The following is a 144,179-nucleotide window of genomic DNA, read 5'->3' as shown; positions in this document are numbered from 1 at the left end:
CCATTTTCCAAGTCGGCCTTTCAGGACAGGAGCCGACAGCATGTGCTTTATGACATCCGATTTGCATATGACAATTGTTTCTGTCGAGTGCAAAATATGACGAAGCTTCGTACATGTAAAGTATAAGCAAAGGCAAAGCTTCTCGATTTCAAGATACCTGGTCTCGGCGTCTAACATGCGTCTGCTGAGGTAGAAAACCACCCTCTCCTGGCCGTCATGCTTCTGGACCAACACTGAAGCAATGGAAGTGTCACCCACGGATAGGTACACGTAAAACGGCCTATCATGCTGAGGAGGAACCAACACTGGAGGTTTTGACAAATATTCTTTGATTTCATCGAAAGCATATTGTTGTTTTGCCCCCCAGCGAAACTCATCATCGGATTTGATCTTCACTAAACCCATGAACGGCTCAATGCGTCCAGACAGATTAGAAATAAATCGTCTGACAAAGTTAATTTTACCGATGAGCTTCTGCAACTCTTTCTTTGTAGTAGGTGGCTTCATCGTCTTCACAGCTTCTTGACTCTTTAGGCCGATCTCGATTCCCCGTTCATGCACCAGGAATCCCAGAAATTGACCGGCCGACACACCGAAAGCGCACTTCTTTGGGTTCATTTTGAGCCCAAACCTTCGAGTTCGCTCCAAAACTTGACGCAGATCTTGTGCCCCCCAGCTGATTTGGACTTGACTATGACATCATCAATGTAGATTTCTACCAATTTGCTGATGAGATCATGAAAAATGTAATTCATGGCACGTTCGTACGTTGCACCGGCATTTTTCAGTCCAAAGGTGATTACCAAGTACTCGAACAAACCGACTGCGCCTGGTACTTTGAACGCGGTCTTGTTCACGTCTTCCGGGGCCATGAAGATCTGGTTGTAGCTAGCATTGCCGTCCATGAAACTCATCATTTTGTGGCCAGCAGCTACGTTGATCAATGTCTCTGCAACAGGCATCGGGTATTCGTCCTTCGGCGTCGCTCTGTTGAGACCTCTAAAATCGACGCAGACACGCCATCGGCCATCCTTCTTTTGCACCGGTACCACACTGGAGATCCATTCTGCATACCGGCACGGCCTGATGAACCCAGCATCCAACATCTTCTCCACTTCTTTCTTGACTTCTTCTAGAACTTCGGCCTTCATCTGACGTGCTCGTTGCTGAAATGGCCGAAACCCTTTTTTGAGCGGGAGCTGATGCTCGATGATACTTCTATCCAGACCGGGTATCTCAGTGTAGTCCCATGCGAAACAATCCTGGTACTCTTTCAGTAATGCAATCATCTCCTCTCGCAAGACCGGATCCAACTTTTTGCTGATAAATGTCGGCCGTGGCTTATCCCCAGGACCGATGTCAACCTCTTCCAAATCGTCAGCTGACGTGAACCCGTATCCTAGCTTGCCGTCGTCTGAAAAACCAGCTGCGAACGCAGGCGAGTCTTCGTTATCTACAAGATTAGCGGCAAATACAGGGAGATGACAAGAAAAATTATTTGGTCAACCGCACGGGCTGGCCGCTTCTATACTTCCGTTATCATTCGAAACCAAACAATCGATGAGTGGCCAACTGCCAGAGCAGGCCATCGTATGTTCATGAAGTAACAATTCCGACCACAAACAGGATTTTTCTATTTTTTGGGGCCGGTCGCTGGGACCGGCCTCTCTATTTCTACTACATCCCGCAGCATGCCAAGATGCGTCTACTCTGTGAGGCCAGTGGAAAAGACCAGCCTTAGTCCATTTTTTGTCGCTTCGATCCGATCACAATCTTCCAGGGCGATCCCCGAGATCGGCTCTTGCCCATCCGCATCCCAGGCATTCATGTCTGCGAGCGAGACCTCGCTAGAGTCATCTGCACGGACTACCTCCACTTCATCGCCATCCCATTGGACGAGATACTGATGCATTGTGGAAGGGATACAACAGTTGGCGTGGATCCAATCCCTCCCAAGCAATACCGTGTATGTACTCTTGCTGTTGACGATGAAGAACGAAGTCGGGATCGTCTTGCGGCCCACTGTCAGCTCCACATTAAGAACCCCCATTGCCTCTGATGGTTGTCCGTTGAAGTCATTGAGCATCACATTGGTCTTGATCAGGTCAGCAGAAGAACGACCCAATCGGCACAGCACAGAGTATGGCATCAGGTTGACTGCGGCGCCAGTGTCGACCAACATCCTGTTTACAGTCTTGCCATTGATGAAGCCCTTGAGATACAATCCCTTCAGGTGCTTGTAGCTTTTCTCCTTGGGCTTCTCGAAGAAGATTGGCCATGGGCCGAGATCCAGCTGCGTGATGGCCAATTCTTCCGGTTGGGGTGCCCAAAACTCCGATGGGAGCACGAACACCATGTTTACGTCAGCCGATGGCTTCTCATCGGCTTTTGTCTGCTTGGGGCGCCACTCTTTCCTTGGAGGGCGCCTCTCCTCCCTTCGCGGTCGCCTGACTTGTTCCGCGAGATCCGGACGCGCCTTCCTCAGCACGTCGAGGTACTTTGCTTCTGCCTCTTCCAGATTGCGCAAGCGCTGCACTCTGCGCTTCTGCGAGCGATTAAGCCCGTCAGGACACCACCATGGGCGATGGTACCTATCTTCTTCTTCTGGCTCGGAATCACCCCTGGATGGGCGCCTCACATGGTCATCTTGACGTGTTCTGGGCCCTAAGCGCCGGAACACCGATGTCTCGTCCTGTTGGCGTCCTCGAGGCCTGCACTCCAAGCAATCATCTATAGTAGGCAATCGGCTCATGCTGGAATTCCAGCAATACTTGAAGAACGGGCAATGCCAGTGGTCGCGTATAGCCTGGCGTCTCCCCAGTGTCCTTCCTGTGCGGTGCTCATACTCATCCTCTTCCGATTCGTATCGGCGGCACAACTTGTACTGGTACTGGTACTTTTCCAGAAGCCGATTAGAAGCTGGAAGCTGGTTGCGGATGTGACGCACTTGCTCTTCAGTCACATGTTGCTGTTCCAGCTTGTGTTCATCCTGCGGCCGTTTGCCAGAAGCGGCCTCTCTCCTCTACTTGCCATGGCGGCGCATGGGTCCCACCATGTTGATCTGGAATGCCAGATCCTGGCCCTCGGATCCGAAGTCTGACAGCTCCACAACATTAGCTTGTGGGAAGGGCTTTGTGTCAACCTTCATTGTGTGTTGAGCCAGGATTAATCGGCCTTGCTCGATAGCCGATTGGATCTGACAACGTAGCTCCTTGCATTCTCCCATGGCATGAGTGAACAAGTGGTGTCATTTGCAGTACAGCCTCCCCTGCAGCTCTTATGCTGTCGGTAGCTTGTGATTCTCTGGGAGCTTCAGCTATTTTTCTTTGAGGAGCAGGTCAAATATCTGCTCTGCTTTGGTCACGTCGAAGTCGAAGCCCTTCACAAGCCCCTGCTATTTGATCCACTTGCACGGAACAGGGTTTGCCCCCCGAGTCCACTCCGCTACGGCCACTTCTTGCTCCTCGCCAGAATCGTCAGATTCATCCGCCTGGGCCATGTTTACATGGCGCTTGAACTTATCTTGGTACAGCTCAGGATGATAATGCTCATATGCCGTAAGCTTCTGCACTAGGTGCGCTAGAGACATGAACTCCAACTGAAAAACCAGATCCTTGATCGGCTTAGCGAGTCCCAGAACAGCCAAATCGACTGCCTCCTTCTCTGTGATGCGCAATGAGTAGCATCGGTTCATGACTTCTCTGAAGCGCTGTATGTACTCCGACACAGTCTCTCCTCGCTTTTGCCTGACCTGGGCGAGGTCGGCAATTCCAGCTTCAACAGCCTCTGAGTGGTACTGGGTGTGGAACTGATCTTCCAGCTGCCTCCAAGTTTGAATCTAATCCGGAGCCAATGACGCGTACCATCCAAAAGCTGGGCCTGTAAGAGATTGGCCAAAGAACCGGACCCTCAGAGGATCTGACACTGAGATCATCCCAAGCTGCGTTAAGTATCGGCTCACATGCTCTATGGAGCTGGCTCCTTCTGACCCGTTGAATTTGGTGAACTCAGGAAGCCGATACTTGGGAGGCAACGGAATCAAGTCGTAATCACTTGGATACGGCTTGGAATAGCCGATCGCTTTCCTCTTGGGCAGGATGCCAAACTGGTCTCTCAGTATTGCACTGACCTGCTCCACACTAAGAACTCCTGGGGCCGATGGCTCAGCACTCGGCCCAGTAGCGTACTTTGCCAGCCACGCTTGTTTCTCCGCGTCAGCTCCAGAAGCTCCTGGGTTTGCCATCTGCACCGAGCGTGTTGGATTGATGCTGTCAGGGATGTAGGCGCAGGTGTAGCCGTGCGGGATCTCCTTGGGTGGCTCGGTGAGGAATTGGCCTTCTCCAGGATCACCGCCGATCTTGTGGACGACGTAGATCGGCGAATTTTGTGGTCTTGGGGCCGCAAATGAGAACGGCAATTGCGGCCTAGAATGCTGCGCAGCTTCCTCTGTGTGACTCCCCAGGGTTGGTCCCGATGGAGAGTATTGGTTCTTGATTATCTCCTGGATGACGCGGTGCGCCATGCGCTCGAGCTCGTTCATCAGGCTCTGAGAGTGCCGATGCAGCGAATGGGCCACCATGTAGTTCATCTCCTGACGCAGGGCTCTGGTGCGCTCTTCTGATGGCGTAGACAGGTCTACGTTGTCGAGAGCGCCTTCTGGCGAGAACCCCATCCACCTGATGCCATGGTTGCGGGTCCTCTCAAAAGAGCCGATGAGATCGGCTTCCAGCAGAGCTTTGATCTCATCATACTTCTTCTTGTGTTCAGGAGAGAGCTCTTCATACGTGACGGGCTTGGGAGCGGGTTCTTGATCTTGAGCTCCAGACATTGTTGCCGAGAAGTGTCCCACCAGGCGTGCCAGAATGTGTTGTCGGTCGAAACCCACCGGCGAGCAGAGACAGGCAACACGAAGAGCCGGGAGGTCGCCGGGGCGCTGGCAGACACTGCTCCCTCGTCGACGGCCCGCAATTCCGTCACGCGCACGGAGGTTCCGTTGAAAACCGGGCGTGCCACCTGACCTATATCCGATCAGGAGGGTGCGAACGTGCTCCAAACAGTTTCCTGCGTACAAAGACACGTGTAGACATAAGTCCGAGCCGTGGTCGGCTCCCCGGGACGACTCTTGCATCGGCTTAAAAGAGCCGATCGAGTCCCGGTGTCAGATTGGATCTGATTGTATCCGGATATAATAAAATAAGTAAATAACTGTAAAGCTGCTTCAATTAAATCTAGTCAATCCAATCCACGATGGTAAAAGCTTCACTGCTAGATCGGAACATCCTACACGTGACTGGGCCTAATGAACGTAATAGATAACTAAACCAAAACCCAAAACAGAGGCCTAAGAACTAGCAAGAGCCGATTCCCGGAACAATCCCTATTAAGGCTAAGATAAAGCATCTAGTACGCCACCGGATCATCCAACCTGTTTGCAAGGCCTAACCTAGCAGATATTACGCCAACTCTTAAAGATAAGAGCAAACCATAACAGATTAGATCTACTAGACATAAAAGAAGCAGAGTGTTGCCTCTGTGCGACTAATTCTATGCGACAAGAACTAGTATGAGATTGAAACGTGACTGCACAGAGACAACATGATATTCGTAGATGATAAGCAACGAAGCACAACAGATCTACTAAAAGTCATGCTACAAACATCAGGATAACTAGCATTACTCGCCATCAAAAATCCTTCAGTACGAGTAATACCAAGGTAAAAGCAAGAACAATGCTGCCCTAATCGCAAGAAGCGATCAGGGCAACATGGCGTTTACTTGGATGAAACCCTAGGATTAGGGGTGGCGATGCACCGAGAGTTGTTGTTTGCGAGACGTGATGACGCTCTCTCTTCATGAATAACATAGGGTACATATTTATAGTCCGGAGACTTGGGAAACAATCTAAGCTAATCTTGTCCCGATTGGACTCTATCTCTAATCTTGAACTAAATCTAAGATACATGGCCTATGTGGCCCAAATGCTCACGCAGGAGCCGATTTACAAGTCTTCTTAATCTTCTGCTTTAATTCCATCTTGCTTTCGGCCCATAAATTAACCCTGTTAATTTATGGCGATAACATTCTCCAAAGACGTTGGTGGTTCTGGTGGGTCTGCAGAGTTGAACCGCTGACGGTCCGCCACTTGGGTGCGGATAGTCCGCAGGGCATTTCAGTTTGAAGTATAGTAGTTGCATCATTGAGCTGCACTCAATTATTTCATATGCATTTGTGTAGCATCCGCCGTTGAGGACGTCATGTTTGAGATGATTGCGGCACCGCAGGAGCAGCCGTAGCAAGCCCAGGAGGAGAGGCATGAGAACCCGGCCCAAGGCCCGCCTGACCCTAGCTCTGAGCAACAGCCCGAAGGCAAGCCCCGGTGCACATCCGATTATTTCAAATTATGACACCTTTATATGTCTCTATTATTTGTGCATTACGTTTAGAAAATTGTTTGAAACCCTAGTTGCATGATCCATATGTCTCCTTGAGTTATACTAGTATGTATAGGACGATAGAAGTGCTATGCTTAATGGTTTCCGGTAGAAGACGAGTGCTCTCCTGCCACTCGCAAGATATAAGATGATTAGAAGTCGAGTAATTTCCAGTTACTCGCGAGATATATGATATATGGCTATTTCAGTACATGAATATTTGAGTATGATTTGAGATAAATGGATAATGTGAGACCGGACGGGGAAATGATGACAATGTATAGGCATGGCAGTAGGACAGGGTTACTGGGTGTCTTAGCCCCGTCTGTGTCGATTAAGGACCGTCCGTTGTTGGCAGTGCTGATCGGGGATGGAACTGTACTAACCGCATACCGGGAGTAGGAGATAGTCGAAACCGGTAAGCCTAGTACTGCCCTACTTCGAAAGTACAGGACTCCTTCCCACCCCTTAGGGTAGTCGAGTGGCCGCGGAGAATTGGCTTGCATGTATTTACTTTTGGTGGTCTCTCGTAGGGCTCAGCTGACTACACGCTGGTGGGGCGGTCCTGTAGTTTGTGGCGGGGAGGGGAATGGTTGGTGCATGTGGTCCGACGGGGCCTAAGCGTGCCGTGTTGGTTAGGTCTACCTTGCAAGGTTAAATCGAATCGATTCGCCGTGTCTCGCGGATATGAGGGCCTCGATCTCTTTGTCGCCTCGTAGAAATGAATTAGAAATGTTAGTGATAAATGATGGAACTATTTTGAATCATTATTGTAATGCTCCAACATGATTGTTATTGATATGCCAACATTAGATGAGAGTCTTTCTATATAGAACATGTGGCTAAAACATTGAAAATAAGGATTCAACTATAGATGCTTTTCTGCAAAACAACTCGCTGGCTATAAAGCCGTGCATGTATAGATAGGGGCTATGTATACCCCTGGTCGGATAAGCCTTGCTGAATAGTAGTATACTCAGGGTTTGTTGCCACAATTATTTCAGGACACCCGGACGTTGACTTCTGTTCCTGCTGCGTTAAGTTCATCCGTCGGGACGCAGTGGGATGGGAGGTTGTGGAGCCCGACGCCTAGTTAGGGAACTTCTCCTTGTACACTTGTGGCAGATGTAGGCCTTTTACATCTGTTCGAACTCTAGATTCGGTGATGTAAAGTTTGTAGATTATGCAGGTATTTAAACTTGGTTTGAAAAACTTATGGCAGAATCTCGTGTATATTGTTGTATTTTCAAATATGTATCGTGCTTGTACCATCTGCGCTCACCTTCGCGTGAGACTTTCGGTGATGTTTCGATCCGGACGTGGCCTGAGAAAGGGCTGTAAAATTAAACCATTAATCTAATGCGCCCGATGTGTTCAAATGACGGACATTACGCTTAATTTAGAGTTTTAATTTGGCGGTTCCGTCACAACTGGCTAGGTCGCCGGTTTCATGTCCGAAGCCATCCAGGTGCGCTGCGTATATACTGATGGCTGCTGTACTTGCTTGCTCTCCTCTCGTGGCAAAATTAATTGGTTTGTGATTGCAGCCAACGGGCGTCGCCCGCCACCGCCGCCGTGGAACGCCTAGGCTGCGGACACCCACCGCAGGAGCCGTGGACCGCGTGGGGATCCAGATGTGGGAGCCGACCTTGGGTGATTTTTTCTTTTTTTTTCTTACTTTTTTAAAATAGAGATGCATGTGGGATTGTATGAATTGTATTTATCTTGTGATTGATTCGGGATCTATGGATTTTGTATGGATCGATTCAATATTCTGTGATTGATTCTTGGAATGATTCGGTGAGGGATATGAGGGGAACGGGAGGGGATGCGAGTGAGGGAACGGGTTTATTGGAAATACCAACCGGTACCTATGGGTGGCAAAGGCCCCGGTTAGTTTACCCGGTGTCCTAGAACCGAGCCAAGGGTCTCGGTTTGCGGATGCCGGTTGGAAAACCGATACCTAAGGCCTTCTTCAATCGGTATCTAAGGCCCGTTTTCCAGTAGTGAGAAATGGAGCCCTAAATTAATATAAATATATACTTCTATATATGTATAGGTGTGGAAAAAAGTCAATTTAACTTGTACTAAATAAAAACAAATGAAATACACATAGGGAAAAAAGTTTGGTGAAGATAGTGTTACCTTTTTTTAAATTAAGGTCAATCTCTTTCATGAAGATAGATTCATATGTATACATGATTAGTAAATTCATGAATAGAGGCCTGGACTATTTCGTTCATGCTTGTCCAAATCTGCAATATAGTAGAGAAAGTGAGGTTAAGTAGACTCTATTTGGTGGTGTTCCATTAGCTTTCAGTTTGGCTGTTAATAAGAAGTGACTTGTTTAATGCAATGAAACACAATTCTCCTCTGTGTTTGAGGAAAATGTTGATCCTAATATCTACGGGTTCCACTATGACATTCTTGTACTGTGAAATGGGCTAGTTAGTGAGGAATAAGGAAATACGTGGAACAAAATGGACTAGGTTTCTTGGTCCTGTCATAGAACAGCAATTCTTTTAACTAGGGTCTGGGTGCCATCAGTGGGCAGATACTTGTCGTACAGATTCAGGTAACCAATGGCGCTAGATATTGAGATTTTTCTCAGGGTTCAGGTCAGGATCTGGACTACAGTAGCTGACAATGATGTTACTGTTCACTCTGATTGGGCCTTTCAGACCATCCCTTACTGTCTGGCTGCTATAGCACATGAATGTAGGCTGCTAACAGTTTTTTTCTAAAGATTTGTGGGGGGTTCAGTTATAGCTTTCAGTCGAATAGGGTGTTGAGTGGAGTTGTTTGTTGGATATTTTAGCGTCACGGATAAATCCGCAAGCGCACGGATACCGTTGTAGCTTTCACCTAAGAGTATTCCAAGGGTTATCGAATCCACAGGGAACGTGTGTGCACTCTCCTCTATTCTAGTCAGTCCAAGGACATACCAAGATAGGTAGAAGAGTAGAGAGGATTTCTAAGATAGTGCTATTGCTGAGTTAAAGGTCGATCTCTCGGGCACAATACTCGCTTCGGGCACCGGCTTACAACTGGTCTGCCAGTCAACTCCGGCCAATAGCTCAACGCTATATCCGAATATGGAGGATTACGAAGGACCAATAGGGCTGTCACCACCTACGGCCTACCTCTAACAAACCGTGGGATATAAGGCAAACGAAGGATAACCCCTAGCCTAGACACCACGCCTACGCTACTGATTACTACTGTAGTCTATCTACGTATGACGTCCCGTAGCAAACTACATCACTCTGTATGAATACAGAGCGACGAACCCGCGAGTAAGAGAACTGATCTCACTCAACTATAAGCACTACTAGCATCTACTATACCAAGTAAAATACTAGAGATAGGAACCACGAATACTTACTAAAACCCGAAGAATGTAGCAGCATTCGTAGAGCTACAAGCTGAGAGTGCCGACACCCCGGCACTTCTCCCGAACTACTCCCTCACTCTCGTAGATGTACAAAATGTTGAAGAGTGCCAAAGACCGGCGCCCCTCCTGAGTATCTCTACTCTCTCCCTAAGCAAACACAACTCTAAACACAGGAGGAGGCTTGAAGTTGAGCACTTGGTGGATGTCTTCATTTGGAGCCCCCCTCTACTATTTATAGTGGGGTGCCATGGCCTCCTCGGCTGCAGGATTGAGCCGGTGCCTCCTTGCACCGCCTTTGGCATCGAATGAGGGATCTCCACGTGGAAGATGAGGCCGAGACGAACCGACCTTAGGTCGGGCGACCTGGTTGGTCGCCCGACCGAAAAAGGTGGCCAAACCGCCCCAAACTTGGTCTGGAGGCTGCTAGGTGGGCCCCCATGTCATGCCCAGGGGTGTGGGCCCCTCATAAGGCGGTTTAGAGGCTCTGGTGGGCCCGTGGATCCTCGTGAACGTGTCTGATTCGTTGAGAGGGTGTTGCCACGGATTAATGACGTGTCACCTTACTTGTGGGCTGCATTCCTTCTCATGTGAGGCTATTTAGTGGGCCATTTGATCCTTGTACGTAGTTGCGCATTTTGCCTTGATCTGTGGAGTGTGTTTTCCTGCTCATGAAGTGTGTTTTCACCCTTATTTCACCTGCATACAAATAATTACCAACACTCGTGGAAATGGTCAGTAATAAACCCTTACCACTATGTTGATGTTTGCATTTCATGTGTTTATATATGCAAGAGTTGACGGCCTAAATTTGGTACTTAAGAGCCGTCAACAACTCCCCCACACTTAGCCTTTGCTCGTCCTCGAGTAAAGCAGAAAGGACTAAGGTGGAACATGACTTCCAAAGGTATGAAGCGAGCATAAGATTTGTTCCAAACCATACCTTGCACTTGTGAACTTTGAAGTGTCTATCATGCCATCTCGGTTAGTTGAGGAATGGAATGGTCGCGAATCAAATCACTTCTACTCCTCATGTCAAGTAGCTTGGGGGTTTTCAATAAGTTTCCAAAACAAATCTTGCTTAGCTCCTCATTTGATTTTCTCAGGTCGCTCAATGTGTATATGTCCATACCAAGGCATTTGACTTGCCTTTTCTTCATCATACTTCTAGTGATGGCTAATGTGGAGCTCAAGGTAGGGCATGGAAGATAAGGCATACTTGTCTCACATATATTGCAAAGTCAAAAACCGGATCCAAAGAGAAAAACAAATCATACAATTAGATCAAGATGTGCACGTGCATGGATTGTGATGGATGGAATGGAAACTCCTTTTGTATGATCTCTCTCCCTATATAAATTCTCTTGACAGCATGGATATATTTTTTCCTTTTTTTTCTTTTTTCATGGACCTTCATGTGCCCACATTTTTTTTCTTTTTTTTCATATTGGACCTTCATGTGTCCATATATATTTTTTCGATAGCCCATGCCTCTCTTTTTTTAACAAAAACTGGAGAGAGACCAACACATATAGTGGAGCATTTATTTTGTAGAATGAGTGGATGGTACAATGCTAACTTCTCAAAGAAGCATAGCAAGGGGGTATATGGTGTGCACGTGAATCTTGATCATGAAAGCATGAAAAGAATTCTCTGAAGGGTCACAACAATTTGACAAAACTCAATGCAAAGACATGCAGCATATGTGTGTATGGTTTTCAAGAAGTATCATCATATGGCTTTGGTAGGACTTTGGCATATCAAAGAGGAGCTTCGCAAAGGGTTTTCCAAATTTTCAAATAAATTTCCCAAGCATTTAAACAAAAAAGAGCGAAGATCATATCATTCAAACCTTATCTCAAACGTCAACTACTTAGATAAGCATGTTTTCCTAAGGATTTTTGTTCACAAGCATCAAGGTGATAAGCATGGAATAAAACATATGCAAGCCAACCATAGGAAACATGTAGAGTAGGAGCAACACACTGATTCTTGAGTTTGATTTTAGTGAATCGGATTTTAAAACCATTCAAGCTCATGAATCAAGAGAGTTGAGAGGTAGAGGATGCACATACAATCGTTGTTGATGAAGATGGGGGTCAAGGCAGTGGTGATTCAGCCAAACCACCGGGTGGCCGGCTGATTCTGGTGTCCTTGCCTTGTCTCTTGTCATGTTGGCGCAGTCAATGTTGTGCGATAACTTTGTGGGAGATCTCGAATGTGTAGGGCATTGATGAACTTGCGAGATCTCCCCCACACTTGTGCTTGTACCTGGTGCTGTATTCAACGAGATGGTGGAAACAAAATAATAGCTCTGCTAGTTTTAAGAACCAGGGAGTTCTAGAATTTATTCAAACTAAATATTAATCTCACCATGAGACTTACTCTGGCGATCCTCGGGCGACCTCCCGGCAGGGCTTTGTTTAATGTCAAAAGCAAGACATTGAGAGTACTTACCATGGTATTTTATTGATGAAGACTCAATATTGTCACCATGGCAATTCCTCTCATTTTTTTTCTTTTTTTATAGGGCAAGATGCGAGGACTAGCATCAATTCAAAGACAAGATATGGATTGAGAAAGAACTTACTTCGGGACACTCACATACCTCCCCCACACTTGGAGTTTGCAAAACTTCAAGTGTATGGAGTTCAAGTTTCCTTCTGTAGTTGTTCCTTCATCAAGGCATATCGAGGGGTTGTAGTTGGTGTAGCTCTCATGTTCGTAGGTATTGCTTGTCCGTCATTCTTCTTGATCCTCCCCTGGAAAGGTTAGCGACCAAAAATACCCGAAGGAAAAATACATCCTAGAACATGCTCTTGCTTTTATTGAAGGGAAATAAATAGATGATAATCCGGGCTATCTCCCGGCAGTGCTTTGTTTTTGGTCATAAGCTCGACCACGGGAACATCCTCTTGCAGCTATTGTTGATGATGTGTTCCCCTTTTCATCACCAATTGTTGACGTGTCATAAAGGTTTAGCTGCAAGATCAACACCACAGAGCATCCACGAATTTTGCAATGTTTACGGTAAACATATACATCTACAACGAGCCTTCTAAAGGTTTTGCAAGAGAGGACCATAAGGCAGTTATAGTCCTCATGTGTGCTCTGGGCACAATGTGTCCCTCACTCTGGAGAGGTATGGAAAGAGCATGGTTTTTGAGGTATCACTTGGATGAATCTCCCATGCTCATATATGGAATCCTTTTCTATGGACTCCAGAGTCGGCGCCTCATAACATTCCGTGGCCCGTCGATTCTCCATATCAAGAGATTCATCGTGGGAAATCATAGTTGAATCTCGATCGTGGTTGAGAACAACTTCCTTGGGGCCAGAGGAAAGAGGCTCAAACTTGCTCAAGTGGGATGATGATCGTTCGTCTTCATAAAAGTGAAGGGTAACTTCCGAGTCGTACTCTTCGGAATTAGCAGATTTTGCAAACTTAGAGAGAATGGACTCGGATGATATGAACAGAGATTCATGCATCATTTCCTTGAGCGGGTTTGGCTCGGGAAAATGCTTTGCCATAGAATTTTCTAAGCAAGAGGTAGCAGTGGCAGAAGCGGTTTTCCTAAGCGTTACATCTAGGCTTCCTTGAGATGTGTGAAGTTTTTCAAGCGAGAATCCTAGGAGAAGATCAAAATCGAGGATATCGAAGATATGGAAATCTAAGTTGATCTCGATCTTGTCTATTATAAGCGGCACGACACTTGTGACCCCCCTCCCCCCGACATTTAAGGATGTGTCCCGAGGGACTACTCTTTAAGAGCGTGTCGGATGGTTTTAGCGTAACATTGCCCAAAAGTGTGTATGCTAAATGCCATGGCAAAACATTAACCTCCGTTTTGGGGTTAATGTGGGCTTCTATGGTGGTTCCCCTTATTGAGCAATGAGTGATCGTGGAGGGTGAGCTAATCCAAATTGCTTTAGAAAAGTGTTTCTCTCCATCTAACCAATCCTCCTTCATGGCTTCCTTGAGAGGTGCTTCATTACATGAATCAGGAGGAGAAGGAGGTCCCGTAGGCCTAAGGGAAGGTTCTGTCAAGAGATCTCTAGATTGATCGGTGTGGACAGAGGAAGGTTCCTTCCCTGAATGGGCATCTATGAGATTCGAGGTGTCTCTATGGTTTCCTGTTGATTCATCCTCGAATCTAGAAGAGAACTTCGGGGGGTAAATCTCTTCTCCCTCCGATGTTCCTGGTTCGGGCGAGGTTTCTAGAGCTGAATCTAAGAATGTGGAAGATGAAAGATTGGGTTCATCCGCTAGAAGATCCTCATGGGTCAACTCACACTCCTCTTGGAGAGGATCAGACTCGGCTGACAAGGAGGTATACTCGGCAATATAATCTAGGGTTTTATTAGCCTTAGCTGGAAACATATGGAGGGGTACTCCTCCGGTGATTGAGTTGAGATAATCGGCGGATTCCTTATCGAGACTCCTCTTAAATTTCCAAAGGACTAAAGGATTGAGTGTCGACATGGTAGGGTCGGACTTCACTAGGAGCGAAAATCTGGCTCAGGTTGCGCCTAAAGTTTCCTTCTCATTCTGCTGGAAGAACATGACAGAGAATGTCTTCTTCAAGGAGTCCCAGCTGCCCTTTCCGGTATATGTATAAGACGTGTACCATTGCTCTGCCCTCCCTTTAAGAGAGAAGGAAAACAAAATCCACCAGAGGACATCTTGTTTCATGCTTGTAGAGGCAAAGCGTGAACAAAGCTGCTCGAACTCCCGCATATGGTGGTCTGGGTTCTCGCTACTTAACCCAGAGAAGGAAAGCGCCCGAACCATAGCGATAAGGTCGGGACAAGGTTCATAGCCGGATGTGGAAGAGGATGGTGGCCCATTGAACTTGCCCCTTGAGGCAGAGAGGCTGTCAAAGGATGGCTTCTCCATGGATAGCGGGGGTAAAGATAGCAGGAAGAAAACTAAAAATGATATGGGATAAATCCCGTGGGGTAGAAAAGCAGTTAAAGGATAGCTCCTCTATGGGTAGCGGGGGTAAAGATAGAAGAAAAGAAAATCAAAGGATACGAGAACGACTAGGTTCGAAGAAAGATACAGCAACCGTTTCCCGGCAACGGCGCCAGAAAGCTTGTTGGGTATTTTAGCGTCACGAATAAATCCGCAAGTGCACGGATACCGTTGTAACTTTCACCTCAAAGTATTCCAAGGGTTATCGAATCCACAGAGAACGTGTGTGCACTCTCTTCTATTCTAGTCAGTCCAAAGACACACCAAGATAGGTAGAAGGGTAGAGAGGATTCCTAAGATAATGCTACTGCTGAGTTAAAGGTCGATCTCTCGGGCACAATACTCGCTTCGGGCACCGGCTTACAACTGGTCTGCCAGTCGACTCCGGCCAATAGCTCAACGCTATATCCGAATATGGAGGATTACGAAGGACCAATAGGGCTGTCACCACCTACGGCCTACCTCTAACAAACCGTGGGATATAAGGCAAACGAAGGATAACCCCTAGCCTAGACACCACGCCTACGCTACTGATTACTACTGTAGTCTATCTACGTATGACGTCCCGTAGCAAACTACATCACTCTGTATGAATACAGAGCGACAAACCCGCGAGTAAGAGAACTGATCTCACTCAACTACAAGCACTACTAGCATCTACTATACCAAGTAAAATACTAGAGATAGGAACCATGAATACTTACTAAAACCCGAAGAATGTAGCAGCATTCGTAGAGGTACAAACTGAGAGTGCCGTGCCGACACCCCGGCACTTCTCCCGAACTACTCCCTCACTCTCGTAGAGGTACAAAATGTTGAAAAGAGCCAAAGACCGGCGCCCCTCCTGAGTACCTCTACTCTCTCCCTAAGCAAACACAACTCTAAACACAAGAGGAGGCTTGAAGTTGAGCACTTGGTGGATGTCTTCATTTGGAGCCCCCCCCCCTCCTCTACAATTTATAGTGGGGTGCCATGGCCTCCTCGGCTGCAGGATTGAGCCGGTGCCTCCTTGCACCGCCTTTGTCATCGAATGAGGGATCTCCACATGGAAGATGAGGCAGAGGCGAACTGACCTTAGGTCGGGCGACCTGGTTGGTCGGCCGACCGGAAAAGGTGGCCAAACCGCCTCAAACTTGGTCTGGAGGCTGCTAGGTGGGCCCCCATGTCATACCCAGGGGTGTGGGCCCCTCTTAAGGCGGTTTAGATGCTCTGGTGGGCCCGTGAATCCTCATGAACGCGTCTGATTCGTTGAGAGGGTGTTGCCACGGATTGATGACGTGTCACCTTACTTGTGGGCTGCATTCCTTCTCATGTGAGGCTATTTAGTGGGCCATTTGATCCTTGTACGTAATTGCGCATTTTGCCTTGATCTGTGGAGTGTGTTTTCCAGCTCATGAAGTGTGTTTTCACCCTTATTTCACCTGCATAAAAATAATTACCAACACTCGTGGAAATGATCAGTAATAAACCCCTACCACTATGTTGATGTTTGCATTTCATGTGTTTATATATGCAGAAGTTGACGGCCTAAATTTGGTACTTAAGAGCCGTCAACATTGTTCTACAGGCTATGAGCCAAATCTGATTGCTGAATCAATATAGAGCCCTTCGTCGGAAAGACATGGGTTTGATAGTTTCAGAACGTTCCACCCTCTAGTGATTACAGAAGGCCTGTGCAGTTTCAATTCTGCAGCGAAGTAAGGCACCCAAAGGAGTTCTAAAGTACCCCTGGCATCAGTTTTATTTTATTTCTTTTTAAGAAGACCTGGCATCAGTTTTACTGTTCTGCACAGCATAAAACTGATTTTGTCAAAATAAAATTGCATTGATGCCATGAACATGATATAAACTTGGTCATGACTCCGAAACTGCAACGTGCTAATCATCTGCAAGTTCAGATCACTTGAAATGGAATTTTGCAAGTGCTTAGAAGATGCAGTTGACCTGCATGCTCACAGTGTGGTGGGGGTGGTTTCCTTCCATGCGCACAGCATCATCGTGTGGAGCTGCCGCCACGTGACGGAGGCCGGGCTGGTGGCGCTGGTGAACAAGTGCCGGCGGCTGGAGTGCATCAACGTGGGCGGCATGCGGGAGCCGCCGGAGAGCTTCGTGGGCCTGCTCTCCATCAGCCCCGCCCTGCGGATCAGGTCCATCCCCCAGATCCTCAACGCCGGGGTGCAGGTCTCTTGATGTGCGTCTGTCCATGGACAAGGGTCATCAACAAAGGAGCCCTCCAGGAGCCATGGCAAGAATTATCAGAAGGGATACATGAAAGGGTCAATTGTTTGTTCACTCGTTTGTGTTGTGTTGATTGTTGTTCTTCAAATAAATTTGATTGTTATTCTCCAAAAAAATCGATTGTATCTTAAAATTGTACCATCATGGCGGCACAGAATAGTTTGGACCATCAGAACCCCAGATTGTGCTAAGGGCATACATGTACTATGAATTATATATCATACTGTACATATAAAGTTTAGTAAGTTACAGTGCAGATATATCTCAAAGTGCTGATTGCTGAACCGTCATGCATGGACGATCTGATGTCGTATCATATAGTAATGCTCAGTTTGATGGGCGATCTGATAAAAACAAGTGGTTAGCTTGTGGATAGAAGAAACCTTTAGTGCACTCCTTTAGAATCTTGTCTATTTTTTTTTAAGAAAAGGAAATTTTTTGCAAATAGATCGTTCAAGACGGCAGCGTCTCACCAACCATTCACTGATTCACCCACCCACGAGTCGGGGACGCGAGCCTCTTGACGACCAAAATTGATAATTGATAGTGACCGGTCTAACCGGTACGTACATGAGGTTTGACCGGTCTGTTTCCTATATAGCAGGTCCGGTAAGACTTAATCGGTCTGACTGGTCTAATTAGAGTCCGAGTACGATTAGAGATTTTTATAGATTTAAATTTATAATAGAATTTTTTACGAGACAAGTCCTCCCCACCTTATAAATATAAAGGGTCACGGCCGATTGAGAAATCCAATCGATCAAACACAATTCAATCTACTACTTTTTATTGTCTTTACCTTTTATTTTTACCCTAACTTTTCCAACCTCGACATGTTGTTCTTCCTTCGTCTCTATGGCGTTTAAGGACGTCCTAACTGACCTGCCAAGTCTAGGGCAACTCAAGGTGCGTCTGCCCCGACAGGATCCCTCACGAACGGGCGTTCATTAGATCTTTGTCGAGTTACCCGACGAGACCGGTCTGACCGGTCCACCGTACCGGTCTGATCGGTTGGTGTTGTAGCACTGTAAGCTGCTGTGCCGCTGCTCGCCGCACGTTCAAGTGCGTTTTTGTGTTGGCTCTGAATTGCCACCAACGGAACCCAACTCCGGCAACCTGCTTAACTGTCTTGTAACCCACTCTCCGATGGGTTGATTCCATCGCACGCCACTTCCGGTATGTGGGCTGTGTTTAGATCCTGCGAAATCCAGCAAAATTGGCACTGGAGTGAACTGTAACACTTTTTGTTTGTGGTAAATATTATTCTATTATGGGGTAACTAGGCTCAAAAGATTCGTCTCGAAATGTACATCTAAACTGTGAAATTAGTTATTTTGTTTATCTATATTTCATACTTCATGCATGTGTTTTTTAGTATACATCAAGCTAATGGTTGGAAAACCCACACTTCCGTCCCGTCCCGCATCCGCCGCTTCCAGCCACACCTGACGCATTCAATGGCAGCCCCGGCGGCCACGGGCATTGAAGCGCGCGTGGGGCCCAGCATTTAGACGTGAGCGGCCGCCGGCCGGCATTGAGACTTGAGACCGGTCGACGGCCGCACCGTCGTTCTTGCAGTGCGTCGGCAGGGCGCCACGGGCCACGGCAGAGGGAGACCTGCCAGCTTTACGGCCACAGTAGCTGTTAGAACAGTTACTGTGGGAGGGCCAAACCGGCTGGGAGAGGCAAGCAGAGCTGCAGAGAGAGAGGGACCAAACCGGCGAGCGGACGGCGCGAGGACCATCGGGACCAGGCCGCACCCGCCCGCCACTGGGACCCACGTCGGGATAGATTCTAGAACACAATTTTTATGTATATAAGTGCTAAATCAAATCTATTTGCAAAACCTCTTCACGGATAGATAGATGTAACTTTTCGCGATGAATCTACTGACGGTAATTAATCGATAATTGGCTACAGTGATGCTACAGTAACTATCCTCTAACCACGCAGTCAAAGGTCTCATTAGATTTGTCAGGATTCTTAGCGTAGAGATTGCGAAATTGGTTTTGTAAATTGTTTTTGTTTGACATTCTTAATTAGCGGTTAAAGTTTTTTCTAAAATTTTAAAATGAAACCAAATAGGATCAGAAAAAGGGGGACGGGACTGGGCGGCACGCTGTGGGAGAGAGCACGGGGAGGATACTGGAAGAGTCCAGAAATGCTCGCATGCTGGGTAAATCTGTCCTGTTAAAACCGGATCCAACGCTGTTAATTATTCTTGCTATCGTGGCATAGCTGGCTCGCCGTGAACCTCCGCTGAGGTAATAAATGCGAGATTGTGGGATCTTATTTGTTAGATGAAACGTAGTACGTCAAGAATAAAAGCCAGCTAATATGAGCTATTAGCTAGCTACCTAGCAGCTAATAGATCCAGACATGGGCTCTGTTTGATTGTTCTATTCTAGTCTATTCTAGGAGAGAATATCCCCTACATGGCGAGTTAAATGAAGTTTATTTGTAAAACTTCTTCAAAGATGAGTGTAATTTTTCGCGACGAATCTAATGATGGTAATTAATCGATGATTAAAGGATGCATACTGTAGCATCACTGTAGCCAATCATGAATTAATTACCATCATTAGATTCGTCAAGAAAAATTACACTCATCCCTGAAAAAATTTTACAAATAGACTTCATTTAGTACTATATGCATGCGAGATTCTTTTCTCGAATTGTGTGTACTAGGAACGCTAGTGCGATCCAAACAAGACCATGGTCTTATCGGCCATAGGATGGACTATACTCTAGACAGTTTGGATAAGATACAGTTATTTTAACCAAAGCTCCTCTAGTCTAGTTGGTTAGAGGAGCTGAGGTATGGTCGTCCCCATGAGGTCGCGAGTTCGAATCCCAGTTGGGACAAATTTTCGCCCGTGGGTAAAAAAATCCCCTCGCGGGGGGTCAGAGTTCGGGGATTTTTCCGTGGCCGAAAGAAGCCGTGTTGCTTCCTCTTAATGAAAAACGGTGGGGTCCGTTCACCCCTCCGGCCGCGTTTTTTAAGATACAGTTATTTTAGCCACTAGCATCAACTTAGGGGGTGTTGTTCCTCTCTAGTATTTTTTTGAAAGAGAATTTTACTATTTAAAAGTATTAAATAAAATCTGTTTATAAAACTTTTTACACGGATGGGTTGTAAATCGCGATATGAATTTAATGAGTCTAATTAATCCATAATTCTTAGATGGTTACTGTAGCATCACGGTTGCAAATTATAAATTAAGTACCCTTATTAGATTCGTCTCACGATTTACAACTTATCTATGTAAAAAGTTTTGTAAACAAATTTTATTTAATACCCCTAAATAACAAGATTTTTTTTGATGTGACAGATTGTAAAATTTTTGGGAGGGATCTAAACACCCCTTAGCATTTTACTTAATTCAAGCATGACTTTTCATCCAAAAAAAATAATTCAAACATGACCTCAATCACTAGTTTTTTTAGTTGCTTGTTCAGATTTTACTTTAAAACTGCCGGAGGCTATACATGGTAGTGTACATAGAAAAGACTGTAATAAAATTCTTCTCAAATTACATCAGCACAAGTAGATAATTATTTTTGACGAAATATTCTCACAACATCAACGAAGTGAAGGTCGGTAGCCTTGATTGAGAGTAGTAGGTTGGGAAAATACACACACGCACATAAAACTGAAACAGGAACACTCTCATCAATCACATTATTCCCGCTATTTTCATGTATCCTGAGGAAACATTCTTGGGAGCACTGCACCTTGATGGAGTGCATCACAGAGTTTCTGCAAGGACTGATACGATGAGCCGCCCTCCTCGACGGCCATCCGGCAAGCCGCCTTCATCTCCGTCGCCTTCTCCCTCGCCGTCCTCCCCTCGGCGCCTCCCATGAGAGCTCGGACTGCCCGCTCCAGCTCCACGGCCTCCACGAAATTGTCCTCCTTCCTACGCACCTCCATCGCGACGGCGACCCCCATGGCGGCCACCAGCGTGAAGGCGTTGTAGTGCTGCTCGGCGGCCCACGGCCACGGCAGCATGGGCACGCCGAACCACAGGCTCTCGAGCACCGAGTTCCAGCCGCAGTGCGTGACGAAGCCTCCGACGGCGGCGTGCGCCAGGATCTCCTTCTGCGGCGCCCACCTGGGCCACACGAGGCCCCTGCCCTTCGTCCTCTCCGAGAAGCCCGGCGGGAGTAGCTCGGCGAGGTCCCCGTCCGAGGACAGCTTCGTGCCGTGCTCCGGCGGCCCGCGCAGGACCCACAGGAAGCGGTGGCCGCTGTGGTCCAGGGCGTGCGCGGCCTCGTGCGCCTGCTGCGCGGTGAAGAACCGCGCGCTTCCGAAGCAGAGGAACAGCACGGACGCCGGCGGCTGCGAGTGGAGCCACCGCACGCACTCGTGCTCCGGCTGTTCCTGCTGCTGCTCCGGCGGAGTAGTAGCAGTAATCGTCGCGGCGAGGACCGGCCCGACGGCGTACACCGTCGGAGCGCGGCTCCCGCGCGTGCACCGGCCGTCGGCGATGGCCGCGAGCACGTGTGGCTCCAGCTCGGCGACGGTGTTGACGATGATGCCGGCGGCCTCCGTGTAGCGCCTGCCGTTGTACAGGAACCACCTGTACGTCGGGACCTTCCTGTCCACCAGTCCCGACGGGAGGCAGGACGCGGGCACCGGCGGGAGGCCCGGCAGGTGCACCGCGCCGCCGTCCATGTCCTCGAACTCGCCGGCGCCGGCGGCCTCGTCGTCGAGTGCCGGGGAGCGCAGCAGGAGCGCGCACATGGCCGCGCTGCAGATGAGGTACACGTAGGCCGGCACCCCGAGGCCGTGCGCCGCGTCGAGAAGCGGCGTGCAGAAGATGTCCACCACGACCGCGGCCACCGGGCACGCCAGGCCGGACACGGCCGCCCTCACGTGGGGCACGTACGGCTGCACGTTGAGGGAGATGAACTCCTCGGGGCCCGTGTAAGTCGCCACAGCCGGGCGCTCGGCTGCCGGGAGGTGGTGGAAGCGGATGGCGAGGCCGAGGCCGGCGGACTCCGTCTCCACCTCGCGGATGTGCTGGGCGATCTCGGACCCGCGCTTCTCGGTCGGCGCCGGCATGATGAGCACGGTGAGCGTGAGAGGGCGGCTGCTGCGCGCGAGCAGCCGCTTGCCGGCCTCGATCATGGGCAAGAAGTGGCCGATGCCCCAGACTGGAACCAAGACGACGGTCGGGTCGGCGCTCGTCATTCCGGGGTGGTTTCGGATTTGGGGTGGGAAGTGGAGGAAGGAAAAAGGGCGTTCAACTGCTGGTGACAGCGTTCATTTGTTTGGTGAAGCTTTCCTCGCTTCGTGAAGCTCTGGGAACTTGATTATCCAGTGCCTTTTACAAGGAGACCCCTGAAGAAAGAAGAAAAGACAACGCACACCGCAAAGCACATTTCGCAGGGGCCAAAACTAACACAAAGGACCCTAGAGAAAATCAAATTTGAAGCAAAGGTCCCCAGGTCCTGAGCCGCCGGCACTGCTCCTCTGATGAAACCCCGGCCTCCGGCGCTGCTCACCGGAACCAGGCATAGTCCATCTTCTTCCTCCAAGAGCGGCTTCAAAGCCTTGAAACTGCAGCAGAAGCCAGTGCCTGGCTCTACCAGCACACATCTTTGATGCTGAACGAGAACGGCGACCGCTACAGGAAGAAAAGAAGAAGACACAGAGTCCGCCGCCGCCGGCCTCATCGGCGACCGGACGTCGAGTCCACCGCTGCAAGCTAGACCCACAGCGCAGACAAAGAGCGCGCCTCCAAGAGCACCCAAAGATTTCCACCCTTTCGCAAAGATGGAAAACGAACCTCCCTCTGCCAGCCACAGCGAAGACGGGGAACCCGCCGGAGATGTCGAAGAAGCTCCTGCTGATGAAGCTCAGCCCGAAGTTGTCGTCATCCCCTCGACGTTGTCGCTCGCTCAGAGCTGGAACTGGGAGGAAGGGAGACCTCGATTGGCTACACGACACCGCCCGAGGCCACTTTATTCTCCATGGGCCGCCGTCGAAGAAGAGCTCACCGGATTTGCCGACGCCGCCGGCAGCTTCGCCTAGCCCTCCAACTCCACCAGCAACCCAGAGCAGCAAAAGACGCGGCCCACATCGCCCCGGCGCCACACAAACCTATCCCTAGCTACTAGCAACTAGAAAGCAAGAAAGGAAAACATATCCCACCGCCGATTCGATCGATCCGTCTCCTCCGACGACGCCGGCGAGGCCTCCGGAGGCGAGGGGGACCATGAATCAGGAGTAAATTCCTATGCCATTGGAAAATTGGAGTGATTTCTTATGTGCCGCTTATCCCTTCTATGCCATCATTTATAATTTTTCATCCCCTCCATGCCATTGCTGTTAAGCCTCCCTAACAGATCCGTTAAAGGGTATGGCGAAAAGACCAGAATACCCCTCCGTTCCCTCTCCAGTTACTTCTTTTTTCCCAAGCGGCCCACCCTCCCTCGCGCGGGAGGTCACCGTGCTCCCCTGCTCCCTCCACCACCTCCTCGCGGCCTCCTCTCGAGCGGATCCGAGCGGCGGGGAAGACCGGCGGCGAGCAGGGCCGGCGCATCCTCCCGCCGCGGCTCCTGCTCCCTCCTTCCTCCTCCGCGAGCGCCACTGGATCTGGGCTTGGCGGCGTCGAGCTCCACGGTGCCGAGCTCGGGACGGCGAGCGGTGGCCGGCGCGCTTGCCGGGCAGCGGCGGCGGTGAGCAGGCGGCCCTTGCTTCGGTGAGGTGCGCGGCCGGCCATGGAGCGCGGCCCCTCCCCTGTTCCCTACTCCGGCGACCCGCGGAGCCGCACCGTCCTTTCCCTCCCCTGCCCCCTCGCCACGGCCCCCTTGCCGCGCCCCTCGCCGCTCCGCGGCGAGACGGAGCGGCCGCAGCGGCGTGCACGCGAGGCCGCCGCGCGGCGCGACGGCGCGTGGTGGGGAACACTCGAGGCCGGCCGCGGCGAGGCGGAGAGGCAACGGCGACCTCGAGCTCGGACCCGAAGGTGGCGCCAAGGCGGAGCAGCGCGTGGACGAAGGTTCCGGCGGCGCCATGGGCGGAGAAGTCGGAGAGGAGCTGCCCCCAACACTGGCTCCGTCCCACCGGGCTGGGCACCGGGGCCCGCGCGAGGGAGGGAGGCGCGCCGCTCGTTCAGATCGGCGGCAGAGCCTAGGGTTCGGCGGCAGGGGGCTCTGGCGGCGTCGGGATGGGGAGGGGGTGGGCCGCGAGCTCTGGTTGCCGCGCTCGCCCAGCTCGCCACCACCACCGCACTCCCTGCGTCGCAGCCGCCGCCGTGCTCCTAGCGCCGTTACCACCGGCCGCGAGCTCTCCTTGCTCGCGGGCCGCGCGCTCCGCCGGCCGGCGCGCTGCCGCCGCTGCTCCTCCATGCCGGGCGCTGCGGTTGGCCCCTTGCTGCGCCGCTGCCGCCGCCGATGCCCCTGCGCTGCGCTGCTGCTGTGGCGGCGCCGCCGCCGCCGTTGCCCCTGCGCGCGTGGGCGAGAGGTGGAGTGCTGCGTGATATAGTGCCGGAGGGTGAGAGAGAAGGGTGGAGATGTACTGGCGGGTCGTCGACGGTAGTTTGACGGTGAAAACAAATGGCAGTGGCACTGAGGGGATCAAGAATTATAAATAATGGCACTGAAGGGATTAGACATTTTTCAATGGCATATAAGGGATGAGTTGTATTTTACAGTGGCATAGAAAGAATTTACTCATGAATCAGCGGGGGGAAAAGCGATTCGCCCTTGGTTGGCCGCTCTGGACTGTAGCAAGGGGAAAGAAGCAACGAGTGAGTATTATGCTTCAGCACGTAACACATTACTAGGCAGCTGCAGCGAGAGAGGGAGGGAGGTCACAGGTGCGGAGCCATTGTTACTTCCTGTTCTATTAGCTATGGTTAGACCAATCTTAATAAGAGTGTTATACGAGTGTCATGAGTATTAAATATCATTAGACTATCAACCGTGCTCCCGTCCGGGCTAACTAAAATTAATATAAAAATAAAGTTTATAGCTAATAATTATAATTATCTATCTTACACCTTTTTATCTATTAAATATTCTAACACATACTCTAAAATACATATTTATCATTATCTAGTTGCAATAAATTTTATTTTGCATCACACATCTATATGTGTTTGATATATATTTAATTGAACCATTTGTTTGTCAATTGATATTCTTATCTTTTCCATCGTTCATGAATACATGGTGACATATATCGCGGGTAGTATTTTTATATAAATAATATATTAATAATGATAAAAATAGTAATTTAGAATTTTATATTGGTGCACTTTAATATTTTATTATAATTATATAATTTAGATTCAGATTTAGGGGTTACTTTAACTTTTAATAATAATATAATTCGATAATTTATATGCAACTTTATGGGATTATTGTATTATTTTTAGAATGGCATAGGTGGGTAATTTATATGAAGATTAGGGGTTACTTTAGATTTTTCATAATGACAGATGTGGGTAATTTAGATATATATTTAGGGGATTACTTTAGTCTATTTTCATAATGACAGAAGTGGGTAATTTATTAGAAAAAATAACAGATACAATGACTATTATGATTAGAGTCGTCAGATTGATGGCCGGATGTTTCTGATTTTTGTGAGAATTTCTAGAATTTCTCTATTTTTTTTAGAGTGTCCACCTAAGATTCTAGGTAGTTTTACGTGGAGGCTCAAAATGAGTCTCTAATTAGTAATAGTAAGATACCACATTAGCAAATTTGCTGATATGACAAAGTTATTTATGAGGAGAGAAGAGGAGGGGTTTCATGGGATGAGAAAGGAGTATCATCACTATGACACTCTTTCAGCATAGTTACCAAGTTTCCAGTATTGATAACTGTACGATAACACTCTCCACTGATACTGACCTTGTTTTCAGCGTTCACCGAGCAACGGATCACCGGCCAACTGATCCTGGCCCTTCACCAAGTTTTGCCTGGCCCTTCGACCCGCGACCCGTCGTTTGCTCGGTCGGTGACGCTTCAGCAAGGGTCAGTAGAATGAAGAAGCTAGCAAACAAAATTTTTTTTATAGAAAAAGGTGACTAGATGATCATTTTTGTGTTAATTGCGGTGTCTACTAGTACTCCATTATCGTCTTCATTCCATGCATCCACGTAGGGCGCGCGCGGCCTACCTCAAATCCCCGCTAATCTTGGGACGGTCGCATCCGTCGCAGGTTGCTCCGGCGCACGTTAATTATTAGAAGGAATAAATTGATTGACCCGTGGCATAAAAGGGACTGCAACTCTTCTATGGTAAATTTCATAGGATTTTCAATCTAATTAAATGACATACCACATAGATAAAATCGGTGACAAGACATGAGATTTATGAGAAGAAAGAAGAGTTGAGCGCCATCAAACTAACGAAACTTGACGTACGCAGTTACCAATGCTATGAAATAGGAATGAAATCACTAGCCCTGAAACAATTTCGCGTGGCGGGCAAAACATATCTATGCTAGCGGGTGGGACGCCCGCCAGCACTCTTGTGCCAGCATAAATGGCCATTTCTGCTGGCCGGCGGCTCACCCGCCAGCATAAATTGTATCTTTACTGGCGGGCTCCTTATGTCGCCCGCTAGCACAAATTGGGATCTGTGCTGGCAGCTGTCTTAAGCAACTGCCAGGACAAACTGATTCTGTGCTGGCGGGTGGATTAACTAACCTGCCAGCACAAAGATTTTTCCATTACTATAATTTTATTTTCTATCAATTTAAATTTAAATTTATTTCCTATTAATTTAAAGTTAATATTTCTTGCAAGATATCACTGTACTGTACGTTGCATCAATACTTTAACATGGTGCATCAATTAAAATGACTAATGTTTCCGAGCAACTAATATTTAGTAACAAGAGCATCCATCATGTTTACAATAATATTAATATTTACACCAATTATTCAAAGATAAAGAACCATTAATTGTCCTTTGTCCGGTTGCTAAGGTGGTTGTTCTCATCCAAAGCCTGCACCCCACCGTGGTCAAAGTATTCGCCCACCACATGACAAATCTCGCGTTGGATGAACCTTGCAATGTCAGCGCAAATGTTGTCGATGTCTCTATCGCCCAGTCTATTGTTGGCCACAGGTATTTTCGGCATCTGAAAAAAAGCAAGATGTCGTATGTTCATGTGTCATGTTAAATCATGTTATTAGTATATAGTAGAATATATATGACTTACGTCTTCAGGATTTGTTCGGTACCTCCCACTGTTTCTAAGGAACTCGCACACGTAGTAGCCTCATAGTACCGAGCCAGAAGGTTGCTTGTGGCACTTCATAAAAAAATTATATATTAGGAGTGCGTACTTACATAACCAATAAAAATTAAGTGCTATATTCTTACATGGAAATGATATTGAATGTTCATAATTTCTTCCAGTCCAGTGGATGTGGCCCGCCTTTCATGACGTAGAGGTGGTACGCGCTGTAAGGTTAGAATGACATATAGTAATAATTAATAAGATAATAATTTAGGAATGCATAAATTATTGATAAACAAAATATGCATGGAATTGGAACGTCAAAAAATATCTTACTTTTATAAAATGCCTATGAACTCCCTGTATCGTTTTCGGTCAAAGTCGGCTGAGTCTAGGACCACTGCTCTTCCGATCTTGGGCATAATCATTATAGCAATCCAATGGTTGCCGCATAATAACATCATTTATTATATGCTCCATTAACATTAATTGCCACATAATATATGGCAATTAAAGCAAATTTACTCAAATCCATATGCCAAATTTAGTGGGTATAACACTATCACTAGTAAATTCCTTGTGCTACTAATGCTCCTTGCTGTTAGTGGTTATGAAGCTTTTAGGTGTTTGATGACAAAGGGGGAGAAATGTACCCTAAAAGCAAGCAAATAGTTTGGAGTAAATGATGCCATTAGCAAGGGGGAGGAATGGAAAATGCAATGCAACAGAATGCATGGTGATAGGAGGAGGTACTTAGTCAATATGGGGGAGAAGTGCAATTTGATGATCACATGGACTAAGGTACAAAAATTTTCATTGCTCATATGGTTCAAACCACACAATTGTCTTACATTGGCCACAAGCCATTGTTTCACAATTGCTATCAAACCGGAAGCATTTCGTCCTATGGACTAATCAAATGCCGGTGGCTTTTAAAATGAGCATTGAAATGTCATCTGAGCAAGCTAAGTAGTTTCTAACTTTTAATTTGGTACCAATTTCTTATTTTTGCAATTAATCTTGCTTGCTATGGTTGTGTTATCATCAATCACCAAAAAGGGGAGATTGTAGCGAAAATGACCTCTCATGCCATATTTCAATATAATGATTTGGCGATTGATGACACACACAACACTTGGACTAATATATGTGTTAAGATGATCATTATTAGGTTTATAGGTTCAAGGGATGAAAAGATACAAAACCCCGAAGAAATCAGGCCGAAAGGACCAAGACAGAGGTAATTTGCTCTCACCGGTTAAACCGACGTGAGGCAAATTACACTCACCGGTGCAATGGACTCAGTAGAGACCAAGTCAACAGAGTGCACCGGATGAACCGACGATGGGAAAAGATGTATCATCGGTGCAACGGATCCAGAAGCTAAGGCTAGGGTTCAGCACCGGTTAGACCAGCGATGCTCAAATTGAGCGTCAGTGCGGTTGTCCAGAGACTCCATTTTTCGGGGGTTTCTGAGCTTGCACTCACCGGTTAAACCGATGATGATTGGTCAAGTAGCCGTTGGAGCAGTAACGGCTAGTAGCTGGGAAAAAGCATTCACTGGTTGAACCGGTGATGACAAAACTGGAGCGTCGGATCAACCGACGTTCAGGAATTCTGTCAGCCTTTCCCAACGGCTCTTTTGGGGTGTGTGAGCTATATATATCCACCAAGGCCGGTTGCTGCATGTGGTTGGATGCCAAAAAGGTTGAAGGAAGTGTTGCCCAAGCAAATCAGCATCTCCAACCATCCTAGCAAAGCTTAGTGTCATATCTACCTTGTGAGAAGATTTGAGAGAGTGCTTTGTGCACTTGTATAGGCTTAGTTCTTGAGAGAGCTAGCTTAAGAGAAGTCTTGCCGAGACAAGCAAAGTATTCCCGTCGACGACCCTCCGACTTGGTGTGGAGCGGTGCCGACACTTTGTACGGGGGAAGAGGAGACTCCCTCCTTGGTGGAGAAGCTCCGTAGTGGATTTCAACCGGGTGACCGAGAGAGACGGTGGCGGTGCACGAGACTCGGTGTCTTGTGGGCACTTGCCTTTGCTTGCCGGTGCGCCTTTGTGGCCTAGTGCAAGACGGTGATCGGAAGAGCCTCGGTGTCCCGTGGACGTAGGCATTTGAGTCGAACCACGTTACATGACCGTGTCTACTCGGGAGTTTGCATCCCTCTTGCCCTTGCCACTTTGCTTACCGTATTACGTTTCCGCATTTACTCTATCTTGCGTGCCTTTACTTTCCTAGTTAGTTTGATTAGGATTGGCTATAGTTTGCAAGTCTTTTGGGGTAAGTAGAGAGTAGCATAGATAAACCTTGGTAATAACTAGCATGTGTAGGACGTGTTAGGTTTATCTTATGCAAATAGTTTGAGCCCTAGGTTAGAAAGTGAATAAGCGACCCTATTCACCCCCTCCCCCTCTAGGGTCGGACACCCCGGTGATCCTTACAAACATGTATCAGCAAGAGATATGTGCGTACAAACAAGGGGCAAAGATATGACTGGTTTCCATAATTAAATGTATGGGGAGATAATTGTCTGCCAAGTGCACGTGGAGGCAAAATAAAAGAACATGGAAGCTAGCGTGTATACAGCATATGCGAGAGCCCGAGATGGATGGATCGGCAGGAGGCTTCGTTAGCAAGGATTCTACAGAAAAGGGAAAATAGAGTCCATGTATCTTAATATTTCTTTTTAGGTTAGATTTTGCTTGTCAGTCAAGTTAGCCTAGGTTATAATATGTGCCCTCGTCCATTGTAAAAGGTTTATCACACGATCAACAAACAAACTCTACTTTTTACCTGCAATTTACTTTTCGGTGACTTCGCCACTTTTCTTTTCTTTTCGGCGATTTCTTTCTAATTGATCAAGGACGCATCACATTCGAGCAACTTGATCTGCTGGTAAGTTTTCGTTTATCGAGTAAATCTGAGCTTTAGCTTCCGGGCGCATCACTGTGATTTCGTTCAGATCTATTCAAAAGTTATCGAGTTTATCTAGGCTTTGACTTCCAGGCATATCGCTGTCGTCTCGTCTAGATTTATTCACAAATTACCGATATCGGCTAGATTTATAGGTTTTCCTATGCTTTTTTGCCATTATCACACCTAAAAACATATTAGATTGGTTTTAGGTTTTGCAGTAACACTTTTGTTATCTCAAGAGCCGGTTTAGATATGTTTTTAGTTTACATCATCTGAGTTACACATTCATAGCTTTCATTTTGTTATACACGCATAATCGGCTACTCAAAGCCGGTTTTGTCGTCTAGTGCATCGACTGATCCTGCCGACGTACTCGTTTATTACACGCTTACATTTAAATATTCTTTTGTCGTGTATTGTTTCGGCAAAGCTTGCCGATACGCTTATCTGAGGGATAATCGGAACTCTAGCCGATACACCCTCGAATTTAACGTTTACTCTGTCTCCTTGTCAATCAATAGGTCAGATTGACTGGCATGCTTGGTCTACTTTCCGTGCTTGGTGAACACTTGCCCTTGGATTCCAGTGTGTTGATTTTTGCGTCAACAGTGCGGGTGGTGAATCTCTTGTTTGACTCATCACTTGAGCTTGTGCTTGATTCTTCACCCCCGCTTATCCATTCACCAAATATGGCAAATGATTCATGTTTGGCCTTCTTCTCCTTCTTTTTTTGCTTCTTGAACTTGATCCTCTCAACCTTCATATATTGATGATGATGCTCATTTTTGAGAAAGACCATGTACCCCATCAAGTTGATTTTCTTCAAGCATTTGTTCATCTTCTTGACTTGCTTGAAAAGGTTGGGGTTCATTGGTTCTTTTTCATCACTTGAGGAGCTTTTGCTTGCATCCTCATCTTCCTCTTCACTTGAGCTTTGTTTGATAGCCATTTTTTTTAACGGCTTGACATTGCTTGCAAGAGCACTATGAGTTGGTGAAGAAGGCGGCGCTCTTGGCTTGATGTCATTGCGAAGCTCATGGGCGATCACCTTGTTGAGGACTTGATTTGGTGTCAATGTGTTGAGCTCTTTCTCATAGATGATTGTGATCACCAAATCATAGTCCGGCCTCCGTAGTGAGTAAAAGATCTTGTGAACGAGTTTTGTATCTCCAATTTGCTTCATACCTAGGAAATTAATCTCATTCACAAGAATATTCAATCATGAGTACATAGATTCGGCATTCTCATCATCAAGTTGCTTAAAGCTATTAAGCTTATCAATGAGAACATGATATCTTTCATTGGCAACATCCTTTGTGCCCTCATGGTTCTCATTGATGGCCTTCCATAGCTCTTTAGTATTTTCACAAGCAAAAAAATGATTGAACATATTGTCACTAAGAGAAGACAATATTATACTTTTTGTGGTGACATCATATTGATTCTCTTGTTGACCTTTGTTTTTCACCCCTTCACTTACTACTTTCCAAACATTTAGGCCCGTTGCTTGGAGATGGGCTTGCATTAAAACCATCTATCATTGGAAGCTTGTGCCATCGAACCGTGGAGCATTCCTAAAGGGATCCATCCCTTCCGCGATGAGCTAACTCATTAGGCGGTGAAGCCTAACCGATCCGATGAGCCGGTATACATAAATTGCCAATGGAATTGGCTTTCTTTGTGAAAGATGTGAGTTCCGAATCTGATACCAATTGAAAGTGATCAGGTGCTCGTAGCCTAAGAGGGGGAGGGGGTGAATTAGGTAACTTAAAATCTTACCATATTGCTCCAACTAATTTGTACATAAATTTAAACTAAAGCATGCTTTCTAGATGTGTAACTACGGTTCTTCTAGTGTGAAATCCTCATTCCAAAGAAGTTATGCAACCTATAGCCAATCCTAGCAAGATACTACTCTGAGAAAGTAAAGGCATACAAGCTGCAATATGAAATGTGGAAGCTTAAACAGGGATGAGAGGAAGCAAACTCTTGACATGAGATTTTTCCCGTGGTTTGGTTAGGCACAAAGCCACTCATATTCCACATTGTTGAAGCACTCACTAAGAGTATCGCTTCCCGGCCATAAAGTCTCTTTCGGGGACACCAAATTGCCACGGTCATCTTGATCTCGCTTTCCACTAAGGAGCTTCTCCACAAAGGATAGGGGCCTCCACGTCCCCAGCACAAAGCCGTCCACGCTGCTCCACACCAAGCCAGAGGGTCGTAGACTTGTCGGCGAGCCACCAAGACTCCAAAGATGGCCGGCACACCGAGATACAAGTATGGTTCACTCTAAAATTAGCTCACAAGGCAACAACACCTTGCACTCTCACTCACTTAAGAGCTAACATAGCACTAACACTCTCAAAGGTGTGCTAAGGACTAAAGATTTGATCACTAAACACTTTGGTTGGTTTGGAGGAGTTCTCTGATGTGTGTGGGACTTCTCTTGACTCCAGCAAACTTCAAATGGCTGGGGAAAAGCATATATATAGGCCACCAAGTCTATAGAGCCGTTTGTAGCCGCTATGCACTTTTCTGCGTAGGCATCGGTTAAACCGGTAAGTGGCATTGGTTAAACCGGTCACTCACGAGCTGAAACTAGCCGTTGAGCTTTCTGACACGCTGCCCCGCTGACTCAGCAGTCATCGGTTAAACCGGTGCCTTGGTGTTGGTTTAACCGGTCTTCAAGTTTTTCATCTCAGCCCTATGCTGCTGACGTGGCAATGCACCGACGCTTGCTCCGATGCTCCATTGGCTGAACCGGTGCTGAGGACTTGGTTCCTTGCCGTTTGACATGCTCTCTGGACAATAGTACGGTAAATGCACCGATGCATGTCTTGGATCCATCGGTTAAACTGGTGCAGTTAAGTTTTCTTCACTTGGCTCCTATCTGCGCTAAAAATTGTACCGCAGACTTGTGCATCGGTCTATCCGATGACCATCAGTTTGACCGACGATTGGGCGTCGGTTTAACCGGTGCTGCTGTTTTTGCATCCACTTGTCCAACTTGTCACGGCGATCATTTGGATACCTCAAATATATTCTATCTCTAATTTTTCACTATATTTTGCGCGTCTTGATGGTGAATTGGACACATTTGACTTCATCCATGGGATCTAAAAATCCTACAAATGTGATCTCACAAATTTGTTAGTCCCATTGATTATGTTGTCACACAATCACTAAAATCACAAACAATGGCCTAATGGGGCCATGTTCCTTATAATCTCCCCCTTGTTGGTGATTGATGACAACACAATCAAAGCAAGCATAAAATTTACAAGAATTGACAAATTAAACCACTAACACTTGCTTGGATGTTTAGCACCATCCAATGTTGGCTTAGCCTCCCCCTAAATCGATGATCCCCCTTTTGAAACTCCCCATATTTGCTACTTTTCCCTCATATGTTACTTGATTCACTTGGCATTTGTCCCCCTTTTGGAATATACCTCTCCCCCTTGGAAAATACTTTGCTTTGATCCACATCTCTCCCTCTTTGGAATCAAATCACCTAAAAGGGCCTTGCAAAACAATATAGCTCAAAGGAAAATGCGTTGAGTTATATAGGGAAAAAAATCTCTTTTACCTCCATGGACAATGCGTTGAGTTCACGTTTTCACTCTAGACTCGAAAACCGGCCATTTGGGCTCCTAGGACTCGCGATGCCGGACACATGTGTAACGAACATGGCACCATTTATGCCATTTTGAGTGATTTTAGTGATCGAATGACAACACAATCAATGGGACTAATATGATTGTTAAGATGACCATTCTCAGGCTTTTAGGTTCAAGTGATGACAAAGAGAAGATAGGCGTAGCTAGGCCCGAAGGATAAGAATTGAAGAGACCGTGAAGAAATCTAAGTCAAAGAAATCAAGACAGAGATACTTCAGTAGCACCAGAAGAACCGATGCTATAGGCATCGGTGCATCCGATGGTTGTCGGATGATCCGACGGCCTGGCAATTGGCACAAGTCTGTGCGGCTCTGGACATCAAGTGAAGCACCGGATAAACCGATGGTGTCAAGAGAGGCATCGGTGCATTGGACGTACTGTGTTGCAGAGACAATGCAAGTCGCGCAAGAGCCAAGTCTTCAGCACCGGTTGAACCGGTGAAGCATCGGTGCATACCATCGGTGTAATGACGTCAGCTGCCAGGAGTTCAACGGCTACTGCGGGTTATGAGTGACCGGATGAACCGACGCTACCCCAGCTTGAGGCATCGGTTCATCCGATGATACGCAGATTTTCTGCTGACCGTTGGAGCAACGGCTACAAGACTTGGTGGCCTATATATACGCCTCACCCCGGCCATTTGAAGCTTGCTGGAGTTGCTAGACTTCCCACACATACTCAAGAACACCTCCAAGCCATACAAGAGCATAGTGATCATATCCTTAGCCCTTAGCACACTTTGAGAGTGTTGTGTAAAGGATAGCTCTTAGTGAGTGAGTTTGCAAGGCCTAGAGCCTTTGTGCTGTGGTTCTTAACTGAACCAAAAGAAGATTTCGGTGCGCCGGCACCTTGGAGCTTTGAAGGCTTGCCGGCAACGTCATCAACCCTCTGACTTGGTGTGGAGCGGCGACGACATCTTTGTGCGGGGGACGTGGAGACCCCCATCCTTTGTGGAGAAGCTCCTTAGTGGAACCCGGGGCCAAGGTGACCGTGATTATGTTCATGGAAGAGACTTGGTGGCCGAGTAGCAATACTCTTAGTGAGTGCTACAACAACGTGGATGTAGGTGTGCATTTGTGGCTAACCGAACCACGGGATAAACACCCGCGTCAAGAGTTTGCTATCTCCTATCCCGCTCTTTGTGCTTCCGCATTTCATACTAGCAATTTGTATGTCTTTACTTTCATAGAGTAATTTCTTGATAGGAAAGGCTATAAGCTGCTAAACTCTTTTGGGATAGGGTTTCACACTAGAACAACCACAGTTGCACATCTAGATAGCTTGTTTTAGTTTAATTTTGTGCAAACTAGTTGGAGCCATAGGTCTAAGTTTTGAGTTGCCTAATTCACCCCCTCCCCATCTTAGGCTAGAGCGCGCTACCGGTCCTTTCAATTGGTATCAAAGCCGGGACTCACTCCTCTCACAAAGGAACCCAATTCTATTGGCAATTTGTGTTTACTAGCTCACTTGATCGGTTAGGTTTCACCGCCTAGTGAGTTAGCTCTTTTAGGGGAATGGATGGATTATCTAGGACCTCCTCCACGTTTCGATGGCACGGGCTTCCAACGGTGGAAGATCTTGATGCAATCACACTTCCAAGCAAAGGGCCTAAATGTTTGGAGAGTAACGAGTGAAGAAACTAAGAGCAATAGTTAACAAGAGAAGCAATATGATGCTATAGCCAAGTGTGCTATTTTAAACTCTCTTGGTGAAAATGTGTTCAACTGTGTGTTTGCTTGCGAAAATACTAATGTCTTATGGAAAACTATTAGTGAGAACCATGAAGGCACAAAAGATGTTGCAAATGAAAAATATCATGTTCTCATTGATAAACTTAATAGCTTCAAACAACTTGATCATGAAAATTCCGAAGCTATGTACTCAAGGTTGAATATTCTTGTGAATGAGATTAATTCTTTAGATGTGAATAAAATTGAAGATTTGAAACTCATTCGCAAGATCCTTCACTCACTCCGAAGGCCGGACTATGAGTTGGTGACAACAATTCTATATGAAAAAGATCTCAACACAATGACACCAAACGAAGTCCTAAACAAGGTGATCGCCCATGAGCTACGTCATGATATCAAGCCAAGAGCGTTACCTTCTTCACCAACACATAGTGCACTTGCATGCAAGCAATTCAAAAAGTTGAAGAAGATGGCCATCAAAGGTAGCTCAAGTGAAGAGGAAGAAGAGGAGGCATACCAAATCTCCTCAAGTGATGATCAAGAGCCAATGAACCCCTACCTTTACAAGCAAGTAAAGAAGATGATCAAATGCTTGAAGGAAATCAACTCCATGGGGTATGTGGTCTTCCTAAAAGATGGGCCTCACCATCAACTTATGAAGGTCGAGAAGAAGTTCAAGAAGAACAAGCAAGAGAAGGAGAAGAAGACCAAGCATGAATCATTTGCCATATTTGGTGAATGAGTTAGTGGTGGTGAAGAATCAAGTGCTAGTTCAAGCGATGAATCAAGCAAGAGATTCACCACCCGCACCAACTTCGGATCATCATCAAACACTTGACTTATGGCCAAAGGTATGGATAGCGGTGTAAGTGATGATGACTCCGATTCTCCTTCAATTGATGAACTTCTTGACCTTGTTCATGAGCACCAAAAAGTAATTAAGAAGCAATCAAAAGAAATTAAAAACCTTAATTCTCTCAAAGAACTAAATGCTTCTCTTGCTACAAATTTAGAAGATTTGATGTGCAAATTCAAATTGCTTAGCAAGGAGCATGAAGAGCTCAAATTAAAATTTGAGAGCATTAATGATACTAATGACTCTTTGGAAATGAAGCAAACTATCTCTTTTGCAATTCCTATCTCTAGGGTAGATGTTTCAACTTCTTGGATTGATTTAATTGATTATTCTTTCTCTAACCCTTGCAATGAGAAATGCAATGAGAATGTTGTTGTAGAATCATGTGATGATCTCATTGCCAAGGAGAATGATGAACTCAAGCAAGAAGTGGAAAGACTCATGAAGGACTTGTATAGATTGAAGGGCAAAGGCATAGAGAGCAATGTCCAACCTTCTCAAGATAACCGTGAAAACATGGTGAAGAAGCTTGAGAAGGGGTCCACCGTGACTTGCTCAAAGTGCCACAAAGAAGGCCACAAGTCCAACAAGTGTCCTCAACCAAGGAAGAAGCTTCTGGATGAGAAGAACAAGAAGAAGCTCACAATCAAGAGTTCTCTCATCTACACCAAGCCCAACTGAAGGAACAAAAGTAATAGCACCACCTATATGATCAAGAAGAAAATAAATGGCAAGGTGGTTGCTCACAAGGTTGGGAAGCAAAAAGGAGTTGGAACCGCCCCATTTGGGTGCCCAAGGATGTCATCATCAATATGAAGGGGTTTCAAATGGTGTGGGTTCCAAAGGAGACTTGAAGCCCAAGAATGGCTTCGGGGGATTTGGAGGCTTAGCTTACAAGTTGAAGTGAAGGTTCAAGCCAAAGAAGCTAAGCTAAATACTTGGTCATTTGTTGCCCAAGTCCCCCATAAGATAATGGTAGCTAGAATTCAATTCAAGCATCATGTAGCTCCATTGCTTTTTGATAGGATAGTTGCATTGCATCTCCTAGTGTTATATATGGTGGGTTGCTTGTGTCATGATACTAACCCATGTGCAACCTACATAGTTTGATAAGTGTGTAGAAAGCTACACAAGGTTACCCTTCATGGTACATGGATTTTATAAGGTATGTTCTTCATATGTGCACCATGAACACAAGCTATAGGGTAAACTTCCAAATTGTGTCAAGATCAATGTGCATACATTTGCTTGGTGATTCAAACACTAATCGCACACATTTAGGGGGAGTTCACTCTATGGCTTGTGATTTTGAGACTAACATGTTTGCTAGCTTATCTTTTGTAGTCTCACGTGGAGTTAATACTCTAAGAGAATGTTTCTCACGATCAATGTGAACAAACAACTTGTTGGCGCTCCTTAAGTACCCACTTTATCCCTTATTTATCCTTGATAATGGCATGAATTTAATATCAAAATCACTAACCGTCCTAACCCCGGCCTAATTATTGGTCATTTTCACACTTGCACATATATTTTGGAGGAACTTTGTTTTTGCAGGTTTTTGGTCTATTTTAGAGCATGAAATGACGAGGCCTGTGATCGAGCGCTAACACGGAGAAAGACGAAGGCCAAAGCCCAAAGGAAGGACCAAAGCCCATGTTGATTCGAAGCCCATTCATGCACATCCATCCTCCAAGAGAGCCCAAAGGACCGAGCCCACGAAGATGAGATCAAGATACTTCGGGATTAAGCAAAGCAAATGAAGATTTAAGGAAGGATTCACTATCATATCCTTTCCTCGAAGATATCTCCAAGGTAACGACGTCAAAAGGGGCGCAATCGTGAAGGAAATAAACTCTAGAAGATGCGAGGAGTCTACACGCGAAAAATGAGACCGAGGCGAGCCCGAAATAGGGTAGGCCGGCCGGCCTAGGCCCATGGGGCCACCCGGCCCATCCCGTTTTCAAGGCGGTTTGGCATCCCCTTTGACCGGTGGCTTCCTCGGCTTATAAATAGCTCGCACCTTATTCATCTCGAGGCATCCATCCAACCAGAACTCGACGAAAACCTAGGGCCAAGACCGGAGGGAGACGACGGCCACCGCAAGTCTTCGAAGTTGTCTAGGAGATGGCTTAGGCCGCCCCTAGCCGCCATGGCCTCCCTGCGAGGTTGTGCCATGGTGGAGTGCATGAGCTAGTTGGAGTCGTCAATGGTATGTACTTGGTGGTGACGATCCAAACAAATCTATTATGTGAGTAATGATAATCATGTCTTCCGAATCTATTAGCGATCATGTTCTCTCTTTCGATTTCGTTCTTTTCTTTGGGTTTGCTTCATCTTAGATCTATTATCGAGATAGATCGCTTAGCATGATCTTGTAGTCATGGTGGCTAGAGGTTCATGGCGGAACTACCAAAGGGGGTTCGACTTGCTTCAGGGTATTTCGTTCAAAAGGGGGGGGGGGTCGTGACAGGCCGTCTCCATAGAGTAGGCGGAGTATCGAGGGATCGGATTGGAGATTTTGAGTTTAAAGATGCTTTTAATTGAGATGCATGATTTATTTGCTCGTTAGCTTAAACTACAACTAGATGACGATAGGCCTAGTCATGTCTTTGGTTTTGCTATGATTAAGCCTATGTTCATGGATGAGATCAACCTTTACACATCACTCATATCTGTCAAAGGTTTACCCTCTATATGCAATCAATGCTTCATGTTAGGATAGATCCGTTAGATTAGAATGAAAACCTTAGGTAGTTCTTTGTCGATCCACAGATTGATAAACCTTGGGGGAATACTCTAAGGGAAAAGCTACACAAACCGTGCACTTGCGGTATACAAATCGGGGCGCTAAGGAGCGTCAACAAGCTTTTCTGGCGCCGTTGCCGGGGATCAGCAACACGAACCCTAGGGCGATCTATCAAGTTTTTGGACTAACCCTAATTTTATTATTGCATATATCCTGTGTTTCTTGTTTGTGTCCATGAATGCAGGTAAAACCCTAGACACAAAGCAATTGAGAAGTTCTCAACGTCCGTACTTTGACAAGTCCAATCTCACTCAAGCAAGTTGATGGCTACGTGAAGACCCGCTCTTTAGTGGTAGGTGCTAACTTTTGTTGGTGGCCCAGCATCGGCTATCGAGTCCCCACTCCCCAAAGCAAAAGATGATAAATAAGGTACGCCGCCGTGTCAATTGATTGTAAAGACTATTTTTTTTGGGAAAAATTATTTGTTCAAGCAATAGGTATGAAGCATGTCCGCGAAGAAAATCGTGCGATCGGATCATCATCATCTCCAAAGTATTACTGTTGTAATGAGTTTTTTGTCCAAGATCAGAGAAGTACCATGAGCAAATAATAGATTATTTTGAAGCTCCATCAAGTCTACTTTCCAACGCATCAAGAATCATGAATTTTGGAGATCGGTGTGAAGAGTTATGGTAAAATCTTTCAACGCTGCGCGTTCTGAAATGTCTCGGGACAGAGCGTAGTGCCGAAGTAAAACGACCATAACTTCTTCATCCGGAGTCCGTTTGGGATCAATGACCACTCGTTGAAAAGGTAATTTCATAAGGCTTTCCATGGAGTAGAATTTTGGTACATGTTCTGTGCAGGATGATCAAGTAATTCAACAAAGAAGAGGCAGCAACAAACAATGGAGAAAGTGATGACGATGTCGCAAGATGTTTGGAGAACCTTGTGCACAAAAGTTGATGATTTGAAGTTGACCAATGCTAGAGGAAACAAGATTAGAGGAACCATGATGCCACCCATCTTCTCCATGGGATGCTCAAGAAGCTTCTAGTCGAGTGTAATCAAAGAAAGAGACCCCTCTGATCATCGACACAAAGCACGGGAGCCTCCTTCGATCCCGACACCATGGGTAAAGAAAGAACAATGGAGAAGACACATCATTGAAGCCATGATATTTGCTGGTGAATCAATGGTGATGACCTTGAAGCCTAGGGATGCACGACACTACGCTCCAAAGACCACATGATCGAGATCATTGACATCTTCGGGCGAATTCACAAGATGATATTGTTCTCATCAATGTCCAGCCCGACCTCAGAAGCGAAGAGCAGCATATTTTTGGATATTCAAAAGATCCACGAAGTTCCAGTTCCAACAAATCAAGAACCAAGTCAATCAGAGATTCCTTCAAGCGGGTATGACCAAAACATTGAAGGTTGTGCACTCTGAAATTTTCTGGACAGCACACAACGCTAAAGTAAAACGGTCATAACTCTCTCGTTTGGACTCCATTTAAAGCAAATGACCATTTGTTGGAAAGGTAATTTTATAATTTTTTCAATAGAGCTATATTTTGGTATATGTTCTGTTGAGTATACAGGAGAGATTCCATGAAGAAGAGGCAGGAGCAACGCGATGAGAACAAGATAGAGAAGATGACGATGATAACAATGAAGGCAAGCTTGGGCGATGTTTTCATCAAGCGTACATGATAAAATTCAGAGGCTTGGAGCAGAGGAAGAACCCCAATGACATTGGCAAATGAAGGCACAAGCGGTCGACCTTCGACAAACGAAGATGTTGCAAACAAACCACGACGGATTACAAGAGCGCAACATTCAAACACATGGAGACGTGAGAAGCAAATCACGACGGACCACGAGGAGTGCATCAAGCTGACATCTCGCACAAAGCACCACGACTCCAATGAGTATGAAAAAGCTCCGAGGCTAAGGTATATAGTGAATTCTCAAGCTTCTATTGGTTTTGTTGATAGTCGTTAAAAATCTCATGCTCGAACCAATAGTCGGAATGAAAGTTTAAATTCTATGCCTTGTTCTTTTCATGATGATAGGCTAGAGTTTCTTGAGAAGGTTGGTTTCATGCTTAAAGAACATTTGCCTGATAATGAGCTCCGCGCTATGCAAGAAACACATGCTGCATTCAATTACACCATGCTTTGTTGATGAAATTTAATTGAGGATGTGATTATGTTGCATATATTTACAAATAATTGCAAATTTCGATCTTGCTTTGCGCTTGGTCAAGCTCATGACCCTAAAAGAGCACATGTCGGGAGAAGTCCCGAATTTTACTAACCATGCAGGACATGAAACTCAAATGATGAGGAGGGAAACTGTGCCCAAAATTTTGAACACCATCATCAACATCTTCAAGTTTCAAGAACGGACGTCGCTAAGCCTCATCAATTTTGTGCACAAGTCCAGAGATTTACAATGCAAGAAAGTTGAATATTCAAGATCTCCATCAAGTCCTCGGTTCAATGCATCCATGATCGATACAATTGAAGACCAACGGGAGGAGCTATGTCTCAAACATCGGAGAAGCACGTGCTGAAATCAGCACGGGGCAGATTGCAGTGACGGGGAAAAAGGGGCATAACTCCCTCAATTGGAATGCGTTTTGGGCAAACGAAGACTTGTTGGAAAGAAGATTTCGTGCACCTTGCATTGGACCAATTGTTTGGCGCAATTCACAATCTAGACAGAGAGGAAAATCTGTGAAAAGAAAGGTAGCGATGAAGGACAACAAAGAAGGAGGTGACCATGATGTGAGAGATGATTGGGCAAGTTTTCCATTAAGCGTGATCGATCATGTCCAACATGAGAAGTGGAATAAGAGCTGCATGGAACATCTTCATCTCTTGCATGAAGGACCATGGCTTCGCATCAATGAGAAGGTATGTAAGAAAGTCGAGCTCTATGACTCTAAATGAAGCGCTTTGCGGGAGGCAACCCAATCTTTTATTTTATATATATTAATATGACCGTCGACATTGCACTCTTTAATTGGAATATCATGTAACATTATACCATTGTTCTAACAAAAACTACAACTTCATGTTGTTCATTCTAAATATTATTGAGGGAGCACTTTGTTATTTGATCTTGGGAAACTTGTAGACCTTTTTGTGTGCCTATTAGTGTTTTGAGTCTTTTTATTTGTGTCTTTTTAGAGAGATTTATGAAGCATTGCACCACCCTTTGATTCTAAACTTGTGAACTAGTTAACTTAGGCTAACTTTTTGTTTTGTTTTAGACCACCTCATCATTTCTTACCATGTTGTTCGTCTCACCCTTGCATTGCATTGCATGTTGCATTAAAAAAAACCTTTTCTAAAAATATTGACTAGCCTCACTTTTGAGATCCTAAAACCCTTAGGAAAACCACTCATAGAGCAATCCCAAAGCCATAGGGTATGTTTTTCATTCAAAAAAAATCTAACTTTTATTTCTCTCTAGTTTTTTTTTTGAAACCACCTTAGATAGAATTTCTATACCCAACACTCTCTCTCTTCAAAATTTTTATTTTAAGCCAAAAAATATAGCAAACCCATAAACCTACTTCTAAAACCTTGTTAGCTCGGTTGCTTAATCCTTTTTCGATAAATAACCTTTTCATTGACAAAAGTCTCACTTCTTATGAAGTGTCGCGAAGGCTTTTTGTCACTCTTAGCAATTGTTTTTGAATAAGCTAGTTGCAGAACAACATCGAAATGTCCTTTCAACCTTGCTAAGACTTGTTTTTGCTAACTTTATATTTGCACTTGCATCCATTCCATTGTTCATGCCTTCATTTTGCTAGCTTGGTCTCAATCTTATTGATGTATGCTTTCCTATCCATGTAATGCTTATCATGAAAGCATTTATCTTTTGCAATCTTGTGTAAACGTGGTGTTTAAACTTGTTTGCGGACCTCCATCTTTAAGCTCTTCTGACCAAGACAGCAATCCATTTTCCTCTCATTTGCATACACACACCTCCCACTTGCATTCACATACACCCATTAGGTTTAATTTTCACTAGACTAACTATGCCACAAGTTAAGTATCTTGGGGGATATTTTTGGTTTGTTGGCAATTGTTTCTACTCCCAACTGTCACCTTGGGGGTAGATTGTGCACTTGATTGTTTTGCAGGCATGACAAAACGTTCCCATGAATTCGTGATCAAAGAAGAAATCAAATTCGTCAATATCTCCAAAGTTCGAGAGCAAGCCCCGCAGTTTTCATCAAATTTTGCACATGGACAGAGACGTACAAGGAAGAAAAAGTTGATATTCAGAAGCTCCATGAAATTCTCGTTCCAACGAATCCAAGATCAATGAATTTGAAGACCCGTACAAGGAGATATGACAAGAACATTGGATGTTGCGCGTTCTGAAATTCGTCAGGACAGATTGTAGCGCTGGGATGAAACGGACACAACTCTCTTGTTCGGAATCAATTTTGGGCGAATGAGGACTCGTTGGAAAGGAAAATTCGTGCACTTTGCAATGGAGTAATGTTTCATACATGTTCTATTCTGGAAATTGAAAGAAAAAATTCATGAAGATGAGGCAGCAATGGGACAACGAGGAATTGAAGGAGGCGACGACGATGTGAAGCAATGATTGGGACCATGACTTAGTACAAGAAGAAGTTGAAGGAAATTGAGGCAACAAAGGTGAAGACACATTAAAGATGATATTCATACACATGAGGGAAGGACTTCAAGAATTTCAAGATGGTCCATCTTCTCCTTCCACGCCTAGCATTATGCTAAGCATGGGGGAGGATTTCGTGGACAAGGAAGAAAGATCTCATGGAGTAAGATAATAACGGTTGCCACAAGATGCTCATGATTCTTCTTCCATGCTTAGCACAATGCTTAAGTATGGGGGAGGCCGCGCTACACTTCATTACGAGCATCGAGAAGGACGGTAATTCTTCCTCAACTCTCTCTTTTTCTAAATGCTTGTACATATAAGCCTTCAACCATAGATGCAACCTTTGTATATACCTCTCAACCTATCACATGGCTTCTAGGAGGACAACCTAGTTTTGTTTTTGTTTTCAATAAGTGTAGGATCACCATCACTTTGTGCTCACCACATTGATACATTTTGGCAATGCCTTATGCTTATGGAAAAATGATGAAAGTTGCTGCTTTGTTTTACCTACGCTATGTTGTATATGACTTGACCATTTGCTCTCAATTAAATGGAATTAAAATGATTAAATACCGGCTCTTTTATTTGTGGAGGTTAAATGACTAAATTCTAAACCCACATATTCTATGTTGCTCTTTGATTTAAGTCTACCGATGACCTTACACCTTGTGATTGTTTAATTTGAAAACTTAATTCCTATGCTATCTATATTTGTGAATCTCTTGTAAAGTTCTACCTACCAAAGCCTATACATACATATTCTTTCATGATGAAATCTTTAGATTGCAAACTTATATTTTGATGAGTTGGATTAAGATTGATTTCTTTGGTGTGAGACTAATAAGCTGGTCATTCCGTTTTTTTTTTGTGTAACCTTCTTTTTGCTAGCCTATTTATCCATGCATTGTGAGTTTCTACTTCGGGAATTTTGCAAACCTCGCTGGATATCCACCCTAAACCAAAAATATCTTTTTGTGATTACCACCTTGACCACAACCCAATTTGAGTATGAATTATCATTTCGACGGAATCAAAAGAATCAAGGGCACCATATAAAGAAAAATTTTGGAAGACAAGGCTCCCCGGAGATTCAAGCAGTTCTACGAAGAAGAAGGTGAATTTGAGATACTTACCCTAGCTAGTTGGTTCTCCCACTATTCATACTCGAGGACGAGCATTCGTTCAAGCATGGGGGGATGGCTGGGTAAGTATTCTATGTTATCAAAAGTTCTAAGGAGCAAAAAGAAAGAAAAATGAAAGAAAGAGAAAAATAGAAAAATGAAAAAAAGGGAGAAAAGGAAAGAAAAAAAAAGAGAGAAGAATAAAATGCTCCTTAGCTTTTTTTGGCTTCATTAATTTTCCAAGTTAACTTGAAGAACTATTCCATACTCAAATCTTCCAAACATGTGCAATCCGATAACGAGTACTTCATTTGTGTCTCGGGATCATCCATTTGCCACTTGCACATGTCCACCTATCTAAATGTGTGTGTTTCATCTTTCTCCCTCTCCAACATTATTTTCCAATGGCCTTTTTAACTAGTCTCAGTAAATCCAATAGATCTCTCTCTTAGTTTGACAATATTTCAGATATAATGTTTTGCTAGGATTGTTTTTACCTACCAAGCTCCACATAAGCCTTCCACTTTTATATATGAGTAGAATAGGTTGAAGATAATCTAACGTAGGCTTGAGCGACTTGATGAGATGAGTATTTCCATGATCTTTTGCAAGAGAACCTCACTTATATTTGATATGCATTCTTTTGAAAACTCTTCACGATGAAACAAGGTAAACGTTTGAAGTTCGCTTAAGTTTGAGAGCATTGCATTTATTTATTATTGTGGCTTGTTCTTTAATTGCTAGTCTATCTTCCATAATGAAAAAGTAGCCGGTCAAAACATGAACTTAAATGCTAAATACTTGAGAGAGCAATATGTCTTGTTATGTATGACTAAGTGCAGAGAGGACATTGAGGGGCAACATTGATTTCTTTATAAGCAAAGCTCCTGGACTTACTCGAGGACGAGAACGCTGATTTCTTTATAAGCAAAGCTCCTGGACTTACTCAAGGACGAGAAAGGTTTAAGCATGGGGGGAATGTTGGTGCTCCTTAAGTACCCATTTTATCCCTTGTTTATCCTTGATAATGGCATGAATTTAATATCAAAATCACTAACCGTCCTAACCCCGGCCTAATTATTGGTCATTTTCACACTTGCACATATTTTGGAGGAACTTCGTTTTTGCAGGTTTTTGGTCTATTTTGGAGCATGAAATGACGAGGCCCGTGATCGAGCTCTAACACGGAGAAAGACAAAGGCCAAAGCCCAAAGGAAGGACCAAAGCCCATGTTGATTCGAAGCCCATTCATGCACATCCATCCTCCAAGAGAGCCCAAAGGACCGAGCCTACGAAGATGAGATCAAGATACTTCGGGATTAAGCAAAGCAAATGAAGATTTATGGAAGGATTCCCTATCCTATCCTTTCCTCGAAGATATCTCCAAGATAACGACGTCAAAAGGGGTGCAATCGTGAAGGACATAAACTCTAGAAGATGCGAGGAGTCTGCACGCGAAAAATGAGACTGAGGCGAGCCCGAAACAGGGTAGGCCGACCGGCCCAGGCCCGTGGGGCCGACCGGCCTAGGCCCATGGGGCCGGCCGGCCCAGCCTGTTTTCAAGGCGGTTTGGCCTCCCCTTCGACCGGTGGCTTCCTCGGCTTATAAATAGCTTGCACCTTATTCATCTCGAGGCATCCATCCAACCAGAACTCGACGAAAACCTAGGGCCAAGACCGGAGGGAGACGATGGCCACCGCTAGTCTTCGAAGTTGTCTAGGAGATGGCTTAGGCCGCCCCTAGCCGCCATGGCCTCCCTGCGAGGTTGTGCCATGGTGGAGTTCATGAGCTAGTTGGAGTCGTCAATGGTATGTACTTGGTGGTGACGATCCAAACAAATCTATTATGTGAGTAATGATAATCATGTCTTCCGAATCTATTAGCGATCATGTTCTCTCTTTCGATTTCGTTCTTTTCTTTGGGTTTGCTTCATCTTAGATCTATTATCGAGATAGATCGCTTAGCATGATCTTGTAGTCATGGTGGCTAGAGGTTCATGGCGGAACTACCAAAGGGGGTTCGACTTGCTTCAGGGTATTTCGTTCAAAAGGGGGGCGTCGTGACAGGCCGTCTCCACAGAGTAGGCGGAGTATCGAGGGATCGGATTGGAGATTTTGAGTTTAAAGATGCTTTTGATTGAGATGCATGATTTATTTGCTCGTTAGCTTGAACTACAACTAGATGACGATAGGCCTAGTCATGTCTTTGGTTTTGCTATGATTAAGCCTATGTTCATGGATGAGATCAACCTTTACACATCACTCATATCTGTCAAAGGTTTACCCTTTATATGCAATCAATGCTTCATGTTAGGATAGATCCATTAGATTAGATGGAAAACCTTAGGTAGTTCTTTGTCGATCCACAGATTGATAAACCTTGGGAGAATACTCTAAGGGAAAAGCTACACGAACCGTATGCTTGCGGTATACAAATCGGGGCGCTAAGGAGCGTCAACACAACTCTATAAGAGTGATTAGATAAATTGTGCTTTCATGCATATTGAGCCATGCTTTATTGAACTTAAATGCTCATATCTAAATTTATAGGCTATGTGCTCATACATTTGCTTAACCTTGGTGTACCAAATGCTCACCTCTTAAAGACTTTCAAATTGGTACATGCAAGGTAAACTAAGTTTTTCCCCGGAGGTATGCAAGATTCTAAATTCTTTCAATTGGTATCATTGTCAATTTCTTATCCTTTTTAGAGCTACCTTCGTGCATGATATGATCCAAGATTTCTAGTTATAACATCTAGTTGTGCATTTAATTTTCACTTATCATTTTGTGCACATACTTGTGGAAAGTTTAGCTCATGTCATGCTAGTTTCGTGATTTTATGATCCACCATAATAAATTTTCAATTGGTATCTTCATTTGATATCATACAATTGGATCATGACTCATGGAACTAACTGCCTAGGCTACTAATCTTCTCTTGAGCTATATTGTTTTGCTAGACCTTTTAGGTGCAAGACCTTTTAGGTAATTTGATTCCAAATGGGGAGAAATGTGGATCAAACCAAGGTAGGTTTTCCAATAAAGGGGGAGAGATGCTTTCCCAAGAAGGAAAAGTATATTCCAAAGAAGTAAACATGCCAAGTGAATCAAATCATGAGGGGAAGTAGTGAAAAAGGGGGAGAATCAAAGGGGGAATCATGGTTTTAGGGGGAGGCCAAGTCATCATTGGATGATGGTAAGCATCCAAGCAAGTGTAAGCGGTTTCAATTGGTGTCAAGCGGTTAAATTTATCAATTTTTGCAAATATTATGCTTGCTTTGATTGTGTTGTCATCAATCACCAAAAATGGGGAGATTGTAACGAACATGGCACCATTTATGCCATTTCGAGTGATTTTGGTGATCGAATGACAATGCAATCAATGAGACTAATATGATTGTTAAGATGATCATTCTCAGGCTTTTAGGTTCAAGTGATGACAATGAGAAGATAGGCGTAGCTAGACCCGAAAGACAAGAATTGAAGAGACCGTGAAGAAATCCAAGTCAAATAAATCAAGACAGAGATACTTCAGTAGCACCGGAAGAACCGATGCTATAGGCATCGGTGCATCCGATGGTTGTCGGATGATCCGACGGCCTGGCAATTGGCATAAGTCTGTGCGGCTCTGGACATCAAGTGAAGCACCGGATAAACCGATGGTGTCAAGAGAGGCATCGGTGTATTGGACGTACTGTGTTCCAGAGATGATGCAAGTCGCGCAAGAGCCAAGTCTTCAGCACCGGTTGAACCGGTGAAGCATCGGTGCATACCATCAGTGTAATGACGTCAGCTGCTAGGAGTTCAACGGCTACTTCGGGTTATGAGTGATCGGATGAACCGACGCTACCCCAGCCTGAGGCATCGGTTCATCCGATGATACGCAGATTTTCTGCTGACCGTTGGAGCAACGGCTACAAGACTTGGTTGCCTATATATACGCCTAACCCCGGCCATTTGAAGCTTGCTGGAGTTGCTAGACTTCCCACACATACTCAAGAACACCTCCAAGCCATACAAGAGCATAGTGATCATATCCTTAACCCTTAGCACACTTTGAGAGTGCCGCGGTCCCCATCCCCATGGCGCCGTCGGCCTCCCCCGGCGAAGAGGAGCTCAAGCGAGACGCGGACAACACCAAAACCGCGCCCTTCCTTTCGGCGGTCGTCTCATTGTTGTGTGCAGGGTGCGCCGCGTTCGTGCTGTGCTACCCCAAGGACACTTACGGGCTCGTCATGGAGGTGTCGTTCCTCGTCGACCTCTCCATCTTCTGCTGGATTTGCACCCTGGCACTGCAGTTCCTGCAGGGTGTCTTCATCGGGGTGCATCACATGACGAACACGTATTTGCTTGGACCTCCATCGCTTGCCCTGCTGGAAATCGCAGTCTCCTACTTCTTGGGCAAGGCGGTAGGGACGTTGGTCAACTCCCTCGGCATGATTGCCATGGCTGGATTGTTTGGGTACTGCCTTGGCATATACGCCCATTACAAGCATTTGGTAGCGTTGGAGTTGTCGTCTACGGAAGTCAGCAAACTGCCTCTAGTTCAAGAATCTACTGAAACACTCACCAAACAAGAGGTTTGAAGTTAATGCCGTGCGGAAGGCGGTGAGGATACTTTTAGTTTTGCAATTAGAATGCTAGGTTCTCAATCTGAATAAACTATTGTCAAATGCTTTCGCTAGAATGCCGACAAGGTTTGGTACATTTGAAAAGGTTTTTAGGTCATCACCTATATGTCTAGTTTTCATGCAGTATATGCAGACATGCAGTGAGTCGGTTTAAATTCTTGTTGCTATTGTAGTTTTCTGATGAAGCTATTCAGACTCTAGTGTTGGGTCGGCAAGTACTTCAGTGGAATGAATCATTCAGTTGTGCAAACCGCTACCTATCTCAAGACAGCAGGTTTTAACCACTGTTCTGAATGTTTTTCAGTTGATATCATCCATAACAGATTCAGTATGTCAGTGATGATATCAGCATGTTTTTGTTGGGTAGTAATAGTATGCCAGTGTTTTGGTTAGGAAGAAAATCAATGTGCCTGCTTCGACAAAACTTCGCAGCCTTTCCGACATGCGGCATTAACAAGTGCAATACGAAATCAGCTCTACATCACGAGGTTTTGTAACAGAACAGGATGAGATATGGCATGCATGTATGCTATCTTGTGATGGTGTGGCCAAACGATCGACCATGTTCCTATCTTATACAGTTCCATGATGATTGGAGTATTTCCGGGAAGAAGGCAGGCCAAGTGCATGCACACAGTATACTAAATCTCTGCACTCAAACTAGCACATTCATGTATGCGTCCAGTCAAGAGGCCGTTTTATGAGGATGAAGAAATTAAATCGTATGAACACTAACAGATAGAACATTCTTAAACTCATAGAGCATTAGTATCGTAAAGTGCTTGGACCAAAAGTGTGAAATAATAAGTTTGTCCCCTACATTTGATTCTCATCTTGGGCATACATATATATGCCAACCAAAATACGCACCAATTGATCACATCACAGCGGGCAATGTTCGAGTCCACTGCGTCGTAGAATCAGCACGTGCAAATCTTCATAGAAGTCACCGATCAGTTCCAAATTGAAGTAGCACCAATAAGAAAAGAAACAAGCATATGGAAACATGCAATGTGCGTGGCATATGATCGTTTTGTCCGAGGGAGCTTCAGAGTAAGCTGTAACATTGGTTACTGAAGAAGTTCTTGAGTTGAGCACATTTTTGAGTGCAAAATGCGCAGCAGCTATTGAAGAAACCATACACTGCATCAGAAAGCTTCTCTGGGCCAATCAATCTTACTACCAGCTGCAAGACACCCCCTATGATGTTTATGATGCATAGTACCTGACGAACCACACATTTGTCAGTACATGTATGAATGTTTATTCCTGCAGCATCCTACCAATAAACATATATACGAGGCAGCAGGAATTTTTAACTGAGACTAAATACCTTAAACCTCTGCACAATAGGTTTGGATAGAACATCCTCTGTTGACAAGCGCCACAAATCTGATGAAGATACCAGGACGCTCAGTGTAGTAGCAGCAATTTTCAGCCTGAATACTAGTATCTCATCATTAACAGAGTCCTTTTTGCACTGATAGAAAAAAAAAAGACAGTCATGTTGAGAATATCAGCACAATATATGTAGCAATAGTAGCATAACGACATGCACTCCACTTTAGAAAAAAAAATTGAACAATATTTGTTTACTCACCAAACGCAGTGTAGCTGGCCAAAGGATCTCAAAAAGCTCAGCACAAATTGCAACTGCATAACCCCATTCTGCCATCCAATCATTCTCCTTGTTTATGATCACTCCCAGTTGCACCCATAGGAAAGTCAAGAATATCACCGCAGGGAAAGCAACTAACACACCGTGGTACTGCCAAAGATGTATATATGATCATTACATAAATATAAATTCTAAGGTGAAGGCAAATCTAGCTAGTAATGAAATTTAAATTGTGCATACCCAAGCTATTGCTTTCTCCATACCACCACTCAGACTGCGGTACATGGCATACAAGCATATGGACATGATGTTTAACCCCAATCCATGTGAGTAAAGAATAATAGATTCAGTGTTTTCAGCTTCATTTTTTCCAAAAATATGATACCAGAGGATGATAGTTGTAGTTACAGTGTCACTAAAGAGCACTTCAGGCCCAAAGTAGTCATTGAACACTTTCTTCCAGTCCCTAGTCACTACAAAGCTTATTCTGGAAAGAAGTGTAGAAAGAAAATTGCATTAGGGTAAAATATCATGTAGTCAAAAAAAAAAAGCTACATGCACATATGCCTTTATTTTGAAAAGAGCAAAAATGATAGTAGTTTGTTATATACAGAACAAGCTCACTAAGAAAATTAGTTAAATTTATCATGTCTAACAAGGATAAGCATGACTAAAGACTCCAAGAGCAACAGTAAGTAAGCAGTGAGCTTTTTTTTTTGCGAGAAGGAACAGCATCACATTAACATGAAACAAAGATCAAGTACAGTGCTTACCCTTCTTACAGAGGGATCCCTACAAAAAAAGGAAATTACAAACAAGTCCCTCTTCTTCTTCCTCCTCTCTTCCCGGCTGTTCCTCTGCTCCATCCGAGCCGCTGCGCTGCAGCACGCAACACCACCATCGCCGCCTCGCAACGAGACCAAGAAAGCGACACCAGCATGGTAAACCGCATGAGATCCTTGGTGAAAGAACATCGGCCGTCGAACTTTCCTGTCTAACCACCTAGCTCCGCCATCTCCCTTGCGAAACAAAGCGCAGCTGCACTAGATCGAGCAATAAGACGGACCAAAGAAGAGGCTGGCACCACCGCCGACGAGAAGCGGCAGTCCAGCAGCAAAACCGCATCGGCCCGCCGAGAAGACGCCCAAGCAAGCCGATCGGAACGGAAATCCACCGCCGGCACGAAATCCGACGAGGAAGACGAGCCCCCAAGGAGCAAACAAAAGCTCCACCCCATAAACGGAAGGATGAAGCACAACTAACCTCCACCTACAACCCTCGCCAGAGCCGGTGCCAGCATCGCCGCCACCGCCCCTGGAGAAGGGGAGGGGAACCAAAACCCTAGACGACGAAAGCGAAGACGCCGTCGGGAAAGGGAGCACAAGACCTAGCCTAGATCTACTGCTATACAATCCACCCACCGTGGAGCCGGGCTCCCCTCTCAAATCTGTCGCCGGAGAGGCGCCAGAGGAGAGGGGGCCGGCGTCGCCCTCGAAATCGCCCGAGAGAACTGTAGCAAGGGGAAAAACGAGTCGTACTCACATATGTGTTCGTCTGCCAGTAAGCAGTGAGCTTTATGTAAAGAAGTTTAACAATGTATACCTATGTTGTTGATTTCAATCATTGAACATTAGCATCAGCTAAGAAGGAACAAAACAATTGCCAAAAAGTTTCAATACGCTAATATTCAATGAATTACCAATTTTCATGAAGCAGTTGTATCAAATATAAGGAGAAAAGAAATATAACTGCACTCCTCATGGCCAGAGCATCTTATTTAGGGTAAAAGAACTTCATAATCATTTATAATGCGGATAGTATGTAACAAATTGAACTTCCATGCATGCAGAGTACCGCACTCAATATTTCATAGATGTTCATGGAACATTATCTGATAATATGGACATTGTTATGGCAATCAAATGCAGGAACTTCCATAAGTACTCTCTTAGAGTGATATCCGGAGCATGTATCATATATTGTCAGGAGGAAACTTCCTAACCATGGAACCAATTAGCTATGTAACTAATAATATGATTATTTTATATCATGGTCAAGGTGACAGCACAAGTGCAATATGTTCCCAATCATTCTTTGAGGTGCAATTGGAATACTCACGTGAGGACGAGAGACAAAGCTATTGAATCAAGAAAACCTCAGTTTACAGAAATAACTTGTATTGTCAAATTAAAGTTGAAGCCACAAAACTGAGCTTCATGCAAGCAACATATTTTAATGCATGGTAAGTTTAGCAATATACAAACATAAAAGGCCAACCAAATAAGTATAACAATTTGAGGAGCCGGTGTGGAATGATTTAATTAGCATATTTTTCTCAACAATTGTAGTGGTCATAACAAATGCCAGCACAAAATGTGAAACTAATTTTTCAGTCTCATGCTGTATTAAACATTGAGTACTATTTCCTTTTTATCACACTCTTGGTGTCAGTTGGTTAACAACTTCATCGAAGCTATGATATCCTACCTGAAGATGGGCCTCATAGGTTTGTTTAGGCAATATGCAAGCTTGAAGCTAGTATATACAATTTGGATGTACCAACTCAAATTTGAGAGCTACATGGTTGCAAACAAACATTCAATAAGTACATATGCAGGAGGACACAATCTTTTCACTGGAGTGAAAATGGAATGGTCAAGTGACAGAGACGCTGAGCTAGTGCATCATGAAATCCAATTCAAAAGAAACATCGACTATCGAAGCTGAAGACAAGAAACCAAGGTTCCATTCAAGCAAGGTGTTTCATAATGCGTTGTCAAGTTTAATTTCAGAACAACTTAAATTTCAGTTATACAATTGTTTGCCTAGGGGTGCAAATGGGTGACCTTTAGGTGCATCTCCAACCCTTCTTAGTTCAAACATTTGTACTACTTCTCCAAAATATGATCTTATTTTGGAGAAGTAGTACAAATATTTAAACTAAGGAGGGTTGGAGGTGCACCTAAAGGTCACTCATTTGCACCCCTAGTTTGCTATTCAAGAAGAATTAATTAGCATTTCTTTTCTAACAAACAATCACATCAAATATAGCCATGCAATTATGAAGCACATGAAACAAAATCAAAACTGTAGTTTAACAACTTCGTGGAAACCATGCTATCCTGCCTGCTGAAGGTGAACATTTGACAGGTTTATTCAGGAAAGACGATGCAAACTTCAATAATGTACAATGTGATTATTGAACTACTTATATTGAATAGCTAAATGTTTGCCACCAAACATTCAAGAACTAACTCATGGGCCTGAATTTTTCAATGATGGCAAGCCATATGTATCTGACCAACTAAACTCTGACACATCAAAAATCCATATCAAATGTTCAGTTCAATACTTTCTAAAATAATTATAAAATTTGGCATCAGCTTCACAGAAGACTATATGTATGCTAACCTTCCCGTTGCAGCAATAATCTGTCACGCGCAGATTAAGGAAAGGTGCCAATTTCATGTATGTGTCCTTAACAAGCTAAGAAATTCAGATTCAGTGGGTAGCAATTTCATCAAGCAGCCATATCAAAAGCAGGATGAAAAATAAATATCATTGCATTTCCTGTGGCTACATAACCTTATTTAGGGCAAACAAACTTCATGGTCATTTCATAATGTGAATGATCGCAGCTAAAGCCAAAACAATTGTGCGGTAATGCAAGCTACAGCATTAGCTAGATTCCTCTACATCTGTGCATGCGAATTACTACATTCAGTATTCCCTTAGATGTTCGTCGAACATTCACTGAGAATAGATGTACTATGATGGTAATCAAGTGCAAAAACATCAACAACTTAGAGAAAACCATGCTTTTATATATAATTTTTAGCGGTGCAAATGGAACACTAACGCTAGAGCATAAAGTACCTCGGTTTATAATTATTTCCGGAAATTAAATAGCTTTCTTACCCAAAGCAACTGCTTGATCATGGAATAAATGCAAACTCAAAAATTTTAGCTAAACAATTCTAGCAGACAGCAGAGAGAAGTATTTTTTTCCATTTTAGCAAACTCTTGATATAAAATGGTTAACAACTTTGATGGAAGCTATATACCATCCTTTCCTGGTAAAGGTGAGCCTTTGACAGGTTTACTCAGGAAAGATACAAGCTTCAAGCATTTACAATGTGTATATATCAAACTACAGAAAATTGTTATCTAATTTTTTGTCAACAAACACATTGGAGAAATAAAGCACGGCAGAGAACCAGAAATTTTCAATGATTGCAACTCATATGCATCAGATCAACCAATACGAGGTGTCAAAATGCATAATCAAACATTCAGTACTATACTAACAAGTAACACCAACAGATAAAAGTTTGATCTTTTTCTTGCATATTAGCAATTTCTTCAAATGCATTATTTTTAAATAACTTCCCAAGTTATTCAGCGTCTGCATCACAGCAGACGACCTACCCTGGCCGTGTTGCAGCTAAATCTCCCACGCGCAGATTAGGAAAAGATGCAAATTTCAAGCACATATCATCAACAAAGCTAAGGAAGCAGATTCAGCGAGTAGGAAAAATGCCTAAATAGTTTAGGAACATGTATTAATTCCAGCAAATCAGCATTAGAATCTACTACACAAGCAATATCTCATGGCAACTTTCTTGTTAGTTTGGGGGTACGGTTCCAAGAAAAACTCACGCTGGGAACATGTAGTACATAAAGGCGAACCAGGGAAGCAAAAACTTGATACCCTCTGCAGAGGCCATGTCGTCCGTGGAGAGCTTGGAAGAAGGGGACGTAGGTGATGTGTGCTGATGTCTCGTGGGCTGGTAGCAGAGAAGCAGAGAAGCAGAGATTTGGAAGCAAAGAGTTGTGAGGGGAGAGTGGGGAGTGAAGCAAGGGCGGAAGAGTCTCTTTGTTGTGCGAGGTCTTCGGATCAGACTCTATGAGTGGGATGTGGTGGTCAGAAGGAGGAAGATGTGTGGCGACGGCGGCAGGTCTGGGCGGTGGAGGCTGTTGGAGATCCTCGGATGCAGAACACCGCCGCCACGCAGAAACAGAGTGCCGCCGAGGGGGGTCGACGGTGAAGTCACCCCTCCGGCCAACTCCTCCCCGATCCTTGGCGCGCAGAAGACGCATCAGCTCACACACTTGCTCACCGACTAGCTTAGCTCCAGCGATCGGCTCTACACGTGACGAATTTGAGGTGGCGGGAGGTGGAAGATAAACAGTAACCGCGAGAGGAATTTGCGCTCGAACGCCCGGCGCCGCACGCCGTTCTTCAATTACTCGCTGTAGTATGATCAAGAGGTTACAGCGGGGCTTTATAGCCCGGTGGACGCACCCACGACCCACCCATCGGCCTGGAACACCGGCATGAGCCGCCGGCTCCGCCACGGCGCGCACGACGCGCTCAAACGCGTGCGCCACGCTCCGAGGATGCCGCGGCCAATGCGGGCACTCCAACGGCCACCGCCCTCCGCGCGACCAACGCGGACAGTTCCCTGATCACAGTTCCACGATCGCACACATGATCAACGCGATGGCCGCGTGCACGTACACGCTGCTGCACTCGACACCCGCGCACACATCGCCCTAGCGCGCACACACACAGCCAGCCATGAACGCGATCGCGCACATGCACACACGCACACTCCAGCGTCGTTGTTGACGCTTCTTAAAGCACCAATTTACGTACCGCAAGCGCACGGATCGTGTAGCTTTTCCCTTAGAGTATTCCCCCAAAGTTTATCAATCCACGGAACAAGTGTATTACTATGCTTAACTAAGCACTACTAATGATGTTGGTAAAAAATCTATATTGAGTATATGAGTATGAAATAGATCTAATCTAACCAATCTAATCTAATCTAGACTAGTGAGCAATGATAAACGTGTGCACAAGATATGAAGAGCATTTGTCCATAGGGTCTAGGATCACTAGAGATATAATCGCCAAGCAACGAAGAACGGATCTAATCTACCAAAGGTGTGTTCCAAGATCAAAACATTTCCCTCCCGCATACTGTCACTACACAAGGATAATCGGTAACGAATTAACAAGAACACGATAGTTGATGTAATCTAAGTAAACCATGCAAGAGCAAAGCAAACACAAAGCCAAGTCGCGAACTATTAGGCATCAAAGCATCATCAACAAGAATCGTGATAGATCAATCTCATAAAGGATTCGGCAATTACAACTCAAGATCTCCTTACAACCCCATGAACAAACGAGGACTTTACCCCATGAAGCTAAGCGAAGCGTAGTCGATCATGGTGACGAAATCTCCGGCAAGGGATGGATCCCTTGTTGTCCTCCAACTTGCAGCGGCGCCGAGGGACGATGAGGCCCCCGGTGTCGCCTTTCTCTTGTGTCTAACTCGAATGTATCTCTGGATGCTCTTCTCTGTGATCTCCCTGGATGCTCCCGCGATGCTCCTCTTTGACGGCGGCTTCGGGGTATTTATAGGCAGACATAGTCGGCGGTTTTGGTAAAACACAGATTAGGGTTGACACATACTTAGCGCTGAAGAAAACCGAGATCAATTGGACTCCGAAAAGGGCTAGGCCAGCCGGCCCAAGGACTCCAGGCCTGCCGGCCTGGGCCTTTTCTGGCCCCTTTCGGTCCCATCTTTTGCGTGTTGAATCTTCCTCTTATTCCTCATCTTAGCCCAGTTGTAACCATGCGTCAAAACATCTCCGAAAATGTCCAATTTCCTGTCAAAATGCAACATGCTCCAAAATCCAGGACAAAATCGAAAACGGTCAAGTTCGGGTGCCAAGTGACGGGTTAGTACATGAATCATCCCGAAGAATTTACCAAAACAACTCCTAATCATATAGTAAAATGGGTACTTAGGAGCACCAACATTCCCCCCATGCTTAGCTTTTGCTCGTCCTCGAGCAAATCAAATCATCAAATCCTTCCATGGGTTGCTCAAGAGTTCTCGAACTGCAAAATTTACTTATGCAAACAAGTCTAACAATATTTCTTCAAACAAAGGTCAGAGGAGCAGCGAGGATAATCATATCATGGGCGTTTAAAAACTCATCCAATATTACTCCACAACTCTTACCTTTAGCCGGCAACTCGAATATCGACAACACTTGCTTTTCTTGCCATCCTTGGAGGTTTTTCTCTCTCTTTTTTATTTAAGAAACAAAATACCCTGCAACAAAGGTTAGACCAAAAATTATTGCACAAGTCCTTTCATGTCTCTCAATAAAAGTGGCTATCCTATTATTATTTGCAAACACTCATCTCCCAAAAGTCTCTCAAGTATAAAGTGGGGCTATAGGTGAGGCTTAGCAAAGTATATACATATATTATCAAATTAAGAAAACCTTCTAATGATTGCTTACCTTCCGAGCCAATGATCACGAGAGTTTCTCCATAATGTAAAGGGTTCAAGGGTAAGAAGATTTAGAATGGTGGACATGTGCAAAGGCATAAAAAGATTGACTTCAAGGCACAAGCATCGTCCTCGTTGTCGGATTGCACATAGTTGGAATTGAGGATATTGTTCTCAAACAACAAGGTGATATCTCTTTGCACTTCTCTAACCATAGAATCCCTTCATTCATTTTTTTCTTCTCTTCTCATACATTTTTTTTCTTTTTTTTCTTTCTTATTTTTCTCTCCCGAATTTTCTCTCTCTGTTCCGAACCTTTTAATAGGACACTTTCTATAAAACATAGATAGGCAAATCTCCAAAGCGTCTCCCTAAATTTTTAGAGCCCGAACCGAGACCAGAGAGGCCTAGGCCGGCCGGCTCAGGAGGTGTAGGCCGGCCGGCCTGGGGCTTTCCCAGGTCGGATTCGGTCCATCTTCTGAATACTCCTTCCTTTCTTCATCCCAAAGTTATGTTTTATACAAATCATGCGCAGAAACAGAACGTATCCTCACAATTGGGTTGTGGTCAAAGAAGACGATAAGCACCTCCCGATCCCGGACTTCGCCTTGTGCCGCGCCTTCCATTCCGCCTCCGTGAGCAGAAGTTTCTCATCACTACCATGACCACCGGACGGCGTCTGTCCGCCAGTGATCTGAGCGCGTCACCGAGACCGCTCGTCGAAGGCCATCAGCCGCCCGAGCGCCTCCTCGAACGCCATCTTCTCGACGTCGCAGAACTGTTCGATCCCCGCCACCGCCGGGTACAGGTGATCGGGCACGGTGTCGAGCAGCTTCTTCACCATGGCGGCGTCGTCGAGCGTGGACCTGAGGCCGGTGAACTTCACGGCCTTGCCGCTGATCTTCCCGGCGTAGTCGTCCAGCGCATCCCCGCCCACCATGCATAGCTTGTCGAAGTCCCCCTTGAGCGTGGCGAGGCGCGCCGTCTTGACACGATCGGCACCGACGAACCTCGTCTTGAGGCTCTCCCAAACTTCCTTCGCCGTCCTCTTCGTGGACACCTGCATGAGGATATCCTCGGGCAGTGCTTGAAGGAGCTGCGCGCGCGCCGTCATGTTCTTCCTTGCGTCGACCTCGGCGTCTGCCGCCGGAGCCACGTCCTCCCAGAGACCCTATGCGTCGAGGATGGCCTCCACCTTGATCGCCCACGCCGTGTAGCTCGCTGGCGACAGCACCGGGTAGGACATCGACACCGAGCCTCCCCCGGCACCCTACAGAACCAATGCCATAGCTTCGGGCTCGAGGTAGTAGCGCAGGATCTTGGGCATCTACCGGCTCTGATGCCACTTGTTGGAGATCCTCGGATGCAGAACACCGCTGCCACGCAGAAACAGAGTGCCGCCGAGGGGGTCGATGGTGAAGTCACCCCTCCGGCCAATTCCTCCCCGATCCTTGGCGCGCAGAAGACGCACCAACTCACACACTTGCTCACCGACTAGCTTAGCTCCAGCGATCGGCTCTACACGTGACGAATTTGAGGTGGCGGGAGGTGGAAGATAAACAGTAACCGCGAGAGGAATTTGCGCTCGAACGCCCGGTGCCGCACGCCGTTCTTCAATTACTCGTTGTAGTATGATCAAGAGGTTACAACGGGGGTTTATAGCCCGGTGGACGCACCCACGACCCACCCATCGCCCTGGAACACCGGCACGAGCCGCCGGCTCCGCCACGGCGCGCACGACGCTCTCAAACGCGTGCGCCACGCTTCGAGGATGCCGCGGCCAATGCGGGCGCTCCAACGGCCACCGCCCTCCGCGCGACCAACGCGGACAGTTCCCTGATCATAGCTCCACGATCGCACACACGATCAACGCGACGGCCGCGTGCACGCACACGCTGCCACACTCGACACCCGCGCGCACATCGCCCTGGCGCGCAGACACACAGCCAGCCACGAACGCGATCGCGCGCACGCACACACGCACACTCCAGCATCGTGCACACCCACACAGCGCCGGGTTTATTCCTAACAGAGGCTGCTCGGCGGCGCTGCTTGTGGTGCCATTGTAGAGGAAAGTGGGCAAGGAGGAGGCGGAGTGGGAGAAGAGAAAAAGGGTAGGGTTCGGAAGCGAGTGGAAGGGGTTGATAAAGCAAAAGGGCTTTGGAATTTGTCTTGACCGGGCAGGTGAGATCCGGACACAGGGTGGTGCCCAGCCACTGGCTAAGCCAGAAAGTATCTTTTTTACTCTCCCTTTCTTTTGCTGCTCGTTTCAAAAATCAAATTTTGGTCTACCAGTTTTGCCTTCTGGAACAACCTCCTAATAAACTTTATTAAGTATAAATGATCTGGCACCACAAAGCATTGATCACAAGTAGATTGATTTCTGCAGTCAATCATACACAACTAGCTAGTGTTCATCTAATTTGAAGACTCTGCTTTGAGAAAGAAAAGTAGTTACTGCTTGTGTATATCATTGGGGCCCATAATTCAAAATGTAGCACTAATTAGGATCTCGCCAAGCAAAATAAACAACATAAAATATGGTGCATTATTAGTGTGATCATATATATCTTTACTATCTATATGTGGTTGATGTGTCGGCCCAAAAACCAGAAGAGTCGGCCCAACGGGGCGCACACCCGGAGGAAGTTATGCTACCTATTTTTATGTTGGTTCAACTCTCCCCCCACAACCAATGTAGGGCTAATCCCAACAATCTCCCCCGTCACACATTGGTGCCCCTTAGCACTGACCGGGCCCACACCACAGTCCACCAGTGACCGGCTCGACACACGAGCACACACGGGCCTCACACCCACGGTTCACTAGGCTTCGGGCCTACACCACCCAAGTGTGCACAGGCACAGGAGATTGCGGACCCAGCTCTGATACCAATTGTCGGCCTAAAAACCAGGAGAGTCGGCCCAACGGGGCGCACACCCGGAGGAAGTTATGCTACACCCCAAAAGCTAGTCCAAGAGGTGAGAGACTCCCCCTTTTATGTTGGTTCAACTCTCCCCCCACAACTAATGTGGGACTAATCCCAACAGATCGGAGCAATATTCTCCATTTTATTTCCACCCGCGTAATCTAGCAATGCAATTGGTTTTTTCTTTTTGCCGATTATACAAACAAGGAACACGCCCACACGTATGTACCACTTTACTCTGGCACATGAGTCTTTATTTTGAAGGTCTTTCCAAAAGCACGGCCAATAAGAAGCTGGCACCTTTCTTTCTATCTTCCCCACGGATCTCGTTAGGGACAAGGCCCTCTTTGCATCTACGAGCTAAAAATTTAGGGGTTGTTTGGTTCCAGGGACTTTTTTTTAAGTCCCTAGAACTTTTTAGTATTTAGAAGTATTAAATAAAAGTTAATTATAAAATTAATTGTAGAATCCTGAGGCTAAATTGCGAGACGAATCTAATGAGGTATATGAATCTATGATTAGCGGATGGTTACTGTAGCATCACTGTAGCAAATTATGAATTAATTAGGCTCATTGGATCCGTCTCGCGAAAAAGCACTCAGCTGTCAAAAAACATTTATAAACAAATTTTATTTAATACTATAAAATAGTAAGATTTTTTGATGTGATAGGGACTTCTAAAAAAATTTAATTCCAAACAGGACCTTAATCCCTTCCCTTGTAGCCCAAAAGGATCCAAGCGAGTTGGCCTATTTGGCCAGTTGTCGCGGGCATGGCATGCATATCCGTGTACTTGCAGACTGTACAACACAGTGCCGCTAGCTGTAGCTGGTAGTGCCCCGCAAACCCCTATAGGAGGCTAGGACTAGGACGCTCCGGCCTCGTGTGGTCATTTCAGCAGCTAGCTAGCTAGGAGTGTGATCATTTCAGCAGCTAGCTACTCCCTCCGTCCCTTCATATTAGCATTTGGAGCACTTGAAGTTTTTCCCATAATATAAGCACTTGGAGGTGTCTTGTGGGCCCCACACGGATTCCCCATCAAAAAAATCTGCAGACTTCACCTTTCCCCACCCACCCCGCACCTCCGTCCCCTTCCGGCCTTCCAGCGCCATCAAAAAAATCTGCAGACTTCACCTTTCCCCACCCACCCCGCACCTCCGTCCCCTTCCAGCCTTCCAGCGCCGCGTGAGCCCACCCCGCCGATCCCGCGGTCAAGGCCGGCGGTGTCGCGCCCCTCCGCCACCAGAATCTCCCCACCCACCGCCTCTCATCGATCTCGTCCTCCCCCATGGAAGAGACGAGTGCAGATGAGTGCAGGCGCCGGCGAGGAGAACGCTACTGGCGGCAGGTTTTTACGCGGCGGCGTCGGAACGAAGCCTTCGCGCGGCGGTCTAGGGCTGTCGCGCGATGTTGGGGTGGTCGGGAGGCGGCGATGCGCCGTGCTATGGCGGCCTTGGCGTGGCACCCTGCCGAGGACGCGGAGGTGCCGCCGGCGCTAGTCCTAGATCTGGAACCACCGTCTGCGGGAGTCACGGCAGCGTCAGCGTCAGCAGCGGTAGGCGCGGCTGCGGCGGCGTCCGCGGCTGGTGCGGCTGTGTTGCCGGTGGGCGCGGGTGTGGCAGTAGCGGCTGGGGCGTCAGGCGCGGACCTTGCTGCGGCCACAGCGGCTCCGGCTGATGCAGAGCCGACAGGAGCTTCTCCGGCCTGGGATTGTGCTGCGGTCATTCCTAATGAGGATATCGTCTCTATGCACGATGCCATGGAGTTCCATCTTGGCGGCCGCCACTGGCTCGATCTTGTGCCTACGAAGGGGACCTCCACTGACTTGGTGTGCAACCATCAGCGCTCCGACGACGGTTCTGTCTAAGTGCCTTCATCAAATGGGTAATCGACTACATCTATCCTTTATGGCCATAGCTTCCAAAGTAATGTGACCTCTTTTGGATGATGCTCTGCAGAATAGATGATGCTAGTACCAGTAGCAAGGATAGTTGAATGTGGTAGGCGATTGGATGATGCTTTTGTTTATATGTTGACGTGCTTTAGTAATGGTGGTGTTAACTCTGCGTATTTCAATGCAAACAACTGTGACTTATTTCATGAAAAATGAATAAAATGCGATATCTTATTTTCTCAAGACTCAGAAGAACACTTGCAACTCTCAGAATATACTTTTGCTACATATGCCTTCCTCAACAGAAGTTGATGACACACCGCCACCAGCTATGGTAGTTCCATTATTAATTGATCCATTGGTAACATTTAACTTGTACAGATGCAATGCGTTTCTTCTAAAGAAGGAAGGCCTCACCGGGCATCACCAGATTTCTATAGACAGCTTCCAGAATATATATTTTCTGTTATGATCAAAGAATCATTACTGGCAGGAACCAGTAGCGCACTAGCACTAGCAGTTAGAAGATACATACTTCTAGGTATCTCAAAATCTGACAATCAAATCAAGATGGCCAAATATGTCTAGCTTAAGTTATAATTTTTAGTATTAGCCAGATACTAATACTACTATTGTTCCAAAGTCCAAAGAAATAAACTGGATGTTGTAACAGGTCAAACATAATTCAAGGTCATTGTGCCGGGACAGTTTAATCATTTACAAAATATGATTGCATATACATGCAAACGAGTTGTGCAGCCACTTCCAAATGACTAGGCTGCAATATACAAAATATATCCAGCAAAAGTCATAGTCCTAGTCCACCTTGTCCAAGTGATATCTACAGCAAAAGACATATCCTTCTCTCTTCCCCTCTCATGAACCAGCGATATCTACACCAAAAGACAACCTTCTCTGGTTCCCACTCATGAACCAGCAATATGTACACCAAAAGACATATCCTTCTTTCTTCCCCCATTATGCAGCATACAATTGTTGTAGGACAGCATGATAAAGCTCACGATCGATGCTAAGGCTATTGGGAAGCATTCCTGCAGCCTCGAGCGCTTCCTTGTTCATATGGGGGATCTTATAACCGTTTCCTCCTCCTTTTTTCATGACTTCTATCATGCAGCCTTGTAGAGTCAAGAAGACGTTTCTAATTTTGGATTCATCATAATTACTGAACTCTTTTTGTACATTCTGAATTAAATCATTCATGTTCTTGGAGCTTGTAAGAAAGGTCTTGGATTGTAGGGATGCGAAGAAACCCAGGTCTAGAACATTCAAATCCGGTGAGTTAGCTGGCTGGTTGAAGATACGAATGTCTAGCCCTGTTTGGCGAACTGCTTGACAAAATACCTCATCATTTGGTTCTATATGTGTGCGTGCGTTATCTTGTTGGATCCAGATTGTCTCTCCTCTAGCTTCGATGGGCCACTTTGCAACAATAGCTAGAAGAACCTTTGTGATAAGGTAGCTTCTACTAACATCCCTTGTCACATTGATTGGTTTTGTGATTGGAGTACCCTTGTCTCTATATTTGCTGCCTCTTTGCGCTGGTTCCTGAAACATGGGACAACAGAATTAAATTGGCTACCTTGGTCAAACGCAAACAAAAAAGCATCTGCATTGGTCATTAGAAATACACCTGTCTCACAAAGGGCCATATGCCTAGTTTCCCATCAAAGTAACATTGCCCTTCAGCATTATAGCGTGGTGGACATACAGCACATAGGAGCATACATTTAGGAATAGAATTCTTGTTATGAATTGTTCTTAATGGATCCTCTTCCTCGGGCAGCATGTAGAATCTCTTTGCTTTTTTGGTGGTGTTGAACCATTTCTCATCTGTGTGAATAATATTTCTCATACCAATAAACTGCAATGTACCTGCATGTAGCATACCTAGACAATATTGCAGTCGTGTCTTCTTGTTGTCATCTCGCAAATATGGCTTGAGAGTGTTAGAGTGTCGACGTATCTTGCCTTGTTTGAACAAGCGGTGCAGCGTTGATCTATTCACACCTAGTTCATGAGCTAAAGCCCTAAGAGTGGTCCTTTTGGTCAAAGGTATTGTTGCAATTCTAGACATATCAATGGCAACCTTCTTGCGACCACAATTCTTTTTCCTTTTGCATGATACATCGACTGGTACACCTGCAGCGAGGCACTGCTTCGCTGTCCTCCATATAGCTTGCATATAGCACCTATTAATATTGAACAAATGGGCTACTATCGTGGTGGTCCTTCTTTTCAATTTGCCATTCACGCTTCGGAGAAGTAAAGCTTCATAAATTGCTTGTCTTTCGTTGTCTGACAAATTCTTCCTTTTCTTCACCATGGCGGCATGTTCAGTTTGGCTGCCTGTGACATCATTATCATTCCAAAGTCATTATGTGATTATTATGAAACTACTACATTTTTTAATGTTGTTTTAACCTTGATCAATATTTTCAGCAACACTGGACCCGTCGAGCGCCTCTTCGTCCGAGGCAAAGTTGAGATCAAAGGTGGCTGTTTCATCGGCGGCATTGAACGCAGAAGCTAGATGTACAAATCAAAGAAAAATCAGAGGTACAACCTTTACATGAAGCCTTGAATCGTGAAGTTGATGGAAGTAAAAAATTTGAGTAATTGAAAATACCTTGATTGCCATGATCAGTGGACCATTGGAGCTCATCTTCGGCGAAGCTGACATGAAAATCGACCGCATACACATCGGCGTCCTCATCTACACGGTGGCAGTAAGAAGAATGGTAAGAAAATAAAATGAAAGGTATCGATTAGTTGCCTACTGCTTTTAACCTTACATGTACTGTACCTGCCTCCTCTTGCTCGAAATCCATGTTTGAAACAAAGGTTGCTAGTGCTGCAGGGGCATTGAAGCCATCCACTTCATCTACACAGCAGAGTAAGAAAAGTCTGAAGTAAAACCCATAACCAAAGATTGTCCAAGTGTTTGGAAGCTCAAATAAAGTCTGAGGTAAAATCCAGAACCAAAGCAAAGCAAGTGTTTAGAAGCATCAATGCTGTGTGTTGTGGTCCAACAAATTCACTAACCTGGGTCATACACAGCCATGTTGAGGTCAAAAGAAGCTGCTCCATCTCCATCTCCCATGGGTTGTGCTCCAGCAGGTGGTGGGTGCTCCAGCAGGTGGTGGGTGGTCCTGCTCCATCCCCCAAAAGGGTCATCTTCTTCATCAGCTGTTGGAGGAATGTTCAGGTCTAGAGCCATGGTGGCGTGGAGTTGCTGTGAGGATTCTGGAATGTTGGTGGTCCAAGAGTCCTTTTGTACTCTCTGCGTTTTGCCCAGTTTGAAATTGGCGCCCGCCCCTTTTGGCGGGCCTGTGCAACGCTGGAATGGGTGCGGCCCTGTGCTGTTGTACTTTTGGTTGCACGTGTCATGCTAATTGAATATTTCACTTACTTTTGCCTGTAACACATCAATTCATTGTAAGGGCACATGCGTTATTTTACATCTCTACTATTTTTTCACTTTGAATGCTCCAAATGCTAATATAAGGAGACGGAGGGAGTAGCTAGGAGCAGGGTTTTAATTCCCGACTGGTAAGCGGTAAATGCCGCCCTCCGGTACCGGTATACTGGTCCGGTTTGGTCGGTTACCGGTCGGAACCGGTGGAATTCAAATTTGAATTCAAACTTCCCAGTTCAATCGGTTCGTACCGGTATACCGGCCGGTTTGACCGGTATACCAGCCGGTTTGACTGGTAACCGGTCAAATTCAATTTTTTTTGTTTAAATTCAAATACCCGCAAAGTATACTAAATAAATGTTTATATAACATATTTTAGTCTAAATGAACCATCCAATCCTCTTTTGTACTACTTTTACATTGTATTTGTATACTTTTGTATGCACGTTTTTTTTGTTTAACTTCAAAAACCCATAAACTATACTAAATGAACGAATTTTGGAGAAAATTTGACACCATTAGATTCGTCGCACCTTGAAGTATTTTTAGGAATTTTTTGAGAATTTTTTATTTTTTGAATTAAAATTTAAATTTTGAATTTGGACCGGTTTCATACCGGACCAAACCGGAATCGGTCCGGACCGGTTACCGACGGTTTGGTGAATCTTGGCGGAGTCGCCACCTATAGCTAGACCGGCCGGCTTTTTCAGAGCCCATCGACCAAGCATCGGCAGTAGCAGAATACCAAGAAGCGGAAAGGGACACTGGCAAGGAGAAGCCTGCGGCCAGCTCGCATGCCGGCCTTCGACCTCCACGAGCTCCCCGACCGAGGAGAGAACTTGCATTGGCTGCTGCCTGGTTGGAGGATGGCATTGCATAATCTAAAGTCCAAACTCCAAAGCCCAAAAAGGATTCTCGGCCCATAGCCAAAATGGATACTATGCATCGATGCCCTGAATCCTGATGGTACTACTGTTTGTTCACGGGGTATATGCACGCTCTCGCTGCATGTGCATGCATGCCTGACTGCATGACGAGTTCATCAGCAAATCTTTTTTTTTAAAAAAAGTCCATCAGCAAACTTGCCGTTTTAATACATCACATGCATGCATAAGCATTAATCTTTCAAAAAAATATTGAGCATAATATATCATAGTTTAAATTTTTAACAATTAAGTCTTGTAAACTGTTGCTCACACATGCATGAAAAGAAAAAGGATATATTGTTAAGTTAGGTCAAGTGAACCTGATAGGAAGTAAATAACAAAACCATAAAATATAGAAAACAATAGTAATAGCCATTCGGCACAAATGTCTTTTTAATTTATGGAAACCAATGGTTAGACACCGCAGGGGCGTCCTTGGGCCCGTGCGGGCTGTGCGACCGCACGGGCCCCCAAATTTGAAGGGCCCCTAAAATATGAAGCACACCTTAGTATATAGCAGTATAGGAGGCTTTAATTTCATGAATTTGCAGCCCATTCGGTGAAAAACGAGGTCCAAATTGCTAGAAGTTGAAACGATCATGGCCTTCCAATTCCTGATTCCTCTCGGCCCACACACGCATCGCAAAACCTCAAACTGATGCTTCGGTTTCCTCTCTGACGCAGCCGGCATCGCCCAACGCCATCGCGTCGCAGCCGGCGGCATCGCGGACGCGTCCAAGTAGAAGACCTGCTCAGCATCGCGGCCCCTGCGTCCGGACGTCGGCGAGTACGACCTGCTCGTGCCAGTGCTCAGAGCCCCTGCCGCCCATCCGATTCCATCGCAGGCTGTTGCTGCTGCCTGTTCCATCTCCGCATTGCAATTGGTTGCAGAGTGAGAGACACTCGACGGACAATGCAGAATGCTTAATTCCAAGAGTAAGACTTAATTCCTTGTTATTTTCTTCTTTCCTCGTTTAATTATGTTGATATTTTTGTCTTGATGATTAAAATACATTTATTAATTTTGTTCTGAAATTCTAAAATTTTTGAAGCGACATGATTGCTTTCCAAATGCATGTATTGCACATTGAGTTATGTTGACTATTCCTGTGACTGTTGCATCAGCGGAACGAAGCTTTATAAAATTGAAGCTATTAAAGTCCTACTTGCGTTCTACAATGACACAAGAAAGACTCAACGATTTGGCTATGATAGCACTTGAGAGTGACATGCTAGAGAAGATTGATTATGAGCGCATCATTAAAGATTTTATTTCAAAGAATACCCAAAGAATAAAGTTCTTCAAGTGAAGAATAGGTACGATAATTCTTAAAATATCTCATTTATATATTACTTGTTACTTTTGTTTAATTTTACTAGACTACTAGGATATCATCTTATCATTTCGCACTGGCCCCGAATTGGCCGGGACGCCCCTGGACACCGTATTGCATTGGCTCCTTGTACGCCACGAGGGAAAAGTAACTTTTCAACAAATTTCACCATCAATAGGGTAAGACGTCCACACCTGCACAAAATACCAGGATGGATAACCTTTTAGGTCAGACCTAGCGAGACCTCCTAGACTGAAAGAAGATAATGGATTAAGTATATAAAAAAGTAGCTATTGCATTCTTGCCCCTATTTTGAACCCTATTGTGATTTTACCTATACTTTCTTTTTCACTTTGCATTTTTACCCTTACTGTTTGAAAACGAAGCCTCATTTTACCCCTACGCTGGGAATAGCATATAACGGTGTCAAAGAAGACAATTTTGCCCTTGCGAATATAACTCTACTTTTTTTAGAACTTCATGAATATACCATTATTTGCCATTATATTTCAGTAGCATTTCAATAAGAATATGAACAGGAATAATTTGACAAAATTTGGACAGCATCATGATACACAACATTAATTTCAAACCACATGCATATATACAGATAGATAACATCCCATCATACATATCCAAAATAGATGTACCACCATATCACATCCCCATCATACATATCAAAAAGAGAAGAACCATATCAGATCACATCCCAACATAGGTGTCCAGCAAAAGCAACTAGTATATTACATGTTCAGTGGCTGCATCACAATCATGCATCTGTTCCTAAAAATGCAGCCAATCAGCCTCATGTATCACATTCATACATCTATTCCTAAAAATGGAGCAAATCGCCCTCCTATTCCTCCCCTTCTTCCTCTTCCTCTTCCCCTTCCTCCTCCCAACACCTTCTGTTCCATTTTCACTTTCACTTGGATTTTCCCTCCCTCCTCCTCCCCTCCCTCTTCCTATTGAACTTTGCACGTGCACTTGCAGTTCACACAAAGGTAGAAAAATGTTTCAGTGAACAATTTGACTACATAAAGAAGGAAAAAATACAGATGGTTAGAAATCCATTTTGTGAAGATAATCCATTTTGTGCCTCTTTTTTTCTTACTTGTGGATGTGGCTCTCTCATTGGTGCAGCTCTCATTCCTAGGTCTCTTGGCGGCTCTTTCATTGGTGATGGTGGGTGCTTTATTTCTTATAGATAGGTGGCACCTACATTACGTTGGTGAACATTGCAATGGGGCCTAAAGACCATTGATCTGGGCATTAATCCAAACTACCCCCTTATCTAGATTAAGTTAAAACCACTCAAACAGCTGCTGATCAGATTTTATCTCCATAGAACATTCTAACTCACGCCATAAAGTAATGTGCTACTTTGAACACCGCATATAGTGTTCAGCTATGAAATCAACCAGCTGCAACAAGCTATAGTTATGGATATCAACCGTTTGAGTTGGCAAAGTTCTACTCTGCATCCATGTTTTTGGTCCCCCATCAAGCAAAATGAAGAAGGACCCAACCCTAACAACAAGATTCAAACTTATCTGATTTGGCCTACAAATAAGAGCAATTGAAATAAAATTAGCGCAATTGTCCAAATCATAGTTTGGTTAAATTACTCCGTGAATTATAGTTAGTCTGGTTTGTGGAGACAAATGGGCTTCAACCTGGCCGAACTGCCTGGGCCTATTTGTGGAGCTCCATCGGGACCCAACTACCCAACAGGCCCAGCCGCATGACACCAAGATTTGGCAACCCTCGCCAACTCCCCACGGCATCCTCGCCGCCGGCCGCCGTGACCCTTTGCCGCCCATGGCCGACGGGAACACCAACGACTCAAGCAACAACGTGGCTGATGGCGACAACATTGCAAATGATGGTCGTCCCCTCCACACCATCGACCCCATCGTCCTGATGGAGAACGGCACCGCCGTCGACAGCAGCGGCTCCGACGCCGGTGCTGCCAAGGACGGGGACTTCGCCGCCGCCGATCTCAAGGAACGCCGCGTACGGGTGTCCCTACGTTGGGTGTCCGTGCCGTACGCCGCCGTCACGTCGCTGGCGGTGTGGTCCGTCGCCGACCGGCCACAGAGCGTGGTGTGGGTGTTCTCGACCATCACCTGCGCCTACCTCGTCCTGCTGACCATCGTCCTCACGCGGACGATGCGCGCCGGCACCGTGCTCCTCTCCGTCTCCTACGCCGCGCTGGTCGGCGCCGCCGCCGCCCACCTGAGCCCCCGCGCCGGTATGGTCATCGTGCATCTCGACACGGCCTACGCCGCCGGCCTGTTCGGGTTCGCCCTCGCCGAGCACAGGCAGTTCGCCGGCGCCGAGAGGTCCGCCGCCGCAGTCCCCATGCCGGCGTCCTCCCCCAGTGAAGAGGAGCTCAAGAAAGACGCAGTGGCGCCCTTCCTTTCGGCGATCGTCTCGTTGTTGTGCACAGGGTGCGCCGCATTCGTGCTGTGCTACGCCAAGGACACTCACCTGCTCATTATGGAGGTGTCATTCCTCGTCGACCTCTCGATCTGGTGCTGGATGTGCACCCTGGCACTGCAGACCCTGCACGGTGTGTTCATCGGGGTGCATCACATGACCAACACCTATTCGCTTGGACCTCCATCGCTTGTCCTGCTGGAAATCTCAGTCTCCTACTTCTTGGGACAGGCGGTAGGAACGTTGGTCTACTCCCTCGGCATGATTGTCATGGCTGCATTGTTTGGGTACTGCATCGGCATATACGCCCATTACAAGCATTTGGTAGCGTTGGAGGTGTCTACAGAAGTCAGCAAACTGCCTCTAATTCAAGATTCTACTGATGAAACACTCACCAAACAAGAGGTTTGAAATGCTAGGTTCTCAATTTGAAGAAACTATTGTCAAATGCTTTCGCTAGAATGCCGACTGGTTTTGTACATTTGGAAATCGACGCTTCTGAATTGAAATCGACGCTCATTGATTGAATTTCTTTGTGATAATTATTGCATCTAGTTTCAGGAAGTGTATCTTATTCTGTTTCTGGTGGTCACATGAACATACAAGGAATGAATCCTCTACTTAATCGAAGGTCATCATTTTTTTTAGTGGTAATATTCTGTTTCTGCACAGATCATTGTTTCTCCTCAGTTGGAGCTGGATTTTTTGGTTAGGCTGCTTACAGTATCTCATAACAGCTAGAACGGATACAGATGGGCCCTAAATTGCCAAAATATAGCCTGGGCCTAACTTGTGTGTGTGTGTGCGGGGGGGGGGGGGGGGGGTGTTGCATGAAAGAGCAGAATTTCATTCCAATAATGATCTTGTGAATGTTTCTAGAAAAGAATCTTGTGTACAACCAGAGTGGAGAGTGAGCTCGTTCTGTGCCCGGAGGGTCAGCAAAATGTCAAACTCTAGGCTAGCTGCCCAGCCTGGGCCGGCCAGAGTCCAGAGGTAGGCATGCAGCAGTGGCATAGACATTCAGCAGAGGTAGACATTTTTATTGTTTAATAGAACCATCGATAAAACAACAAATTTTCTTTCCATTTTCAAAACTTGATAGTAAATAGTACACTTTTTTTTTAATTTGTTTGTTCACGCCAACAAAAATGTTTTCTTAGCATTTTTTTCGGCCAACGTGAAAATTGAATTAACATGCATGATTTTTCCATGATGTTTGCTCTTGCAACCCAACAAAAATAGTCATTTCAAAGTAAAATATGCACTATTATTTCAGATTCGGCCAGTATAGTGAAGTGGACACACCACTTAGTTCATTCGCATTTACACCAAATAGGACACCGAATTATTTTCTTCTATTTTACTTGTTGGTTTCAAAGCTCACACCAATTTCATTCTTCGTGCATGCCGGGGTGCGCAACCACGCTGCACGAATCTCAGTTATTGCTGATAAAAGCTGGAAGGGTGGTGATATGACCATGTTTGTCATCGATGACCTTCCTTGGAGCATTGTTAAACTTTCTAAACCACTTGGCTGACTTCTTCATGTGCCGCTTGAAGCTATCGTCGCGGTCGACGTAGATGAGGCCGAAACGATCGGTGTAGCCGTTAGCCCACTCGAAGTTATCCAGCAGAGACCAGGTGAAGTGCCCGCGCACGTTCGCACCCAAGCTGCAGCACAGAGGCATTAGTCAACTATTATCATTGCGTTGCGTGTACACTTACTTTAGAAAAAATCATTGTGTGTAGGCATGGAAAAATTTCTGCACCAAAGGTAGGTTTTAGCTTACTCTATTGACTCTTTGATGACTGAGATATGGCGCTGGAGGTAATCTAGCCTTATATCATCATCCAATGCGTCTCTCATGGATAGATTACCGTTGTCAGAATCCGCGGTCCCTGCACAATCAAGTTAAATCCAATCCATTACTAATCTGACAAAAGCATCTTCAGGAAGAAATGCAAAGAAATAGTGGTTGGGAGTTAACTGAAATTCGATATGGACCAATGATTGAGTGATTATTACCAAAACACAAAAAATATATATGTAGTACCATCATGCAGCATGGATATACATTAATACTTACCATTCTCAGTGATATAGACGGGTGGGTTTCCATATTTGTCCTTGATGATCATAAGAAGGTTCTTTAGGCCTTTTGGGTACGATTTAATCCATTGTGATCTAGTCTGCAAATTGAATTCAAAATGTTTAATTAATTGTCAACACAGGCAGTAGAAGAAACAGCAACAGTTTTATTTGGTTTTATTGTTGAAAACAAACATTTGCCAGTATGTATGTGCCACCTCGCATTGTGTTTGTAAAGGTTTAATGTTCATATAATTAGAGTTTTGGTGATAATTTTGACTTTCTGCAAAAAAAAATTGTAAACAAAGACCACTATATATAGTTGAAGATACATACATCAGGACCCAAAGGATTGCCTTCATGATCATTCACTGCTTGAACAGAACAATAATAGTGCATGATTAGCGAGCATGTTTTCATGAAAATCTGAAATGGTAGGGTTAATCTGCAACTATATTCTTACTTTTGGGTCTCGCATAGGCATCTTCGGTGTGCAGCGCTGGCGAGAATCTTGGAGAAATGTCAATATGTTCACAGAACAAGGATGTGTAGTAGTTGAGCCCCATCATGTCGTAGGAACCCACTAATTTCTCTTGCTCATCATCTTTAAAGTACGGTAGTCGATCTCCCAATAGTGATCTCATGGAGAAGGGGTAGTGACCACGAAACACTGGTTCCATGAACCATCCTAGGTTGAAGTCAACGGATCTTGATTGGGCTTGTTCATCGAGGAATGTCTTTCCATGCGGCTCATAGAACATTGAATCGAGCGCCATCCCTATGTGCCCGTCTTCACCCTACAGTTCATCCGTGTCTATAAATATAGTAGCACACTACCAGTACCTATAATTTAGGGAGAGGGAGGGAGGGAGGGAGGGAGGGAGAGAGAGAGAGAGTCTATTAGTGTATGTACCTTGTAATACTTCTTGTATAGATCAGCTACCTCAGCATGAGCTAGGAGGATATTGTGGCCAACACGGTATGGCTCACTGAGCGAGTCACCACATGGGATGGCGCAATTGTGCCCTGGTGAGCACCTCCCAGGAGCATGCTGCCCCATTCCATAGGCATATGAACAAAATGTGTGAGGCTCATTAAACGTGAACCAGTGTTTCACCTTGTCGCCAAAATGCTCGAAGCACACCTTGGCAAAGTCTGTGTAATCTTTTCTGCAAAATTGCAGATAAAACATATTGATGTTCAGTAGTAAGAAATAGTCATGTTAGTTAATTAATCAACACTTCACTGGATGATAAAATAACATGGTATAGTTTGGGATCTTCAGCATTAAATTTTGACCATAGTCCAAGAACATATTTAATAATATTTTATTTTTTAGTGTTATAAATATTGAAACTGAAATTAGTGATCACACTACTGAAAAAGGACATTCAAAAATACTAGTGGGTATTCTTGTGGTGGATGCATGCAAAGCCCTTGAGGCTGTTAATACTAGTTCGTGACACCGACTGGTATTAATGTTTGTACATTAGTCCCATCAATTTATACTCCATGGGTGAATTGAAAAGGAAAAGCATCTCTCTTTGAAGTTAAATCTTCTATATTGGTGAAATGATAAGGACATTACACACGAGGTAAAAGGTTGAGTTCGAAAGCCTATATATGCACCACACATGCACATATTTCACACACCTCTTCCCATGCTTGGAACATTTTTTTAGAATTTTTTGGATGTCTGGCCAGCCCTTTTAATATTGGTTGGTAATATCAACCAGCACTGAACAGTCCTTTTAGTACTATAAAGACTGAAATCTGTTGCGAATCCGGTACTATTGAAAGCTACAAACCAGTATACGTGTTTTCCAGTTGTGTCAAATATTATAAAGTTCAGTCTTTAAATTGGTATTCTTTTGCTTGTTGGGGTGAGACACACTAAACTAAGTAATAGTATATGGTATAGTTTATATTATTCCAATTGCATACTTACACAATCCTCCGATTTAAGAAGCTGCCATACTTGTCCTCCAGTGCTTGAGGAGTGTCCCAGTGGAAAATTGTTACATATGGCTCTATGCCTGAGTTGCAACAGATAACTATTGAGTTGCATAAACTTTTGAGAGTTGTATTAATACCATTCTTTCTCAATTAGTTAATTGAAGAATCAAGAAAAAAAATCGTTAGCTCTTATAGTCAAATAATGTTTTCACCATTCTCTTTCAACGTGTTGATCAGGTTTTTGTAGTACTGCAGGCCTTTATAGTTTATCCCACCTTCCAGCGTCCCCTCTGAAAACCATAAGCATGTGTCGAAATTAGCATCAGAACAATCTAATGTATGTACTCTAATCCTGGAGCACAACGTCATTGTTGTTAACTTATTCATCATACAAAATATATTGGGTTATGTTTGTACTTACTTGGCAGTATTCTGGACCAAGAGATGGAGAACCTATAGGCGTCCATGCCCATTTCCTTCAGCAACTTGACATCCTCCTGTCGGCCACAAATGCTTACAACTTAAATATGATACTAGATTACTAGTATAAATTAACTAAAAGCATGCATGCTAATTAATTAGAAGTCCATATTCTCAAGTTTTTGTCCTAGAAAAAATTCACGTACATTCAGGGGTGTATGCATATTTTTCCTGCCTGCTTAAGTCATCCTAAAAATCCTGGAAGTCATGTAATACTTACTTCATACAGATGGTAGGAGTTCACTGCAACATCCCCATTGCTCCAATCAGCTATCCTCTCTGTATATTCATACACATAAAGAATAATATCATGTTGGTAATACTGAAAAAGTAAACAAAACAAAAATAAGAGTTAGGTAACTTTACCAGGATGATTGTGGCAGAAGTGGTCCCATATGCTTGGCCCCTTGCCATGCTCATTCCAAGCACCTTCAATCTACATATATATAGATGACATATATAAAATAATTTTTCATGCACATCAAACAAACCATTACTACTTAACATGCATTCAGACATCAATATGTTTATCTTCGATATTAGTTGCCATTGTAAAACTTAAGGATATTTTACTTCTGATTAGCAAAGATGACATAATTATCCGTGCTAGAAACAATACTTGGTACGCTGAAGTGGCGGCGCCAAAGATGAACCCGTGGGGGAACCACTCCTTCCTTGGGATTTCCCAGGGCATCAGATGCTCTTGTGCAAGCTCGCTGCTCATCGTTTCTGCTCGTGATCTAAGGTCACACCTTCTTTTACTCTTCTTTGATGAAGACAGGTGCCATGACAAATTGCCACCATTGGGTCCTATGGGGCTTCTTAGGCCAGGATGTGCACTGTGACTCGTCAGGGCAGAAGCAAGAAGAGCCATTTCTTGGTAGCTGGCTGGCGGTTTTGAGCTGCTTGAGTATGGTTGCCCTTTATGATAGGCTGATGCCTCTATTTATAGATGGGGATGCAAATCTGTCAGAGGCGTGCCAGGGTGGAATCGAGTCGGATGCATTTATTTGTTGCACAGTACGTACATGCTGGACCACAGAATGTATCCTTTTTCGGGTTGTACGTGAATATCCTCCGTGCACCGCGGGCGGCGCGCAGTCTGGCTCTCCATTTATTTCCTTTTGGTTGTGGGGTGGTTAATAAAGCTTGCTAAATGTCCAATAGATTGTATCTGGGATATTTAGATAAAACAATGAATAATTTTGAAACAATGAAACAAATTCAGCTAAATAGATTTATTTTGAAGAAAAAGCAGCTCCTGAATGGGCCTCTAGCTGACTTGGTTAGACGGCTCCAGTAGCACTTCTCAGATTTTGGGTTTGACTCCCGGTGGTAGCGAATTTCAAGCTGAGGCTTAAAAAATCTCTACCTTGTGGATTTTCTCGGCCGGGAAGCCAAAGTTGCTTCCTCTTAATAAAAAACTGTAGGGCCCGTCATACCCTCCCCCCTGGTTCCATAGCGCTCAATTCATTGCCTTTCATATTTAGTCATTCACTATGTTCGGTTGGCTATGGCTGGTGACTGAGGCTGATTTATTGTGAGAGAAAAGTACTGCTGGCTGGCTGTGGCTGGTGGCTGATGCTGATTTGTTGTGAGAGAAAAGTATTGTTGGCTGGCTGTGGCTGGTGGCTGGTGCTGGTTTGGTGTGAGAGAAAAATACTGTTGGCCGGTTGCAGCCTAGCAGAGTGATTGCGACAAAGGGTATCCTTGAGATATCCATGCATTGATAATTATAAAGCTTGCTAAAATATCCAATAGATTGTTGGGTTATTTAGACAAAACAACAAATAATTTGAAACAATGAAACAAAATCAACTAACTAGATTCATTATTTTCAAGAAAAAGCAGATCCCATGCATGTTAGGATGAAATAATATAATCCAGCCATTTGTGTGGACCTCATTGCTAGCTAACATAGGACAAATAAATGTGCATGGATCTGAACGAACACGACCATTCAGGTACTTCTACGAGCACGAGCGCGATGACTTGTGAGCTAGCGTATGTACCTACATATGGGGCGAGGAACACGAGTGGCTACCGGACATTTTGGTGTGCATTATTTCCTGCACATGTTGAACGAGTGAGCTGCAGGACACTAGCAAGCTAGCCAGCAGTGGCGGACCCAATGGGTAGTCGTCCAACAACCAGTTTGGCTGAACAAATCGCCTCTTCTTCGGCCCAAGTTTCCCCATCTCCCAAGCGTTTTTTCTATTTTTATATTTTTAAAAAATATTTTTTTACAGAAATATATTTTTGATTTCACAATTTACAGTTTTATACCCCTACCGCCCGGTAGGGGGCGGCAGGGGGCCAGCCGCCCACTGTCGCCCCCTGCCAGGCGGTAGGGACCTATATGTAATTAAAATTTGAGTGATATCGCATGGAGGCCCCTACCGCCCGGTGGAGGGGCGGCAGGCAGGCCAACTACCCGGCAGGGGGGCGACAGGCTCCCCCCAATATAAAAGCAGAGGTCCCCCCGCGCACACCTGCATTTGCAGCAAACAACATCCTGAGTTCTAGGTTCATGTACAGGGGGACAAACATCATGTGTTGGAGGCCATGGTTTTGGGGGCATGAAGTCATCCATATCGTCATCCCAGTTAACACAAGTTGGTGCTTGAGGTGGTGCAGTATTACTTGACGAACCTCTTATCTTTCCCTTTCTCTCTTTTATGGTTCTAGGTTCGTGTACAGGGGGGAACATCATGTGTTGGTGGCCATGATTTGGGGGGCATGAAGTCATCCATATCGTCATCCCAGTTAATACAAGTTGGTGCTTGAGGTGGTGCAGCATGACTTGACGAACCTCCGGTCATCGGTTCTTACGGAGGCCAAGAACTATCACCCGAAGATCTTCTCCACCTTCTTCGTCTAGTTTGCGGCATAAGTCCACCGAAGATACATATCAATTTACGGAAATTTGATATCGATTTGTTAATCAACTCCGTGTCCTCGGGGTAATCCTAACATATAATTACACAATAATTTTACTATTTCGTAAATATGGATTACAAATGACGGACGGGATTAGAACTGAATAAGACTTACCTTAATGTGCATCTCATACACCTCTGACCGCATTCATATCTTACAAGTACTTTGTAAGAATCCAATAACATTAGGATGATTCGCTAATTCACATACCGTCATGTATATCTTCCGACGTTCTAGCAGGTGTTCCTTTACATCTTGCGTTGTAATACCTCGAAACAATGTGAAATCTTTAAACTCAACTAATTTTGACAATATCATCTCTATCGTACCATCCGCTAATAGATCCAATTTCTTACTGATTACAAGATGTGTCATGATCTCAAGTATTGTACTAGATTTTTCTTCGGTCCATGAAAATCCTCCAAAATTGAAGGCAGCCATTGACTTATGCTGCAATATTTAGAAACAAGTTTAATACTATATTTCACTATCCAAAACTTAATTCTATTTTAATTTATAATTAAGTTAGAAACAAGTCTGTAATAAATTGAAATTTTAATACTATAGCATTAATTAAATTAAATTGCTTTACAATATTAATGGATTCATACGTAACTTACCTGCAGATCACAAGTGCGGAATCCGGTAGGGCTTCGTTGTTGCAACTCCCTCCCTCACCCCACGTCTCTCTTTTTTCTCTCTATGGATGTTGTTTGCTGCAAATGCAGATGCGGGGGAACCTCAGCTTTTATATTGGGGGGAGCCTACCGCCCCTTTGCCGGGCGGTCGGCCTGGCTGCCGCCCCACCACCGGGCGGTAGGGACCTCCATGCGATAACAATCAAATTTTAATTACATATAGATCCCTGCCGGGCGGTAGGGGTATAAAACTGTAAATTGTGAAACCAAAAATATATTTATGTAATAAACATTTTTAAAAAATATAAAAATTAAAAAAAAACATCTCCCAATCTCTCGGACTCTCTCCGACTCGTCCCCTTCCGCCCCCGTACCCCAGCTTTCCCGAGGGCGCCGCCTCCCGCGGTCGCGCCGGCCAGTTGCCGCCGCTCGCCTGACCTTGACGCCCGCACACCCGCGCGCCCTGCTTCCTGCTTCCCTGCTAGCCTTAGCCAGCACTATGCGGGGGCCGACGTCGCCGACAACCGCAGCTTCCCTACTGGGCAGGCGCGGCGCGCGCGCCTCATGGCGGCGCCATGCCGGGGCCTGCGCGGTCGGCAACCACAGCAAACCCAGCGCCCCCGCGCTAGCTGCCTTCCGCGCCAGTACCCGCGCAGACGCCCCAACCGTCCAACGCCCAGCTGCAGCAGCTAGCTGCCCAGCTCGATTGCACAATTGTAATCACCTTAAATCGGCCAGTACTCTATTCCTGTATTCCATGAGACCATGATTATATGATTTCATCTCAATCTCATTTAATGGAAACATTGTTCTATTTTTTCAGAAACATTAGACTAGATTAGTATTGTAATCTTCTATTTATGTAATTTCTTATTGATATTGCAACTATTTATATTGTAAATTAGTCGAGTTCGAAACTAATTTGTTGAATTGAATATATTATAGGGCCTTTTTACTTGTGTTATTGTAAATTTGATCATTATATGCCGTATTATTGCCGAAGTGCTATTAGATATATCGAATTGAGCTTTGAAATTTTTTATCAGGACTACCTAGTTTCAATTTCTGGGTCCGCCACTGCTAGCCAGCTACGTGTAATGCACAGAATGAAGAATCGAGTCTGATGCATTTATAAGTTGCACACAGTAGGTACATGCTGGACCACGAATGTATCCTTTTTCGGGTTGTACGTTTGTTGTACGTGAATATCCTCCGTGCACCGCGCGCGGCGCGCAGTCTGGCTCTCCATTTATTTCCTTTTGGTTGTGGGGTGGTTAACAAAGCTTGCTAAATGTCCAATAGATTGTATCTGGGATATTTAGATAAAACAATGAATAATTTTGAAACAATGAAACAAATTCAGCTAAATAGATTTATTTTGAAGAAAAAGCAGCTCCTGAATGGGCCTCTAGCTGACTTGGTTAGACGGCTACACTAGCACTTCTCAGATTTTGGGTTTAACTCCCGGTGGTAGCAAATTTCAAGCTGAGGCTTAAAAAATCTCTCCCTTGTGGATTTTCTCGGCCGGGAAGCCAAAGTCGCTTCCTCTTAATAAAAAATTGTAGGGCCCGTCATATCCTCCCCCCTGGTTCCATAGCGCTCAATTCATTGCCTTTCATATTTAGTCATTCACTATGTTCGGCTGGCTGTGGCTGGTGGCTGATGCTGATTTATTGTGAGAGAAAAATACTGCTAGCTGGCTGTGGCTGGTGGCTGGTGGCTGATGCTGATTTGTTGTGAGAGAAAAATACTGCTGGCTAGCTGTGGCTGGTGCTAGTTTGGTGTGAGAGAAAAATATTGTTGGCCGGTTGCAGCCGAGCAGAGTGATTGCGACCAAGGGTATGCTTGAGATATCCATGCATTGATAATTATAAAGCTTGCTAAAATATCCAATAGATTGTTGGGTTATTTAGACAAAACAACAAATAATTTGAAACAATGAAACAAAATCAACTAACTAGATTCATTATTTTCAAGAAAAAGCAGATCCCATGCATGTTAGGATGAAATAATATAATCCAGCCATTTGTGTGGACCTCATTGCTAGCTAGCTAACATAGGACAAATAAATGTGCATGGATCTTAACGAACACGACCATTCAGGTACTTCTACGAGCACGAGCGCGATGACTTGTGAGCTAGCGTATGTACCTACATATGGGGCGAGGAACACGAGTGGCTACCGGACATTTTGGTGTGCATTATTACCTGCACATGTTGAACGAGTGAGCTGCAGGACACTAGCAAGCTAGCCAGCTACGTGTAATGCACAGAATGAAGAATCGAGTCGGATGGATTTATAAGTTGCACACAGTAGGTACATGCTGGACCACGAATGTATCCTTTTTCGGGTTGTACGTTTATTGTACGTGAATATCCTCCGCGCACCGCGCGCGGCGCGCAGTCTGGCTCTCTATTCCTTTCCTTTTGGTTGTGGGGTGGTTATCGTCCTTTCGGCTCTCCATTTCGATCACTCACCCAAGCAACAGGGCGCGCGTGGTTATCGTCCTTTCGGCTTCGAGCGATGACTTTATTAGCAGCTGGGAAGTGTAACACCCTGACCGGATACTCCGGCTGTACGCCCGGAAACTCCGGGCAAAACGATTGAGGTGTGTTTAAATCCAAGTCTTAGCCTTTCCACTCTCACTCAGCTCTCTCTTCTTTCTTTCTTCTTCCTCCCCAAGTTGGGCTCGTTCCCCCACCGCCCACCCATCGATCTCCACCTCCGGCCGCCGGATCGTCGATTCCTTCTACGAGCATCTTCCTCTCCTCGTTCTCCACTTTTTCCCAAACCCGTTTGATCCATTCCTCGGTCGGAATCGGCTCCCCACGGACGTCCTCCATTGTTGGCCGCTTGAAGCTCCGCCTCACGCGTCGAGCCCTATTGTTCGGCCTTCCTCCGCACGAATCGAGCAAGGGGTAAGCTTCACCGCATCCTTCTCGACCCTCCTCGGCCTTTCTTCCACACTGTTTTCCTTGCCGGCGCACTGGGAATGTCATGGGCGCCGCTGCACCCTGGAGAGCAATTAATAACTAATCAAACTGTTAAGCAAGTGCCTTTGAAGTTCCAAGGAAAAATCTTTGACACTCATCTGATTATGTTACCGACTCAGAAAGTGGACATTATCCTTGGAATGAATTGGATGAAATTTCATGAGATTCTTCTGGATACGTCATCATATATGGTGCACGTAAACTCTCCTGTCCATGGGTCTATGACATTATCTCTGATGAACCATAAGTCAATGACCCCTACTGTGCACCACATCGAGAGCAAGAACCTAGCCAATATACCAGTGGTGTGTGAATACTCGGATGTTTTTTCGGTCGATTTTCCTGGCATGCCACCGGATCGAAATGTCGAGTTTGCCATTGAGTTGCAACCAGGCACGGCACCCATCTCTAGAAGACCCTATCGTATGCCACCCAATGAGCTAGCAGAGCTGAAGAAGCAATTGCAGGAGTTGCTTGACAAGGGCTATATCGGTCCTAGCACTTCAACTTGGGGCTGTCCTGCACTCTTTGTTAAAAAGAAAGATCAAAGTCTCAGGATGTGTGTGGACTATCGGCCTCTAAATGCTGTCACAATTAAGAACAAATATCCCCTGCCCCATATTGACATTCTGTTTGATCAGTTAGTCGGGGCCAAAGTATTTTCAAAGATTGACCTCCACTCTGGATATCATCAGATCAAGATCAGAGCCGAGGATATTCCCAAGACGGCTTTCTCTACTAGATACGGGCTTTATGACTATCTGGTCATGTCATTTGGGCTGACAAATGCCCCTGCTCACTTCATGTATCTCATGAATTCGGTATTCATGCCTAAGCTGGATAAGTTTGTCGTGGTTTTCATTGATGACATTCTTATCTATTCTAAGAATGAAGAGGAACATGCTGAGCATCTTCGCGTTGTACTCCAACGCCTCAGAGAGCACAAGCTATATGCCAAATTCAGTAAATGTGATTTTTGGCTCAAAGAAGTTAAATTCTTGGGCCACATCATTTCGAAGGATGGAATTTCTGTGGATCCTGGCAAGATTCGGGATGTCCTGAATTGGAGTGTTCCCACCTCTGTTCCGGAGATCCGGAGTTTCCTGGGGCTAGCAGGGTATTACCGACGGTTTGGTCCGAAGTTCTCAAAAATTGCTAGGCCCATGACGGAGTTGCTTAAGGAAGGGGTGAGATGTAATTGGGACGACAAATGTGAGCAGGCTTTTCAGACTCTGAGAAGACTTCTGACGTCGGCCCCTGTCCTGGCTTAGCCGGATATTACTCATCCTTTTGATGTGTATTGTGACGCATCAGATACGAGTCTCCGCTGTGTCCTCACCCTTGTTTAACTCAGCCGGCTAATACTCGGTCCTTGATGTTTATTAAATGTAATAGGTACGGGCCTCGACTGTGTCCTCGTGCAAAATCAATGGGTGATTGCTTATGCTTCCAGAGCCCTCAGGCGACATGAGGAGAATTATGCTACTCATGACCTGAAGCTGGCAGCAGTGGTACATGCATTGAAAATCTGGCGTCATTACCTTCTGGACAATCCTGTGCATATATACTCAGACCACAATTGTCTCAAGTATATCTTTACCCAGAACGAGTTGAATTTGCACCAGAGACGGTGGTTAGAACTAATTCAAGACTATGATCTGGAGATTCATTATCACCCGGGCAAGGCAAATGTTGTTGCCGATGCATTAAGTCGCAAGACTAGTTGTAGCTGCGTCTCAGCTACATTTTTCATGAAACTTTGTGCCAAGAAATAGAGAAGATGAATTTGGTCATTGTAGCGGAGGGTACACTTACCAACATTACCCTCACTCCAACATTGCGGGATCAAATTATTGCTGCTCAGAAAAAGAATATTGGTATGGAAAAGATTAGGCAAAGGCTTAGAGAAAGTGACCCTCGTGTGGCATTCTTCCAGCTAGATGGCCAGGGTGTTTTATGGTTTAAGAACCGGTTGGTGGTACCTAAAGATTTGGGACTTCGGAAAAAAATTCTTGATGAGGCTCATCTCTCTAGGTACTCAATCCACCCGGGCAGTAATAAAATGTATCAAGATTTGAAACAGCGGTTCTGGTGGACAAGGATGAAGAGGGAGATAGATCACTATGTTTCTGAGTGTGACATCTGCCGAAGAGTTAAAGCGAGTCACTTCAAACCCGCCGGTATGCTTCAGTCTTTGGATATTCCTTCATGGAAATGGGAGGATATTAGCATGGACTTCATTGTTGGTTTGCCTCCCACCTCAAGAGGATATGATTCTATTTGGGTTATAGTTGACCGCCTCACTAAATCTGCTCATTTTCTTCCCGTGAAGACGCGTTATTCATCCTATCAATATGCAGAGATTTATATGGCCCGCATTGTGAGTCTTTATGGTGTACCCAAGACGATCATATCGGATAGAGGCTCACAATTCATTGCGCGCTTCTGGGAACAATTGCAAGCATCTCTGGGTACTCAGCTTATTCATAGCTCAGCATATCACCCTCAGACAGATGGTCAGACTGAGTGAATTAATCAAATTCTTGAGGATATGCTTAGAGCTGTGCGCTCTCCTATGGCAAGAAATGGGATGAATGCCTGCCATTAGCAGAGTTCTCTTATAATAACAGCTATCAAGAGAGCATCAAAATGGCTCCTTTCGAGGCATTATATGGGTGGAGGTGTAGAACTCCATTGAATTGGTCAGAAGCCGGTGAAAAGAATGTATTCGGCCGTGATATGGTCGGTGAGGTGGAAGAATAGGTCCGGTTCATACAGGAGAATTTAAAAATAGCTCAATCCCGGCAGAAAAGCTATGCGGACAAGAAACGTCAATCAGTCTCGTTCCAAGTGGGAGATCATGTCTATTTGTGGGTATCTCCGATGAAAGGGGTCCAATGGTTCGGTGTGAAGGGAAAGCTCGCCCCTCGCTATGTTGGGTCTTTTCCTATCATTGAGCGATGTGGGCCGGTAGCATATCGCCTGGAACTTCCTGCCCAATTATCCGCGGTTCATAATAATTTTCATGTCTCTCAGCTCCGGAAATGCCTCCGTGTTCCAGAAAAGGTGACTGACGTAGAGAAGTTACAAGTGGAGCCCGATCTTAGCTATCCCGAGTATCCAGAAAAAGTTGTTGACCACAAGACTCGGGTTACTCGGAATCAAACTAGTAATTTTTATAAAGTGTAATGGAGCAATCATTCCGAGCGAGAAGCCACATGGGAGACTGAAGAATTTCTTCAATCCAAGTATCCGGAGTTCTTGGCTACTCACCAAGGTACCCAATTAACTCCACCAATTTCCTTTTTAAAGTTGAATTCACATTGTAAATCTCGGGACAAGATTTCTTTTAGGGGGAAGGATTGTAACACCCTGACCGGATACTCCGGCCGTAGGCCCGGAAACTACGGGCAAAACGGTTGAGGTGTCTTTAAATCCAAGTCTTAGCCTTTCCACTCTCACTCAGCTCTCTCTTCTTTCTTTCTTCTTCCTCCCCGAGCTGGGCTCGTTCCCCCACCGCCCAACCATCGATCTCCACCTTCGGCCGCCGGATCGTTGATTCCTTCCACGAGCATCTTCCTCTCCTCGTTCTCCACCTTTTCCCAAGCCCGTTTGATCCATTCCTCGGCCAGAATCGGCTCCCCAAGGACGTCCTGCATTGTTGGCCGCTTGAAGCTCCGCCTCACGCGTCGAGCCCCATTGTTTGGCCTTCCTCCGCACGAATCGAGCAAGGGGTAAGCTTCACCGCATCCTTCTCGACCCTCCTCAGCCTTTCTTCCACACTTTTTTCCTTGCCGGCGCACTTGGAATGTCATGGGCGCCGCTACACCCCGTGACATGCATGCTATTTTTGCCCTTTTGTTAGGTCTGCCCGGAGACTCCGGGTATAAGCCTGGATACTCCGGGTTTGGAACACTCCGGGAGAAACTCCGGGTATAAGCCCGGATACTACGGGTTTGGAACACTCCGGGGGAAACTCCGGGTATAGGCCCGGAAACTCCGGACTTGGGGGTTCGGACACCCCGGATATTGGTCCGGCTATTCCGGATATCTAAAAATGTCGTCAACTAATATGGGCGTACCTTTGGGTAGATTATTAGTACCTATACTCGTGCAATGACTAATTTATCATTACAAATCATAATTGCATTCCTCATATTATATGCATACGTGTAGCAGCCGCCGCGGAGGAGGTTGTGTACGAGGTGGTTGCGGAGCCACGGGAGCCGCTAGAGCAGGCCCAGCAGGTGGAGAGGCGTGAAAACCAGGCGCAAGGCCCAGTTGACCCCGGTGTTGAGCAGCAGACTCAAGGCAAGCCCCGGTGCACAACATATTAATTTAAATTATGACACACACACACACACACACACACATATATATATATATATATATATATATATATATATATATATATATATTACTTGTGCATTACGTATAGAAATTGGTTGAAACCCTAATTGCATGATCCCTAGGTTTTCTTGAGTTTATACTAGTATGTTAGGACGATAGTAATGCTATGCTTAAGAGTTCTCGGTAGAAGTCGAGTGACTTCTTGTCACTCCCGAGATATAGGATGTTTAGAAGTCGAGTAATTTCCAGTTACTCACGAGATATGAGAATTATTTATATTTCGACACATGAGTTGTTGAATGGATATAGAATGCATGGAAATTTGAGACCGGACGGGAATTGATGATGATGTATAGGTATGGCAGCAGGACAGGGTTCCATGGTGTCTTAGTCCTGTCTGAGTCGGTTAAGGATCGTACCGTTGTTGGCCCTGCTGATCATGTTTGAACTGTACTAACCGCATGCCGGGAGTAGGAGGTAGTCGAAACCGGTAAGCCTAATACTGCTTCGCTTCGAAAGTACAGAACTTCATCACCGCCCCTTAGGGCGAGTCGAGTAGTCACGGAGAAACGAGATGCATATGTTTACTTTTGGTGGTCTCTCGTTGAGCTCGGCTGACTATATGTTGGTGCGGCGGTTCTGTAGTTTGAGTCGGGGAGGGGAAGGGTTGGTGCGTGTGGTCCGACAGGGCATACGCGTGCCGTGTTGGTTAGGTCCACCTTGCAAGGTTAAATCGAATCGATTCGCCGTCAGTCGCTCTCGGATATGAGCACCTTGGTCACTGTGTCACATCGTAGTGTTGTTATGGAATAATAGTTATATCTATGATGATGAACACAATGAATTATTATTTATTGCTCCACTATGTTTGCTCTATATTTGGTTATGCAAATATTAGGCTATGATTAATTTATATAGAACTTGGGCTAAAATAAGAAAAGTAAGGAATTACTTTAGTCTTTTTTCTGCAAAATAACCACCAGCCCAAAAGCCTTGCATGTCTAGATATGTGGGCTAAGTTATACCCATTGGTCGGGTAAGTATTGCTCAGTATTAGTTGCTTAGGGTTTGTTGCCACCAATTTTTGTTTCAGGGTACCCAGACGTTGACTTCTGCCCCTGCTGCGTTAAGTTTATCCGCCGTGATGCAGAGGGGTGGGAGGTGGTTGAGCGAGACCCATAGACTAGCGAGTTGGCGGCTTGTACGCTTGTGGGCGAAATGTGCAGCTCTTCTGTTTTGCTTAGACCGGTCTGACCGGTCAGTGGACCGGTCTCACCGGTAGGCTTGGGTAGATTAGTGCTACCGGTCTGACCGGTAGAGTGAACCGGTCTGGCCGGTTGAATAGAAACTGAACTAGTGTAGATGGTAGAGTTATAGATTCTTTTTTATTTGGACTTGACTTCTCCGTTGTAAAAGTTGTAAGTTATGTATATATTCGAACCAGCTTTGTGAAACTAATGTATTTAAACTCGTGTTGTAAAAATTATGCTTTATCCCTTTATGTCGTTTTGCCATGTATTTTCAAGTAATTGTCGTACTTGTACCATCTGCGTCCGCTTTCGCGTGGGACTACCGGTGTTATTTCGATCAGGCCGTGGGTTACGAAAAGACTATCAAATTAAACCATTAAGCGAATGCGCCCGATGTATTCAAATAACGGCCATTACACTTAATTTAGAGTTTTAATTTGACGGTTCTGTCACTGAAAGGTAGCTCTAGCGCCTCGTCTATGTCGAGAAACACGAGGAGTTGCTACCGAATGTTTCGGCGTGCACTAATTGTTGAGAGACTCACGTTGCAGCAAATGCTGGACCACGGACGACGACCTTCCATCCGTCGTAGGTCCAACTGTACGGGAGGCGCGTCATGAATGTCTCTTATCTTGACACGTACGAAACCAACCTCTTGAGCTGATTTTCTCAGCCCACCATGTATGATATGATAGCATCGAATACCATACGAATGTCATGTGCATTAGCGCCCGTGCAAGAGTTCGTTCCTGTGTCCCTGTATCTCTACCCTTCTATTCCAGCAGCTGGTGCTCTCTTTTATTCTCTCTCTTTTGGCCATTCTCTGCTTGTCAATCGACAGAAACATGCTCACCAAACGGGTGGTCGTCTTTTATTCTCTCTCTCTCGCCATTCTGTGCTTGTGAATTGGGTTGAAATGGGTTTTGTGGTTGGGTTTTGAGATGGATTGTGTTTGGGTGGGTTGAAATAGGTTTTGTGTGTGCCAGCCAAACGGTAGAAAATGCACGCTATAAAGCATTAGGAATCAATCCATGATCAGGTTATTTGAGTGTGCCAGCCGGATCCACTTGATCCAGGCCTGGAAGGAAATCATGCCCGGCTACGAAATTGGGCTGCCGAACAAGGCCTAAACCAAGTTTGATTCCGGCCCGTAGCAAGGATGGAATGGCTGAAATATATGAGCAGTGGATTGGAACCTGGCCGGTCTAAACCTTACGGCAATTCCTTGTTGGGTCGGAATTCGATTCGGGCTATGTTGATCCGGCCGGAATGGAGAGTGTCTGGTGCTAGCTAGTTGGGGCGGTTGAGAGGAGAGGCTGGGAAAGGGAGAGACCACCGGAACTCGGCGGTGCTCCCAATGTGATTTGGTGAGCGCAGCGGTACGTGCCCACTCTATCCGCCGCCGCGCCCACCGCCACCGGACTAACCGCTGCCGCCGTTGGGCCGCTGCCGCCGCCTCCTCCTCCTCGAACACCGGTGGACCTCAGTACCGCCGGGAAACCCGAATCCCTAAAGGCCGCCGCCTTCCATCACCACCCCGGCCGCCGGCGACCTCGCCGGCGACCACCCCGCCCACCAACCACCCCTGGATGGCACCCCGGCGGCTGTGCCAGCACGAATCTCAAAGCACATTAAATGGGTTTGAGAGTGGGGACATGAGCCGCCGCGCTCATCAGAATGTTAACGGCGGTGCTCCGGCAGGCCGCTATATGTGTTTGACCAAATTTTGGCTGCCTTTTGAGTGTATATACTTCTAACAGTAGCTAATCATTCATAGCACGGCTTGCACGGGAGGAACCAGACTGTAGCGCGCCGTTCAAGCCCTCGACCCTCCTCCCGGCCACGTCGCCACCAGAGCCGGTCGCCGAAAGTCAGTGCGGCGGCAACAATGGTGGCGGCGAGGTAACTTCACTCCGTCTAACCCTAAGATCTAGATCTGGAGCGGCCTCTCTGTGGGGCTCGGTGCCCGACGGCTGTGCGGCCCCTCTACGGGGCTCAGTGGCCTGATACAGCCCCGCGATGGGGCTCGGCAGCCAGTGGCCTGGAGTGGCCCTCGTGGCGGGGCTCAACGGCCGGCGGCGCGGCGCGGCGGAGCTGTAGAGGTCCGGCGGTGTATCCCTCTGTGCATCACCGGCAACAGCGGCTCCGATGGCTCATGGTGGCGAAAGCGCGAGTGGAACCAACTGGGCTGAGCTCCAGGTGGAGGGCAGCTTTCACCGACGGTGACCACCGCCATGGTGGGCTTGCATCCTATTGTCGTTCGCCACCCTGCCATCTGGGATCTGCTAGCGCTCTTTGAGCATGCTGGTGGAGCCGCTAGTGGTCGCCGGTCACCATGCATAGCATTGCTTCTTGGTGTGAAGGTTTCGAGCGAAAGCTTAGTTTGGTTCTTGACTACCAGTGATGATAGTGCTATAGGCATCTATTTCCATCTTGAAGCCATTACCGTGAGGACCTCAACCTATACAAGGACAAATCCAGGTGAAAACCAGGAAACTGACGCACTGGTTCGAGTGGTGGCAATATCTTGATGTTGCTCTCCTCTGGAGGCGTCGTCTTGAATTCCTTGATGGTGACACCTTGGTCAACTTGGAGCAATAGCATAATCTGTTTATGTTGTAGAGACTGACTCAGTGCGGTTTCTAGATCATAGGGTGACCAGACGACACAAGACCTTCAATGATCCTTATTTCAAGAGTACCTTCAATTATCCTTATTTCAAGAGTTTCTAGGTAGACTATTGATGTGAGATTTCTATTACTACATGAGGACCAAAGCAAAGTTGAAGGAAGGACGCAGACAAGTTTGAAGCTTAGTCTTTTACGCTTTCTTTCTTATTTCTTCCTTTTCTTTTCTTTTGTATTCCTCGGTTGGAGGTTTGGAGTCTAAGTACTTGGGTAAGCTTCTGACTTTGTGGCTAGATAGGTGTATTTTTTTATGATCGTGGATATTCAATTGTGAATGTTCAAGATCGGGTTTCACCCTTAATCTAAAAGAAAACTTCTCACATGTTCAGCCTGGTTTATTACCTTCAAAATAGGTTGTTTCGATGATACTCTAGTTTGGTTAATTATATCCTCGGATTTATTATATTTTTGCCGCATCATTAATTTAGGATTGGATGCTTTTTTTTAGGCTTGGCTAACATACGGCCGGCTGTAATTTAGGCCATCCTTTTTAGAAAAGAGAATTACTAGCTTTCCTTATTTGAGAAAAAAAGCTGCTTGGCACCGGTCATAGTTAATTTTTTTTACCAAAAAATCAGACCCGTACCACGATGCCACCACCCCCTCCTAATATGTTTGCTTCTAGATATTTCAACAAGTGCAATGATAAAAAGCAACTTTTGAAACCTCATAAGCAAAATTATGAAAAACTGTAAGCAAATTAGAACATTCACAAAGGTTCACCCCATCTAAATTCCAAAACATTCACATTGTTTCAAAACTACCACATACAATAATGATTGCCACAACTGTTGTACTGACCAAACAAAAAGTTTGGAGCTACTACTACTAATACCATGTTACACATAAACAAAATCAAGGTTGAGCTGCAACTAAACTGTTGCCGACGATGATCTAAACTTTCTGGCCACCAAACATCAAAGCTGTAAGAAAAAAAGAAAAGTCTTTATTTCATTATGGATAAACAATTGAAAACTCTAATTAAACTCTGGATATAAAAAAATGGTAGCAGCCTTACAGATGTAGAGCATGTTATAGTGTTGATCTGCCGAAGAAACTTGCAGGCAGAAAAGAAAAGCATATCAACCAACTTCTGAACACACTTTTGGGGACTAAAAAGGAGAAAAGGAAACATAAAATAGTGAAAGAATAGCAAGTGCAGTTAGTATCTGGAGTAAAACATCACCAAGACTAAATACTCTGGGAAACAAACGTTGCTTGAACTTTTTTTTTTGAAAAGATTAGAAGAATTGCCTAGATAAATGCATTGCATTGCATATATGAAGTCAGAAGAATTGCCTGGATAAATGCACTAGGTTGCCTAGATCACTGATTAAAATATCATTTAGCAAAACAAGACCCCCAGATAAGAAGGTTCATATGACAATATATTGCCACGCAATCAGAAGGCAAGACAGAGGAAATGACTCATCGTAATACTGAGCTGCAGGTTCCCCTTGACAGGTTCAACAGCTAGAGCTTTTCTGAACCACACTATTGTTTGTCCCAGTGCCTGTCAAATGGCTCCAATAACATACAAAACAGAAGTCAACAAACACATGGGGATAGCAAAGTTCCATCTTCTATAACAGTCATCAAGTCAGTTTGGATTGTTTTTAACAGATACTATAGAGAGGGACTGGAAAAGGCACAAGATTTGCACCTTCCGGGAGCCGTCGCTTCTTGTCCTCCCCAGCTATGTCCTCAAGGGTGCAATTGTACCAGCACTCTACCACCAGTGATGGATCACCATCATGAGGATCACATATAGATGTTCCCTGGTGCCGACGGTAAATGAGGCTCGGCGAGCTACCAAGCAGAAACATCAAAATTAAAGCTACGGTTTATAAACAGGTGCTGACGTAATTCTTGTGAAATTGTATTGTTATGCCTAGGTAGAGAAATATTATTGCTTAATGAAACTAATATTATTGCCTCTGAATGTTAAAAATGCTTATAATATTCTTAAGAACCAACATTAAAATGCTTATATGAGATGTAAAAGGACATTACTAACCAAATTAAAATGCTAATGAGTTTTACCAAAATGCTAGTTCATTTAGCATAATTTGCCTAAAAAATTCTATCACAAAGCAATACAACTGAGAGCAGAAAAAATATCAGTTAGTGAAGAACCTTAATGCTGCGTCTGTGAACAACGCCATTGCAAATAGCTCTGCTTATGCTTGCAGGTTGCAGCTCGCTGCTGGACAGCTGCTTGTGCTTGTTGTCGGGTGATGGTTCAGAGCCGCTGCTGCGGCTCCCCAGTGCAGCCTTGATCCGCCCTCGGATCCATAGCCTTGATGTGCTCCGACTCAGCAAGGCCGCGGAGGTGCTTGATTGAAAGCTTCTCGAGATGAGGACACCCTCAGATTCCCTTGGCCCCCGAAGTAGCAGGAGCCGGCGGCAAGATAAAATCAGAAAAAATTTCCAATGAACGTTTCCATGTAGTTTATTCCCCAATCAAGAACCATAATATTTCCAAATTCCCTCCCATATTATTTTTTTGAATGAAAACTGTGGAGGAGTTCCCTACAGCAAAATATTTACTTTAAGCAGAGCTATGATTAGATTTAGCTGTACTTTAAGTAGAGTTAAGTGTTTTTCACAAAATATTTACTTTAAGCAGAGCTATGATTTCATATCAGTAAAAAGTCATCCGCATAGCAGTACCAATTTTAGTTGCTAGAATAACGATTGCCTATGATTGCCTAATGAATTATAGAAATTTGCCAATATGAAACAATATTATTGACTAGATTAAAAAATCATATAAAAAAATTATGTAAGAGAGATCACACAGTTTTGTTCGAGGGGTGAGTGGGGGCACCAAGTTAGATGATGGCGGGCGGCCATGTTGCTGCTTATGTCCTCTTGGCATTGTAGCAAGTTACCAAAAAACATTACCGCCACCAGGATGATTTTAGTACTGAGTGGGAGACAAGAGGGGTTAAAACACATCCATCAAATGCTTAAAAAGCATGAACGGTGTGCTTATACAAACTCTGATTTAATTACAAACAGATTCATACAACTAAAAAAAGGGGTGAAGGAAAAAGGACACGAGTATGGTGTACTTATGCGAGCAAGCAATTATATTGTTTGTACTTATGCAATTATAAATGAATTTTGCAGCAATTATAACTGTAAACTGACCACTTACTGCATACAATAGGTTGCTGCTTAAAAAAGGATGAAGCTCTTGTTATCATATATATTTGCAAAAGAGAAAAAAAAATACTGCATAGGCCCCTCATCACAGCTTTCACATATCAGCCATTTTTGTTCAAGCTATGTGTAAACTACTACACAACGACTACGATCAGTAAAAAATGGCAGCACGGAGCTAGAGAAATCAGTCATCACATACACACCCTCCTACCTCTAAAGCTAATTCAACCAATCAGTAAAAAAGCTGTGAAAATCCATGTGAAAAATGCAGGGCAATCCCCTGTTTACAACGGCCAGATACAGCACAAGTTCGCTCACCTGATGTCAACCTACAATCCCCACACCCACCTCAACAGAGATGAGGCGGCCTGCACCCAGATCAACATCTGCATTAACGGAAAACTGAAATCAAGCTCAACAAAAACCACACGTGTGTTTGGATTTGGGGTTTGTGCGCAAGGACATGCTCTCTCTCTCTCTCTCTCCTGATCTGGCCCAAAATCGACGGGGAAAGCCACAGATCAAAACGACAAACAGGGGCTTTGCTCGGGGCGCGCACGGGGGATCACTTACCAGAGCTCGCCGAAGAAACCGCTGCAGATGCCCGCCGAGATGCTGAGGATGTCGCAGATGTTGGAGGATGGGAGCAGATGGAGGATCTCCACGGATTCCTGATGCTTGCGATGATGATCTCAACCAAAATCGATGGGGAAGCACATCAAAAAGACGAACAGGGGGTTTGCTCGACGCGCGCGGGGTGAATCACTTACCAGAGCTCTTGAGAAGCCGCCGCAGATGGCCGCCAGGATCTAGAGGATGGCGCTGTTGTTGGAGGATGGGAGCCAATGGAGGTGAATCGCCGGTGGATGCGAGCGATGAAAGAGGAGAGAGAGACTAACCCTACAGAGGAGCGAGAGAGGAGGGGGAATGAAATGAATGGGCGCCCGTCTCCTTTCGACACTAGTAAGTTGGCCCTTCCTAACGGTACGGGTTAAAAAAACAACACATGTAATATTTATGTGTAATAATAATATACACTAAATAAATCAAAATGGTATATTTGAGCAACAGCGTCAATGCAATTTTATGTTTTTGAACTTCTGAAACTCAACTAAAATGTTTATAATTGGACAAATATTCAAGAAGAAGCAACCAATACACTGAACCATTGACATGGCCTTGATCATTGGCATTTCTACGTTCAGAAGTGATGACATAGTTGTCTAGTTTGAATTACATAACAATTGATACCTTGACCAAACCACGGCAATTAACATTAACTCTGACCATGGCAAGTAATATTAACTCAATCAGATTAGAGCAGTAAAAAGGGGAACTTGTTGGCATGTGGACAGGGCTTGATCATCATTTGCCATGCATAGTATGCATCTGCAGTACATAGTGGCAAGCCCAGGAGCCCTCTAGAACCTGAAATCTACAGCAACATTAGCTATACATGAGACGCTATGTTTGTTTTTATTCCTTTTACGTTGAGCAGCATATATGGAGTAACAGGATTTCACAATCTACCATCACAACTCAGTTTCTCTCATTGCTTGATGATTGAATGATTCAGATAAAGGAATAAAAACGCTTTCCATATTGCAATGAACCCTAAATTGGTTTTTACAAGATGATATACCGGAAAATGTTTCTTCAAGCACAGGAATTAGTAGTGCCGGTACATCAATTTTTGCCTAAACATCTTGAGCACGATAGTAACCTGAAGGATAAGAGCAATATAAGTGTCAGCAGATGCATCTTCTGACAGCCAAGCTCAACATAACCCATTCTTTTTTATATATATAATCCAGAGTATGCTTTTTATGACAATCCTAGGATTGGATCGTGCATTGTCTACACAGTGCATTGATCTCAAGCTTAACAGCCAGGTAACAAAGAGAAACTATTAACCCCCTCAAATTAGTCCTCGGCACCATTCAAGTTGTTGCAGTACAATCTGAATTAAGAAAACTGACCTAGCCTAACTTAGTTTGCTTGAAAGAAATAACAGTAAGATAGTTGTAATAAAGAATTACTAATCCCTCACAGCTTAGAGCATCTCCAAGAAAAACACAGAAACAATTTTTTATGCAAAAATCCTTTGGCAAACTGAAAATTCCATGTGTGCTGAACTACCCTTTCAAACCCAAATCCTAATCAATTTAACAATAAAAGTCCTAAAGGCTGTCATCTCCATATATAGCTTACACAACAATACAAAGTAAAGTATCCTACTAAATCAGAGTCTATCCATAAAAAATTGGTGTCTGCAACTGATCCAAAATTAAGTTCAAAATCAGTTAACAAGCTACAATATTGAACAAACCTGAAGCTTTAACCTTTTAAGTTTGCTCCAAATCTCTTGAGGTCCCATATCAGCTCTGATCCTATCTTGTCCTGAATGGCTATGTGCACACCCCATTCCATCAACTGAAGTATGTACGACAGGAACATGAGCAAACAAACAAGAAATTACGCTGTGGAATTCTAAAAACACCACTTGCACTATTACAAAAGTCACCTAACAATAAACACACAAAATGTGGCATTTGTATCAGACCATCCAAATTCCTTGTCACTATCCTAGATTGAAGACTTGCAGTCAATCAAATAATATGTGCAACACACGGTCCCTAATCCAAAGGTCAAGTAAATTAACAAATAAAAAGCAGTACAATCACCATAGAACAAATCAGCAAATCACCAAGATGCAGGTCTGGTGTTCAATGAAACATACCCGCTGATCTAGTGTTCAATGGAAGCCATCAGGATGCAAGCTCACTAACAAATATGAGACTTTCAAATTCTGGACAAACGTTTCAAATATCAAATATATGTTTGACACCATGGCATTGCATCAGAAAACATAATGAAAATGCAATAATTAATTCTTATTACAGTATAACAGAATTAAAGGCAAAAAATGAGAGGGAGTATACCTCATGTTTGAGCATGCAATATCCTTGGTACAACAATCTATGAGATACACTGCTCCCAAGACGGCCTTGAAGACATGGAGATACACATGTATCAATTCAAAAATATTCTGATTCCTTAAAATCTGTAAGGCTCAACATGCATAGCAGTGGGGCTATGGCTGTTCCATAGCAGTGGGGCTAAATATGCATTAACAATTTAGCACATTGCCTAATCAATTTAGCATACATACCTTGCTTTTGTTTCACAGAACATCAACCCGATAACCATTATTGAGCAATTGAATCTATAAGGAAGAGCCATGTGCAGGAAGATAAATTGGTCTTAGAAAGAGAAAAAAAACCATCGACCTTGGCCATCCAGCAGCCGGACAGTGGGATCCTGTGCAGAGCTCACGGCAGTGATGTCTCCGGCATCGTACCTTGTCTGTTCCTGGAGGGGGCGATGGCGTCTAGCAGGGTGGGGGCAGCGATCGTCCAGCAGGGAGCGGCGTAGGGAGGCACCAGGGTCGGGGGAATCGGACCGGAGGGAGGCGGAGGGAGGCTCGACGGACCTGGTCGGCCGGCCTAGGGAAATCGGACCGGGGAGGCGCCGCTGGACGGAGTGCTTTAGGCCTTCTAGGGTTAGGGCACTGGGGGAAATCGGAGCTGGGGGTGCTGCCGGAGGGGAAGGCGAGGGGGAGGAAGCCCCCTCCCAACGGCGGGGTGGCACGACCAGGGAGGCACTGGCGGGGGCGACATGTGAGGGAGGCGCGGGTCGGGAGGGAGGCGCGGCGTATGGAGGGCGCGCGGGCGAGTGGCCGCGGTGAGGGGAATAAAGATATGGGGAGAAAAAAGAGAGAAGAGAAGGGGGAAAAGAAGGAAAAAGAGATGGCCCAGGATTCGAACCGCGGGTGCGGCAGGGCGACGCGCGCGGGGGGACGCGGGGGAGTAGGGGGCGCGTTGAAGCCTGCGGATCCTTACGAGCTGAACCGTTCGATCGCGTTGAAGTCCGGTAGGTAGTGTTAGAAGCCGTCGATTTTGATGGAATCGTTTCTTTTGGGTACAATTCCTGGAGTACACAATGGTTTGGATATGACTGCGGGGTGCAATTTTTGGGGTGGCCTTAGGGAAGTTTGATTGGTGCCTTATAGGATGGATAATTACCCACCGCTCTCTCTGATCAGCTGCACGTGGGACCGCCCGATCAGCTGCAAGTGGGTGCGCTGGGAGCTTGTATCGTCTAATTGAATGCGGCCGGTGGATGGGAGCGGCCGTGCAGCCGAACAATCTTACGGCCCGGCCGGCTTCTTTACCTTTTTTTTGGGCTTTTTTTTAATAATAGGATTGGATGCTTGGTGCATTAAGTTTCTGCTGCAGGTCCAGGTCCTCTTGATCAGATCGATCGGAGAGACAAAAATGGGCCTCAACCTGGCCGAACTGCCTAGGCCTATTTGTGGATTTGGCAGCATTGGAGGTGGTGTCTACGGAAGTCAGCAATAAACTGCCTCTAATTCAAGATCGTCGCTCATTGATTAAATTTCCTTGTGATACTAAACTATTGCATCTAGTTTCAGGAAGTTGGTGTATTTTATTCTGTTTCTCGCGATCTGTTTCTGTTTCAGGAATGAATGCTCTACTTAACTGGACGTCATCATTCTTTAGTGCTAATATGGTTGGTTTTTATCTTAGTAGTGTTAATTGGGAAGCTAGCTTACCAGCAGATATCTGCACAGATTATTGTTTCTCCACAATTGAAGCTGGATTATTCTAGTGAAGAAGCTTATGGAGAATGGACCGCCTACGCGCATCTGGGCGATGGCCTCCCGGTGGGCTTATTGGCAAGGACGTATGGCATCTCCGATGGGATGGCTGCAAGAAGCGCCTCAAGGGCACGCCAGACCTCGTGGTCGTTGATGTCGCCGTACTCGATCGCATCCCACATCTGTCGCGCCTGCAGCTTGACCTTCATGACCGAGCTCTAGTCTGCGTAGTTCGTCTTCGTAAGCACCGGTCACAGCATGCCGCCGCCGGAGTCCTTGTAGACCGTCTGGACGACGGGGAACTTCCCCGCCGCCTGGAGCAACGCTGATGCCGCTCGGGGAGGAGAGGCTCAGCGACGCTGCTCCGACGGTGGAGAGCGATGTTGATGCCTCTCCATCTCCCGGCCACCGTCGTCGTCGCCGGCGGCGGCCTATGCCACGTGCAGCACGGTCATGGCCTCGTCCACGACCCGCTGGGCTTCCGCGACACTGGCCGTGCGCCCCTCAGCTTCGCGTGCGCGCTGGTCGTCGCGCCGTCGGGCTGCTTGCAACGTCCGCTCGGCCTCGCGAGTCTCGCGCCGCAGCGCACGCCGCGGCCTCAAGCACCACCGCATCCTCTTCGCGTTGGCGCCTCGTGCTCGACGAGATTGGAGCTGTGGTGGGAACCGCGGCTCGGTGCAGTGGAAACCATGGCCGAAGAACGAGGAAGAAGAAGTTGGTACAGTAGAGGAAGGGGAAGCCGGCTAGGTGCCGGATCCTCGCCGACCGCCAGCGCTGCTCCTCCTCATGCCCGTGCAGCTGCTGGTCCTCCTGCCTGCTGCGCAGCCGCTGCTCCTGCGCCCTGCAGGGCACCCGCACTGCTGCGCCTGGTACGGTCCTCGCTACAGGCCTGCACTGCGCCTAGCTTCCGCGCGTGCCCGTGCACGCTGCACCACAGCCTCGCAGGCCGCGCCGCTCGCAGGACCGCCCCGCGCCTCTTCTTCCCTGGGCCGCCTAAGTGCACGCCCGCAGCCGCCCGGATCCGCCTTGGCTGCACGCCGCGCGGAGGGAAGGAGGGGACTTGCCGGGAAGGGGGGAAGCCCCTGATGGAGGCGCCGCCGGGGGAAGGGGGCGGGGGTGCGCCGCCGGGGAGGAGGAACAGAGGAGGCCGCCGCTGAGCACGGGAGGAAGAGAGAGATTGGGGAGGAAAGAAAACAATAGCGCTTCATACCAATTGTTGGCCCAAAAGATTTTTTATATCACTCAAAGAGGCCCAATGGGCAATCTTGATGCATATATAGACCTAGGACAGCATATTCAAGAGAATATGCTACTAGACTCTTGAGACACCTTAATAGACCGGAGAGGCTATATATCGCCCGGGCTGCAAAAAGTCAGGGTATTTTGTTGGGCTGTTTTAACTTCTGCGGCCCAATAACTCGTTTCAGGGATCCACCTGCTAGGCACAGCCATATTGATGATGTAGAAAGCTGCAACATGCACCCTGTCATTTTTATTCGTCTTTGCCCATGCATGTGACAGCTACACATGGGTACTGCACCCTGGCATCTTTATTGCGTCATAATATTTTTGTGTTTTTCTCCTTTTCTTTTCTTCTTATATTTATTTGCTTACATCTTTTATTTTTCTTTCTTCTTTCGCATAAACGCTAATCATCCATGTTATTCTTTTTAATTTTTCTTTCTCCTGCTCTATAACTTCATTTTATTTCTTACAATTTTTTATTTTTCTATTCACTATTGAGTTCTTACTGTTTTCTTATACTTTATTTTTCGTTTATCTGTAGTTGCTTTGTTTTCTCCACTTCTTTGGTTTACCTTTCCCTTCGTTACTTTTTTTTCTTTCCTCATTGACGTGATCTTCTTTCTTTCCTTTCTCTCTTTCTTGATTCATTGTAACATTTTGTTTCTATTTTTTCTTTCTTTTCTTAGTATGGAAGGTTACTTTCTATCTTAAACTATTATTCATGTTATATAATTTATGTAAGTTGTGGATATATCATGTAGAGTTATTTTATAATTTATCTTTTTATATGCTAACTGATTTTAGCACCTATATGTTCATTTATAAGAATATTTTTGCACAATGTAGATGCATTAATTCTTCAAGTAAAATTATTCGCCTACGTGTAACTAATTTGTTCGCAAGACCAAATTATTTGTTCACTTTGTATATTAAATTGTTCTATGCTTTGATCTTTTTGTTCGTGATATTTATTTTTTATTATTTATGTTCGCGATATGTAATATTTTGTTCGTTGCATATTATTATTTGTTCGTTATGTGCAACTTTTTTGTTCGCAAAAAATAATTATTGTTCGTGTTCTTAGAATATTTATTTCGGGTAGCTAAAATTAATTACTTAGTATTAGAAAAATATTTTAAAAAAATATCGTGCAAACATAGGCAAGTGCAGTCTTGTGTTGAAGATCTTGTTATAAGAAAGATAATGATGCAATCTAAATTTAATTTTGATGCTCAGTTTGATAGCTACAACTAGGGCTGGAAAAATAGCTCGTGGCTCGTAGCTCGGCTCGGGCTCGGAACGGCTCGGCTCGGCTCGGAGCAGCTCGCGAGCCTCAAACGAGCCGAGTGGTTACCACATTGCTCTCAGCTCTCCTGATGGCTACCAGCTCTCCCGTTGCTCTCAGCTCTCCTGATGGCTACCACACCAACTAGTGGGATTTATGCTACGTCGTTGCCCATTCAACGGTCGAGTGGTTTGCACGATAGTGGAGTTAGGTGAGATGACACACCAACTCGGTCCTTAGACACGACAAGATGGATATCTCCCTTCTTTTGCCTTGCCACATTGGCACAAGCACACCAAATGGCAAATCCGTAGAAATGCCATCCATCCCGTCTACACTTTCTTTACAAAAACACCACATTTATCCCATCCCATACGCACACATTTTCTTTATAAAATAAATAGTAATGTGAGTAAAGTCCTAAGCGTTCTAATATCGATTAACGTCCAAGCAAAATCAGACATTAATCTAGGTAGTCAAGGAATGGTCATCACAAATCAAGGGGTGGCTATCCAACCGTGTTTTCATGCAAGCAAAACATATGCAATTTTTATAAAGCAGGCCATTGGGTTGTGTTCATAAAAACTAGGACAGAAACATGCATCAAAGGATGGGATTGAACTTGCCGTCTTCGTAGCCTTCGGGGAAGTCCTGTCCTTCGGGCTTGGGGTCGCGGAACTGGTCCTCGTCCTCCTGCTCACAGAACTGCTCGTTGACGGGCTCTCCTTCGTTCACTCCGCGGTCTACAGCACACACAACCAAGCGTCCAATCAAAACAAAGATTCATCGTTGAGCTCGAATCGGGAACACATAAAATATAGAGATAGAAGTGGCATTTTTGAGTGGTTTCTTAATGGTAAGGCCGAAACTGAGTTAAGAGATACTTGGTAAGGTTTCGGGTTGATTAGAGGTCGTTAGGTTCATGAAATAATAGGTTTAGTAGAGGTTCGGGGGTCGGTCAGGGGCCTGGTTGTAATTACTCCTCGAGAAGGCAGGGACCTATTTGTAATTTCTAGAAATATTTGGACTAAACTGGAAAGGTCTAGGGCATACTTGGAATTATGTTTCATGTGAAAGGGTTTTCTTGAAAATAAAACAAGGGACAGGGTTCTTTTTGAAAAGAAAGGATATAAGGACAAGGGTCCTTTAATAGAATGGGAGGAGAGGGGGGGCCTAAATGCAAAATGGCCATTCATCCCCTTCCTCCCATCGCAAAACAGGGGAGGGGCGCCGGCTCACCGGCGGCGGCCAATCTGGCCGCTCCGGACTCCGGGGGTGGCCGTGGACCGGGGGAAAAGAGAGAGGGGGGTACGGGGGACCGATCCCCGGCCTCACCTCGAGCTAGGGTGGCGTGCAGCGGCGGGGCGACGGGAGCAGGCGGCGGCGGGCGGGAGTGGCTGCGGCGGTGGCGCTGCGGGCCGAGAGGGGAGGCTAGGGTCGGCGGTGAGGTGGCGTGGATGGCCGCGGAGCTCGGGGGGGTCCTTTTATAGCCAAGCGAAGGCGGTGCGGCGGCGTGAGTAGGTGTGGCCGGTGAGGTGGCCCGGCGAGCGGCGCAGGGTGGAGTTATGGCGTGCGGCCATCCGCGTGCGTCGTGACGCGGCGTGCGGCGAGGGCGGCGAGGCCGTCGTCGAGCACGTGGGGCGGCGCTGTTCAGCACAGTGACGGCGCGAGCGGCGAGGCAGGGCACGGCGAGCGGCACTGCGGGCGCACGTGGGCGCGCGCGGGCCGAGCAGGGCGCCAGCAGTGGGTGTCGCGGCGTCGAGCGGGGCGGCGCGGGCGGCGAGGCCGCGGCGAGCGCGTGCGCTGGCACTGCTGCGGGGAGGCGCAGCGATGCGCGGCACGCGGCGCGGTCGGGTACGCACGCGGGCTCAGCGAGCGACGCGGGTACGGCTCGACGCGCGGCGCGGGGCACGCGGCGCGCGTGCGCGCATCGCGGCTCGATGCGCCGGGCGCCGTGCGCGTGCGCGGCGGCGAGCGTGCGCCGCTCGGTGTGCCGCGGTGCGGCGAGCGCGTGCGGGTGCGCGCGGGTGCGCACGCGTGGGCGTGCGTGGGGAGTGGGTGGAGCGCAAGCGGGCGGGCGGCGTCGCGGCCAGGGAGGGCCAGGGCAGGCCGGAGAGGGAGCAGGGAGTGCGGGGAGGGAGCCGGCCTGGCGGGGCTCGGGCGAGCGGGAGCGAGGCAGAGGAGGGAGAAAGGAAGGGGGGGAAGAGAAAAGAAAAGAAAAAAAAGAGAAAAGGGGGAAAAGAAATGGGAAAAAGGAAAAGAAATAGGGAAAAGAAAATGGGAGGGATGGAAAGGAAAAGGAGGGGGGCGGTGCGCGCCAGCGGCGACCGCGACTGCGGTCGGCCACGCGTGGCGTGCGGCCGCGGGAGGTGGGGCACGCGGTCGGAGGGGAGAGAGGAAAAAGGAGGGGGCGGGATTCGCGGCGGCTGGTCACGACGCGTCGCGCTGGATGGGAAGGAGATGAGACGTGGATTGAATTCGGGTGTCGGGTCAGATCTCCGGGGATCGGGAGATCGGAACAGGAGGGTTTCCGGGAAGTTAGGGTTAGGGTTTGAGTCGAGCTCAACAACAAAAACAAATTTAGCGCATGATTTATTTTGGTGAGTTTTCGGGATGTCACAATCCATTAATGTATAGTATACAATAGTAGCACACTACCAGTAATCCAATACCTATCATCTAGGGTGGCGGGTAGGGGGGGTTGAGTTTGTCTTGGTGAATGTACCTTGTAATACGTCTTGTACAGATCAGCAACCTCAGCATGAGCTAGGAGGATGTTGTGGCCAACAAGGTATGGCTCGTTGAGCGAGTCACCACATGGGATGGCACAATTGCGATTTGGTGAGCACCTCCCTGGAGCATGCTCCCCGGTTCCATAGGCAAATGAACAAAATATGTGAGGCTCATTAAAGGTGAACCAGTGCTTCACCTTGTCGCCAAAATGATCGAAGCACACCTTGGCAAAGTCTGTGTAATCTTTTCTGCAAAATTGCAAATAATCATGAATGATGTTCAATTATAACAAATAGTCATGTCAATTAATTAGCACTTCACTGAATGATAAAGAACATGACATTGTTTTGAATCTTCAGCAACAAACATTTAAAATTTGACCATTGGCCAACAAACAATATTTTAGTTTATAGTGTTATACAAATTGTAGTTACTGGAATTAGTGATCAAACAATATAATCTTTATATTGATATTGTTTTGTTTGTTGGGGTAAGAACCACTAAACTAGGTAATTGTATATGCTACAATATATTATTATGACTGCATACTTACATAATCCTTGGGTTTAAGAAGCCGCCATACTTGTCTTCCAGTGCTTGAGGAGTGTCCCAATGGAAAATTGTTACATATGGCTCTATGCCTGAGTTGCAATAAATAAGTATTGAGTTGTGTAAACATTTGTGCATTGTACTACATTCTTCCTCAATTAATTCGTCGAAGAATCAAGAAAAAATATCATTAGCTCTTTAATCAAATAATATTCTCACCATTCTCTGTCAACTTGTTGATCAGGTTTTTGTAGTAATTTATGCCTTTATAATTTATGCCACCTTCGAGCGTCCCCTCTGAAAACCGTAAGCATGTGCCGAAATTAACACCACAGCAATCTAACATACCCTGATCGCTGAGCACAACGTCTTGGTGGTAAATTTTTCATCGTACAAAACATATTGGATTAGTTTTGTACTTACTTGGCAGTATTCTTGACCAGGAGATGGAGAACCTATAGGCATCCATGCCCATTTCCTTGAGCATTTTGACATCCTCCTGTCGGTCACAAGTGTTGACAACATAAATATTGATGCCAGTAAAAACTAAATGCATGCTTAGTTATTTAGTGTACATATGTTCCCAATTCTTTTCCTTAGAAAAAATTCACGTACAAAATGTATCCTTCGATCGAGGCCTATATGCGTATTTTTCATTCTTTTTCCTATCTGCTTATGTTGTCCGTTCTAAAAACCCTATAAGTCTGGACATATGTACTGGTTTTGTAAAGGTAAATATTTCACTTTTGGATGAGATGGCGTTGTTAAAAATGGTTCACATTCCATTTATGTGATTATAATAACCACTACCGGAAACCGGTCATATGCCGAGTGTCAGAGGGTTTGCCGAGTGCAAAAATACGGGCACTCGGCAAATTGCCTATTTGCCGAGTGGGAGAAGAAATGCACTCAGCAAAACAAAAACACTCGGCAAAAGGGCAGTTTGCCAAGTGTCCACCTGGGAGCACTCGGCAAACCACGCGTTTGCTGAGTGTCTACTAGGGGGCACTCGGCAAACCATCTCACCCCGCCATGCCCGTCAACGGTGCTGTGCCGGCCGTGATGTTTGCCGAGTGCTTAGGTGTAGCTTTGCTCTGTATGAATAGCAGAGTTTTTACTTCTTATCACCCCAATGGCCCTGTGTTGTATGCGAAGCAAGAGGAAAACGGTTGTCTATGTGTAATTAGATAATATTATTTTCATCTGAACCTGATTGTTTCATACTTTCATATATCTTTGTAACGTAAACTGGCTGGACCTGCCGTTTTATATTAATTAATATAGGAGAAGTAACAAGGCCTAAGCCCAAGAAAAAAGAAAAGAAAAGAACACAGGAGCCTCCCACCCAAGCACACCAATGTTCTCAGGCTAAAAAACAATTACAGGTGGGGTAAAAGCTCACCAAGGTGCTCTGCACCTGCAACTGCAATATACCATGCCGAAACTTAATGTTTGATCTTTGCTAGAAGTGTAACTGCTGACCTGTGCTTTCTTTGGAAGACCCTAGCGTTGCGTTCTTTTCATTTATCATGTGTTCTTTTTTATGGCTTTTGATTGAATCCTGCTTTTAATTTGTCGCTGCCCTTGACCCATGCATACATTATTGTACATTTCATTGATCAGAGATGCCTTGTGACACATGATGCATCTCTGTCGCCTCTGCAAGCAGTGCATAATATAAGCATGCATGCCTCTGTCTCATTAGCTATCTCCAAGTAATTTGGTTGTCACAAATTAAATATGTTAGTTGCCATGATATATCTTTAGGAGTTGGAACCATATGGTGGTTGCATATATGTGCCACTATTTATCATTTTCATGATTTATTTAGGATATATGTGCAACTGTTGAGTTTAGACGACTATTTTTCTGCTGACAACCCTGCTTTGCACTGAAGTTGTTATATTTTTGTTCCACTTTTGTATCTCATGCTGCACTTGTGTGATCTTTCATGCGAACAATTCATGAAAAATCCTTATTATGCTCATCTATGCCTGTTGTTGATACTTGTTTTGTATTCACTATGATCGAGGTGGTTTCAGTATATGCTGCATACCCATCAGTATATGTTTTGGTGATTGCAAGAGTTTTGGTGATTTCAGTATACCCATTAGCACATATACTGATACTTGTTTTGGTAATTGCAAGAGTTTTCAAGAACCAGTTTAGTTTTGAACTAAAAAAGTCCTGAATAGTAAACTGGTTATTCTTATATAAAGGAATCAACCAAAATAATGAGATGATGCAACAGTGCAGGGGAGCATGTGTAGTTTAACCCTTTTCTGATATACAATTTTATATTTTCCATGAAGAAGTGGGATCTGAATGTACTTGGCATGGATGATTAGATTCATATATTTATTATGTTGAGTGCAACCACTACTACAAAAACGTTGATTTGTCCCGGTTGGGAAACCGCTGTTGTCCCGGTTTCCCAACCGGGAACGCCTGTCCGGGACAAAAGGGGGTGCCCTTTTGTCCCGGGTGTGGCAACCGGGACAAAAGACTCTTTTGTCCCGGTTGGTAACACCAACCGGGACAAAAGGTGCAGCCAGCGCCCACGTGGCTGGCGCACCCTTTTGTCCCGGTTGGTGTTACCAACCGGGACAAAAGGTCTCTTTTTTTTCATGTTTTTCTTTTCTCAATTCTTTTTCTATTTCAATTATACTTTTGCATTTCAATTAAACTTATGTATTGGAATTCAGTGTGTATGATCTCCACTAATATATACATATATATATATAGTTACTTATATAATATTTGTCCTAGATAGTTTTCATATATAAATTAATTCACTTATATATATATATGTATACACATATCTATACATGTGAATTCCTTTACATATGAAAATGTCTAGGACCAATATTATATAAATATATATATACACATATATATTATTGGAGTGCTTATATATATAATACATACATACTCCATCATATTTGCATAGGTATATTCGTTCTTAATTACATAGTAGAATTCGCCTTTTGGAAATTTAATACATACAGACATACTCATAAATAGAAATTTAATACATAGACACACATATATATTTACATAGTTATATTCGTTCTTAATTACATATATACGCGTATATTGTCATATTTACTGTGATTGTCAATATTAGATATTCCATCATAGTAGAATTCGCCTTTTGGATCGAGGACTTGCTCAACAATAAATCCGGAGAATTGTTCTTGAATCGCCATAACCTTTTCCTCCGGTATGAGTTTATCGCGCATCTCCCCGACCTATGGAAAAAGGGAATAATTAATTTCGACTAATTAAAATACGAGTTCAAATATTAACAAGTTTTTTTACTTACTTCCTCCTCCCAATCTGTCCAGCCCTTTGGAGGACCTACCAGACCATGGATGTTCTCGCATACATAGTATGCGCACAATACAGTGCCTGGTTTCTGCCTCATACACTTTAAGAGAAAAGAAATTATCAGGTATTTACATGAATATATAATAAAACTAATGAATCGTGCAACGAATCATCCAAGCGCGTACCGGAAAATCTGTCTTGATCTTCAATTCCTTGTCAAATTTGCCTGGATGATTTTTAGCGAATTCTTTCCAAACCCTGTGCATGATTAGAACAATTATAGTCAAGTAACAAAGTGATTCAAATTATCGGTCATGGACGGAGTAGTGGTAGAATTACTTTTTCATCATGTTAAGAAGATTTTCGTATTGTTCTGGAGGTCTCCTCAATGAGTCCATAACCACGAGTAGGCTCTTCTCGGGAATTATGACAATTAGGACAAAGTGTTCAGTGCAAGATTATACGGAGGCAGTTCTTGGTAGTTAAGGTTTAAACAATTCGATTATAGAATAGAAAGAGTTAGACGGAAGGAATCACTCACGCAAAGTTGTAAGGAAACAATATCATTTGCTTGTTGTGATGAACGCTTATGTACTTGAACAAGTTTTGGAATATGTCATCGGGATTGTCCCGTAGAAGCCTCCAATTACAAGTAATTGGGTCGATGAAGCCGAGGTGAGAGTATCCCTTTCTTCTGCAAGTATGTATCTCCATTCTACATGATACCGAATAAATCAAGAGATCAGTATGTTGAGATCATGCAAAACAATACGTAAGGAGAGTAAAATACTTACAGAACCCACAAGCCGACCATAGAGATGTCGAGGGCCTCCTGATGGAATAGTTGGTAAATTTCTTCCCAGTTTATCCATATAATGGCCTCCCCCCATAAGAAATCGTCATCTTTAATCTTTGCGCCCTGCATGAAGATGCAATCGGCCATCGCACGCATGTAGTGCTGGTGCAGCTTATACATTTGCGTTGGAAGCACAGACACTACTTCGGGGGGTACAAGAGTTTTGCCGATCTCAAACGTCCATTTGACGACCACATCGGCCTTTGGAATATCTTCTCCCCCTGCAATCTGAGCGGCCGTCAGGTTTGATTCTTTCAGAAATGTAACAAAGTCTTGTTCTTGCGTCGTCTGTCCCACTACGAGAGGCTCTATTGATTGTTTCTTTTGGGCTCCGAGCTGTGGAACGTCGGACGACGACGACTTTGATTGTCTCTTCTTTTTCTCAGTAGTTTTGATAATTGTGCGTTCGTAGTCTGAAGGGGGGTCTCTCGGAATGAATTTTCTCTTATTTGCTTCGCACATTCCCTTAAAAAATTTCAAATCTATCGGATTTATCACTTTCTCGGGCTCCGGCTTCGGCTTCGGCTTGAAGTGCTCTTTAACTCTTTCTTGAGTTATCCGATCGCATTCTTCAAGGCTCATGTCCCAGGGTTTAATAGGAGCCTCCTTGGTTTTCTTCTTCTTTTCCTTCTTCTTTGGAGGCTCCCTAGCCGGTGCAGCTACCTTCTTTGCCGGCGGCCGTTTCTGCTTCTTTGCCGGCGGCGGAGGGGGTGACCATGGAGGCGACGGTGACGCTTGAGTGTTCATCGGCGCATGAGATGATGGTGATGGAGAATGTGCCGGTGAACCTTGCCGAGACAGTGCTGCCCTTGGGGAGTTTTGCGGAGATGCCGGTCTTGGAGAGGCATGCTGAGATGCCGGTCTTGGTGTTTGATCATCCGACTTTAGGACAATGTAGCGCTTATCCCACAGGATGTAGCCATGAATGGCTTCTGCTAGTGTCCTCTCCCCATCGCCTCCAGGAATATCAAGCTCGAGCGTCTCCCAACCCTGGCACACCTGCTCCACGCCAACTCTTGTGTATCTAGGCGGAATTTGCTGCCCGTGGTACACGTCGCCTGGTTCGGTGGGCATGGCGGTACCGTACGCAACAGTGAACATTAAGTTCTTAACGGCAGTCTGCAGGTCACAAGGTGTCCGGTGGGTGATCTCATCCACTAGAAATCGCTGCGGGGCCGACGCTTCAACTGCGGCCTGGATCCCCGTGGGCTCGGCAGCAGCGACGTCTGTGGAAGCGCAGCTGCTTTTCCGCTGAGACAGGTGATCGGCTGCGACACTAGGCTCTGGAGGCAACGTTTGCGCTTGCTGTTGCTGGCTCATTGCTACGGCCACTTGGCGTTGAACCTCTTCCTCCAGTCTTTGATCGTGTGACATGAGCCGTTCCTCTAGCCTTCGCAGGTGCTCCCGCTCATCATTCTTTCTTCTTTGCCGGCTTCTATATGAATCAATGTAATCCCTGAACCCATACTTCCACGGAACCACGCCTTTGCCTCTTGTGCGGCCCGGATGCTCTGGATTCCCAAGGGCGTAAGTCAGCTCGTCCCTCTCTCTATCCGGCTGGAATGTTCCCTCGGCCGCTGCTTGTATGGCCTCCTGTAGTCTCTGGGCTGCTCGCTGGATGTTTGGCCCATAGATGCAGTCACCAGTCAATGGGTCCAAGCTTCCCCCGTGACCATAAAACCAGGTCCTTGACCTTTCAGGCCAGTTCATGGTCGCAGGTCAGATGCCTCTGTCAAGCAGATCCTGCTCCATCTTCTCCCATTTGGGTACTGCAAGCTTGTAGCCTCCTTGGCCTAGAGTGTGATGGTACACTTTCTTCGAGGCGTTGTCTTTGGCCTTCTGCACCTTCTGAAGCCCATGCTCTGAAGACTTGTATTCCACAAATGCATCCCAGTGACCCCTGAGCTTTTCGAGCTCGCCGGTAAATACGGGTGTGGTCCCGGTCTTGATATATTTCTTCGTCAAAATTTTCTTGAATGATCGCAGTTGTTCGGCCATCTTACTCAGGGTCCAGCGCTTGCATATCTCTTCGGATTCAGCTGGAACCGTGAAGTTTTTCTTAAGCTCCCGCCAGCACCATTCTTTTTCTCTTTCGGGTACCGCATCCCGTTCCTCGCTTGGATTGGAAGCTTTCCAGAGCCTAAAGCTGATCGGGATGTGGTCCCTGACAATACATCCGGATTGTCTTATGAATTTTTTGGCGGCAGCTTCTGGAGCGATCTGTTCGCCATCTGGACCAACTTCCGTTATAATGAACCGCCCTTCCAGTTTTTTTGTTGGGCCTCGCTTCGTCTTTTTCTGCTGCGACGATGATCCAGACGGCTATAAAAAAAACATTCATAGTATTCATATAGATTCAGATGAAAATATGATTGTCACTACAAATAAGTATAGTTTTGATATGTACATTAGCACTTTGTTCAGCAGCAGCGTCATCCTGAATAGATGGTGCCTCAATTCCATCACCGGACATATTCAAATATATGTCGGTATTGCTGCCATCATCAGCTTGTTCAGCGACATCTCCTTGACCTTCGCCAATCATATTCAATAGGAACTGTTCGTCTTCCGCGTCTGTGTGTCGCGGGTCCATCGTAACTAAAATATGAATACAAATAAAACCCTTAAAAATTATCTAAATAATCCACTCCAGAAATTTGCGGCTAGGGATAGGCGGAGGGCCGAGGGCCGAAGGCGAAGGGCTCAAAGCCGAGGGCCGGAGGCGCACTGGGGCGCACGCGGAGCCGGGGGGGACGTGGGCTCAGGGCGAGCTATGAGCAGAGACGGAGAGAATGATTCTTTTGCATTTGGGGCTTCCTTGCTAGGCTTTATTGAATTGGGTCCATAAGTTGTATATGATACTCTCTCCATGTCAAAATAAGTATAGTTTTTTGCATCCAAATTTTGTCCCACAAAGAATGTAGTTTTAGCTTGTAATGAGATTCATCTAATTAAAGCAATACTAATTATACCAAGAAGTATTAGATATGCTAAAATAATTATCCCTCAACTGAATTTGATCAACTATTTGCTCCTTCACGACATGCTGCGTAGTGGAAATAAACTTTTTCAGTCACATCATGCCAAATTTTCTTAATACTAGGAAGGACCTTTGTACACAAAAGCATCGGTTTGAAGCCACAATGGTTCATTGTCAACAATGGGATCCCGTAACATCCTGCACTACCCTCTTCTGGTTTTCGGACATTGACCCTGAACTTCGCTGAACCTCTGCAGCTAACAGCATGCCAGCCAGACCCAGACTACATAAAAGCACCTTTGTCTAGTTAACCAAGAAGGTTGCAAATAACTATCAAAAAAAGAAGGTCGTTGCAAATACAGATTCATGTACAATATTTGACGTGATCCATCAAAAGATGAGCATACTATTCATGCACATAGAAAAGCAGAGTAGTGTTTTACTTTTTCTGCTTTCAAAACTGTGCCTTTCATAAAAAAATTCATGAGCGGGATATGTACAAATATGGACTAATAAGAATTAATAACTCATGATGGGGTTTACTTACAATTCACAGGTATATGATGCTACCTATTTCCGGTAGTTCTGTTGCCTTGCTAACATTTACTACATTCGACAATTGCCAGAATTCTGGTAAAAATTATCTACATAGTTATTGTTCCACAATGCTAGATCAGTGATCCATCTATTAGTAGTACCTTAATTTCTTCTGGTAGCATGTTACTGCTCAACCTTTAAATAAATTACTTCAAAGCTCAAGACGCTGAAAACAATAATTAGCTCCTGATCATATATAGTCATTCATCAATCGATTCTAACACTATCAGATCCTCCATGTCCAATGCGGTGCGCAATACCAATAATACGATGAAAGACGAATTTTTTTTACAACAGCTTGCTAGTATACCCAATGCGCGCGCGGAGTGGAGGCCGGGGGCGGCGAAGACGAGGGCGGCGGACGTCAACGGCGGCGGCGCTCGCAGGGACGACGGCGCTCGGTGACGTGGGCTCGCGCGGCAGGGCTCTGGGCGGCGACGTCGACGGCGGCGGTGCTCGGGGAGCTCGAGCGGTGGGGGGAGCAGGGGAACGGACGGCGGGAGGGAGGAAGGGCGAAGGAGGGAGGAAGCTAGGAAATATATGGGGGGGCCTTTTGTCCCGGGTGAAGCCACCACCCGGGACAAAAGGACCTTTTGTCCCGGGTGGTGGCTTCACCCGGGACAAAAGGCCCCCCCTTTTGTCCCGGGTGAAACCACCACCCGGGACAAAAGGACCTTTTGTCCCGGGTGGTGGATTCACCCGGGACAAAAGGGGTTTTTTGGCGGGCCGGGAAAATTCCCAGCCCGCGGCCCACCTTTAGTCCCGGGTGGATCTACCACCCGGGACAAAAGGGGCCCGTTTTCCCTCGTTCCCGCCTAATGTTATGTTTGTTTTTGTTTCTTTTAACTTCTCTTTTAAAATTGGATTTCATTTGTTAATTCAGTTAATAAAATTATGATTCCAAAAATTATGGAACAAAATTTCTTATCTCTATATAAACTTGATACACGCAACAAAAATAATTAATTTTCATTCAAGTGATTGGGTCAATGAAATATCTAACTTTTTTGAAATCATATTTGTTATTTTGACCATGCAAAAATATATTAGGTGAATTTTTTTTTCAAACTGTTGCTTTTCGATAGAAAGTGGATTCTATCACGATATTAACGTTTAAAAAGTGAATTTTAGATAAAATTAAGCAATTTCATGATATTAATGAGTAGTGTGTGAGTTTGAGAGATAGTGTGTGTTAGTGAGATTGTGTGTGTTAGTGAGAGAGTATAGTGTGTTAATGTGAATGTAATTTCATGAAATAAATAAAATTAGTTGAGTAATCCATTATTGAATGAAAATTATAATTGAGTCTAGTAATTAAGTGAAAAATATATAAAATAATATAAATAACACATAAAATATAATTGTACAGTACATATATAATAAAAGTATTCGAATTGCGATTATGTTTTTATACAATAATATAAAATGATTCAAGTACATGAAGGATTAGCGGTAACAGACTTTCTCTTCACAAATGTCCCTTGATTATGATCACGACGCAAGTATGGAGCATCATCATTGGCTAGCAGGATGCATGGATCAGCATTTACTTCGAAAGGTGGAATGGCAACAAAATTATTATATTCTTCTGAAAAGTCTGTCTTGTCCTCCACTCCAACGATGTTTCTCTTTCCTGATAGAACTATGTGTCGCTTAGGCTCATCCTTTTGCTTGTTGATCCCCTTCTTTGGCTTGCTGGACATGTCCTTAATGTAGAAAACCTGAGCGACATCCTGGGCTAGGACAAATGGCTCGTCTCTATACCCAAGATTGTTGAGATCAACTATTGTCATCCCATACTCATCTTTTGTTACCCCTCCTCCAGATAGCTTAACCCATTGGCAACGAAATAGAGGCACCTTGAAATTGGGACCGTAATCCAGCTCCCATATCTCTTCAATGTAGCCGTAATATGTCTCTTTTTTTCCATTATTGTCCGTGGCATCCATACGAACACCGCTGTTTTGGTTGGTACTCTTTTTATCTTCGGCTATCGTATAAAATGTGTTTCCATTTATCTCGTACCCTTGGTATGTTAAGATATTCCAAGATGGTCCCCTAGCCAATAAGAACAGTTGTTCACTTATATCCATGTTATGCATTAGATGCTTCCGCAACTAGCTACAGAAAGTGTTCATGTGCTCACGTGTAATCCATGCCTCAGACTTTTCCGGGAAATTGGAGAGCAGAATTTTCTTGTGTTCCTCGATATATGGGTCAACCAAGGATGATTGTTGAAGAACCGTATAATGCGCTTTCTTGAATGAGAAATCATCTGTGCAGACATAAGATTTCTTTCCTAATGTACCCTTTCCAGTTAGTCTCCCCTCATATCGCGATTCAGGGACTCCAATCAGTTTAAGGTCATCAATAAAGTCAACACAAAAGTCAATGACCTCCTCAGTTCCATAGACACTGGCGATGCTTCCTTCTGGACGAGCTCTATTACGAACACATTTCTTGAGTACCCCCATGAACCTTTCGAATGGGAACATGTTGTGTAGAAATACTGGTCCGAGAATATCAATCTCTTTGACAAGGTGCACTAGAAGATGTGTCATGATGTTGAAGAAAGATGGTGGAAATATCAGCTCAAAGCCAACAAGACATTGCACCACATCGTTTTGCAGCTTTATCAAATTCTCCGGGTCAATTATCTTCTGAGAAACTGCGTTGAGGAAGGCACATATCTTCACGATGGTTAACCGGACGTTATCAGGCAGAATCCCCCGCAGCACAACCGGAAGAAGTTCGGTCATAAACACATGGCAGTCATGGGACTTGAGATTTGTAAATTTCTTCTCTGCCAAATTTAAGATTCCTTTTATATTGGATGAGTATCCAGATGGAACCTTTATACTGCTCAAGCAGTCAAACATGGTTTCTTTCTCTTCCTTGCTAAGAGTATAGCTGGCAGGACTTAAGTATTGTCGTCCATTATCTCGCTGTTGTGGATGTAAGGCATCTCGTTCTTCCATACGTTGCAATTCTTGACGTGCTTCTACTGTATCTTTTGTCTTTCCGTACACTCCCAAGAATGCTATCAGGTTGACGCAAAAATTCTACGTGAGGTGCATCACATCAATTGCATGACGAACATCTAAGACTTCCCAATATGGTAGCTCCCAAAATATAGATTTCTTCTTCCACATGGGCGCCATTCCGTTTTCGTTCGAAACAGGTTGGCTACCAGATCCCTTTCCAAAAACAACTTCTAGATCTTTTACCATGTTGAAGACGTCTTTACCACTACGGTGCATCGGTTTTGTTCGGTGGTCCGCTTGGCCTTTGAAATGCTTGCCCTTCTTTCGTACCGCATGCCTGGTGGGAAGAAACCGACGATGACCCATGTATACAACCTTCTTACAGTGAGTCAACCATATATTATCGGTATCATCTAAACAGTGTGTGCATGCTTTGTATCCCTTGTTCGAATGTCCTGACAAGTTACTAAGAGCAGGCCAGTCATTGATCGTTACGAACAGCAATGCTCGTAGGTTGAAGTTTTCCTGTTTGTATTCATCCCACATCCGTACACCTTCATCGCCACAGAGCAATAAGAGTTCTTCGACCAATGGTCTTAGGTACACATCAATGTCATTTCCGGGCTGCTTTGGACCCGGGATAAGCACTGGCATCATGATGAACTTTCGTTTCATGCAGAGCCATGGTGGAAGATTGTACAGACAAAGAGTCACAGGCCAAGTGCTATGACCACTGCTCATCTCACCAAAAGGATTCATGTCATCCGTACTCAAACCGAACCTTATGTTTCTCGCATCCAAATCAAATTTAGGGTACGTTCTATCTATTTTTCTCCACTGCGACCCATCAGCGGGGTGTCTCAACATCGAGTCTTTCTTGCGTTCCTCTTTGTGCCATCGCATCAACTTAGCATTATCTTTATTTCTAAACAGACGCTTCAAACGTGGTATTATAGGCAAATACCACATGACCTTCGCAGGAACTCTCTTCCGGGGAGGCTCCCCCTCGACATCTCCAGGATCATCTTTTCTAATCTTGTAACGCAATGCACTGCATACGAGACATGCATCCAAATTCTCGTACTCGCCTCGGTAGAGGATGCAGTCGTTGGGGCATGCATGTATCTTTTGCACTTCCAGTCCCAAAGGGCAAACAAGTTGTTTGGCTTCATACGTTGTGGCAGGCAATTCATTATCCTTAGGAAGCATTTTTTTAACAAGTTTGAGTAATTCACCAAATCCCTTGTCGGATACACCATTTGTCGCCTTCCATTGCAGCAACTCCAAGGTGGTGCCAAGTTTCTTAAATCCATTTTGACAATCTGGGTACAACAACTTATGGTGGTCCTCTAACAACTTCTGGAACTTCAACCTCTCCGTTTCACTCTCACAGTCTGCCTGCACATTGTGCAATGCTTGCCCCAGATCGTCGCTGGGATTATTTTCTGCTACATCTACTTCGGGCTCTTCCATGGGAATATCGTCATCGAATGCACCGATTCCAGCATTCCCGGGAAAGTGGTCGTCAAAATCTTCTTCTTCATTGTCTTCCATGGTAACCCCCTGTTCTCCGTGCTTCGTCCAACAAACATACTTTTTCATGAAACCATTTGCGAAAATGTGGCTGTGTAGGATTCTTGAAGATGAGTAATCCTTGTTATTGTTGCAATGAACACACGGGCAGCACATAAAACCATTCTGCTTGTTTGCCTCAGCCACAGACAAAAAATAATGCAGGCCATCAATGAATTCTTTCGAACGTCGGTCAGCATTGTACATCCATTGCCGGTCCATCTGCATTTTAAATAAATCGATTTGAATTCTTTACACGTATCGAATAAATAAAATATATCAAACCTAAATTAAACTAAATGTAACATAACATGAATAATTAAAAGATATGCAATATCTATCATACATCTTGATTAATTAAAAGGGGTACTTAATCCATTACAGAACTTAACAAAGGAGTACTATACATGAAATTTAAAAATTCGGTCAACAACACATAGGTTTTCAACCGTCCTTGCGTTGGAACGCAGAATGTTCTAACGGATTTCTTGCTGGCGCAGAATAAGATGGCGGAGCTGAAACCTCCGAGTTTGGTGGTGACGAACCGTAACGCCGCAATAAATCCTCAAGATCAAACGGAGGTTCCTCGCCCCTTGCCATGCATTCTCTATATTCTTTTTCCAAATAACGGAGCGCTGCCCTATGAAAAGCACTAGGTTTTTTGGACCGACGACCTACTCGAGTTGTGCCCTTCTCTCCAGAAGGACAACGATCACCCCCACCGGCGCCACTCCCTCCAGCTGCTGAAGCCATATTTTACTGAAAAATACCTTTATTTTCCACAAAATTATAAATTCTTACCATTACAAAGCAAAAATTATTTACTATTACAATTACAATGATCAGATTAATAACTCTTGCAAATAACAATGAAATTATATAAAAAAAGACAAAATGTATCATTAATCCTCAAGAAATCTCTAATTAATTGAAAGAAATCTCTATAACTTCTAATTACTTTGACACCCTTCAGTTCCAGGAGTACACTCTTTTCAATATCCAGAAACCCTCTAGAAGAAAAATAAACCTTTATTTCTGAAAATGTATATGTCAGTAACCTCAACCCTGCGGTGATGACACTGCCTTTCGGGGGGACACGGTGCGGTACAAGGATGTCATCAATCGGCTAGTCGCAGCACCAACATTTACGATTAATAGGCACAGCACTTGGCACAGGCAGCATGCTCGTTCATATGCTCTCAGTACAACAACGGCATGCTGACTGCGTCAAATGCTGTCTTCTTATCAATCGGAAGTGCTGGTGATGCGACCAACCGATTTGCGACGTCCTTATAGCGCATCGTGTATCCCTGAAAGGTAGTGCCATCACCGTTGGATGGAGATTAACGACGTATACTTGTTTCGAAATAAAGATTTTTTTAGCTTCTAGATGGTTTCAATGTGAGCCTGATTAAATACATCACTAGAGTGTCAAAATAATCCATTCATAATACAAAAAATTCTATAATATACTCATTTCATTAATTCATTCACGAATAAAAAAATTAACTATCCACAATATGGTCATATATACAAGTACATCACATGAAGTATCTACACTCATTCTAAAAATTTCTACTATCCATATACTCATCTAAATCTAAAAGAAAATTACACCTACATATGCAATCTAGCTAGCTAAATGTCCAAGAAATGAGCTAGCTACACATTTTCTCTATTTCTAAAGTATGAAATGAGCTATACAAGCCAAGGAAGAAGAGAAAAACAAGCCCCAAACCTTTAGAGCAGATGGATGGACGGGGAATCAAAGATCTTCACAAATGTGGTGAAGAAATGAGCAAGAACTCCTCTATCCCGAGCCAAGAACAGCGAGAAAACAAGTGAGCTGAATGGCTCGGGCGGGGGGAGAGGGAAGGGGATAAGGGGCGCAAGGCCTTTTGTCCCGGTTGGAGGCACGAACCGGGACAAAAGGGGGGACTTTTGTCCCGGTTGGTGGTTCCAACCGGGACAAAAGGCTACGCGGGCCTTTTGTCCCGGTTGGAACCACCAACCGGGACAAAAGGCTCCCATTTTGTCCCGGTTGGTGTCTCCAACCGGGACAAAAGGCCCCCGTCCCCCCCGCTGGCCCGGCTAGCCGTTGGACCCGGGACAAAAGCCACCTATTGTCCCGGGCCCAAAGGCTGCCGGGACAAATGGCCAGGAACAAAGGCCTGTTTTGTAGTAGTGAACCTTAAGCAGTCTATTTGGCGCCTAATCACTTGTTTATCTTCTATATGTTGCTAGCTTCAATCTTGTCTCACACATGCGAAATCTTCTTCTTTGTGCAGAATCCGTCAGCGGCATCGAATGATGAGCCTCAGGACCCGGATTTGTCACCGTGGCCACGTTAGTGAGTGCTTGTGGACTTGCTTTGAGGAGTACTCGTGGCCTAGATTTGTGGAGTGCTTGTGGACTTAGTTTGTGGTTGTGGAATAATTGTATGGACTTGTATCGGTTTGCTTGTACACTTGTGGATTATTTCTAGTTGTGGATGAACGATACTAAACTTTAATTGTATTTGTGGATTGCTTGTGCCCATATGAACGTCTTGTGATGGTAATTTTGATGGTATGTGATGCATGTAGTGTATATTTGAGAGGGTATCATATATGTCGCCGAAAAGAAAAAAATAGAAAAAAAAAACACTTTGCCGAGTGTCATGAACAGGACACTCGGCAAAAATGCATTTTCTGGGCACCTGGACGCAGGGTTTGCCGAGTGTCTGGGACCCTGCACTCGGCAAACAGGCAGTCTTTGCCGAGTGTCTAGTCGTTACGACACTCGGCAAAGTCACCGTCACCGTTATCCTTCCGTGCCATCTACTTTTTTTTGCCGAGGGCCGTCTAGACACTCGGCAAAGTGTTTGCCGAGTGCTCGATGAAAAACACTCGGCAACCACGTCTTTGCCAAGTAAACAGTCGTCGTGTGCTGTATGCCGAGTGCTTCACTCGGTAAAGCCTTTGCCGAGTGTATTTAAGGCTTTGTCGAGTGTCTGGGGCACTCGGCAAAGTAGAGAAATCCGGTAGTGAACTGTGTCTTGTATCTTCGCAATGATGAGCTGCACTGCATTTTAACGAGTGGCGGGTGGCGCTCCACATTTGGGTATATAGCTGGTTAATGGCATCTTGGTACTTACTTCATACAGATGGTACGAGTTCACTGCAACATCCCCATTGCTCCAGCCAGCTATCATCTCTGTATATTCATACACATAAAGAATGGCATCATGTTGGTAATACTGAAAAGGTGCATCGATCTTATTGTTGGTACATATACAGCTTACGTAAACAAAAGAAAAACAAGAGTTGAGTATTTTACCAGGATGATTGTGGCAGAAGTGGTCCCAAGTGCTTGGCCCCTTGCCATGCTCATTCCAAGCACCTTCAATCTACATAGATGGAACATAAAAATAATTTCTTGTGCATATAAAACAAACCATATCACTTAACTTGCATTTAGAGTTTTGGGCATCCATATTTTTTCTCTTAGTTATTAGTATTAAGTAAAACTTAGCGCTATTTTCCTTCCTATTAGCAAAGACATATACATCATCCATGCTAGAAACAATACTTGGTACACTGCAGTGGCGGCGCCAAAGACGAATCCGTGGTGGAACCAGTGCCTCCTAGGGATTTCCCATGGCATGAGATGTTCATGTCCAAGCTCGCTGCTCATCCTTTCTGATGGCATGAGATGTTCTTGTCCAAGCTCGCTGCTCATCCTTTCTGCTTGTGATCTAAGGCTTAGGTCACACCTTCTCTTACTCTTCTCTTTTGAAGGTAGGCGCCATGACAAATTGTCTCCATTGGGTCCTATGTGGCTTCTAAGGCCTAGATGGGTAGTGCAATTCATCAGGGCTGAAGCAAGCAGAGCCATTTCTTGGTAGCTGGATAGGTTTTGAGCTGCTTGAGTATGGGTTGCCCCATATGTTATGCTGATCCATCTATTTATAGATGGGGGTATGCCAAATCTGTGAGGCTAGGATAGGAGTGAGGCTATGAAAGAAAAATATAATATTCGTTTGGGTCAACTGCAACAACAAAAATATAAATAGATTGTACATTGCAAACAGAGACATCAATCTGAGCCGCACTAATACAAAATCTGAACAAATGACAACACTACACTAATTAAGCTTCCATTTGGAACCTAGTGGGTGATGAAAGTCCAAATTTTAGAACTAGTCCATCCAAACAAGAGTGCTAATTGGATGGGCTAAACTTTAATCGAGATTCAAAAACTTTTGTAAGGATATAAGTGCTAGTATATGCTAAAGTTTAGCATTCAATTTTAATCCATCCAAACAATCCCTAATAAGTTACCGAGGAGAAGTTGCCAAAGCTGGCCCATTAGTTGTCGCCAAAAGTCTTGCTCAGCGTAATCAGCTGGCTGTAACTATATATCACGAAACAAATTACATGTAAACACTTTGAAAATCGCAACACATACCCCCAGCGTTTGTAAACAATTTGCCTGCTCATTCATCCACAATCACAGAGGTCAGCAGGCTTCGTCGTAATTGTACATGTGCAGGTGATAATTAACATAGACAAACTAAAGAAGGTCGATGGATCTGATCGCTCACCCAAGCAACAGGGCGGAACACGACGGCTTGCTTGTACTACGAGCGATGACTTTAGCAGCTAGATAGCTATAGGTAGCTAGCACCTCGTCCATGGAGAGAAACACGAGTCGCTACCAGACTTTCGGCGTGCATTATTAATTATTGAGACTGCATGGCCACAGTATGGACACAAACAACCATCCATCTGTTGGCCTAGACACATAGTACGGGAGGCGCGTTATGAACAGATGTAGGACGTCGGACGTCGGGTAGTGACCGGTGACTAGCCAGGCGATGATCATGAGAAGAAGAGCTAGAGCTTGAAGATTGATCCAAACAAAAAGATCTTATCCATTTGAGTGTAGCAGGTGTACTTGAGCTTAGGACCAACTGAGTGTAGGTCAAGTAAAGGCTTAGAAGCTTGTTACTCTTGATGTTTCACTACAAGAAATAGCTACATTAGTACCGGGCACATGTAGCCCTTAGTACCGGTTGCCCCGACCGGTACCGGCTAGCCAGTACTAAATGGACGGTCCATTTAGTACCGGTCGCAGTGTCCGGTACTAAATAGCTGGTCTCTTTGAAAAAATAAATGCACATGTGCCGGGGTTCGAACTCATGATCTGTGGCCTCGCGTGTAGTATCCTCTACCATCTCACCCACACAGCATATGTGAGTGCATTGAAGATGTTATCCTTTTGAAGTAACCAGAATGGACCATTTAATACCGGGCCATGACCATTTAGTACCGGGCCATAACACCACCCGGTACTAAATGTCATCATTTAGTACCGGGTGGTGTTATGGCCCGGTACTAAATAGTTGGGGGGCCAGGAGCTATTTAGTACCGGGTCATAACACCAACCGGTACTAAATGATGACATTTAGTACCGGGTGGTGTTATGGCCCGGTACTAAATAGTTGGGGGGGCCAGGAGCTATTTAGTACCAGGTCATAACACCAACCGGTACTAAATGATGACATTTAGTACCGGGTGGTGTTAAAAACCGGTACTAAATGGCTCCGGAGGCACTGTGCTGTAGAACCGGTACTAAATTGATATTAGTACCGGATTTAAAGCAACCGGTACTAAATGGAGGTGGACGAATGACTCTTTTTCTAGTTGTGTTTGACGGCATCTACATGATCTTGGTGACCCGTAGGCTCTTCATGAGCTCTTGGAGTTTGTGGGAGACCCAAGAAGAAAAGATTGTACGTGGTTTGAAGCTCGCCGCTCCGAAGATGGAGAGCATTCTTAGTGAAGACTTGCTCTTTGTGAGGCAAGGGAGTTTAACCCTTAGTGGGTGCTCCAATGTGGATTAGAGGAGAGCGTTAACTCCTCGATACCACCGGAAAAAAAATCTAGTTGTATCGTGTACTTTGCATTTACATTCAAGCAATTCAAGCAAGTTGCTTTGTTTGTGCTTACTCTTGCTCTTGTTTGCTTGTTTGTTATCTAAGACCCTTGCATGCTAGCAATAATATATATGATCTTTTGACTAGGCCTTGTTCTTGTTAGTGTGTTTCTCACTAGGCAAAATAAGCATGTTTGTATGTTTACCCACCTAAAGTCCTTTTGTTAGTGTGATCTAGTTGATAGGATTCAAATTCATAGATTGGACAAACACTAGTACTAGGCTAAGGATTTTGTAAAAATCGAAAAAGTCCCAATTCAAACCTCTTGGGCCACAATCCTTTCATTAAAAAAATAGGGTCGCAATATAAAAAACAATTGACATTGACGAGACTGCATGATTGGTTTTACTAAAAAAATATTATGGATATGTTTGGTGTACCTTGCGCGTACATTGTTTTTTGCTCGATGGAAACAATATCGATGCATATCGTCTACACAGGATGGTCACAATGCTCATTACCACAGTTGATGATCGCTCTCACTTAGTTCTACACTAGTCTATCAACTCGTGTTCCTATATGGGCTAATTATAATTAATATAAAAAAATTTCTAGCTAATAATTATAATTATCTATCTCACACTCTCTTTCATCTACTAAATATTCTAACACATACTCTAACATACATATATATCATTATCTAGTTATAATATATTTCATTTCACTTCACACCTCTCCATATGTGTATGATATATATTTAATTGAATTATTTGTTTGTTAATTGGTATTCTTGTCTCTTATATTATATATTAATACATGGTGACACGTATTGTGGATAGTATTTTTATATAAAAAAATAACATAAATAATATATTAATAATGATAAAATTAATAATTTAGAATTTTATATTGATGTGCTTTAATATTTTATTATAATTTTATAATTTGGATTGGGATATGTGTGTTAATTTAACTTATAATAGTGACAAATTTGGATAATTTATATGAAAATTTAGGGAGTTATTTGCATTATTTTTATGATAGCATAGGTGGGTAATTTACACGATAGAGGATCTAGGCGGTTACTTTAGAATTTTTTTATAATTACTGAGGTGGGTAATTGAGATACATGTTTAGGGGTTATCTATATCTATATATCCTATATAATTGGTCCCCACTAAGTGTATTCTCTCTTCATGTAAGGTGTCAACATCATTCTCCACTAAGTGTCCCACTAACTTTGCAATTAGATTTCTACTAAGTGTATTATCTCTTCATGCAAGGTGTCCACATCATCCCTCACTAAGTGTGCCACTAACTTTGCAATCCTTTCATGCAACATATCTATGTTCCTTTTATTAATTACAAAAAATATCCATGCCATCTCTACTATATGTGATACTTTTAATCTTTAATCTATTAACGTAAAGTCATATGCATAAGCTATTTTTTTCGTCACCTATCATTTTATAATGCGATCAAATATTCTATTCTATTGGTTTTTTTCTGTTAGCTTACCTATTTTTACCGGATTCGATATCCAATTAAAGAATAATGTGCAATTCAAATTCATATCATTACCACATAAACGATCACCAAAAGTGTCATAAATGCTATTTCTCTCTTCTCCATATCATCGGAATTAACATATTTGCCCAATCAATTTCGTGCACATCTTCTGTCCATTAGATGTATGTCTTCATGATTTTTTTTTCTTCTCCTATTTATTAATTAACCAACAAAGAGGTTAAACGTTCATGCATGTAAGCCGAGTACAATTAAGATTACATCTCTAAACCAAAATTACCATCATGTGTTAAGTAACATCTATCTATTTTGTATGTGAGTATCAGTTCTATTAATTTCATCTGTGTGTTCATTAGCTCAATGAGAAGTTTCCTTTATTAGTCATATTTTCAATAAACTTGATCTAATCTAAGTACTATATTGTAATGTTGCATACTCTCCATACTATTTTACTTAAAAATATTTTGCATCATTTAGTCACAATTTATTGAAAAGCTCCCTCAAATCCCGCAACAACGTGCGCCACATCATCATTTTATTTCCACCATCGGATCTGAATTAAAACTCATATCCTGGCCATCCGCAACCCAATAAGAGTTCTTACCTTTTTAGTTGATTTTATTATTGCCACATAAATAATTTTTATGACGGAATTAGCAAAAAAACATCAAAAAAATAATGTAAGTACTAACATCTCTCGTTCATTTTTATCACACTCATTCCTAACAACCTATTATACTGCAGTATTGCATATTGATGGAGTAGAATCCATAACCAATTCAAAATATCTATATTCGTCCAATGAAACATAGGTACTAAAGCCATTAAATAAAATATATTCTTTTCAATTATCAACATTTCACATAACTGTGTTGCTCACATTTAATTTTAAAAAAAATATTGCAGAAACTTCATTTATCCAAGAGAGTCAATACAAAGTCCAATCTCTTGCTTCACAAAATGATGCAGACATTTCCATTTCCTCACATAATAAAATTAAAACATCCTTGTCATAACTATTATGGTTCCTTTGTTTATGAGTCTCAACAACTAGAACTTCTTATATGTACATCGACTTCAGTATTTAAGAATTTCTTATATGCAACTATGCCATATATCTCCAATGCTAAAATTGGCTGCAACTTCATAACTCCATCTTTTCAGCACACTCAACTTCAATATTTTTGCTCTGAAATTCCGTAGCAACGCGCGGGGTATTCAACTAGTTTTATTCTATTTTCATAAACATGCATGTGCTGGTAATAATTAACATGGACAGATTAAAGAAGGTCGATGGATCTGATCAGTGATCATCACATCACTCACCCAAGCACAAGGCGTGGCGAGGAACACGACGGCTCGTACGAGCGATGACTTTAGCAGCTAGCCAGGTAATGGCGAGAAACACGACTTTGCTATACCGGACGTGTCGGGGCGTGCATTAATAATTGTTGAAAATGATGACATGGACGTGCCACTAATTAAGCCAGCAAGCTACTTGTAGCTACTAAAGTCAGTCCCAATGCAGGCTCCACTTATAGAGTCTAAACCTCAAAGACTCCATCACAAAAAACTATACTTCCCAATGCAAAGTGTGTTACTTTGGTTTATATGGCTCACTTGTCTCTTACACATTCATTCTTGATTTGCGTGAAGACTTGGAGTCTAAATAAGACTTGGAGTCTTGATTTCTCTCTCTTCCATAAATATACTGTCACATCAGCAAAACGCAATAAATAGGAGGGTTAAACTCTATGATACAGTCTGGATTGAGACTACCCTAAAATAACGATGGAATTAACAATCGTGTCGGGTGCATGAGTTGCAGCAGGGCCACAGTATGGACACAAATGACCTTCCATTGGTCCAACATGTAGTAGACACATAGTACGGGAGGCACGTTATGAACAGATGGACGTCGGACTTCGGGTAGGGTAGTGACTGTGACTAGCCAGGCGATCATCATGTCGAACCAGAAACTTCCAAAAAAAGTCAATGTTTTGATTTATCTGTTGACGTCAAACGTTCATTATATTCCCACTTGTGTATTCACACTACTACTGTGTAGTCTGTGTGTGAGAGAGAGAGGAAACCAACCAATAAACTAACCTCTCGAGCTGATTTTCGAGAGGAAACCAAACAAAAAAACTAACCTCTCGAGCTGATTTTTCTCAGCCCATGTATATGATGATAGCATCGAATACACAAGGAAGCCCATGTATGATGATAGCATCGAATGCACAAGGAAATGTCATGTGCAGCCCATTAGCGCCCATGCTAGCTAAGGGAGCATCATGCCTCTCCAATCGGAAGAGCGTGAATTAACCTGGGCTCTTAATGACAACCCAACAGTTCAGAAGGGCAAGATAGAAACATATATTTCACAATAAAGAAAAACCGACAACCTGAGTGGTCATCTTTCGATTAACTTGATCTGAGAATCACAAATGAAAACAGAGATCTGAGTTACAAAGTGAGCGCCTTCAATATGATGGAACTGTTTACCGAGCTTCTAGCAATTACATGGGCTCTGAATTCATGGATTTAATCATCATAGTAAGTGAAGAGTACTACAATGTACATGGCAAACCCAATCAAGTGGTCTTCTTTTTCTTTGACTTGAGCATCACGAGACCCACAAAGATGCTCAAGAAACAAAGGAGAACCACGCCGGCAATCACTGGTATCAAAATCTCATACTCTTGAGGCAGGAAGTACTTGTGCACAAAGTGGTCGCTGTCAACGAACGGCTAGGTGGGAATAACATAGACAAAATAACCATTCAGAAATAAAGCCATTACAGTTCTACTTCAACTGAAACTGATAAAAGCATAAAAAGTTACTGACCAAGATAATGACCCAGAATGTATAATAGGTGAAGATGGATAAGCTCGTTAGCGTCAGCAGAAAACCAACTGCCTTATCACCCAGTTCCATTTCTCTGAGAATAATAGAAAATAACAACCTTATCAGTGCTATCAATTTTGGCAGATGAATGGTCATGATAATCCAAACGAAATGTCAAATATGTTTCATGATGGGTTCATAATAATCTGAACAACACAAAAGCTATTGCACAAAAAACTATCCAATATGGGAAAAATAGACTAGAGTGCTAGAACCGTATCAAGGGAGATGAGCAGCCACTCCACTGCAAAGCCTGTCTTAGCAATGCACCCAAATTAAGGCAAGAAAACCAAACAATTAAAACAGAGCAGCGCTAGCTTAGTAACACTCATATACTGCACTATGCCTTGTCATATCATGCATTATCACAAATTTAGGCATTCCACGTCTGGATATGTGGCAGTTGCTACTGTGCCTACATACCCACACAAAGTGATGGTAAGCGTAAATATGGTCTGAGATTGCAATAGTGCTACTGCTACCACATTGCTACAACTGCAAGCATCAAGCACAACAGTTACGGCATTACATCATGAAGTTGCAGGAAACATAACTACTAGAAAATCCAAGCATAAATTCTGGTATATCACTAAAAGACTAAAATTCGCATGTTAGAAAATCCAACCATATTAGAAACTCACATAGTACGATAATGGAATTTCTGGTAAATAACTTAAATTCTCAGATAACATAGTGGAACGATATCCAACAGAAGTGGAATTCCTAGAGGTAGGATATCATTATTTTGAAGAAAGGAAATCAAACTTTAATTTATCAAAGACACACTATATTGGTACATATTTGTACAGTTTACTATGCTCACTTTTGAAAATGATCAACATCATTCTCTTAAAACACATATAAGCAAAATGTCTATACTGGTAGTTGCTCAGTTTCCTATACTGATTTACAAAAATTCTTTATGAGCATTGCATACACAAATTTCCCTTATTTATATCATTTGCATGCACATGAAGCCCTAAGTACAATGTGGTGATTACTTCATAGTTGATAAATGGCTTGGCTACTCAAACAACAAAATCCCTTTGTTCTACTTTGTTATTATATATGGACAGCAGGACAGATAATCTGCTATAATAAACATGTTATATTGGTCCAATTGCTCAAAAGTAGGGCAATATGAGTAAAATTGGGTGATACCATATGCAATTCATCTCAGCTGAACTACAAGAAGTCAAATCCTGGGTAGCATGTTTAAAAGTTTATGTTTCCATTACTTGCATATGTTCTGAGCTTAGAGTTCAGGAATTCTTTCCCCAAATTGTAATGGGCAAAGACCAAAGTTTTATATTTGTTACTTCTATAAGAAAAAAAAATCCAACATCTTGAACACATACACATTAAGTTCTATATGGATATGTAGCTTGTTGGCCAAATACAATGAGAGCATTCTCTGTTTCATTTCCATCTTCCAAATAAGCAGCCATACAAGCACTTTTGTTCATAAACAAATCAACAGAATTGTTGAAAACTTGAAATTCAATCCAATAATGAAGTAGCACAAACCACTTGTTTTTCTAATTTCTAGTGATGATGACAGGGGGATACACAAATGAAGAAATTGATAGCTTAGGCAACAAAGATACATCTTTCTTTCATCCCAACAAAATAATTACACAAATTGAAATGCTGCATACAGTAGCAGCGCACCTAATGCAAATCTCATGACTATTCAACCATCCAGCCACTGATGTACTACCTTGTATGTATTAGAGAGCAGTGCTGCAATGCAGAGGAACCTTTGATTATGCGCAGGTAAAATCTGATCATACTACCTAGAACAATCAATATAAGAATGACAAGAGTCCCTTTCCTTTCGGTGCAGTGGCATTTCTAAGTTTGAGAGTGGCACGTGATGTCTGAAACAAACAATAGGTTCCACGTCTCAGGAAAATTACGTCCAGGATGCGGAGAGTCTTGATCTAGGGACATTCACTAAACGATGCAACGAAATGACGCAACAATTGAAATCACCGGGCTTAATTTCACCACAAAAATACCCCCCAAACCTTAGGGAACGAAGGCGATCTAGAAGCAACTCCACCTCTCCATGCTAGGACGCGGTGCAAATACTAGTCCACGCTTGATGCGGCGCTCGTGGTCAACACTTAGGGAGCCGTATTCGGTAGTAGCCCTCTTACCTTCCGGGACGGGCGGCGGCGCGAGCGCGAGGTGGCACGCAGACGCCGCGGAGGGGCGGCGCGGGACGGGGAGACGGGCGGCGCCGTGCCCAGCACGAGCGCGAGGAGGCGCGTGGGCGGCGGGCGGGAGCGAGCGAGGGGCGGGGAGAGGCGGGCGGCGCGGCCGGCGGACGGCGGAGACGGGCGCCGGGCGGCGACGGATCTGGAAGGGACGGGGGAGACGGGCTGAGGTAGACCCATTTATGGGCTGGGCCGGACTCGGGCCGGGTAGAAATCGGGTCCGTTCGGATAAAAATTTCGCACCCGTTCCCAGCCCATGGGCTTGGACGGGCCCGGTATTTGATCCGGGCTTGGACCGCGTCTGGCCCATGGGATTGGTTTCCACTACCAAGCCCAGTTCTACAGTAGAAGTGGATGGGCCAAAGTTGAGAGTGCGTCCAGTAGGAAACGAACCTGAAGCTTTTTTTTTATAGTATATACTCCCTCTATTCAGTTTTGATTGATATATTTCCATATTGCACAATGACCAAGGGCACCACAAGTGTGCTTATCAATCTAATAAATGTAACAGACTTTTTTATTGGTCCTCCAATGGTTTAACTGGAAACTCCTTATAACTAGTGCTATTTATTGTCACAACCCATACCAATAGTAAATATAGCTATCATTTTTGAACATTTAAGTTTTTGAAATATAGCTATCAAAAGTGAATGGAGGGAGTATAAAAGAAAAAAGTCCCTGTGATGGACTAAGGTTGAGTGTGTTCCACGTTTCTCCCCGTTTCCTCTATAGCTTGCATCTTCTACTTCCGTTTACCTGTTGATTTCTTCCTCTCGCGTGTACCATGTGCTGCTGCTCAGATCTCCGCTTTGTGGTGGTGCAGCAGACAGGATAATGCGCACGTGTGATTGTAACTAGTAACTCTGTGTGTAGGTGACTTTGGATGAAATTCCCTTTACAGTAATCATGCTTGTGTGTGTGATTGTAACTATTATCTATGTGTGTTTGTGACATAGAAATACCTATACTAGTTTGCATTTCCGAGGAAAAAAATATCCTGTCTATAACTAATCATGCTTGTTTGTGTGATTTTGTTTGCTCATTTTGTGTTTTTGAGTTGGATGAAAATTTTCTCCTAGCATGCAGTTCCAAGTTTTTTTTTGTCTAATCATGCATTCGTGTGTAATTGTAATTGTTAGGATTCCTCTATGCGTGTTCCAAAAGCTGTCAGAGTATCAGCTATTTTCAGAATGGGTCAACATGTAGTTGTAATTGGTATTGTTTGAGACTAACCCTCGATCTCAGTTTGGTAAAGAACTAACAACTTCTGATTGGTTCCTAGGTTATTGAATACAAAATTCATAAGCTCATTTTTTTTCAAATTTCTTTTATATTTGTTGGTTTTAACAATACCAATCATTATTTTTATCAGAATCATTTCATCTAGATATGCTTATATAGAGGGTAATCTTGTTTTATCTTCTAACCAGTTTACTAAATCTGCATCAACCCTTTTAATCTGTTTTATATTTATCATAGACAAGGTTCTTTCCAGGTAACTGAAAACAAACTACACCTAAATGCTTGTGTGGTCGACAAATATAATAGGTGCAGGATTATTTGAATCACTTCTGTCCTCTTTTGTCTTATAAGGTTTCTGAATTTTTTTAATCTATTTTAGCTTTAGAAATTGGCTTGCATCTTATAGAATTTTGACATTCATTTTAACCTATATTCCATTTTTCGTTCATGCATGTCATAGGTGCCATTATACGGCAATTTGCTAGAACTCCACCTTCCACTTTCAAAATGCACAGGTAATGCATATGAATGTTATAGTGCTCGCGCGTATGCAATTTTAGTGTACTAAAACTATAACTTTTATGATTCTTGGTTTAATTTTCTCTAGATTCTCATTTTTTGCATGTATTTTCATGTCATGCCAAAAATAGACCTGGGTATATTTATGGCTTTTATTTGTACAGTTGCTAATACCCGTTATTGTATATGCTCTAAAATTTCTTTACCATTTTTTCATTTATTTACTTTCATAAAAAATTTGTACCCAAGACTTAAGGAGGTCCGGATTGTCTGTATCAAAGCTTTCAAGTGATTCACTAAGGGCATACTTTGCAATCATTTCCTAGTTAGAAATAATTTATTATTGTTGTGTCACGTCCCATATCTTCTATAGTTATTTTGAATTTCTACATTAAATAGAATTTCTAGGTTTATGCTCTATTTTCTACTTATAATTAAGGAACCTTCTTGTATGTGAATACCAGAAAAATACTAGCCATTTTACTTAATTCCTTTTATCAATAAGGTAGCTTTGGAAATGTTTTCGTCCATCATGCCACCTATTTTGAATGTTTTTTAATCTCTTTTCTGATCTATATTTTCTTTTGAGTCACAGCCAGGAGTCAGTTCAGGGGAAGGCGAGAGAAAAATTTGTGAAAGAGCCTGGTTTCCTCCCTCTGAATCATCAGGTGAAGACCAGCTCTTTTGCTATGTTTTTTTTCCAAAGAAAATCATTTTTGTATATGACAGCTTTATTACATATGACTATAATTATTTGATTGAGTTATAATGGGGCATGATTTAGAGATTTTCGGATAGATTCTTATCCAATTCATAGTCGGTAATGTTCAATTGAGATTTGTTCGGGCTCAATTTGGGGACTTTTGATAGATCACTGATTGACCTGCTGCTTTCTCATATCTATTTTTTAACATGTGGTTGAGCATGCTTGTGTTTTACTAGCTAATTTTCAGCTACTGTTTGGAATTCATGTGAGAAATCCAATCAACACTACAAATGTATAGGCAATTTTTGATAAATACTAGTATAAATTCTTCTAGTTTATTTAATGAACATTGTATTTTTAGTTAATGCACAGTATGAACTTATATAAGAATGTTTAGAGTTTCCCTTTCTTGAAATAGATAAAAATTGAAGTTCGATGAGCATGTCTTACAAATCGAATCACTTATGGATTCTTATGTGAGCTTTGTTCATAAATTTAGTGCTCGGCCTGATGTCTAACTTTGGATCCTTGTGTGCGCATGAACAGAGGGGGCCTTGAGCCCATGAACAGTCTGTTCGCGTCGACTAGAGTTCGCCAACTTGAGCCATCTTGGGAGCCCCGTGCCCTACGCACCTTGAGCTTGCCGACCCTGCAGATCCAGGCCGAGGATGATGTGTTCTCTCTGGGAATGTCTAGGACATCTCACGCAAGGTGAGGATTTGCAATTCCTCTCCTCTTGAATCTCCTGCACCCCATACAGATTCCTTTGTGGCATCATATCGCCTCCATTTCCTGTTGTGCTTTGCATCCCAGTCTTATCGTACCAAAAGAAAAAAAATGGCGGGTGTGACATTTTTGCAGGTTTTGATTTGTGGTATGCTAGGTTTCGATTTCTTTGTTGCTTTGTGTCTGATCTGTAGTTTACTAGGTTTGATTGCGGAATTCACCTGTTGTTTTCGTGGCCCGCAATTGTTCAACTTTTCCATTTCCTGTTACTTGTCCCAACATCGGTTGAGATGGTTTGGACATGTCCAACGAAAGCCTCCTGAGGCGCCGGTGCGTAATGGGGTTCTTGAGCGGGTCGATAATGTAAAGAGGGGTAGAGGTAGACCTAAACTGACGTGGGATGAGTCGGTTAAGAGAGACCTTAAGGATTGGAATATCTCTAAAGAGATAGCTTTGGATAGGAGCGCTTGGAGACTAGCTATCAATGTGCCTGAACCTTGAAAACTTATTTCTTTCGGGTTTCATCTCTAGCCTATCCCAACTTGCTTGGGAAAAAATGCAATGTTGTTGTTGTTGTTGTTACTTGTCCCAACACGAGTTCTTACAGATTCATTTTATGGTCTGATATCTAGGTTTGGTTTGTGGACTGTTGGCTTTTGATTTGGCCATTTGGAGATGTTTCTTGTTGTGGATTTCACTATACTTCAATATGGAAATTGTTGAAAATACGTCAAACCTCATTACCTAGTCATTTTGTTGTACGATAACAATGGGTAGCCAAGCACCTGATGAATATACAGTATTTGTCAATATGCTGGCTTACAGGCTTATACCATTTGATTTCTTTTGATTAGAACAATCTATCAACTTGCAAATCATTTTAGTTTTCATGTTGCATTTGCCAGGTTCTAGGAAAAATTTGCATGGTCATTGTTCTAAATTTACTGCTAGAGATGTTTGTGTAATTTCTATATTTCGCCTGTGTATTTTGCATTTTATGATTCTTGTGGCTTTTCAAATAACCTCTCTTCTGATAATAACATGTGTTTTGTTGTGTTTATGCAGTTTCTCAAGAGTCTAGTGGCTCCGAACGGCTCGGAAGATAATTCCATCGTAACCATAGCAGCTTACAGAATTCCAGTGGTTATATTATATCTATTGGTCCAATCCTGTCACTATTTTTGTGATGTGCTTGTCTATAGCTTGATTTATTCTTGTCATATTCTATTGTCAGCAAAAAAAAATTACATGTAGCTCTTTTTTGAGATTTTTGTTTGTACTCTAGAAGGAAAGAAATCAAACACAAAAAAAAATCAAGTAACTTTTCTTTTTATTTGTAATTTTTGTGATTTTTTGTTCGTACTCTAGTTGAAAAAACAGAAATGGGACCAATATTTTTACATGTAACTTTTCTTTTGATTTGTAACTTTTTAGGATTTTTTGTTCATACTCTACTTGTAAAAATAGAAACAACATCAAAATTTTACATACAACCTTTTCTTTTTATTTGCAACCTTTTATAATTTCTGTTCGTACTCTAGTTGAAAAAAAAGAAACAGGACTAAAATTTTACATGTAAATTTTCTTTTGATTTGTAACTTATTGGGATTTTTGTTCGTACTATATTTGGGAAAAATAGAAATGACATCAAATTTTGCATGCCTTTTCTTTTTATCTATATTTTTTTTAGAGTTTTTTTATATTGTAGTTGAGATAAATAGAAACAAACCTAAAATTTACATGTAAGTTTTATTGTAGTTTTAGAGATTTTTGTTTATATTCTAATTGTGTCGGTGTCCTGACCCGGGGGTCCGGATCCCAACTAGTAAATGCTGCGTGTTTCCTCGTCCCAGATGTTGATGCAAGAGGCAACACAGTAATGCACGGTTTATTCTGGTTTCGGCCGCGAGGCCGTACGTCCAGCAAAGGGGGTGTGCAAGGGCACTGTATTATCTTGCACCCGGAGTGCTTGTAGTAGGGGGTACAAGCGTGGCGAGAGAGGGAGGGAAGCTTTCAGGTCTCTGCTAGAAGAGAAGTCGATTGAGGTGAGTGCTCAGTGGTGCTGAGAGTGTGGCGATGATCGCGAATGTAGGTGACCATCCCCTTAAAGGAAGCCCGCCTCCTCCTTTTATAGTTACAAGGAGGGGCGGGATACATGAGCAGGGGAACATGGAAGTCGTCGTCTTCCCCCGAATCATGGGGGTGCAGTGGTCGAACACTGTATGAAGTACACTGTGGGGCATGGCGTCGGGCGTGGCCGTCGTCCTGGATATCGTCCTTGATCTTGCGGAGATCGCGCTGGCGTCCTGCCAGCCCCAACAGGCAGCGTGGTCGTCGCCGTAGAGTGTACCGTCCTCTAGATGTGGCATGGTGGCGTTCCGTGGGCCCTGCAGGTTAGGGTCTTGTGTGCACCAGCGGCGGTGGGGCACGCGGCGGTCCTGGACCCCTTGGACGGAGTGCTAGCGTGCACACTAGGAGGTCTGGGAGACACGTGAAGGTCCCGGACCCCTCGAGGGGGGAGGTCCGGGCCTCCGGCTGCTATCGCTGGGCGTTGCTCTTCGGGGGGCGCGTGGCGACGCCGGGCCCCTTCCCAAGCAGGAGGCGGGCCCGGGGCCATACGCATGGTCAGGTGGAGTCCGGACAGCCAGAGTTGGCAGAATAGTGACGGGAGCAGTGCCGGACCTATCTTGTCCCGCGTCGCAGGTTCCACAGTGCTGCCACAACGTCCGGGATGGCGGAGCAGTGACCGGAGTTGGCGGACGGGACTCCGGTCACAGCCACTGTGAGGAATGGCGGCCTGACGCCGTCTGTCCTGGGCGCTGTGGTGGAGTGGTTGGCCTTTAATGCCTCCGTATGACGGGCGGGTGAGCGGTAGGGCTGTTTGTCCTATATGCCGAGGGGTGGCCTCGAGCGAGGCGGAGGTGAGTCGCCTGCTCGAGGGTAGGTTCGCTACCCTCGAGCGAGGCGGAGATGTTTTGCCCGCTCGATGGGAGATTCGCTACCCTCGAGCAAGGCGGAGATGCGGGGCGCATTCGAGGGTCTCGATGGGAGCCCTCGAGCGAGGCGGAGATCGCCCCGCGGGTCCAAGGGGGGTGCGAATGGGCCGCATGCTGGGCTTCTTTGAGTTCTTTCCTTTCTTCCGGATGGAAAGGAGGCCGTGGGCCTTCGTGGGCTCAGTCGCCTAACACGTGTTTGCGTTTTTTAGAGTGATCTTGGTACCCCAATTAGGGTGTCCCTAATCGTGGTATCCGACAGTAGCCCCCGAGGCTTTGGTCGAGTCAAGGGATTCGGCCAAAGGGTATTTCGGCGATTTTCCCCCTTGACGTGATCGGTCGGTGCCGTGCACCCGCCAGGCGCACCTGGGTGCCAGCCCAGCGGATGTGACAACTCGTCGGTCGGGGTAGTGCGCCTGCGGGGAGAGTACTTCGAGGCGCGTGACTTTTTTGGTTTGTTCCGGGGACGAGACGCATCCGCGTGCTAAGTGGGCCAGGGCGATGATGGCACCTGCTGCTCGGCAGCTGGTGCTTTCGTCGTGCTGTCCCACATTCAGGGCCTCGGCCCCGCTTTCCCTGGTCGCCTTGCGACGCGCCGTTCGAGGGCGGTCGGCCTGGGCCGATGATGTGCCACTTAGCATCCAGGGAGCCGGCTTTATTTTGTCGCGGCTTTATTTTGTCGCATCGCGTCTCAGCACGGTGACCGAGGGTATCTTTCACTCGTGGAGGGCCGCGCCATCACGGGCGGTCCAAGCCTCCGCCCCCCGACGGGCTTGAAGCTTGGCGCCCGGCGCTGCTATAAATAGGGGTCGTGGGGTTCCCTTTCTTCTCCAACTTCCCTGCTCCTGCTTCTAGCATCGCCTAAGCCTTGTAATGTTTTCCGTCGCCTTTCACGACCGGCCCCCAGATGGGGTGGCCTGGCTTTTTTATGCTTTGATGCTAGAAGAATGCTTGCGAGCGGCGGGAGAAAGCCGGAGAGGGCGTGCGCACCATCCCTTAGCTTTAGTGGGATCAACAGAAGAGCATTGGGCCCGTGGGGACCTGACCTGCGATGTCCCCTAGCCTGAAGGGGGATGGAGACGCCTGACCATGGCGTTAGTGCCAGGTTTGGTGGCTGTTCTTCGCATCGTCCCCTCCCCCCCGGCAACAAGGTTGCTCTCGGGGAGACGGTGTGGAGAGTGCTGTCCGCCAGCTTGACCCCCCGCATGGTCTACGGTGGAGGAGATGCTAGAAGAAAGCTTGCGAGGAGAGCATCCCGCTGGACCCGTGCGGTCTGGGGGCTGTTCCTCGCATCCCTAGCAGCCTGGCCGTCGCGCCGGCCAGGGGCTCGGTGCTTTTCTTCGTCGCTCGCTCCTCCCCAAGACAGGGAAAATTGCCACACAGGTGGCAATGCGTTTGTACTTTTCGACGGCTTTGAGCCGGTAGCCCTTTGTAATCTTTGATTGTAAAGAGCAATGATGCCTCTTTCTCCTTCGCGGAGAGGACGACCGAAAGAGTATGGGTGGGTGTCACCCCTGCAGGAGATTTCGGTCCTCGAATGTGTGAAGTTTCCTCCGTGGGGGCGCGTCAGCGCACCCGCGGGTGTAGCCCCCGAGGCCTTGGAGGAGTGTTTGTACTCGTCCAAGGGCTATAAACGTCGTCCCTCTTGGTTGCTTCACTGGGGTGGCCGTCCAGCGTCTTTTTTAGTCGGCATCGGCACTCTTTCAGCTGCCCTCGGCATTCTCAGTGCTGGTACAGCGACCCAGCATCCAGCTTAACCATCAGGCAGGCGTGCGTCAATAGTAGGGGTTTTGGTTAGACACACGGAACTTCACAATCGACGATCGTCGACCCCTTCGAGGGTGCGGCCTGAGCCGTAGTGTGCGAGGAGCCCCCGAGCCCCGGCCCACGGAAGGGCGTTCAGGGAAACCCTCGACTTTGGTTACGACCGTCGTCGCCCTTCCGCAGGGAGGAGGGGTGAAGCGCACCATGCTACCCATGCCCGGGCCGCGACCTATGGCTGCTTCGGTGAGCTGTTATCGGGTAGTTCAAATGGACATCCGTGCCCCGTTCGATAAGGGTCGGCTCGTGGTCCGTGGACACGTCACATAAAGCACTCGCGAAGGTTCGCTAGGCGGGGCTCGGACCCATTCGATAGGGTCCGAGGGCTCGATGCTCTCCGTCGATGGGATCCCCCTACTAGGCACCCTCGACTGGCCTTGAACACTGCGTTGGACGTCTCGAACTCCGCGTTCGAGGGTAGCTTGTACGGCACGCCCATGCAGTCCCTGACTCTGGCGATCTGGGGCGCCTGTCGAACCCTCGACGGGTCAGGCTTCGAACCCCTGATCAGTAAGGCCTCAGAATAGGATTCCCTCGAGGATGAAGTGCCCCCGAAAGGAATATTCCGTCACGGTTCGCAAGCGGCGCGGAGTCGCCGGTCGTGTGCGCGGGTCTTCCGCTGGTCGTGGGCAACGTGGCCCAGTTCGTGCGGTGCGGTGCAGGCGCGCCTTTTTAGGCGGCTACCTCGGGTAGACGAAACGGCGTGGGTGGCGGCTGACGGATGGAACAGCGCAATAGTCGCGCCGCGCCCGTTGATTACTGCGCCGTAATTATTGCCGAGTGCTCGCGTGGGAGACTCCGCGGTCGTGGGGCCCATCCGTCAGCGACGGCAAAATCTACCGCATTGAATGCGGCGGATTCGGGCCGTGGTGGCGTATCCGCGCACCGTGGTGAAATAAAAGCGAGAGAAGGGGTTGTTTTGGGCTCATCTGGACATTTGCCTTCGCCTCCCTTGCTTTCTTCGCCTCCCCTGCATTCTGAGCACGTAGCCGAGAGCGAGCAGAAGCAGAGGAAGGAAAGCGAGAGCGCACCTCAGCCACTGCAGAGCTTGCCTCCCCGCGTCCCCCTTGGTCTGAAGCAATGGCGGATGTCCATGAGCCGTTGCCGTGGGGGAGATCCACCGCCACCGAGGCGGTTTTGGAGCGGCTAGCTGAGGACAGGCTGCTTCCGCTGAACCCCAACTCAGGGGCACCGGCGTGGATCTCCCCGCGGCCGAAGGAGACGGAGCTGAATCCCCCCGATAGCCGAGTTCGATGCTGTCGTAGATCCACCGAGGGGGGATGATAACCTGTAGATAGGCTGGGCCTCGGAGCCCATGTAATAGATTAATATTCGTTGTAATTGTACTTTGTATTCGTATCTGAATATAGAAATTCGTTTTCGTTAAATCGACTGTGTGGCCCATCGAGGCCTTGTGCATTCGAGCCCGCGTTTTCTTTACTCTACTTCCGTGTTCTCGTACGCGACTTAGATAAACTTCTGCAAGGAATTTCGCGTTCATAAGCAACGTAGGCGTAGGGTGGTGAGGGGGGTGCCGTATCCCGGAGGCGTAGGCGGCCCCACGACTCGGCCGGCCCCGTACCGTAGTTGCTTACGCCTCGCGTCTGTTTTTTTCTAAGTGTACGAGAAGCTTAGAGACGAGACGGAAGTTTTTCGAAAAAACATTGGCGATTTTTTGGGGACGTTCGGGGGTTCGCCCCGTAGTAGCCCCCGAGGGAGGCTTGGCTTTGCCGAGGGTAAAGCCAAGCGTACCTCAGTGTTCGTGCGCATCCGAGCCCTCGAGGGTCCGGAAGGTTCCAAAAAATAACCAAGTAAAGCGTACTTCTTTATTATTTCAGGAAATAAAAAATGCGAGTACAAACGATGTACAAATAGCACGGAATTCTAAGGATAGAAGCGACGTAGCTGCTGTATGTTCCAAGCGTTGGTGAAGACTTCGCTGTCTGCGTTCGCTAGCTTGTACAAGCCGGGCTTGAGCACCTCGGCGACGATGTATGGGCCTTCCCATGCTGGTGAGAGCTTGTGGCGACCCCTGTTGTCCTGTCGAAGCCTTAGCACCAAGTCCCCCTTGTTGAGGTCTCGGTGCCGGACTCTCTGCGCTTGATATCTTCATAAAGACTGCTGGTAGCGCACAGAGTGTAGGAGTGCCACATCTCGAGCCTCGTCCACTTGATCCAGCAAGTCTTCGCGAGCTCGCTGGTTCTGCTACTCTTGGTATGCCTTGAGCCTTGGCGACCCGTACTCCAAGTCCGTGGGGAGTATGGCCTCGGCGCCATAGACGAGGAAGAACGGGGTAAAGCCCGTGGCTCTGCTTGGGGTCGTCCTCAAGCTCCAGATAACCAAGGGTAGCTCCGTGAGCCACCTCCGGCCAAACTTGTTCAACTTGTTGAAGATTCTTGGCTTCAGTCCTTGGAGGATCATGCCGTTGGCACATTCCACTTGCCCGTTCGTCTATGGGTGCGCCACAGCCGACCAGTCCACACATATGTGGAAACTGTCGCAGAACGCCAAGAACTTCTTGCCTGTGAACTGGGTGCCGTTGTCGGTGATGATCGAGTTCGGGACCCCGAACCTGAAGACGATGTCGGTGAAGAACAGAACGGCTTGTTCGGATTTAATCTTGCCGATGGGTCGAGCCTCGATCCACTTGGAGAATTTTTCGACTGCCACCAGCAAGTGGGTGAAGCCCCTGGGCGCCTTCTGCAGCGGACTGACGAGGTCCAGTCCCCACATGGCAAACGACCATGTGATGGGGATGGTCTGTAGAGCTTGGGCCGGGAGATGTGTTTTTCGAGCGTAGAACTAGCAACCTTCGCAGGTCCGCACGACGTCGGTGGCGTCGGCGACCGCGGTGGGCCAGTAAAAGCCCTGCCGAAACGCGTTACCCACGAGGGTTCGCGGCACGGCGTGATGACCGTAGGTGCCAGCGTGGATGTCGCGGATCAGCTCCTTGCCCTCGGGGGATGGGGATGCATCGCTGCAAGACGCCAGAGGGACTGCGCTTGTATAACTCGTGGTCGATTAAGACGAAGGACTTGGCCCGCCTGGCGAGGCGCCGCGCCTGAGCGCGGTTCGAGGGTAGGACCCCTCGAATCATCTAGTCGAGGTACTGGACGCGCCAATCTTGCGAAGTGGGGGCCTCGTTGACTTCCATTGCTTCGGCCTCGTCCGCGGAGGTGGTCCCGAAGTCATTGTCCATGGGCTCGGCCTCGTCCGCGGGGAGGGGGGGGGGTTCCCGCCGGAGGGCCCGGCGGACGAGGGGACTGGCTCCGCCGGATCCTTGAATTCGACGGAGGGTTTGGTGATGTCGCGAGCGAAGATGTTCGGGGGAACGGTGGTCCGCCCTGACGCGATCTTGGCTAGTTCGTCGGCATCCTCGTTATACTTGCGCGGGACATGATTGAGTTCTAGGCCATCAAATTTGTCCTCGAGGCGGTGCACTGCTTTGCAGTATGCCTCCATCTTCGGGTCGTGGCAGGTAGATTCCTTCATCACTTGATCGATGATGAGTTGAGAGTCACCGCGCATGTCGAGGCGTTTGACACCGAGCTCGATGGCGATGCGGAGGCCGCTAAGGAGGGCCTCGTACTCAGCCATATTGTTAGATGCAGGAAAGTGTAAGCGCATCACGTACCGCATGTGATCTCCGAGGGGTGAGATGAAGAGGAGGCCGGCACCGGCGCCGGTTTTCATCACCGACCCGTCGAAGTACATGGTCCAGCATTCGGCCTAGATTTGCGGTGGGGGTAGCTGAGTGTCCGTCCACTCAGCCACGAAGTAAGACAAGACTTGGGACTTGATGGCTTTGCGGGGGGCGTAGGTGAGAGTTTCTCCCATCAGCTCCACAGACCATTTGGCGATTCTACCCTCGGCTTCCCTATTGCGGACTATCTCTCCCAAAGGAAAAGACGAGACCACGGTGACGGGATGGGCCTCGAAGTAGTGGCACAGCTTGCGCCGTGCCAAAACCACCGCGTATAGCAGCTTCTGAATCTGTGGATAGCGTGTCTTAGTTTCAGACAACACTTCACTGATGTAGTACACCGGCCGTTGGACGGGCAGAGCATAGCCCTCCTCTTGTCTTTCGACAACGACCACCGCGCTGACCACTTGGGTCGTCGCGGCTACGTACATATAGAGGGGCTCGCCATCCGCGGGTGGCGTGAGAATGGGGGCGTGAGTGAGCGATGCCTTCAGCCTGTCGAGGGCTTCTTGGGCTTTGGGGGTCCACGTGAAGCGCTCAGTTTTTCTCAGGAGTCGATACAGGGGTAAGCCTTTCTCGCCGAGGCGCGAGATGAATCGACTAAGGGACGCTAGGCATCCCATGACCCTCTGTACCCCCTTTAGGTCTCGGATCGATCCCATCTGAGTGATGGCCGAGACTTTGTCAGGGTTGGGTTCGATGCCCCGCTGGGAGACAATGAAGCCCAAGAGCATGCCTCGAGGGACTCCGAACACGCACTTCTCGGGGTTGAGCTTTACCCCTTTGGCCCTTAGGCAATCGAATGCGATCCTGAGATCAGCAACCAGGTCGTCCGCCTTCTTGGATTTCACAACGATGTTGTCGACGTACGCCTCTACATTGCGCCCGAGATGGTCCCCGAAAACGTGGAGCATACACCGCTGGTATGTAGCTCCGGTGTTTCTGAGGCCAAAGGGCATCGTAACGTAGCAGTACATGCCGAAAGGTGTGATAAAAGAAGTCGCGAGCTGGTCGGACTCTTTCATCTTGATTTGGTGGTAACGGGAGTAAGCATCAAGAAAGGATAAAAGTTCACATCCCGCAGTTGAATCTACGATTTGATCAATGCGTGGCAAAGGAAAGGGAACCTTCGGACATACTTTATTTAAACTAGTATAGTCTACGCACATCCACCAACTCCCATTCTTTTTCTTCACTAATACAGGATTAGCTAGCCACTCGGGATGGAATACTTCCTTGATGAATCCGGCCGCCAGAAGTTTCTGCAGCTCCTCGCCGATCGCCCGGCGCTTGAGCTCGTCGAAGCATCGCAGGCGCTGTTTCACAGGCTTGGAGTTGGGTCGGATATCAAGTGAGTGCTCGGCGACCTCCCTCGGTATGCCAGGCATGTCCGAGGGGCTCCAAAAAAGATGTCTGCGTTGGCGCTGAGAAAGTCGACGAGCACCACTTCCTATTTGCTGTCGAGGGTGGCGCTGATCTGCAATGCCTTGTCGTCGGGGTAGCTCGGGTCGAGGGGCACCTTCTTGATACCCTCGGCGGGTTCAAAGCTTCCCGCGTGTCGGTGCGTGGAGTCCAAGGCCTCGCTTGCCATCTTGTCGAGGGTGGCTGTGAGGGCCTCATCCTCCGCTTGAGCCTCCGCGTGCTCAACGCACTCGACGTCGCACTCGTAGGCATGCTCGAACGAAGAGCCGACGGTGATGACACCCTTCGGACCCGACATCTTCAGCTTGAGGTAGGTGCAGTTGGGGATGGCCATGAACTTGGCGTAGCAGGGATGACCAAGGATGGCATGATAGGATCCCCGAAACCCCACCACCTCGAAGGTGAGTACTTCCTTGCGGAAGTTGGCTGCCGTGCCGAAGCAGACATGCAGATCGATCTGGCCGAGGGGTTGGACGCGCTTCCCCGGCGCAATGCCATGAAATGACGACTTGCTGGGGCGAAGCTTATTCAATCCAATCCCCATGAGCTCCAAGGTGTGGGCGTACATGATGTTTAGGCTGCTGCCTTCGTCCATGAGCACCTTGGAGAAGTGGGTGTTGCCGATGATGGGGTCGACAACGAGCGGGTACCGTCCCGGATGCGGGACATAGTCGGGGTGGTCCTCGTGGCCAAAGGAAATGGTGTCCTTTGACCAGTCGAGGTAGGATGGCGTGGCCTTGGTGACGGAGAAGACTTCCCGGCGCTCACGCTTGCGCTGCCGAGAGGTCATGTTCGTCGTTGCTCCTCCAAAGATGAAGAAGGCGTTCTCCACCGGGTGGAACTCGTCATCTCCACCTTGGTCACCAGCATCCTTCTTCTTGTCCTCGTCATGATGCGCGACGCGATTGTAGTATTTCTTGAGTATTTCGCACTCCTCGAGGGTGTGGTTGACCGAGCCCTTGTGGTAAGGACACGGCTTCTTAAGCATGTCGTCGAACAGGCCGCCGCCGCCTCGAGGGGGGCCTCGAGGTCCTTTGCGGTCCGGGGCGGCAGCAAAGGCCTCCTCGGAGTCCTCTGCCCGCCCCGATCCACGTTGGTTTGGTGGGACCGGCTTCTTCCCTTTCCTCCCCCGCTTTTGTTTCTTGGCGGGGGCGTGGGTCTTGGCGTTGCTGCCCTCCGCGGGCGCATCTTCCTTGCGCTTGTTTGGCTTGTCGTCGAAAATGGCACCAACCGCCTCCTCGCCGGCGGCGTAGTTGGTGGCAGCGTCGAACAACTCGTTGGTGTTGGCGGGTCGACTTCTCGCAAGCTCGTGCACCAGGTTCCTGCACGTCGTACCCTCGAGGAAGGCGTTGATGACCTCGATGTGGGTGACGCTGGGGAGCTCGGTGCATTGCTTGGAGAAGCGCCGTACGTAGTCACGCAGGGACTCATTGGGCTTCTGGCGACACCCTTTGAGGTCCCAGGAGTTCCCGGGGCGCACGTATGTGCCCTGGAAGTTGCCCACGAAGATCTAGACCAAGTCGGCCCAGTTGTGGATCTGGTCCGCGGGCAAGTGCTCGAGCCACGTTCGTGTGGCGTCAGCAAAATGAAGGGGGAGGTTGCGGATGATGACCGCATCTTCCGTCGCACCGCCTAGTTGGC

General features: G+C 45.4%; 5 protein-coding genes and 1 long non-coding RNA gene across 24 annotated transcripts; all 6 read right to left on the bottom strand.

Moving 5' to 3' along the window:
- Window positions 1-20,533: 20,533 nt before the first annotated feature.
- Window positions 20,534-23,317, bottom strand: LOC120643695 (anthocyanidin 3-O-glucosyltransferase 2-like). The gene has a single exon (XM_039920151.1). The coding sequence runs from the start codon at window positions 22,230-22,232 to the stop codon at window positions 20,733-20,735; it is 1,500 nt and encodes a 499-aa protein (XP_039776085.1). The 5' UTR covers window positions 22,233-23,317; the 3' UTR covers window positions 20,534-20,732.
- Window positions 23,318-64,238: 40,921 nt separating this feature from the next.
- Window positions 64,239-65,669, bottom strand: LOC120645352. The gene is made up of 3 exons (XM_039922150.1): window positions 65,598-65,669; window positions 64,977-65,207; window positions 64,239-64,891 (listed from the first exon to the last, which is right to left on the bottom strand). Exons 1-3 carry the CDS (start codon window positions 65,667-65,669, stop codon window positions 64,304-64,306), a joined length of 891 nt encoding a protein of 296 aa, XP_039778084.1. The 3' UTR covers window positions 64,239-64,303.
- Window positions 65,670-72,749: 7,080 nt separating this feature from the next.
- LOC120643691 (avenacosidase 2-like) lies at window positions 72,750-76,904 on the bottom strand. 2 transcript variants are annotated; one of them, XM_039920147.1, is made up of 12 exons: window positions 76,608-76,904; window positions 76,355-76,424; window positions 76,209-76,267; window positions 75,930-76,005; window positions 75,721-75,798; window positions 75,501-75,588; window positions 74,466-74,721; window positions 74,016-74,349; window positions 73,889-73,923; window positions 73,551-73,653; window positions 73,254-73,362; window positions 72,750-73,134 (listed from the first exon to the last, which is right to left on the bottom strand). In XM_039920147.1, exons 1-12 carry the CDS (start codon window positions 76,860-76,862, stop codon window positions 72,900-72,902), a joined length of 1,698 nt encoding a protein of 565 aa, XP_039776081.1. In that variant the 5' UTR covers window positions 76,863-76,904; the 3' UTR covers window positions 72,750-72,899. The 2 variants fall into 2 exon arrangements, with proteins under 2 accessions (XP_039776081.1, XP_039776082.1); XM_039920148.1 differs by lacking the exon at window positions 76,209-76,267 and having other exon boundaries at window positions 72,873-73,134; window positions 76,608-76,874.
- Window positions 76,905-91,517: 14,613 nt separating this feature from the next.
- LOC120643693 lies at window positions 91,518-99,190 on the bottom strand. 17 transcript variants are annotated; one of them, XR_005663117.1, is made up of 9 exons: window positions 97,309-99,190; window positions 96,961-97,025; window positions 96,759-96,827; window positions 96,543-96,654; window positions 96,348-96,451; window positions 94,592-95,741; window positions 92,984-94,404; window positions 91,866-92,656; window positions 91,518-91,770 (listed from the first exon to the last, which is right to left on the bottom strand). It is a non-coding gene; the product is annotated as an uncharacterized LOC120643693 (long non-coding RNA). The 17 variants fall into 17 exon arrangements; XR_005663128.1 differs by lacking the exon at window positions 96,543-96,654 and having other exon boundaries at window positions 91,866-92,371; window positions 92,511-92,656; XR_005663119.1 differs by lacking the exon at window positions 96,543-96,654 and having other exon boundaries at window positions 91,866-92,360; window positions 92,511-92,656.
- A 5,321-nt stretch (window positions 99,191-104,511) lies between these two features.
- Window positions 104,512-120,764, bottom strand: LOC120643692 (4-hydroxy-7-methoxy-3-oxo-3,4-dihydro-2H-1,4-benzoxazin-2-yl glucoside beta-D-glucosidase 1, chloroplastic-like). The gene is made up of 6 exons (XM_039920150.1): window positions 120,401-120,764; window positions 120,149-120,218; window positions 119,967-120,025; window positions 104,935-105,010; window positions 104,731-104,808; window positions 104,512-104,603 (listed from the first exon to the last, which is right to left on the bottom strand). Exons 1-6 carry the CDS (start codon window positions 120,704-120,706, stop codon window positions 104,512-104,514), a joined length of 681 nt encoding a protein of 226 aa, XP_039776084.1. The 5' UTR covers window positions 120,707-120,764.
- A 5,892-nt stretch (window positions 120,765-126,656) lies between these two features.
- On the bottom strand, window positions 126,657-129,556 carry LOC120643690 (dolichol-phosphate mannose synthase subunit 2-like). 2 transcript variants are annotated; one of them, XM_039920146.1, is made up of 3 exons: window positions 129,347-129,556; window positions 127,125-127,218; window positions 126,657-127,027 (listed from the first exon to the last, which is right to left on the bottom strand). In XM_039920146.1, the coding sequence occupies exons 2-3, from the start codon at window positions 127,212-127,214 to the stop codon at window positions 126,872-126,874; spliced, it is 246 nt and encodes an 81-aa protein (XP_039776080.1). In that variant the 5' UTR covers window positions 127,215-127,218; window positions 129,347-129,556; the 3' UTR covers window positions 126,657-126,871. The 2 variants fall into 2 exon arrangements, with proteins under 2 accessions (XP_039776080.1, XP_039776079.1); XM_039920145.1 differs by lacking the exon at window positions 129,347-129,556 and adding an exon at window positions 129,250-129,272.
- Window positions 129,557-144,179: the final 14,623 nt, after the last annotated feature.

This window comes from Panicum virgatum, chromosome 8K (genome assembly GCF_016808335.1).
Source record: "Panicum virgatum strain AP13 chromosome 8K, P.virgatum_v5, whole genome shotgun sequence".
NCBI classification, from domain to species: Eukaryota; Viridiplantae; Streptophyta; class Magnoliopsida; order Poales; family Poaceae; genus Panicum; species Panicum virgatum.
This window is presented reverse-complemented; position numbering and strand designations above follow the sequence as displayed.

Bases quoted from the DNA above. Each gene is read 5' to 3' on its own strand.
- LOC120643695 (XM_039920151.1), bottom strand. From the start codon at position 22,232: ATGACGAGCGCCGACCCGACCGTCGTCTTGGTTCCAGTCTGGGGCATC.
- LOC120643692 (XM_039920150.1), bottom strand. From the start codon at position 120,706: ATGGCTCTGCTTGCTTCAGCCCTGATGAATTGCACTACCCATCTAGGC. The intron at 120,219-120,400 runs GTATTGTTTCTA...CCATCTATGTAG, and splicing joins CCGCCACTGCAGTGTACCAA to ATTGAAGGTGCTTGGAATGA. The intron at 105,011-119,966 runs GTAAGTACCAAG...TGTGACCGACAG, and splicing joins ACTCGTACCATCTGTATGAA to GAGGATGTCAAAATGCTCAA.
- LOC120643690 (XM_039920145.1), bottom strand. The intron at 127,028-127,124 runs GTCAGTAACTTT...ATTCCCACCTAG, and splicing joins CATTCTGGGTCATTATCTTG to CCGTTCGTTGACAGCGACCA.
- LOC120645352 (XM_039922150.1), bottom strand. From the start codon at position 65,669: ATGGTGAAGAAAAGGAAGAATTTGTCAGACAACGAAAGACAAGCAATT. The intron at 65,208-65,597 runs GTGAATGGCAAA...GGTACATTGCAG, and splicing joins AAGCTTTACTTCTCCGAAGC to TTTATTGGTATGAGAAATAT. The intron at 64,892-64,976 runs GTGTATTTCTAA...CCCATGTTTCAG, and splicing joins TATGGCCCTTTGTGAGACAG to GAACCAGCGCAAAGAGGCAG.
- LOC120643691 (XM_039920147.1), bottom strand. From the start codon at position 76,862: ATGGCTCTTCTTGCTTCTGCCCTGACGAGTCACAGTGCACATCCTGGC. The intron at 74,350-74,465 runs GTACATACACTA...GATGAACTGTAG, and splicing joins TATACAAGAAGTATTACAAG to GGTGAAGACGGGCACATAGG. The intron at 73,654-73,888 runs GTATGTATCTTC...TTCAATTTGCAG, and splicing joins GCAATCCTTTGGGTCCTGAT to ACTAGATCACAATGGATTAA.